The sequence below is a fragment of the Bos grunniens genome, chromosome 27 (assembly GCF_055505025.1).
Source record: "Bos grunniens cultivar Pamir isolate PY7600 chromosome 27, Bosgru_T2T1.0, whole genome shotgun sequence".
NCBI classification, from domain to species: domain Eukaryota; kingdom Metazoa; phylum Chordata; class Mammalia; order Artiodactyla; family Bovidae; genus Bos; species Bos grunniens.
The window spans coordinates 866513-975488 of record NC_141191.1 but is presented as its reverse complement, the minus strand read 5'-3'; the positions used below and the strand labels follow the sequence as shown (position 1 = coordinate 975488).

Here is a 108976-nt window from a genome sequence, read left to right as displayed (position 1 = left end):
ACCTGGCCTGCGCAAGCTCCTCAGCCAGAGCCAGAGCACCTGGGAGAGGCCAGGGGCAGACGAACCGGCCGGCGGCTGGCTGTCAGGAGATACAGAGGCAGAAATACATGAAGATTCCGAGACAGACTCCAAGACGGCAAGAGGAGATACACACACACACACACACACACACACACACACACTTGAGTGTGGTCTTTGGAAATACTTCTGTTCATAGTTGCTGGGTTGAGCCCAACTTTAATACAACCCATGGACTGCGGCCCATCAGGCTCCTCTGTCCGTGGCATTTCCCAGGCGAGGATACTGGAGTGGGTTGCCATTTCCTTCTCCGGCGGGATCTTCCCGACCCAGGGATCAAACCCCAGTCTCCTGCGCGCGGATGCCTTGCCATCTGAACCAGGACATTGCTAATTCCCTAGGCAAAATACAAAGAATAGAGCTCGTGTTCTACTAAATGGAAAGATGATTTCAAAAACAGAAGCTGTCCTTTGTTGGTATCTTTGAATCTTTATGTAGTTTTCATTGATTTTTACTGTTAAGGCTAACTGAACAAGGCAAGAGAGAAACCCCAGAATTGAAAAGCAATTGACGGTTTTGAAAGAAACATGTGCAGGTGAAGCTCTCTTCCTTTTTGAGAGATGGTTAAATGCAAAATCTTGATTCAACACATATGACTTTTGTGCACTTTATTTCAAATCTCCATGACAAAACCCTAAGGCGTCCAGGAAGAAAGGAGTAGAGGGGCAGACAAAAAGAGCAACCTTTCCCCTTGGTGCCATCGCAACCAGCTGCTTAGTTCCTTCATCTCAAGGACTATCATCTGGGCTTCTCTGGTTTGTCTGATTCTTGTTTCGGGGACCGTTTCTCGTCACAAGGCTGTCAACAGTGGGGGTGGGGGTGGTGTGTGTGTGTGGGGGGGGAGCCCTTCTTTCCATTCCACATGAGACCCAGTGGACAATCCAGGCCCTGCCCACTGCATTGAGTGTGCAGCAACAATATCAACGGTAATGCCGGTGAACGATGCGTATTCCTGGAATCCACTCCGTTGGCTACTGACTGTGTGTGGTGGTGGTCTGGAACCTAGACCTGGAAGCTTTCTGGATGATTGCAAATGACACCAAAGTCTGAGGACGATGGAAGATCTTCACATTTCTGCAAGAGCCACACACCTCCAGAAGGAACCACAAGACTTGCCTGAAATGGTCAAGGTATAAGTATTGGCCTCAACGTTGGAAGGTCTCCACCTTTGCTATGGAAGTCAAACGATCTTTCTTTGAAATGAAAATGGAGCATACTGAACGTTCACATTCTTCTAGAGCATTTGAAAAGCCCTAACTTGTAGAAATCTGCTGTACGAGTTCCTTGAAAGCAAGAACCTCTATGTATGGACATGTCTTCATGCCTTAGGTTGTGCCTCGAATATAGTGTACACATCAACCCAGGAAAGGAAAGAATTGAATCGCCAAATATACAAAGAGATCAAAAGTGCCGAGCCAAGTGACCCCTTGAGGCTTCCAAGAGCTTTTCTGTCTTTCACACACTAAGTAAATACTGAGCACCTACGATGAGCTTGGAGGCATGTAATAAGTTTCAGGGAATAGAAGGCGGAGAGAAGAAGACACAGAGTTCCTGCTTTCACTGAGACGACTCTAATAATACATCACAGGCAGATCCTTTGAGAACCTATAGAGGGGCCTCTTCCCTCACCACAAAACCTGGGTGTCAGGGAAGGCTTTCCAGAGGCACCATTTCGTGGAGGTCCATAGGTTGAACCTAGGTAAACCAGGGTTGAGTTGCAGGAAGAATTTCAGGCAGAGAAAATAGCATCTTGGAAGGCTATGTGACCAGGGAAACTTAGGACATTCAAGAAACGAAAAATGCCCTATGGGATGGAAGCCAAAGAGTGCAGAGGGCATTCCAGGCAAAAGACATCAGAGAAGAACGTGAGGAGCAAACCTGAAGGGAAGTGGTCGTATCTTCAATATGCTGGGAAAATACGAGAGCCGTTGGAGCAGGGAGGTGACAGCATTGCATCTGCATTTCCAAAAGGTCATCTTGCTCCACATCACTAATGATTGGAGAGGCTCAACTCCAAACTCCAAGGAGGGACCACTTCACATGAGCCCGATTGGGCCTCACTGCGATGTCTGTCAATAACCAATGCTGGAGAAGATGTGGAGCAAAGGGAACTCTCCTCCACGGTGAGTAGGAATGGGCGTGGGTAGAGCCGGTATGGAAAAGAATACGGAGGTTCCCGAAGGAACTAAAAGTGGAAGTAGCGTATGGTTCAGCAGTCCGACTCCCAGGCATAGATCCACCCACGGTATAAGTGAACAAGATAGATGCCCCATTTGGGCACATCTATCTGTGCGTGCGCGCGCACATGTGCATGCGCGATGGCCTGCGAGGCAGGGGGTGGGGGGAGGGGGGCTGGGGCTCTGGCTGGAGTCGGTGCAAGCCCCGGGATTGCCTGAGGCAAGCCAAAGGAGCCCCAGATGGAGACAGTACTGCAGTTTGTCCGGTGTCCTGGAAGCCGAATGCGAATGCGGAGGGGCTCGCGGCCCGCGCGCAGGCAACCCAGGTCTGCAGCAGGTGTCGGGGCCCCGTCCAGCCGCTCCCCCCAGCCCGGGAGGGGCTGGGGACGCGCGGCGGGGGCTAAAGGACCTCTTCTGGTAGGCAAAAAGCCTCGAGCACCCGGGATTCCCAGGTGGTCTCCCATCCAAGATACTAACCAGGCCCGACCCTGCTTAGCTTCCGAGATCAGACGAGATCGGGCGCCTTCAGGCTGATAGGGCCTGAGACGGTGGCGGTTGGCTCGGGGCGCCCTAAGAGCCTTGCGCTTCGCGTCCCTTTCGCTCTGCCCTGCAGGTAGGGCCAACGGGCCGCACATCTCGTCGGGGGGCGTGCTGTACTTGAGCCGCAAGACCCGCGACCGGACTCCAGCCTGCTGACGCCGGCCCGTTCCCCGAACACCGCCAACACCAGACCAGCAAGCGCCTGGCCGGGCCCGGGGGCCCGAGGGGCTTCCAGGACCCCCCATTGACCGGGAGGGCGTGCGTGCATGTGTGCGCGCGGGGCCTGGATGCTGGGCTGAGGGGTGCGGAGGTCTCGGCGCCCTCCCATTCCCGGCCACTCCAGACCCGGCCGCGCTCGCTGAGCGGGGCCTCCCCCCGATCCCATTCGCTGCTCAGGCCCGCGCGGCCCCGGAGGTGTCGGTCTTCGGGGCCGCCGCCTCCCAACCCCCGCGGCCCAGGGGCCTCTGAACCTCCTGCGGGCCTAGGAGCAGTGAAACTTTAGCGCCCAACTTGCCTGGCACCTGTCTGGTGCCCAAACCCACCAGAAGCCAGGGAGGCGCGGTCGACCGGAGGGCCTCAGCCCCGCCCCCTTCGCACTACCGAGGCCCCCCTTTGCCCCCACGCCCAGGCCTCGACCTTCCTGAGAGAGCAGACCAGCCACAGGCAGGCACACAGACAGACACACAGACACTCGCACGAACCCACGCAAAGGGAGACAAGCTGGCCTCTGCAAGCTCCTCAGCCAGAGCCAGAGCACCTGGGAGAGGCCGGGGCCAGATGAACGGGCCGGCGTCTGGCTGTCAGGAGATACAGAGGCAGAAATACATGAAGATTCCGAGACAGACTCCAAGAGTGCGAGAGGAGATACACACAAACACACACACACACACACACACACTTGAGTGTGGTCTTTGGAAATACTTCTGTTCATAGTTGCTTGGTTGAGCCCAACTTTGATACGACCCATGGACTGCGGCCCATCAGGCTCCTCTGTCCGTGGCATTTCCCAGGCGAGGATACTGGAGTGGGTTGCCATTTCCTTCTCCGGGGGGATCTTCCAGACCCAGGGATCAAACCCCAGTCTCCTGCAGGCGGTTACCTTGCCATCTGAACCAGGACATTGCTAATTCCCTAGGCAAAATACAAAGAATAGATCTCGTGTTCTACTAAATGGAAAGATGATTTCAGAAACAGAAGCTGTCCTTTGTTGGTATCTGTGAATCTTTATGTAGTTTTCGTTGATTTTTCCTGTTAAGGCTAACTGAACAAGGCAAGAGAGAAACCCCAGAATTGAAAAGCAGTTGACGTTTTTGAAAGAAACATGTGCAGGTGAAGCTCTCTTCCTTTTTGAGAGATGGTTAAATGCAAAATCTTGATTCAACACATATGACTTTTGTGCACTTTATTTCACATCTCCATGACGAACCCCTAAGGCGTCCAGGAAGAAAGGAGTAGAGTGGCAGACAAAAAGAGCAACCTTTCCCCTTGGTACCATCTCAACCAGCTGCTTAGTTCCTTCATCTCAAGGCCTACCATCTGGGCTTCTCTGGTTTGTCTGATTCTTGTTTTGGGGACCATTTCTATTCACAAGGCTGTGAACAGTGGGTGGTGTTGGCGGGCTGTGTGGGGGTGGGGGAAGCCCTTCTTTCCTTTCCACATGAGACCCAGTGGACAATCCAGGCCCTGCCCACTGCATTGAGTGTACAGCAACAATATCAACGGTGATGCTGGTTAACAACTCATATTCCTGGAATCCACTCCGTTGGCTACTGACTGTGTGTGCTGGGAGACCTGGAAGCTTTCTTGATGATTTAAAATGACAGCAAAGTCTGAGCACATTGGAAAATCTTCACATTTCTGCAAGTGCCACACACCTCCAGAAGGAACCACAAGTCTTGCCTGAAATGGTCAAGGTATAAATATTGGACTCAACGTTGGCAGGTCTCCACCTTTGCTATGGAAGTCAAACGATTTTTCTTTGTAGTGAAAATGAATCATACTGAACGTTCACATACTTCTAGAGCATTTGAAAAGCCCTAACTTGTAGAAATCTGCTGTACGAGTTCCTTGAAAGCAAGAACCTATATTTATGGATACGTATTAATGCCTTATATTTTGCCTTGATTATAGTGTACACATCAACCCAGGAAAGAAAGAATTCAATCGCCAAATATACAAAGAGATCAAAAGTGCCGAGCCAAGTGACACCTTCAGGCCTCCAAGATCTTTTCTGTCTTTCACACACTAAGTAAATACTGAGCACCTACGATGAGCTAGGAGGTGTGTAATAAATTTCTGGAAATAGAATGCGGAGAGAAGAAGACACAGAGTTCCTGCTTTCACTGAGAGGAATTTAATGATACATCACAGCCAGATCCTTTGAAAACTTATTGTGGGACCTGTTCCCTCACCAAAACCTGGGTGTCAGCAAAGGCTTTTCAGAGTAACAATTGATTTGTGATCCATAGGTTGAACCTACGTAAACCAGGGTTAAGATGCAGGAAGAATTTCACGCAGGGAAAATAGCATCTTGGAAGGCTATGTGACCAGGGAAACTTAGGACATTCTAGAAATGAAAAATGCCCTATGGGATGGAAGCCAGAGTGCAGAGGGCATTCCAGTGAAAAGGCATCAGAGACAAACTTCGGGAACAAGCAATGAAGGGATGTGATCATATATTCAATATGATGGGAAAATCCAAGAGCAGTTGTGGCAGGGAGGTGATAGAATTACATCTGCATTTCCAAAAGTTCATCTTGCTCCATAACACTAATGATTGGAGCGACTCAACTGCAAATTACAAGGAGGGACCACTTCCTCGAATCCGAATGGTCCTCATTGCAAAGTCTATCAATAACAAATGCTAGAGAAGATGTGGACCAAAGGGAACTCTACTCCACATGCAGACTGTGTGGGTGAATTCTCTAAGAAATTACGGGAAGAAGTGCTCCATCTTGTTTATTGCATTGTGTTTAGGGGAACTAATTTGGAATTAGTGGAGCCCATTTCTCAGTATATTATTTCCAAACTAGGCAACTATAATTACAGTCTGATAAGATGGAACTCAAATAACTTCTGAATGTTAATTTATTTTGAAAGAGGAAATAATCTTGCAAGAGAAATATAGACAAACAGGAAAAGCATAGTTGTCAATATATTAACCTAGAGATGCTTCAAATATTGTTTAAGAAATATGAAAGTTTCATGGAGTATTTCACATGAAGGAATTATTTCCTCTTAAAAGTCAAAAGGGCTTCCCTGGTGGCTCAGAGGTTAAAGCATCTGCCTGCAATGCAGAAGACCTGGGTTTGATCCCTGAGTCAGAAAGATCCCCTGGAGAAGGAAATGGCAACCCACTCCAGTATTCTTGCCCAGAGAATCCCATGGATGGAGGAGCCTGGTGGTCTACAGTCCACGGGGTCGCAAAGAATCAGATACTACTGAGCAACTTAACTAACTTAAAAGTCAAAAAGGATTATGAGTCCACTCATAAAAATGATTTGTTCTTCAGTTTTATCATGAACTACCTGACTAAAGGATGATTATTTATTGTATTATTCCTTCAAAATTATAGCACATTGTTCACTTTCCAGATTTTTATTTAATTGATATTTATTTAACATTGACTCTGTGCCAGCACTGCAAAACCCACCCACACACCCTACACCAATTTTGTGATTTCATTAGAAACCACTTAATCAAGCAAATTCTATAGTTACCTCTATTTTACATCCTAAATTGGCACATTATATGTCACCCTACTTAACACCATTAAGATTATCTCTTTTTTTAAAATTCTTGATAAATATAATTCCTTGCTTTCTCACAAAATAATTTAAATTATATAAAAACTGGAACTTTGTCTAATTTATCACTGTATTCTTAGCTCATAGAAGAATATTAGTACTAGATAGTCAAAGACTCGTATTAAATGAAAATGATTTCAGTGGGTCTCAAAATAACTTGTCTTTAAAAGGCATTGGTGCCATTTGAAGTAGATATTAGGTTTCCATTTTCTCATCAATGATTTGTTTCATTGGTTTTGTCATTTCAGATCACTTTCTTGAACATCAGATCGTGGAAGATAGAAATAATGTTACTGAATTTATCCTCTTAGAACTTTCTATGGACAAGAAAGTCCAGATCCTCTGCTTTTTATTTTTCTTATTCTGTTACCTGGCTATTTGGTTGGGGAATTTGATCATTGTGATTTCTATTACATGCAGTCAGCTAATCACCCAGCCCATGTACTGCTTCCTTAACTGCCTTGCACTCTCAGACCTCTTCTACACCTCCACTGTGACACCCAAACTCATGACTGACTTACTGATGGAGAAAAAGGCCATTTCCTATAAAAACTGCATGACACAGCTTTTCACCACCCACTTCTTTGAGGGGGGATTGAGGTCTTCACCCTCACAGGGATGGCCTGTGACTGCTATGTGGCCGTCAGCAAACCTCTCCACGACGCCATCACCATGAACAGGCAAAAACGTCACTCAATTCTCATAGCGTCGTGTGCAGGGGGACTTCTTCATTCTCTTGGTCTCTTTCTTCTTGCGATTGTTTGACCTTTCTGTGGCCCCAGTGAAATAGATCACTATTTCCGTGATGCATATCTTTTGTTGAAACTAGCCTGCACTGATACTCACAAAATTGGCTTTTTTGTCATTGCCAGTTCTGGCTTGATGGGACTGGTGCTCTTTGTGGTTTTGATGGCCTCCTACACTTTGATTCTGTATAATGTGTGCACATATTCTGCAGAAAGCCACCATAAAGCACTTTCCACCTGTAGTTCCCACATCACAGTCCGTGATCCTCTTTTTCACACCTGTCATCTTTGTTTACATTAGACCTGCCACAACATTACCAGAAGATAAAGTGTTTACGCTCTTCTACACAATTATTGTCCCCATGCTCAACCCGCTTATCTACACACTTAGAAACATGGAGATGAAAAATTCCATAAGAAGAGTTTGGTGCAATAAAAGGTTCTGGGAAGGGAGCTTAATGATCTGAAGGTCATTCGTCTGACTCCAGTGACTGTCTTCTCATCACTCCCTCTGTTGCTGATTCTCTCCTGCTAATGGGAAAATCAGTCAGAATGTGTAAAAGCCAAGCCTCCAACAACAGCTTGCCTTCAGTGGTTCCTTCTTTATTTTCCTCTCAATGTGTTTTCCCTGATTTCACTTTTCAGTAATAATCTCCTTTGTTTAAAAAAAAAAAAAAGCAAAGAAAAGAAAACTTTTTACAGAGTAAAAACACACTGAAAAATCTGGAGGGAGAGTGATCCTGCCTGTATTGAAGGCTAAACCTGGGGGAGACTTCGCTCTCAAAATAGTTGGCCTCAAGGTATAAAAGGTAATAATATGTTAAAAGGTAAAAGACAGTTGAAGAATCCACCTGCTAATGCAGGAGACACACGTTCAATCCTTGGGCCAGGAAGATCCTCTGGAGAAGGAAATGGCTACCCACTCCAGTGTTTTTGCCTGGGACATCCCATGGAGAGAGGAATCTGGTGGGCTACAGCCCACGGGGATGCAAAACAGCTGGACATGATTCAGCGACTAAACAAAAACAAAAAGGCAGTTATAGGAAAATAAGAACAATCACATACTGCAAACTCCTTTCTGAGCTATATACCTAGCCTCGTATCCTACAACTCTAGACTTCTTTTAATCAAGTACCTAAAGATCTTTTTGTGTGTATTTGTGAACTGCGATTATTTTACTTAAGTGAAATGAATATGTAGATCTAAATACAACATAGTGTAAAGTCCAGCCTTATAGTCTACATGGCAAGTCTTACAGTCTGAAAAGCAAGTCACTGTGTGATCTGTTTGTGAAGTAACATTGTAAGTATTGGGGAAAATATATACAAACTCTTGCTATTTTAACTGGGTTTCACATTAAGTATACATGATCAAGGAATAAATAAACTACAACTGACTTTGCTACAAAAAAGAAGAAAATATAAATCCTTTAGTTCCTCAAAATAGATGATTTATCTCAAAGTAAAAGACTTTCACTTCGTATCTAATTTCAAGTGTAGAATAATCCTAAAATAATATTTGACAAAATATAGATCAGACTCAGTGATGGGAATATATATATATTCTGCTGTTGTGCTTAGGTGTTTCTGACTCTGTGGCCACATGGACTGTAGCCCACCAGGCTTCTCTGTCCATGGGGATTCTCCAGGCACAAATATCAGAGTGGGTTGCCATGTTCTCCTCCAGGGGATCTTCCCAAGCCAGGGACTGAACCCAGGTCTCCCATACTACAGGCAGACTCTTTACCAACTGAGCCATCAGGGAAGCCCAAGTATACTGGAGTGGGTAGCCTATCTCTTCTCCAGGGGATTTTCCTGACCCAGGAATCAACCAGGGGTCTCCTGCATTGCAGATGGATTCTTTACCAGGTGAGCTACCAGGGAAGTCTAATGTGTATACATCCATACCTATAGGATTTTCATGATTTTCTAGTGCAAAGTATACATTTTGTTTGAAATACATTTTTAAGATTGCTGCATTTTCTTATGAAAATGTGCATAGTTTTGGATATAAAATGTAACTATTGATAGTATAGATTTGTATTCTATATAATGAGTTAAACTATATTTAATACTATAGATTTATTTTAGGTAATAGGATATTTTCTAATGTTTCTCTCTCAAATAATGTAATATTTTTTAGAATTAATAGGAAAGATTATGAATTTTAAAGAATCATATTATTAATATGTCATAAAAATGTTGTTAACTGTTCTCCACACAAAGATAGGCCATATTAATATTTGGCTATATTATGTGTGTGTCTCCTTCAGAATTTTCCACAGTTTATTGTGATCCACACAGTCAAAGGCTATGGCATAGTCAAGAAAGCAGAAATAGAAGTTTTTCTGGAACTCTCTTGCTTTTTCGATGATCCAGCAGATGTTGGCAATTTGATTTCTGGTTCCTCTGCCTTTTCTAAAACCAGCTTGAACATCTGGAAGTTCATGGTGCACGTATTGCTGAAGCCTGGCTTGGAGAATTTTGAGCATTACTTTACTAGCAACAAAGATCTGTCTAGTCAAAGCTATAGTTTTTCCAGCAGTCATGTATGGATGTGAGAGTTGGACTCTAAAGAAAGCTGAGGGCCGAAGAATTGATGCATTTGAACTGTGGTGTTGGAGAAGACTCTTGAATGTCCCTTGGACTACAAGGAGATCCAACCAGTCCATTCCAAAGGAGATCAGTCCTGGGTGTTCATTGGAAGGACTGATGTTGAAGCTAAAACTCCAACACTTTGGCCACCTGATGAGAAGAGCTGACGCATTTGAAAAGACCCTGATGCTTGGAAAGGTTGAGGGGAGGAGGAGAAGGGGACAACAGAGGATGAGATGGCTGGATGGCATCACTGACTCAATGGACATGGGTTTGGGTGGACTCCGGGAGTTGGTGATGGACAGGGAGGCCTGGTTTGCTGCAGTACATGGGGTCTCAAAGAGTCAGACACGACTGAGGGACTGAACTGAACTGAATATGTATGTGTCTTATTTTTGTACTTGCAAGATACTTTGCAAATATTATTTTCATATTTTGCTTCATATTTACATGTCAAAAAAGAATGGTGTTTCAGAATTGTAAATAATAATCTTAAGGAGGCAAAAGTTATCAAAGTAACTGAATGAGTATGTAGTAAATAATGTAAATTAACCAGATCTTACTTATTTTCCCAATTGAATTATCTCCTCAAGTGGATTAGTTGTTTGGAGTTACATTTTCATAAAGATCATCCATTCATCTTCCCAGATAGTTGCGAATATCTGGTAATAACTGATATTTTTCAATATCCCCATCTCTGTGTTTGCTTATAGTGTTTAATAGCCTTCCATAGAGACCTCAGTTCTGCCTTCATGTGTAAATTAAGCATAAACCATAATCCATGACCTTCAGCCACGAACTACAGAGTTTAATACCAGATATTTTGGGTGAGGAATTTTTTAAAAAGATGCTTACAATATATGCCATTCTTATCTCTCCTGTTAATAAGTACAAGTACTAGGAAACAAAGAGGCCAGAATATATTGCTTCATTTCACAGAGACATCATTCATACAAATCTCTCTCTCTCGGAATGAGGCTTAAAATAAGACATTATTCTGCCTGCCTCATTCAGTCTGGATTCATGAACAGTTCAGGTTGTGGGGTGGTGGTTGCTTTTCGCTAGTAAATCACACTGTATGAGAAAACTCATATACTGATTTTAATTCCTATTACGTGGGGATTTCTTATGTTATGTCGGTTCAGTTCAGTTCAGTCGCTCAGTCCTGTCCGACTCTTCATGACCCCATGAATCCCAGCACGCCAGGCCTCCCTGTCCATCACCAACTCCTGGAGTTCACTTAGACTCATGTCCATCGAGTCAGTCATGCCATCCAGCCATCTCATCCTCTGTCGTCCCCTTCTCCTCTTGCCCCCAGTCCCTCCCAGCATCGGAGTCTTTCCCAAAGAGTCAACTCTTTGCATGAGGTGGCCAAAGTACTGGAGTTTCAGCTTTAGCATCATTCCTTCCAAAGAAATCCCAGGGCTGATCTCCTTCAGAATGGACTGGTTGGATCTCCTTGCAGTCCAAGGGACTCTCAGGAGTCTTCTCCAACACCACAGTTCAAAAGCATCAATTCTTCGGTGCTCAGCCTTCTTCATGGTCCAACTCTCACATCCATACATGACTACAGAAAAAGCCATAGCCTTGACTAGACGGACCTTTGTTGGCAAAGTAATGTCTCTGCTTTTGAATATGCTATCTAGGTTGTTCATAATTTTTCTTCCAAGGAGTAAGCGTCTTTTAATTTCATGGCTGCAGTCACCATCTGCAGTGATTTTGGAGCCCCCAAAAATAAAGTCTGATACTGTTTCCACTATTTCCCCATCTATTTCCCATGAAGTGATGGGAGCAGATGCCGTGATCTTCGTTTTCTGCGTGTCGAGCTTTAAGCCAACTTTTTCACTCTCCAGTTTCACTTTCATCAAGAGGCTTTTGAGTTCCTCTTCACTTTCTGCCATAAGGGTGGTGTCATCTGCATATCTGAGGTTACTGATATTATCCTGCAATCTTGATTCCAGCTTGTGTTTCTTCCAGTCCAGCATTTCTCATGATGTACTCTGCATAGAAATTAAATAAGCAGGGTGACAATATACAGCCTTGATGTACTCCTTTTCCTATTTGGAACCAGTCTGTTTTTCCATGTCCAGTTCTAACTGTTGCTTCCTGACCTGCATACAGATTTCTCAAGAGGCAGGTCAGGGGTTCTGGTGTTCCCATCTCTTTCAGAATTTTATACAGTTTATTGTGATCCATGCAGTCAAAGGCTTTGGCATAGTCAATAAAGCAGAAATAGATGTTTTTCTGGAACTCTCTTGCTTTTTCCATGATCCAGCAGATGTTGGCAATTTGATCTCTGGTTCCTCTGCCTTTTCTAAAACCAGCTTGAACATCTGGAAGTTCACGGTTCGTGTATTGCTGAAGCCTGGCTTGGAGAATTTTGAGCATTACTTTACTAGCATGTGAGATGAGTGCAATTGTGCAGTAGTTTGAGCATTCTTTGGCATTGCTTTCTTTGGGATTGGAATGAAAACTGACCTTTTCCAGTCCTGTGGCCACTGCTGAGTTTTCCAAATTTGCTGGCATATTCAGTGCAGCACTTTCACAGCATCATCTTTCAGGATTTGAAATAGCTCCTCTGGAATTCCATCACCTCCACTAGCTTTGTTCATAGTGATGCTTTCTAAGGCCCACTTGACTTCACATTCCAGGATGTCTGGCTCGAGGTCAGTGATCACACCGTCGTGATTATCTGGGTCATGAAGATATTTTCTGTACAGTTCTTCTATGTATTCTTGCCACCTCTTCTTAATATCTGCTGCTTCTGTTAGGTCCATACCATTTCTGTCCTTTATCGAGCCCATCTTTGCATGAAATGTCCCCTTGGTATCTCTAATTTTCTTGAAGAGATCTCTAGTCTTTCCCATTCTGTTGTTTTCCTCTATTTCTTTGCATTGATCGCTGAGGAAGGCTTGCTTATCTCTCCTTGCTGTTCTTTGGAACTCTACATTCAGATGCTTATATCTTTCCTTATCTCCTTTGCTTTTCACTTCTCTTCTTTTTACAGCTAAGTCATACAGTGACTCACTTAGTGGCTCAGTCACACACTTGAGAATGTAAGGAACAACACTTCTTGAAACAGGCAATATCGAAAACAATAGCAGTAATAGTAGAATCATAAGAAGTTAAGTCAAGAACTTCTATTAGGTGTAGCCCAGTGACATCTCCATGTCATCTGACTTAGTTTGCTAAATGACTATAGCTTGCTGTTGATATCCTGCTTGTAGATCCTGAGCATCTGATCTTTATTCAAAGACTGGTTATTGAGATAAGCTTTAGAAACAAACTCAGAATGTCCTTTTTAACAACTTAATTCAACCTCTTAGCAATGTAACATAACCACAAGGAACTATCTAAGGAGTGAGTCTTAGTAAATACAGACCTTAATTAAAAAAACTGGAACTTAATATTCAGTGAAACATAATAGATGCCATAGGCCTGACATCAGTTAGGTGGATTTTTCTTTTACAGCTCCCCAGTATACGTTGAGATTTCTGTATATGTCGGGAGACAGTCTTTTTATTTACCTGATAAGGCTGTTCAGAACCCAAGTGTCTCCAGTTTCTGGAGGGATGAGGCAGAGAGAAAAAAGGTATAATTTTACCCATAGGAGTAAATCACTAGATTGTTTTAAACGATCAGTAACTCGAGGAGAAGTGCTTCTTTATATCTGAAAATACAGAGTAAAAGTCAACAATATGTCAGACAAAAAGTCGTGAAAATTGTGGTCATATTTAGCAGTCTACTCCATCCCGTGCAATTGATCCCTTTGTTCTGCTGTCCTTGCCCAATGACCAAGGACATCAGTGAAAGCAATAGTCTCGAAGAGACTCATGAAGTTTTTGTGAACGTCTGTATGACCTGTCCAGCAAAGTGGGTGCCCTGATCACTGGAGATTGTGGAAAGCACCTTTTAACCATTTTTTTCTATTCTGAGATATTAATCCTGAAGCCAGGAAAGGCATTATCAAATAAAAATGAGGTTTGTCAGGGAGCCAGGAAAAGCCAAGTGGCCATCTTGGACCTCTCATAGCCCCAACTCTTTGGTTTATGGCCATTTTTAATCCATTTTAAATTCCCTGAAGATGTGTTAACTTTTGTAGAAGCAGAATGAGCTTTGTTCATATGTGCTGTAGTCTGTTCTCAAAAGCCACATTCCAAGAAAACATTGTTCTTTTAATCAGTGAGAGAAAACCAAATTCCAGTTTGGTAACAGCTTATATTCACTGTGAAACAATAGTTATTCACTTAGTCATAGTAACAATAAGACTTCAAAGGCAGTTTAATGTCTTAACAAACTTGTAGCATGCACAAAACTCTTCTTTCACTTGCAACACACCTGGTTACACTTTCTGTATTCATCACTTCATTTGTCCATTTAGAGGACAGCCACCTGTACGTTTAGACTTACTTTGCTTTCCCTTAATAGAATGGAATTCCATTCCTTATTACTTTTTATTAAAAACACACATCTTACTTTTCTTCAGAAACCATGACTTGTACTTTGCATCATCATTCTGTAGATTGGTAAGGATAAATCACCCAAAGTTATATCATTTATAAAAGTATCTTCACAATGCCTCTGTTAATTAGATCAATAAACAAACATCAATATCATGTATCAGTTCAGTAATGATTATTTCCCAGATCACACAAGCCTCAAATTCATTTACTTTAATTTTCTTGAATTTAGAATTGTTTGATTTGTAAGCACTGACTTCTCTTTAGGCCAATTAATTAGAGCTCATTGAACCACTTAGCCTTTAGCAATTTTTTCCAAGGATGGAGACATACACCGAGACACACACATATCTGGACAGACAGAAACCTCACAGTTTTCCACCTGAAACTTAAAATGTCTCTTTGTCCCTTTTAATTTCTTGGCTTGAGTTCCAGCTCATGGCTGGAGTCCCAGATAGAGTGGGCTGTGTATCTCAAGGACATGATAAGAGTTAACTCAGGTTTTTCCCCAGGCATGTTTCTGTTTCTCAGGCAGGATCAGAGCTCCCCAAAAGAGTATTTTCACAAGTCAAACTTTTAGTAATTACATGTGCAAAAAGAACCAGTTTTGCAATTTCAAAAAGATTCCATTTTACCTAGTTTTCTCCGGAGTCTAAAGAATACACATGGCCATTCAGGGTTCAAAATGTCATTTCTCCTTCATGTAGTCATAGCTTCATAGCTAAGCTTTAAACCAGAGAGTGCTCAGATGGGCTCTGATGACAGGGGTAGACTGATCGATAAGATGTCCCAGCAGGTATTCTCTCTCTGGGCAGGTGAGGTCTTCTCTTAAAGCAAAGAAACCCCATATATAAGGGATTTTTAGGCCTTGAGGATCAAAATTATCCCAGTTTTTCAAGATATTATTCAAGGGGGGTGGTTCTGGACTGTTAGGCCCCATCTGTAAGAGAGAAAAAAGCAGTGCCCAGTGCCATGGCTTTTTTCTACCAGAGGTGTCTGCCCCTGCTCTAGACGGGGTTGGAGACTGATTTTCCACCTAAGCTTCCTTCCCTGGCCAGAGCTAACCTGTCTCTTACAGGTGAAGGTGTCCTACTCCCAACCCCCCTCGTTCTACCACCCAGGCATGGTGGAGATGCACCAGGGTTAGACCTGATGGCATCCCAGATTGATGTCCAGGTCCTCACCATTAAAACCTTGGTTTGATTTCCCTTTTATTCTGGCACCACCTGGGGTGGAACAGAGTAGTTTTCCGGATGCTTGCCGAGCCAAGACCACTAGGGGAAGCACCCAACTTCTGTGTACCTGTGCACATTCCTCATAACAGTATAAGTGGCAAGTCATAAAGGGATGAACAGAAAACCCAAGACATCCTCCTGAGAGTGGCCACACGAGTCTATTTAATAACAAAGGAGGCGATGGAGGGCCCGCCTGCGAGGAAAAACTAATCCTTCATATTCATGGAGTGCCAGCATCATCCTTTTTATTCCTGTCCAGCAGACTGTACAAAAAGAATACCTAAGGAGTTGAGACAAGAGCCACTGGAGGGCTTCGTCTGCTCTGCTAAGAGCTAGCGTTACTAAGGGAAGAAGCCCAATGCACTTTCAATCTGCCCAAATCTGGGGTGTCCCAATCTGTGTCCTCAGGAATCTCATGCTCACCAGCAATGCCTCAATCCATATAGTCCAGAGGCATAGCCATGACAAGAACTTGCCTGTGTGTCTGTGGGGTCAGGATGGTGATTTCCAGTCTGAGAGATGTCCCTGGAGCTAGAGCTCCAGCTAGCTCCCTAAAGTGCTCCTGTCTGCAGTGTCCTGTAAAACTTGGAGTGGGGGCCTTGCTAGAAAAGCACAATAACAGCATGGATTGCAAGTCCCTTGAAAGTCTACAATCCGGCACACAAGGTTAATAACTTTAATTCCCCAAGCAGATATGAAATGGTCAGAGGGACCAGGAAAAGCTGACTGGGGAAAAGAAATTCAGTCCACATGCTTCTGATTTAGTAAAGTAGCTGCTGCTGCTGCTGCTGCTGCTAAGTTGCTTCAGTTGTGTCTGACTCTGTTGAGTCAGACCCCAGAGTTGGCAGCCCACCAGGCTCCCCCGCCCCTGGGGTTCTCCAAGCAAGAGTACTGTAGTGGATTGCCCTTTCCTTCTCCAATGCAGGAAAGTGAAAAGGGAAAGTGAAGTCACTCAGTCGTGTCCAACTCTTAGCGACCCCATGGACTGCAGCCTACCAGGCTCCTCCGCCCATGGGATTTTCCAGGCAAGAGTACTGGAGTGGGGTGCCATTGCCTTCTCCGTAGTAAAGTAGAGACCACAGTAAAAGAGCAAAAGAGTCTCAACTCTGAGTGTTCTTATTTGTCTTGAAGATCTTGGACAAGCCCCCAAGATGATAACCTAGCAGTCAACGGTGACCGATGCCACTGGATTCATGGTGTCTAAGAAGAAGATATTACTCTGGGGCCAAAGACAGTCTCAGTCACTCAGAGCTTTGTGTATATTTTATTTAAAGTGAAGGTGACAGAAAAAGCTTCTGACACAGACATCAGAAGGGGCTCACTAATTTAAGTGGGGCCATATATACTTCTCAACTAGCCTCTGAGAATAGACAAAAAACATCTCAAGGATGTGAGCGTTTTGCCCAGACCCTTTCCTATAACATACATCCAAAGCTCAAAAAGAGGAATGTCCTTGAACCTGAGATACTGCTCCCTACAATGCCTACTTGTCTTAGGCAAAAGAATGTGAAAAAGAAAGCAAGCTTGCCTCCTCCTTAAAGGGGCTTTAGGCTTGGACTCTTTATCAACCTGCTGGGACAGGTAAGTATACAGTTAAACTCAGAAAACTCTAATGTTGTAATGGTGGTGAGTAAAGCATTTGTATAACATACCACTGATAACTCATATAAGTATATCACTTATAAATTCAGTATGAAGGTCAAAAGATAAAATATCAAAATAATGATAACTACAAAATGAAATAATGGAACCATGTTTGAAGAATTAGATGACAGTATGATACGAAGTCAACAAACAGAGAGACGCAATGAAGAGCTACAAATTATTTTTTTTAAAGGAAACTAACATAAATTCTGGATTTGAAAACTAAAATAATTGAAATGAAAAATTGATAGGTTCAACAGCACATTTGAGATGCTAGCAGAAATAATCCATAAACTTGAAGATGAATTCATAGAAATCAATGTAAAAATAAAGAGAAAAAAATGTTGAGGGAAAATGATCTAAGGCATCCATTCATTACACCATCAAGTATGGAAGGAGAGAGACTCTCAGAAAGCAGGGAGAGAAAGGGGAGAGAGTAAAATCACTTGTAGATGGAATGGCTGACCGGCAGGTCAGAGCGAAACGGAGATGCAGCGCAGGGCTCTTAGGGCGCCCGGTGGCAGCAGACTCTGTCTAAGGCGATAGCGCCCTGAAAGCGCCCTATCTCATCTGATCTCGGAAGCTAAGCAGGGTCGGGCCTGGTTAGTACTTGGGTGGGAGACCGCCTGGGCATACCGGGTGCTGTAGGCTCTTTGCCTTCCCTCTCCTTTAGCCCCCGCCCCACGTCCCAACTCTTGGGCTCCCGCAGCCCCAGCCCCTCCTGGGGCTGGGTGGCCAGGGCACTGACTCCCGCTGCAGACCTGGGTTGCCTCCGCGCGGCCCGCGAGCCCCTCCGCATTTGGCTTCCAGGAAACCAGACGACCGTCCCGCGGGTCTCCGTCTGGGGCTCCCATGGCGTGCCTCAGGCAATCCCAGGGGGCTGCACCAGCTCCAGCCCCAGCCCCAGCCCCACCTCCACCCCACCCCACCGTCCCGCGGGTCTCCGTCTGGGGCTCCCTTGGCGTGCCTCAGGCAATCCCAGGGGGCTGCACCAGCTCCAGCCCCAGCCCCAGCCCCACCCCCACCCCACCCCACCCCCATCCTCGCAGGCGAACGCCCGAGCTCGCGCGCACCCGCGCGCACACACAGATATATGTGCACAGACGGTGCATGTATCTTGTTCAGTTATAATTTTGGTGGATATATGCCTGGGAGTGGGACTGCTGAATATGGTACTTCTAGTTTTAGTTCCTTTAGGAACCTCCATACTCTTTTCCATAGTGGCTCTACCAACTCACATTCCTACTAACGGTGGAGGCGAGTTCCCTTTTCTCCACATCCTCTCCAGCATTTGTTATCTACAGACTTTTCCATGAGGACCATTCTGACTAATGTGAAGTGGAACCTCGTTGTAGTTTGGAGTTGAGTCTGTCCAATCATGAGTGATGTGGAGCAAGATGACCTTTTTAAAATGCAGATGCAATTCTATCACCTCCCTGCTCCAACTGCTCTTGTATTTTCCCATCATAGTGAAGATATGACCAAATCCCTTCATTGCTTGGTCCCCCCTTTCTTCTCTGATTTCTTTTCACTGGAATGCCCTCTGCACTCTTTTGGTTCCATCCCATAGGGCATTTTTCATTTCTTGAATGTACTAAGGTTCCCTTGTCATGTAGCCTTCCAAGATGCTATTTTACCTGCCTGAAATTCTTCCTGCATCTCAACCCTGGTTGACATTGGTTCAACCTATGGATCTCAACTCAATTATTAGTCTGAAAAGCCTTCTCTGACACCCAGTTTTTGGTGAGGGAAGAGGCCCCTATAGAAGTTCTCAAAGTATCTGCCTGTTATTTATCATTAGTCAGTGAAAGAAGGAACTGTGTTTCTTCTTCTCTCAGCATTCTATTTCCAGAAACATATTGCATGCCTACTAGCTCATAGTAGGTGCTCAATATTTATTCAGTGTGCGAAAGACAGAAAAGTTCTGGGAAGCCTCAACTTTTCACTTGGCTCAGCACTTTTGATCTCTTTGTATCTTTGTCAATTCAGTTCTTTTCTTTCTTCTGTTGATGTGCACACTATATTCAAGGGACGATCTAAGGCATGAAGACATATCAATAAATATAGGTTCTTGCTTTCCAGGAACTCATACATCAGATTTCTATAATTCAGGGTTTTTTTTAATTAATGCTCTAGAACAATGTGAACTTTTAGTATTATCCATTTTCATTTCAAAGAAAGATCATTTTACTTACATAGCAAAGGTGGAGACCTTCCAACTTTCAGTCCAATACTTATAACTTTACCATTTCAGGCAAGTCTTTTGGTTCCTTCTGGAGGTGTGCAGCTCTTCCAGAAATGTTAAGATCTTCCATAGTCCTCATGGAGTGGATTCCAGCAATATGCATTGTTAACCAGCATCACTGGTGATTCTGTTGCTACAGACTCAATGCAGTGGGCAGGGCCTGGACTGCCCACTGGGTCTGATGTGGAATGGAAAGAAGGGCTTACCCCCTCCACTGTTTCTAGCCCTGTGACTAGAAACGGTCCCCAAACAAAAATCAGACAAACAAGATTATCCCAGATCGTAGTCCATGAGATGAAGGAACTAAGCAGCTGGTTGAGATGGAGCCAAGGGGAAAGGTTGCTCTTTTTTTCTCCACCTCTACTCCTTTCTTCCTTGATGCCTTAGTGATTCATCGTGGAGATTTGAAATAAAGTTCACAAGAGTCATATTTGTTGAATAAAGATTTTGCATTGAACCAACTCTAAAAAATGAAGAAAGTTTCACCTGCCACATGTTTCTTTTAAAAAGTCAATTGCTTTTCAACTCTGGGGTTTCTCCATTGCCTTGTTCAAGTAGCCTTAATCATAAAAATAAAATAAAACTAAATAAAGATTCAAATATACCAACAAAGGAAAGCTGCTGTTTCTTAAATCATCTTTCCACTTAGTAGAACACTAGCTCTTTTCTTTGTATTTTGACTAGGCAATTAGTTGTATTGTGGCTCAGATGGGAAGGCATCCACCTGCAGGAGACTCAGGTTTGATCCCTGGGTCGGGAAGATCCCCTGGAGAAAGAAATGGCAAACCACTCCAGTATTCTTGACTGGGAAATGCCACGGACAGAGGAGCCTAACTGGCCACAGTCCATGGGTAGCATAAAAGTTGGGCACAACTGAGCAACTAAGAACAGAAGTATTTCCAAGGACCACATTCAAGAGATTTGGAACTCTTGCTTGACTTCCTCATGTTGACCATGTTGACTAGGCAGCAGATAGCAGCTGATTCTTCTGTACAATTAACAAAGAATGTGTCATTCTGTTCTATACTTTTCTGTACTGTAGGAAGAGACTGTGCAGAGCAGATGTCTGGACTTGTACAGGACTTTTGGTCCTTTAGAGGATTACAGTTGCACCATCAATGCTTGCCAGGGGTGGCAGGAAGGCGGCCCTGAAAGTTTGAGTCCAGACATGTCCAGTGTTTTAGGATGTATCAGATGAGTAAGAATGCATTTACCCTTCACTATGTCTCCATAGAAAGTTGCTTTGGGTTTGGAGGTACACACACACACACACACACACACACACCCTGCCGCCGAGACAGGTCAAGAGCTAGAAACCACAGGTAAGGGAGACGGAGAAAGAGGGAGAGAGAGACAGCAAGAGGACACGCAAGCTTCCCAACCCCCGGCCTCCACACCCTCCCCCCTCCACTCTGGGTATTCACTGGGCCCCAAGTCGACCCGACCTCACCCTCACCCACCGACACACTCACACACACTCTCACACACTCACCCTCTGGCCTGGGGATGGGGGCTGGGTATCGCCTTAGGTAGCCAGGCCGAAGGGGACCTTTGAGACCTCGGCTTCAAGGAAGTCTTGGGGTCCCCACGGGTGACCGCCAGCCCCAGGGCACCGCGTCCAGCCGGGCCCGGCCCAAAGCCGACGCCCCCTCCCTAGGGGAAGCTGCTTCTTCCGCGTGACCTTCCTCTGAGGTGCGTCACGGGCTGTGCCAGTGTGTCTGTCTCAGATCCGATGCCATCCTCTCTCCCCTGTCTCCTGTTTGCTGTCTCTCTGTCACTCGCTCTGTGTCTCCCTCTGTCTCTGGCTCCGTGTGTGTGTGTGTGTGTGTGCGCGCACGCGCACGCGTCTGTCTGTCTGTCTATCTGTATCTCCCTCTCACAGTCCTGGAGTCTATCTCTGAACTTTCATCTCTTTCTGCCTCTGTCTCTCCTGACACCCGGCGGCCCGTCCGTTCCTCTGGCCCCGGCCTCTCACAGGTGCTATGGCTCTGGCTGATGAGGTTGCGACGGCGGGCTGTCAACTGTCTGTGTGTCTGTCCGTGTGCCTGCCTGTCGCTCGTCTGCTCTCGCAGGAAGGTTGTGTGCTTGTCCGGCGGCATGGGGGAAAGGTGGGGGCCTCAGTAGGGCGAAGGGGCGGGGCTGAGGCACTCGGGTGGACCGCGCCTCCGTGGCTCCCGGTGGGTTTGGGCACCGGGCAGGTGTCGGGCAGGATGGGCGCTCAGGGCCCTGGCTGGGTTGCGCCTAGGCCCACAGGAGGCTCAGAGGCCCGAGGGCCGCGGGGGTTGGGCGGCGGCAGGGCCGAAAGCCAGAAACCTCTGGGCCGCGTGGCCCTGGGCAGCGAACGGGATCGAGGGAGGCCCGGCTCGCCGAGCGCGGCCGGGCCTCGAGAGGCCCGGGATGGAGGGCGCCAAGACCTCCGCGCCCCTCAGCCCACCCCCCAGGCCCCGTGCGCACGCACGCCTGGCATGCCGCTGGGGGTCCCGGAAGCCCTCCGGGCTGCCGAACCTGGCCAGGCGTTTGCTGGCCGCGGGGTGGCAGTGTTCGGGGGCGTGGCGCCATTGGCCGGCGGAGTCTGGTCGCGGGTCGTTCGGCTCAAGTATAGCGCGCGCCCCCACGGTGAGGTGCGGCTTGCTGGGCTGACAGGCAGGTCAGAGCGAAAGGGAGGCACAGTGCAGGGCTCTTAGGGCGCCCGGCGGCAGCCGCCTCCTTCTAAGGCCATACCACCCTGAACGCGCCTGATCTCATCTGATCTCGAGGGCTCACATTTGATGGTGGTCTTGTCATCTCCTACCTCTTTCTCGTAAAGCTGGCAGCTGAGGGAATGAGGTAAGTGTAAAATTGAATAACAATAGACTGTGTGGAATCTGTGAATGTGGAGCTCTGTGAATCCGTAGGTCTAAGGAGAGACTGGCAGCTGCCGACGTGGAGTATCTGTCCCCATGACCACGTTTACGTCATCAAATGTGCCATTGACCGCCCTCCCCCCACCCCGGGTGGCAGGGACCCCCACGTGGCAGCCCCCAGGCTCGCTCTCTCTGGCTCATCCACCCTCTAGAAGTTTCCCCAGACCCTCAGTAGGAGTGGGCACTGCTACGGGTGTGCGTTGTGTGTCCTCGTGCCCCATGTGACGTTGCACGACTAACCGCACTCTGTGTTTGCACCCTTCCTCCCGCGCTCATGGGACCAGGCAGCGTGGCGGGAATGCAGGGGCTGGATTCTGCTACAGTCAGGACTTGCTCCTGATGTGCTTTGGGGTGAGTACAGGCCGGCCTGGTCCTGCGGGGGCACGGAGCCCACGCCCCAGGGAGTGGAGGGTCAGTGGGTCTCTGGAGGTTAGCCTGGGAGAACCCTCACACCAGAGAACGTGACCTTGGCGCCCCACTGCCGCCGGAGTGGTCAGAGCATGGCCAAGGCCCCTCGCATAGGGACTCATGGGTATCCCTCCCACAGCGCCAGTGCTGCCGGCCATGCCCTGCGTGCACGTTCTCGGAGGGAACAGGGCCCAGAGCGTCAGGGTTCACGAGGCTGCCCTGCCCTGGGCCTCTCCGTACGGAGGCCAGCGTTTCACACGGAGGTGCACTGGCATCTGGGGCTCGGCTGCTGCTAAGGGGCCACCCTCCCTTGCAGGCGCTGCTCTGGGTGGGCCTCTGGTGGGTCTGGCCCTGGGGCCCAGCCCTGCTCGAGCAACTCTGAGGGCAGGAGGCTGTCTGCTCTGTCCTGTTCACATCTCAGCTAGAAAGCTGGATTGGGCTTTTGAGGTGTTTTTACCAGCAGCTTTTAGCTATATGTCAGAATAAAGTCAGCCACAGAGTTCTCTCCTTGATCTGCTTGGCCCTCCATGTTTCTCTGAATTCTCAAAGCAGCTGAAGCCCCAAATGGGGTGGGGGTGGGGGTGTCAGGAGGGGCAGGGGCTGGGGCACCAGCTGCCAACCCAGGACTGACTTTTGTGTGTGTGTGTGTCCAGTTTACCTGCACGAATTCTCCAGATGTTTATACAGCATCCAGTATACAACAAAGACTACATTTTGAACTCGATGGAATCTTTACTCTGTTAATACTTGTTACATGGACCCGAAGATATTACAGGGTTTTTAATTAGTGAAAAATTCATGAATACCATAGAGAAAATATTTTAGAATTTAATGTTTCTGATATTTATGTAAACTTATGACTTCATTTATATAATTACTTCTTTTTTCTTGTATATTCAGGCTATGAATATCCTTTCAGATCAATTTCATGTTCTGATACCTGATTTCAGTCTTTCAAATGAATGTACTGTAGTGCTTGTCTGTATAAATCCTATGAACAAACACAGGGCTTTTGTAAATGATGCATTTATTGTAATTATTCTTGTTTAATTTTTCAATGTTAAACCATGAGAGAAGGGGTTTTCCTGCGATTGTAAAATCATGACACGGTGTGCTTTATTATCCTTCCAGAATGTAACTAAGCTCTCCAACAATCACTCTGAAGTAAGAAAACTTAATTTCAACCAATTGTTGTTGGATGTTAATGACTGGCCTAAACTGTACTTTTTATAGCAAGAAATGCTTTTTGTCCACAGCGTGAAGTGATTTAAAAGTACTGGGTGTTAAATGTGAACTTCTAATGAAATTTGGGCTGAAAGGATGCCTAGAAGAAGACTGAAAATCTCTCCTGTAACCCAGTCTCTGTGGACCTGGATCCCTCCTCTCCGGTGAGACTCTTTGGGGACCAATCTCGATGCCCTGCACCCACTGCAGAGCCATCGAGCTGGACAGTGAAGGTGCCACTTCCCAGACAGACAGGGTAGTGTAGCTCTGACAAAGGCCTTATTTTTATGGAAATCATCTTTTTACATGATTGTAAACATGTTTAAAGAATGGACCTAGGCGTACATTTTTAGATTGTGATGACATAGCCATTCTGGATTGTATAAGTAGCAAATGTAATTTTTACTTTTTCAGCGGCACATTAAAAAAGCCAGCAAGAGATGCGTTCAGGTCACAGTGTGGTATTTATTATGCAGCTGGTATCTTGGTAGACAGAGACAGCATGTTTCTTTACATGTGGGTTCCGCCTTTAATTTACTGGTACAATTCATTGTTATCATTCTATTTTCCTATTAATCTTTTGTGAACTTCCTGAATATGTGACAAAGTATGTACAGTCTACTTTTGAACTATTTTTATCATAGTATTATTTATTGCTTTCTTTCAATAAAGTACTGAAGCAAAATTTCCCAGGGCCAATAAAGAGTGCCGAGGGTAAGCTGTACTCTCACTGAGAACAGACCAGAGCTGGTAATGGGAGCCCGTGTCATCACACGGACATTCTGTTAAGAGAAATGGACGGATGCAATGGAAAGGCCAGAAGGCGGAAGCATAGGTGTCCCTAGAGGACGACCGACGGTGTGTTCATGCCCTTGGCTCCGGAGACAAGAGGCTCCATCACTTCAGCATCTGCGGGGACAAGGCCCCTCTGCTGCTGAGGTGTGGGCAGCGGGCCGAGGGTGGGAACAAAGTGCAGGTGTCGAGGCTCGCCATCGGTCACAGCGTGTGGTGTCCGAGGGCAACCTTGACGGGGATCCAAATGATGCACCCTAGTCCAGCATCAGGTCCTCCCCCAGCATCAGACCCTAGTCCAGCATCAGACCCCAGTCCAGCATCACGGCCCTAGGCCAGCATCAGGCCCTCCCCGACGCTCAAACCCTCCCCCCACCTCCGACCCTTCCCCAGTATCAGGCCCCCCACCTCCAGTATGAGGTGTGGCAGCCCTATTTGTCTGATACTCCTGAGCACACTCAGGCAGCCCCAGAGCAGCAGGACAATAGCTCTGGCAGGAGGTGCATCTTTAGGAATCACCTGCGGAGCAGCAGCAGCTGGGCTTTGTTTCAGGTCAAGGAGAGACAAAGAAAAGGCACTTGTGCAGGAGGCAGTGGAGGCTGTGGGCACGTTCCCCCAGCTCTGCTTCCTCCCCGTAGGGGCTTTGCTCTCCTGCTCTCTCACAGGCCCCAGGGTGGTGTCCTTCCAGATTCACGGTCTCCTTGATATCTCAAGCCCAAGTCCTGAGTTGTGTCCCAGTCCGGTGTGGCAGAGGGCTGGGAACACCCAAGCTCAAGGGCTGAAAGGATTCCAGGGGGACAGCCGGGCCCCAGCACATGGCAGGGTAGGGGATGAGGGTGGCCACCTACAGAGGGCCCCGGAGCAGCACTGGAAGGAGAGCAGTGATGCCTTAGCTCACTGGGGGACGCTGCCCGGCCTGGCACTCAGAGATGTTACTGCCAGCAGCTCTGGGGATACAGGAAGCCTGGTGAGTGACACCACGCCACCCAGGCCGTGTGGTGGGCACTGCTGACCATGTCCTCGGTTTTCATTCTGGTTCCAACTGTCCCTCCAAGGGCTGGAGGGCTCCTCTTCCGAATGGCACAGACTCTTTCTTTCTGTGGGTGAACGCATCCCTTGTTTCTGTTGGCGCTGTTGTCGCTCATCGTGTGTTTTCCTCTTTACAACCTGTGCTTGCTGCTCTTCCAGTTTAACTTAGGAGCAGCCCTCATTTTCTGCATTTCTAGTTGTCAGCATTCACTGGGGCTTTCCAGGTGGCGCTAGGGGTAAAGATCCTGCCTGCCAATGCAAGAGATAATGAGAGATGTGGGTTCAATCCCTGGGTTGAGAAGATGCCCTGGAAGAGAGCATGGCAACCCACTCCAGTCTTCTTGCCTGAAGAATCCCATGGACAGAGGAGCTAGTGGGCTACAGTTCCTGGGGTCGCAGAGTCAGACACGACTGAAACAGGTTAGCACACACTCAGGTTTTAGTTCAGTCGCTCAGTTGTGTCCGACTCTTGTCACTCCTTGGATTGCAGCACTCCAGGCTTTCCTGTCCTTCACTATCTCCTGGAGTTTGCTCCAACTCATGTCCATTGAATCATCATGCCATAGAGCCATCTCATTCCTGTTTCATCCACGAGAGAGGTGGCTGGGGCTCGGCAAAGTGTCTGGTCCCACTGGGTGGGTGTGAACCTGCCCTAACCGCTCCCTAACCACGTGACTGTCACTGTGTCCTCCTCTGTAAATCGGGAGGGGGCAGCACCTGCTTGGTAAGGGGCACACACGGCATCTGGTACATAATCAATGCACCATCCATCTCAGCATTGTATTTACTACTAATAGGGATAGCATTTAATAATCTGCTCCTTTTTCTCTCTTGTCACTAAACTGTGCTCCAGACCACATCTGCTTTACTTACCCCTGTAAATCCCACACCCAGCACAAACGAGACTCAACACATTTGTGGCTGAAGAGGCAGGAACATACGCTGTCCTCAAGGAGAGGAAGCTGAGTGATATGGGGGCCTGATGATAACCCTGTGTGATGAGGGGACCCCAGGAGGACCTGTGTGGCTGTGGGGTGGGGTGGGGGGCATGAGCAGAACCCCTGATGAGCTCCTGGGGATGGGGAAGGTGGCAGGAAGGAGGGCGGGCTGTTCCTTGTGGGGTGTCCACAGATTGTACCTCACCCCTCTCTGAGGAGCACTTAGGCCGTTTCCAAACACATGTCACTGTTAGGATGAAACAATCATCGCCCAGCTCCTACTCAATTTCGTAGAATATGTTTCTAGCACTGGAGTACAATCATCTGCTTTATTCATTCCATGCTCCGTTCATCCACCCATCCAGCGAGCCATCTGTTCATCCATCCACCACTCACTAATCAATCCATCCATCCACTCTTAATTCATCCATCCATCCAACCATCCACTCATTAACTCAGCCGATCATCTCAGACCCATTGAGAAGACAGACGCCTCCTCCACTCCTGCTCCCAGGAGGACCCCCAGCGTGATTGACAGGAGCCTCATGGGGACGACAGGGGAGACACAGAAGGGAGATGCCTGCAGGCCCTCCTCCCTCTGAACGGTGAAGCACCCACCTGGTCCTAACGCCTCCTTGCTGGGGTGTTCAGGCCGGCCCTTTTCCTTCTTGCGAAACAAGCGGCTGATGGAGGACTTGATGCCCTTCTTCTTTGGGGCTTTGTGCAGCGAGCCCTGGCTGCTGGTGCTGCTGCTGGGGTTATTCCCGGGGCTGTCCTGAGAGCCTGTGGAGCTTCGGGGAGAGAAAACGACCTTTAACTGGCACCCTTGTGCAAACACACACCCCTCCACAAGAGCTACTGATAGAAACAGGCACCCAGCAACACCCGCGCCTCAACCTCGCAGCTGACAGTTGGAGTCTCCTTCACCAACCACACTCCACACGAGCAATGCAGGCCCCCGGTGTCAGACAACCGCACCGGGAAGCTGAGATTCTCTGCCTCGAGCTCTCCCGAGAGGAGGGCTTGACTCCAGGCCAGCTGGTGCAGAGGGCGCTCTGACCCTCCCTTAGGGTCGCTGCTCGGCAGGTGACGACGCTCCAGGAGAAGACGAGCTCCCCTGCTCTGGGTAGTTCCCCCCACCTCCCACAGGGTAACTGTCCCCGGCCATGGCAGGAGAGCGACGGTCACCGTGCAGGGCTGCTGGTCAGGTGACCACACATGCCCCCCATCGAGTGCTGCCTGGCTCAGGACGGGAGCTCAGCAAGTGGTGGTCTGAATGAGGACAGTGTCAGTCACAGGAGGGGACAGGGTCTCCTGAGAGGAGACCCCTGCAGAAAAGGGAGGGACCCTCAAGAGTGAACCCGAGAGGCACGGGGCCGTCACCGTCAGGAACGTGCCCTCTACCAAGAGCAGGAAGAAAGCTCCCACAGGAGTCAATCTGTAGAGATGGACGTTTTCTAAAATCACTGAGGTCACTGAGCTCTTCTTCCCCAGCACCTGAAGTTCACCACTAAACACAGGCACCGAACTCAGTGGTATTCCTTTAAAATCATCCTTACAACTCTTTCAAGACAAGAGGTGCAGGGCTCCTGAAACTGACGATGCACACACAGGTCACTTACTTGTGGGCGTCCCCGAGGTCCTCATGGGTGGCTGTGCGCAGCGCCCCCATGCGCAGGCGGCCCAGCTGAAGGGACCGTGGCCAGGCGAGGGTCGAGGTTTCACATTTGATGGCAGTCTTGTCATCTCCTACCTCTTCCCGTATAGCTGGCAGCTGAGGGAGTGAGGTAAGTGTCAAATTGGCTAACAATAGACTGTTCTGAAAAAGGCAATCACACAGGCTTTACATTATAACCAGAAACTTATTTGAAGATCTATTAGCTATGCTTTCCCCCAAGTACAAAAAAACCCTTGTTATAGCTTAATGCCATCTTAAAGGACTGTCTTGTTCAAAAAAAGCGGGGCTATGGGGCAGTGAGAGCATCTGACTGAGTGCAGAGACCCCAGACGGGAGCCTCCCCGCAGCCGGCCTCGGCCCTCCCTGGAATCCAGCGACCAGATGGCCCTGCAGGGCAGGACAGCAGAGCGATGCTGGCACTGTGAATCCTGCAAGGCATGAACTGCCCTGATGAAAGGACTGTGCTCATCGCCAGATACTGCTCAGAAGCACCACAGCTAGAGTACAAAACCTCTCAGCAAAGCCGTCCAGACCTTTCTGTTTGAAGGAGAAAAAGACACAGCTTGTGCCACGATCCAAGATCATTTGTAGTGATGATGCAGGTTACTGGAACCCATGACAACAAGAGAAACACAGAAAAGGTACCTAACCCCTCCACGCAAACACCATGTGCCTGGATCGTATGTCTCGGTAACATACAGACTGGGGACTACCCACTGAAGTACTTACATGCAGTTCGAGTGTCATTTGCTCACAGTGGTTTCCATAAGGCACCCCCAGGTCTTCACTAAGAGATGATCTTGTATCACCCTAGAGTGGTGGGAGGTTCAAAAGGGAGGAGATATATGGGTACCTATGGCTGATTCATGCTGAGGTTTGACAGAAAAGAAAATTCTGTAAAGCAATTATCTTTCAGTTAAAAAATAAACTAATTAAAAAAAAAGAAGAAGAAGAAGAAGAAGATGATGATCTCTCTTGGACTCCCAGCGTTTCCGCTGGTCCTGGGTGTGAGGAAAGGAAAGACAGTGTGGGAACAGATTAACCCTGCAGGGTCCAAACAGGTCTCACTGATACATTTCGGTGTGTGGTTAAACCAGGGGAGGTTTTAGGAAACATGCATGGCATGTATTGTTACAAACAATGAGTGCGTTGTTTTGACCAACTAACCTGTGCCTTTTTGGTGGGATTCTGTAAAGAATACTGATCCTGTGCAGCCCCACAGGAGCTTGGTGACAACAAAGTAACTTAGTGCAAAATATACCTGAACTCATTTAAGAGCAGCTGGATAAACTGCGCTCCCTCCCCTGAGCTCTAACAAGAACCCTCAGACAACAGAAGGCTACAAAGGCTAGAAATTATCCACATGGAACTGAACAGGGATCAATCTCAAATTCAAGTTAAAAGAAGCATTTATAAAAATCAGAAAACAGCAATAAACAGAGCAGGGAAGTGACACACCTGGGTTGACTATGGACTCAGTGGAGACAAACACCTGCCTCAGAGTCAGGGCCCAGGCCAGCACCTTTCCCCAGGCCTCCTCCTGAGGAAGGCCTCTGGGTCTGCGCCTGGCTGCCCTCCCCCAGGATGGGAGCTGCCCCACTGGTGCCACATGTGGCTAGGAAGGGCAGTGCCGTGTCCTCGCTGAACAGGAGGGCAAAGCAGGCCACAGAGCAGGCGAGCAGCACACCCAGGTCACCAACCCCAGGGGGACAGCGCTGCTCTGCTGTGCTCAGCAGAAGGGCTCCCGTGCACTGAGCTGCCTGAACTGGAGCACAGCCACCCCAGTCCTGCGGGAAGGCCCAGGAGTGCTCGGTCAGCGGGCTGGGAGCAGGAGAGGGACAAGGAAGGCCAGCCCTTGGGGCACTGGACTCCAACAACAGGGGCTCATCCAAGTGACCCGAGGGGAGAGGCAGAGAGCTCCCTCCTGATGCTCCCTCCATCAGGGATGCCGTGATGGACACGAGAGCCTCTGGAGGAAAGGTGGCTGGATGGCACCACGTTTAAGTGTCCAGGCTCTGATCAGACTAGTCTGCACCATGCTGCTGGGTGTGAGAGCCTGGGCAGGGTGCCCGGCCTCGCTAAGCCTCAGTGTCTATGTCTGCTGAATGGGGATAGCAGCAATCTGGATCTCACCTGGGGCTGAGATGACAGACTCGGAAAGCACGTGCCTGGCACACAGAGTCTCCTGCACACTGCTACCCACCATCATTAAATTGGCTTCCCACAAATCTAACATCTATGGCTCTGATTCAGTCATTTCTTACATGAAAACACTAAGCGGAAATTCCATGGTGGTCCAGAGGTTAAGACTTGGCACTTTCACTGCCGGGACACTGGTCTGATCCCTGCTTGGGGAACTAAGATCCCATAAGCTGTGCAGCATGGCCAAAAACATAAGTACAGAAATTTTTAAAAGTAATAAATAATACTATGTCTATTATAAACAAGCATGAGATGATCAGAAGGCAAACAAGTGGGAGAAAGGCACACTGTTACAACTGTCCCAACGAATGACCTATTTCCAACAGAACCATCAGCACATTTTAAGTGCTGGGTGAGTTTCATCACTTCCATTAAAACATCAATTATTCACCAGGACATAACCACACAGTGATCATTCACGTTACACGATAAGGACTCTTCAATACTTCACAGAGAAACAAAGGCCTGCTAAATTAGTAAACAGTTTACCTTTCGACGCTGCTTCCTTAAATCACTAGGCTGATAGATGCATGCAAAGAAATGAAGAGAAACCAGATTCATTGCGACTTTGAAGCTAAAATTTCAAGAATCCGTAGAGGCAAATACAGTAAAGCAAAAATGATGGCAAACATGTCAGTGACATGAAGATTTAGAGAACATGTGACTGGAAGCAGAACATTTTTTTTGACCACAGAAGTTAAATAAGCTATTCAAGATTTACTAGAGAAACACTATAAATTATTACTCAAGAAGATACCATTCTATTACAACATCATGATTTATTAAAGCATAGCATTCTGTACAACAAAGGGCCTTCACACGTGTCTATTCTCAGCCAAATTTCTCTATAAGTTAGTTTCTCTTAATCAAAAACATGTTATATTTTAAATTAGTAATTTAACTGATGAGGAAGTTACCATAATATCTATTTTAACACTGAACAAATATAACCACCTTTTGGACATTAATGTAAAATCCTGACACAGAATTTGATTTAAAACTTCTCACAATAAATTCATTAAAGCAAGTTCCCTGTGAAAATATGTAAGAATGAAAGCTAGCATAATAGCAGGTGCAGTCTTTACATTTTATTAACCATAGAAGATACTTTTTTAACGTGTCTAATAGAGACATTAACTGTGCAAAAGCTGATGAGATTTACAGTCTTAAATACAAGCACCAACACAGACAGGATATTGTGTCAGTTCAGTTCAGTTGCTCAGTCGTGTCTGACTCTTTGTGACCCCATGAATCGCAGCATGCCAGGACCCCCTGTCCATCACCAACTCTTGGAGTTCACCCAAACTCATGTCCATTGAGTTGGTGATGCCATCCAGCCATCTCATCCTCTGTCCTCCCCTTCTCCTCCTTCCCCCAATTCCTCCCAGAATGAGAGTCTTTTCCAATGCGTCAACTCTTCACTTGAGGTGGCCAAAGTGCTGGAGTTTCAGCTTTAGCATCAGTCTTTCCAATGAACACCCAGGACCGATCTCCTTTAGAATGGACTGGTTGGACCTCCTTGCAGTCCAAGGGACTCACTCTCAAGAGTCTTCTCCAACACCACAGCTCAAAAGCATCAATTCTTTGATGCTCAGCTTTCTTCACAGTCCAACTTTCATATCCATACATGACAACTGGAAAAACCACAGCCTTGACTAGATGGACGTTTGTTGGCAAAGTAATGTCTCTGCTTTTGAATACGCTATCTATGTTGGTCATAACTTTGCTTCCAAGGAGTAAGCGCCTTTTATTTCATGGCTGCAGTCACCATCTACAGTGATTTTGGAGCCCAAAAAAATAAAGTCTGACACTGTTTCCCCATCTATTTCCTATGAAGTGATGGGACCAGATACCATGATCTTAGTTTTCTGAATGGTGAGCTTTAAGCCAACTTTTTCACTCTCCTCTTTCACTTTCATCAAGAGGCTTTCTAGTTCCTCTCACTTTCTGCCTTAAGGGTGATGTCATCTGCATATCTAAAAGTCCATTAATTCTACACTTAAGAGGATCATTTCTTCATGTAAGCACAATCTCATTTATGAATTACACATGATATGTAGTTTAGGATCCATCTACATATATTATGCTTATAACTGCGTGCTGCTGCTGCTAAGTCCCTTCAGTCGTGTCCGACTCTGTGCGACCCCATGGACTGCAGCCTACCAGGTTCCTCTGTCCATGGGATTTTCCAGGCAAGAGTACTGGAGTGGGTTGCCACTGCCTTCTCCTGTAACTGCACAGTGATACACCAATTCAACTTACTGCTATGGGGGAAAAACACCATTTAATGACACATGAAGACAAAGCACAAACCCGACTAAGGGGACACAAGCTGTGGACCACAGAACGGCTATGACCAGAGTAAATGAGGGGACAGGGTACGGGAGATGGATGGGTAAACTACAGCCTCGGGGGCTGGGGGGGATCTGGATTCATGATGACTAAGCAGACAACAGGATGAGAGAGGGAATCAAAACCAATGATGAAAGCAGACACACTGTCAGAGAACTCCAACAGCAAGGAAAACATACAGAACTGTTCTTTTCCAAATATTTGGAAAGAAATCAAGCATGAAACCACAGAGAAATCATCAAAGAATTTTAAATATCAACTAATTAGCCAATGATGCCAATTATAAAAACAGTGTCAAAAGACCACAAAATGGACTAGTTACCACTTTACAGGCCGCTAAAATGATTCACGGTTAATTTAATTATAAGCTGACTAACAATGCAGCTAACATGAAATGGGTGGTAACAGAAAAAAGAGACAATACAAGTCCAGTTACAAAGCAGAATGTTGTACACGTGATTTCATGGGGTAAACAGCAATACACTCACAACACCTAAGCTAAACACACAAGAAAGCTGGAACATGTGCTTTAGAGCCGCACACTCTGTCACCAAAAGCCCTAGGTCGTCATCCCAGTTTTAGACTCAGAAAACTGAGGCAGCCCGACGTCTTCCCTGCGGCCCTGGGGCCCTGGGCTTTTAACCTGGTTTCACACGCAGAGCTGGACTGAGCGCATGGCCAGGCCCATAGATTCTTGGTTTTGTTCCCACCGCATGCCCTGCACCCTGCAGCCAGGCATCCCCAATGGAGAATGTGCTGTACGGCTTTCCCGTGCCATGAGAGCTGCCTATGGCTACTTTCAGGAAGCTGTCTACTCCCTGAGAACAGAAACTTCCCTGCAGCTGCTGTGCCCAGCACAGGCCAGGCCCAACGTTATAGAGGCAGGCTCTGGCTGAGTTCATGATGACATGCTAAGTTGGTGGTCCAAATATCAAGACTAATTTGTCACTGTGCCATTGTGGAATGATTAAAGACTAGGCGGTTTTAAAACTTTTAGACCTCTGAGCGTAGCAAATGTACCTGATTTTCTTCTGGGTATAAAGAGAAAAAACAAAAAACAAACAAAAAACAGCGTGCTGGGGGAGGGATGCGGCAGGGAGGAGGCAGACACATACCAGAGTCATGATGCCCAGCTGGTCTCCCTCCTGCGCCAGGCTGTGCCGCCTCGTTCTGGGCTTGGGCAGGGACGGGCAGGAGCCAGCATGCGAGGACGTGGGAAGCAGGTTGAGGGAGCTCACTGATTTAAAACGACGGAGGCTGCCTAAGCTCCCCCTGCCCTCCCTGCTCTCAGTCTCCTCGGCCCGCTGCTCCGTGTTCTCCTTCTCTTCTTCGATCAACCTAAAATAGAATAAAATACGTCACCTGCCTTTGTCAGCAGAGGAACCTATCTGGACAATAAATTTGGGCTGGCATTCTGTGTCATGATTAGCAAATTCCAGAAACAGTTGCTCAATGAACATCTCAGCCAAAAGGTTCTACGTTTCCTCTTTTGAATATTCTCAAACTTAGAATAACTTAGCGTTGAGTCTTACAAACTGGCCCTGATCATTCACGCTTGATTTCACTTATTTACTCTAACATTCTGAAGGGGCCCTGGTGGCCACTCTCTTTCCTGTGAAGAGATACCTCAAGTTGACAACCCTTACCTCCCCTGCTCTCAGGGCAGAGATGCACGTCAGTGCCTCAAGTCTTTTCCACTGGGAATCAGGAACTCTGTATAATCAAAACAGCAATTCACAAACAAGCTGCAGTTTCTAAACACAAGTCTCCAGACCAGATGAAGTGCTGAGTTGATCTTTTTTTTTTTTTTTAAAGGTTGTATATATACAAACGCGACACTTGATGAGGTTCTCCACCAGCTTTGTGTGAGTTCCTGGATTCATGTCAATGTGCTGCATTAACCTAGAATTCACAGTTTCTGCTCTTCTCCCCTAATGTGTGGTGGATGCTTTTATATAGCAGTTTAAATACATGATTATGCAAATAAAATGACTTTCAAATTAAAATACAAGATTCTTACAGGAAGTAAACTCTCCAGCTTCACTTCTACTCATACATCTTGAAAGTTTTTCACTGTTGATAATTGACCATTTACATCAAGTCAACTTGTCGCATAAGGAAAAATCACTTTTACCCGACAACTTGCTGTAAAAATAAAAATATTAATATATAACCGTTCCATACTTCCTGCAGGGATGCGGAAAGACCATCTTTCTGAGCTCGTCTGTGCTCAAACACGGCCACAAAGCTGTCTGTCTTGGCGTCAAATGGGCAGGCGACACCACCTGCGATTGCTGGTTGTCCCGTTCACCCCGTCTTTCCCCTGGAGCATCCCGCTCGGCCGACAGGAACGGGCACCTCGGCCTGGGCTGACGTGATGAGAACAGTCTGAGCAGCAGCTCTGCCTGGTCCTGTGCAGGGTCACCGGCCTGCGGCCACTCTGAACATGGACTTGGGACACGGGCATAGCTGTGCGGATGTGGCACCAGGCAGGCCTCGGGGCCCCCAGCCACCTGGCTGCACCCAGACCCAAGGTCCCCTGCTCACCACGAGGCAGGCCTTTGGATTGTATCCTGCTTTGAAAATTGTTATAACTGCCAAGACGGTGTCTAAAGAAAACTTCTTAAATATACTGATGAGATGAGAAAAACTCAAACACACGTCCTTGGACCACTGTCTTACAACAAGCCAATCTTCACACTGCATTAAGTTAAAAAGGAAAATGCAGATCTGAGTGGAAATTTGCCAACCCCAAAACCCCAGCTTTCACCAGGTGGCTTTTCACTAGAACATGGGGGGCTCTGAGGGACACAGGAGGGTCCACGGGCTGCAGGGGACACTGCCTCGGTACCTCACTCACCTTGGGGCTCAGAGCTTAGGGGGGACACCCCACAACGCCCCCCCCTGCCCCCACAGAGTGCTGACACCACACCACGGACAGAATGCCCTGGCTGACCGAGCTCTGTAATCAAGGGCCATCTCAAAACTGAAAATTCTTGAAGCAGACCTGAGGTCAGGTTTCTTACTATGGAACACTCAGACGTCCCTAGGAGAAGACAGCTCCTCAGAGAAACCGAGTTTCTGGTGCTGAGTTAAGGATCACCCACCGGATCTCTTCATTGATGACGTCCAGCTGCTCCTGCATCATCACGGTCAGAGTCTTGGCATCAGCCTGCCTGCCGGGCGACAGCTGAGTGGCCAAGCTGAAGAGGGCGACCCTGTCGCCCTTGTCGTCAGACACGCCCTCGTCACTCTCAAACGCCTGGGCCACGTCGGCCAGCATGCTGGCTTGCTGCGTGCGCTCCCAGTCCTGCTCCTTTGGGGTCTGCACCTGGGCACGACAGGACCACGTCTCATCAGCGACATTCAGGGCAGCTCAAGTCTATCAGAAACTGAACCCAATTTTACATGGAAGCCCTGACTCTGGATAAAGGGGCCATGCTCATGAGACACTGCCATCTCTTAAGCGAACAGGACTCAAGAAACAGGCAGGGGGAGAATCCAGTTCCTAGATGGCCTGGTGACACTCAGGTCTCAGCGTGGACAGCAGGCAATCCTTTGAGGTTATTCACAAGGGTGGGCTGATGGAGTCAGAGACAGAAACTGAAAATTACAAAAATACATCCATGCCTCCATCAGCCAGGCTGGAGGAAAATAAGAAAAAAGAACCCTTCAGCTCGGCAGCCGCTGGGTCCCTATCAGCGGTCATCACTGGTACCAGTTCACCAGAGTGTGCCGTCCTCGCAGGCTCCCAGTCTTCCGTTTCCCAGGCTGGTCTGAACACCCACAGAGAGGCGCAAGCAGGGGCAGCCAGGAGACGGGAGGGCCAGCCCCTCCGTGGCTCTCCTCTCGGGACACAGGCCCTCGGGCTGTTCTGGGGGATGGCTCCTCGCACTGCAAGGGTGGCTCTGTCATCAGAGACACATGGGATAGTGCCAGCGGGGCCCCGTGCCGCCCTCCCGCTCTCACACCTCACACCCTTCTCTCGGAAAACGTCCCCCCTGCCACACTGTCACCCAGGTCCTGCCTTCTTTCCCAGACAGGACCTCAAAGGAACTGAGGGGCAGCCTCGAGGTGCTGGCTTGCTGGCTCCCTGCCCCTGTGTCCAGTGCCCTAGCCTCCTGTCTTCATCACAACCCCGCCCCAGGGCTGGGCTACCCCATTCGCTGGCTCCGGGACCGCCTGCCATCATTCCTCCTCTGCTCCAGCGAACCAGCTGCCTATGGGTTCACCCCATCAGCCCGGTCGGCATGTCCTCTCCCTTCTCTTGCCTTCCAATCGCACAAGGGGAACCAGCAGATTCCTCCTCCAGGGCTCCCTGCAGCACCCACTGCGGGTCTCTGAAAGCTCCTTGGGAGTGGCCTCTATGGTCCCCCTCCCCGCCAGGTCTCCACTTCTCTGCCAGCAGGCGGTGAGCCCCGCCCTGCAGGGCAATTCCCCGGGGGCTCGAGGAACCCGTGTTACCAAGCCCCTTCCTTTCCTTGCCCTCCCCCACGCCACCCCAGCCCCCAGCATGTCTCTCCCTGGGCTCTAGGCCCTGCCCTCCCTGCGGTTATTCCTCAGTCCCTTGCGCCCCTTCTCAACCTTGGAATGCAGGATGCCCCACAGCCCTACCCTTGCACCCCATCTCTCTCCACCGGCACCCGCCTGGTGACTTTACTGTGCTCGTGCCTTTAAATGCCATCTGTATGCCCACGACCCGAAGACCACCCTGACCTGAATGAGGTCTCTCCCGGATGCAGGCCGGAACACTCAGCTGTTCTCCTGACACGTCCCCGGGACACCCAATGGGCTCGTCCACCTCAACAGGGCTGAGGCCTGGCTCTTAGCTCCCCGCCCCGGCAGCCCTCCTCACCTCAGGAAACAGGCTCTGGCCTCGAGCTGCTCAGGCCTGAGCCCAGGCTCCTCCCTGATGTGGCCTACTCTCTCCCTTGTCCCCGCTGGTTGACATGACCCTTTTTCTATCTCCGAGTGGCTACTTCTCTTCCTGCCTCTGGGTCTCTGGTTCAAGATCACCCTCCTGGTGTCACCTCACTGGCCACCCTGTTTACACACGATCATCCCCTCCTCCTTGGACAACTCAGGCACTCTGGTCTCCTTTCCCTGCTCATTACTGTTCAACAGGCTGCGCAGGTTTAAAAAGGGGTCCACAAATTCTTCCATCCTCCTCCCTTCAAGAAGCAGAAGGAGCAACTCCTGCTCAGCCCCTGAGCGAGGCAGGACTTCGCAGCTCACTCTCGCAAACAGAAGTGAAGGTGTGCGGCCTTGAGACCAGGGCGTGAAAGGCCCCGGGCTAAACCCCGCACTCTCACTCTCAGAGGGTGTTCCGAGGAGCGCCAGGCCATGGGAAAGCCACACGGCAGGGACCTCGGCCTGTCCCCAGCAGCCAGGTGAGTCTGAAAGCCTGCCATCCAGCCCTGGGGGGCCTTCCCTTGCCCTCAGGAGGCCCTGAACCAGGCCCGCCTGCTACAATGCACAGGCACTGGGGACTGTGAGCTGCTCCCTGGGAAGTCACTAAGCTTTGCAATGATTCGTTACGTAGCAGTGGATAAAGGACACACACGGTTTTTAATTCACTGCTGGAGTCCTACTTCTGACCATGTCTGGCCCAAACTAACTGCTCACTGAATGTGGAAGCTCAAAACACAGACATGTATGAACAAATACATGGCATGAATGAGGCGAAAAGATAAAGGCACTTAAACTCCCAATGAGAATTCTCACTATAAGCTGATGGATATGTGTATCCATTTACTCGTAGGACGATTTCAAAACTGTGCTAATTAGTACCATGCTGGGCCTCACAGTAGGCCACAAATAATCAAAATTGGTTAAGGAAAAAAAGCATGCCTTCAAAGTAAACTCTTAGCCAGAAAAAGGAAAATGGGGAGACGTAAAGCAATCTATCAGCGCTTTGTTCCAAACCCACCTCAGGACCACAGTGTGAGGGGGCAGGTGCCTCACAAGGTGCCCACCAGGGATGGGAAGGGGGTGGCGGGGTCCTTGCCTCGGATGGCTCATCGTGCAGCGCTGCCAGCCGGCCTTTCTGGGGGCACCACAGCACCGCCCCATTGCCCAAGGAGTCTGCCGGCCGGTCCGCCACAGGGAACCTGAGGTCCGGGGCGCTGCCCAAGTGGGGTCGGCTGAAACACACGGGGAAGAAGAGTGCTGTTAGAAGAAAAGAGAGCTCACTCTGTCAGACGAGCCAAAGCCTGTCCATTTGGAAGATCGGCAATTTCACAGCAAAAGGGCCCCCGGGAGGGCACTGCCCTCCTGGCTCCAATAGCAACAGGCCGCCCGCTGCTCTGCAGACACTCAGGGCTCATCCCCAGCAGCTGGAAAACTCCCGTATGTGGGGAAGGCAGTGCTGACGCGAGGGTGTGGAGCTGACTAGGACAGGATCGGCTGTCTGGGGTTGGGGCGTCCAGGGTCCCCCTGGAGCCCGCTCTCAGGTCCCAGGGCAGGGTGTGCACCTGCTCTGCTTTCCCCTTGGCACCCCACCTCCCCTTTGGCCCACGCCTGCTCTGACCTCCCTCTCTCACGGGAAGTTTGTGGATCACAATCACCGGTCTGCCTGGAACACTGTCTGCACCGCTCTCAGTGTTTTTAAAGGCGCCTCAGACAACCCGCAGCAGAAAAGCCTTGGACCCACAGCTCGGAGCTGAGCACCACTGGTGTCTACCATTAAAGCAGAGGTGAGCGTGTCACCAGAGTCTGGGCTGAACAAGGCCCAGCACAGATGCTCAGGCCCTGAGCACTAAGGCCTGGGCCTGCAGGTGCCAGGAGCTCACTCAGCAGGGGCCTGCTGGGAGGCAGGGCAGCCCCGCCTTGACTGTGAGCCCCCTGTACCGCAGGACCGCCCGGGCTCTGCTCAGTCTTGTCTCTGGGACGAGGGTGGTGCCTTCATGTGCAGAAGTCCCTAAACCCAGGAGACAGGGCCTTCCTCCGAGGACAGGACACCCCATATGTCTGCAGAGTGGCCAGGGCCAACCACCAGCTCAGCCTGCTCGGGGTCACAGGCTGCTCTGCTCGACGGTTTTGCGAACACTGTGCTGCACAGGAGATGGAAATCTGGAATCTCCCGGAGCCACACCTGTCTTCCCTCCCATCTCCCCTCCCTCCTGACAGAACTTTTCCCTTCTCTGCTCCACTTCCACCCAAGTGCCTGGGGCTAGAGCACACTTGGGAACTGAGTGGGGGGTACGACACAGTCCCGCTGTGGACTGGGGACCCTCGAGGGTCCTCTGAGGGCCACAGAGGCCTCCGGGTTGGGTCAATCCCCAACCATCACCTCCCAGTCCCCTCGCGGGGTGCAGCCTCCATCTCTCTCCCCCTCCTCACCCGAAGCTCTTTCCTCCGGGAGAAGGTCTCAGAGACAAGGTGACCAATTCCTCTGGGAGGTCCCACCAAATACGCCGTGCCTGCCCTGCCTGTGAGCCAGTTTTCAGTCCCCACTCCCTCCCTCCTGAGGCAGCACAGTGCCCCCCACCCAGCCCACACTGCCCACAAGCCCCACTCTGAGGCCCCACCTGTGCTGCTAAGTCACTGCTGTGACCCCTCCAGAGCTGCCTCCTGGAGACACGCCTCCCTCGCACCAGCCACTGTGGCCCACTGTCTTCAGAGCACAGCGGCTCCTCCTGCCCCGCGGCTGCTTCCTCTTCTCGTCTCTCACTCTCACTGACACACACGGGACTGGTGACCAGGTCCCAGGCTTCTCCATTGGAAGCCCCCAATTGTGTCGGGCCTCGGTTCCTGGCACCAGGTCCCTCCTCGTTACCCAAAAACCCCCAAGAGGAGGAGGCCGTGTCCACCTCCTCTTCCTCCACTGTCTACGCAGTCCTCCTCACACTCACCTCGTCCACCCCGGGAGCAGGGGTTCCCCACCTCTGACAGCCCCAGCCCCTCACCCTGGAGGAGCTCTGCCACCAAGTCCGGCCACGTCCCCTCCTGTTCTGCAGGGCACGTGCTCTCCTTGAACTCCACCCACCATGGTTTCAGACACAGGACCAGTTTCTGGCTCTGCCTTTGTCTCAAATGACATCTCCTTTTCTCTAGAAGAAGGCTGGGTGGGGGCTCTGGACTGCGAGGATCCCCTAAGCACACAAACACAGAAATATGCGTATGGGCTCCAAACTGTCTCCTAAGTCAGCATTCAAGCAGTAGTCCATTTCCTACAGATGAATGAATGTCACCAGTAAGCACTTAATAACCTTTGCTAAAGTTTCTCTCTCACTTGTGACCATTTTCCGTGAAGAAGCCAAAGAAACATTTAAATACTTAATAAGAATTACCGCCCCTATAACAACGAGGAAGAAAAAATCAGGATGCTCAGTAATCTGCTCTCCTCATTCACAAGCCAGGTGATTCCTCCCACCGCAGTCAAAAGACTACAGGTCATTAACCTTCTGCGACTCTTCAGAAACGTCAGTGTCACAGTCTGTCAGGCCCCTCAGATGAATACGCCCAAATACCAACTGGTCGGCCCCCTACTTCCAAACCTCTGCCTGTGGTTTTGAGTGTTGTCAATCCTGTGACGACCACTCCGTGGTACCAAGTTTGACCCTAAGTAACGATGCTTGTCTCTTCCCTTTCGCTGGCCACGAAGCTACAGGCTCCTTGAGGTGCGACCATGAGCAACACCCAGTCATACTGTCCACACACCAGACAGGCCCTTGTCACACTCGACAGCGCTGAGGGGAGCTGCCTGGGGGAGCAGCCTACCTGTGGTGGAAGGGAGCCCCTCGCAGTCTCGTCTGGTCCACTTCGGCTCTCAGGGTTTCCAGGTTTAGAATCAGCTGGTCCTACGAAACAGCAAATGACACAGCCTGCACCGCTTGCTTTCTGGATGTAAAGTGACTTGCACCAAAATGTGCAGAACAGGTTACATCAGTAGGTATCAACTCCCAACATTGTAATTCTGAGAAAATGTTCTCTAAGAGTCCCTAGCAAATAGAAACACTCAGAACAATATTAACCCTTATAAACCATAATGAGGAGGAAGTTCCATCTCAGGTGTAGAAAAGGTTTCTCTGGAGGAAACATGGCAAGCCATTAACAACGATGAAGTCTGTAGAGAGAAGCTAGACTTCAGGCGGGGGTTTCGGGTCAGGGGGACACGACTCACTCTATTGCCCTCCCTCCTCTCACTGCTTTAAACTGTCTCCATGGAGCTCACCTGCATTCCTCACATTCATTCCTCTACAGCCCACTTCACTTGCTCATGGGGTAAAACAAGTCAAACGGGCCAAGTTTGTGAGTCACTCAACTCAACCTGGAAGCTCTGTGCTGTCGGCCACGGCAGTCACTCGCCTCGTGCAGCCCCTGAGCACGTGAGACAGGCTGGTGCAAAGCCCGATGGGGAAATCACACAGAGGATTTCAAGACTCGTGGTGAAAGAAGGACGTCGAGTAGCCCGTTGGTTTTTAGGAAATTTTAGATTGTGTAGGTGGCTCGTATTATCTTTCTGACGCACAGCACAGTCCACGTGAATGGCTCACGCTTTGTCTGAGCTTTTGGGTGATCCCTGAAAGGACTACTCAGAATTCTGAACCACACACAACAGCCACACACTCTAAATCCATCTATAATGCAAACACATTCAGTGTTCAAAACCAGAAGTGCTATACGTGTTATAGCAGTGGATTAGCCATAAGGAAAATGGAACTCGACTTCTGCTAAGCATCTGCTCAAACTCATGTCCACTGAGTTGGTGATGCCATCCAACCATCTCATCCTCTGTCATCCACTCTCTTCCTGACTTCAATCTTTCCCAGCATCAGGGTCTTTTCCAAGATGAAAATTCATATTAAAAAACTGGAAATAATTACCTCAAGCAACTTTTAAATGCGATAACAAAGTTGCCAAGTCTGTGTTTTATAAGATGAGCATCAATTTCAAGGTTTAAAAAGCTGTTTTAGGACCTACTGTATTAAAAAAAATGGAGAGAAGACAAAAGAATGATCTATTTGAGATTGGCTCTGTATGAGAAATTGCTGAGAATAATTGATGGGACGGGTCATGGGTATTTATTATACTACTCCATCCACTTTTGTGCATGTTTGCAATTCTCCATCGTAATACATTTAAAAAGTTTATTTTCTGTTAAAGCAGAGTCTTCTCCAGCAACACAATTCAAAAGCATCAATTCTTCAGTGCTCAGCCTTCTTTATGGTCCAACTCTCACACCCATATGTTACTACCGGAAAAACCATAGTTTTGAGTATATGGTTTGTCATATATGGTTTGAGTATATGGTTTGTTGGCAAAGTGATGTCTCTTAGTTTTCAATATGCTGTCTATGTTTGTCATAGCTTTCCAAGGAGCAAGCATTTTTTAATCTCATGGCTGCAGTCACCGTCTGCAGTGATTTTTGAGCCCAAGGAAACAAAACCTGTCACAGCTTCCACAATAAGGCGTAGGCATTCAAAGATTTTTAAAGCAAAACAAAAGTTGACTTTGAATCGGCTTAGTCTAGTCATAAACAGCATCCCGATCTCAACAGCCTCTGAGCAGCAGTTATGAAAGTAAGAAGTGCACCCCTGATCGGGAGATATTGAGCTCTCTGCCTAAGCAGGGAGGGCGCCTCACCGCGGGTCTCACGATGGGAGTCAGAACCACTGCTCCCTGGAAGTTCGCCTGTGAGGCTCTGCAGTCCAGGCCCAAAAACACAGGTATGGTGGGGACAGTACTGACACGTGAGGCTGGACCCGGGATCCCCACTCCATTTCCTGGATGGTCTGTATTGCCGTGTGGCCAACCTTTCCAGGAAACCTCTCTCAGGACTCGGTGATGTGAGCCTCCACCATCACCCTTTCCTGACGCGCCTTCTGTTGCAGCGCAACTGCGGTTCTCCTGTCTAGAGGCAGCCATCCTACACATACACCGTGTCTGGACCAGCGGTTTGGCATGTGGGACTCCAGCGCCACGTCCGAGGCAAGCAGGCTCCACACCTGGGTGCCATGCCTTCAGTTTCATGGGCCCCAGGCTGGCACCCCTAGGTTTGTCTGAGGGGCAGTTGGGAGGTCCACCTGTATCCCAAGCAGCTCCCCGGACTGGCTGGTCAGAGCAACAAGCAGCCTCTTTGAATGTGGGGAAGCCCTGGCTCCTACCCACTGCCTACGGGCGACCACCTCTGGCCCTGCTCCCAAGGAGGTGGGTGCCCGGATCAGCAGATGGGGCCACACAGGCACACACTTGATGCCAGAGACGGGAGTGGTAGAGAAAGGCAGTGCTGGCCCCCGCCCAAGCCACGTCTCCTGCCCAGACGCCGCCTCCCTGTCAGCACAGGCACCCGCTGCAGCTCCTTGTTCTTTGCCTCCAGTTGGGCCTCCATCTGGCGCAGCCTATCCTCGATGCTGCTGTGTCTCTCTCTCCTGCCTGTCGGCCAAGAACAGCATCAGCTCCGCTCACAACAACCCTGTCCTGACAGCACGCGGGCTGTGATCACAGGGGCGGCAAGCGGGCCATGCTCTGTGCGAACCACGGGCCCTGGGTTCGCCAGGGGCACTCCCGCATGCCTGCTCACACAGCCTGCGCGGCTTCGTGTGTGACACATGGCTCACGGAGGATGCTGGTGACCAGCTTGTGAGAGGAGACGTGCTCCCCGTGCCCCAGGCCCCACACCCACGGCCGCTGCGCTCCCTCCTCAGACTGCCTGTGGCGAGCCCGCGTGAGCAGCAGACAGCGGCAAACGCGAGGCACACGTTCTACCTTCCTAAGCTGGGAAGGAAGTTCGAACCGTTTAGCCTCCTGAGTGGTAGAGCTTCCGGAAGACAAAAGGTCGGACTACAAGGCCGACTGGGGATGGACAGCAGAGATGCCAGGGGAGAGGAGAAACCAAGCCTGGAGAGGAAGATCACAGGCAGAAGGGTGCCCCCTGGCGGCTGTTAGTGACCCTGCTCTGGGAGGGTCTGTGAGCACCGGACACCGGCGGCCTCCCGCGACGTGATGGCCCCTCAGGTGATCACTGAGCTCCTGGCAAGGCTTCCGACAGCCGCGTCAGCACAGACCCGGCCCGACTCTCTATGTTCAGCCAGTGCCCACCGGCAGCGCAGGGCAACACCTTTCCCATCAGAAGGACAGGGTGGGCTGGCTGGCTGGCAATGGGGTCGGTGCCCCCAGCAGCGCCACAACCGAAGGACATGGCCTCTCACCCGCGGGCTCCTGGGGACGGCGAGTGGGGAGTGGGGCCTCGGGTCTGCACGTGCCCTGCTGGGACTTCTTTAACAAGTGTATGGATAACAACTTAAAACTGTGTTCATTACAGAGCTATTTTGGCCATCTCTTAAACGAGAATGGGATTTTTCTAGGTCTCTATTCTGCTAGGCTTTGAGTGGCTGACTGAACTCTGAGCAGCAGTGACTCGGAGCTGAAGCGTCCTAGGGACACACAGAACTCGGGACAAAACTGGAGGGAAATTAACGTAGGGATGATGCAGAAGTGGGGCGTGCCTGACACTCAGGGAGCGCTCCCATCTCAGATGGGCAGCACGACCCCCATGTCTGCGCTCCTCTGTGGACTGAGCAGCACGGGCAGGGGCGCGGTGGGAGAGCAGGGGAACAGGCCCTCCCTGTGCCCGCCCCCCAGGGACCCAGAGCAGCACCTTGGAGAGCGAGGCCACCCTCTGCGCCTGCTCCGCCTCCACCTCGGGCAGCGTCTCTGCCCTCCGCAGTCTCTGCTGCAGCTTCTCTACCAGCTCCAGGTGCTCCTGCAACTGGCGGTTCTTATCCTCTGTCTACAAAGGGAGAGCAGAGGATCAACACAGGCCGAGAGGTGTAGCCACTGTCGCTTTAAGTAAGCTGAGACAAAACCTAAATGCACATGTCTAGTGGATTCATTCTGTTTCGGAAGCTCCCTCAGGGTATATTTTCTCTCAGTGTTCCTGGGCTTGGTCTCAGTGAGCAGAATGCCTCCTGCCAGAGTATTTGCTTTTCCTAAACATTCCCCAAGGACATCTTAAAAAAAAAAAAAAAGTTCTTCTATATTAAAGAAGATCTGTAGAATCTTATTCATTCTTATTGACAAGTTAAGGGAAGAAGGGTTCACTACAGACCCTTCTTAAAACGTCACCAGAATCATCATTTAGAGGGAACCCTACCGACCCCAGATGGCTACGGGCGTGTAAGCCAAAATATGGCTTTCATCTCCTCTGAAATACAGACCTGATAAGAGCATGCCTGGTGAAATGCCAGCTAGTATTTGTAAATGCACGATTATTCTTTTAACAGATCTTCTTACTCTGAAAAACTTTCAATGTAGAACATTTAGACAGATTCTTTTTTAAAAAAGAAAAAAATTAAACTATCTATAAGCTCAGGTTCCTGAGAGGTTAGCATTTGTTTCTAAGCAGCTTTCTTACTTTTTCTGTGTGCGTATTCTTCTATGTACGTACACAAACAATATGCTATGCTTTAAAACCCGCAGAAAACAATAGCATATGGTACATAGTATTTTCTGATCTGCCTTTTACAGCCATTATTTTGTATATCGTGATGCTTTTAATTAGCATTCCCCATCATACTTTTCAATGGCTTTCTAGTATTTTATTTTTGGGGTGGGGACAATGATACACTTTGGCACGCACCAGACTGACTCACTTTGTTTTGGAGAAGCCAGATTTGGTTTTCCTGGTTAAGTCCTGATTATCTGAGACCACTCGGGAACAGGAGCGAGTAAGGCTCACCACACCACAGGAAGTACAAACCCTAATCAGACCGGAGCTCTAACCCTGCCTTTTGTCACAGTGACCCCAGTTCCCAACAGGCAGCCAGCTGCCGTGAAGTTCCCTGCTGCTCTCTACTCTTTCGGTAACAACTCTAACAAGCCAACAGATTCACCTTCAAGTAAAACAAAAGAGTCAGGAATGGAATTCCACAAAATGGTTAAACCAAGTCCCAAATAATTCAAACCTGTAAGTTGCAGTCACCCGCAATTTTTTAAAAATGTATTTCCTTCCAGTACAGCTGATTTACCATGATGTACATCCACACTTTTGAACACAGTATTTTAGGGTCATAAGAACTTTACACTGGGACTTGATTTCCAATGCGGGAGTCACATGAAAAGATCTTTACCTTCCTTCCTCAGTAATTCACTACTATAAAAGTCAGACACGGTTCATAAAAGCCATTACCTGTCGATGCCTAGGATCCTTATTTGCAATTTCATTTTCAAGTTTATTACTGATGTCGTCCTAAGTTTCAAATCAAACATAAAGTTAACGTCCTCAGAATAAAAGTCCTAGACACGGCAGTTTTCTCGGACGTGAGCAAAAATGCGCCTATCCCAAAGGTCACGATTGGCACCCATCTGTCTTAACGTTCTGTCCAGCCACTTGGTTTACCAAGCTTCTTTTCTACATCATAAACCCAAACAGCAAACGAAAAGTATACTAAACTACCCTGTTATTGCAAGAATTCCAGGAGGGAAGGTATCTGGCATGAAGTCAGGACCTCTGTCTGCTACACCATACAGGCGGGCTTGACCCAGAACAAGGAGGGACCTTCAACAGATCCAACGGGGAGCTCTGAGGCTCGTTTCCTCGAGTGAAAGTTGGAAAAGTCTCATGCAATTTCCTCAGAATTAAAGTAGAATATTAACGAGTGGAAACAGAAGTCAAATTGTACACAACTGGGAGCAGCCTTCTCAAGCCTAGTTCTTCAAAAGCAGAGTTACACCACATGGATGAAACGCTCAAACCAGGACCAGAACTTGCTGCTGGTGCAACTCCTGTCCGCCACTTCAAAATCCACTTCAGGTCCCTCCCTGGTCACTAAGTAACCAATGTGGGCAAAGTCCTAACTTTAAAAGTGAAAGGTCTTGAAAATGCGTTTTCTAGAATTCTATACGTATTAAACTCTGCCACCTAATCTCCTGTTGCCAAAGAGTAGTGTGAATAGCTTATGCAAACCTGTGCAAATATTTCTGTTTTGAGTTCTCACACAGAATTACTCACACCAAGCTACTAAACAAGTACACCTGCTGTACCACATGTTGGAGGGGTTCTCTCTGAGACGGTCTCACGGGGGAGGGGTGGGCCGGGTGGGTGCTGTCTGTCTGTGCACAGAGGAGAGGCGAGGCTCACAGGAAGAGGCCTGAGTCCCCAGCACTCTCTGTTTTCACAGTGACCGCTAGGGAGTTTCTCATAAATCAGGACACCCGCAGACATGACCGCCAGAGACATCACGATTCCACATGGTTACACAGCTCGGGCCTGAGGATCTGAGGGTGAGCAAACACCACTCGACTTGTCTGACCGCCGGTATCACTGTCACACATCCCTTCAAGGAGCGGAACCTCAGAAAACTCGAGAAGATGGCCAGGCAAGCTGCCTCAGCAGAGCCCACACAGCATGCTCCCATCTCTCCGAGAGAACAGGCTCCACAGGTGTCACCAGACTCGCCTGAGTGAATCAGAAGCAAATTTCAGCATCATCAGGAACACATTCGACAGGCAGTTGCGGGGGGCGGGGGGCGGGGATGAACCGGGAGACTCGGGTGGACATATATACAGCACTGATACTACACATAAAGTCAACGAGTGAGGACCTAGTGTACAGCACAGGGAAGTCTGCTCAGTGCTCTGTGGTGAAGCAAATGGGCAGGAAATCTAAAAGAGAGACAGACACGTAAATAGATAGATAGATAGATAGATGACTGATTCACTTTGCTGTACAGCAGAAATTGACACAGCAGTGTAAAGCAACTATATGCCAATAAATGAATGAATGGATGAATGAATTTTTAAAAAAGGAACACAGTGGGCCCCCTAGAACTTGTGGAAATGAGGAGTCCACACCCAGGGTGCGGCACAGCGTCAGGGCTGCCCTCACATTGGTCCACTGCCAACGGACTGCCTGGACCAGGCCTCTTCTACCCCAGAGACCTCGATGCAGAGGTAGGGAGGCAGCCAGTTGTGGTCTCTCTGGTGCTCTGCTCTTACTCACGCAGCCATCCCAAGGCTGAGATCCCCGGGAGAACAAGAAACCCACATTCCACCTCAGGACAACAGACACAGCTGCAGTCACTCACTTCGCGGATGTCCTGCTCAAGTTTTCTGTTCATGTTCTTGGACTTGAGGAGGTCCTTCCTGGTCGTGTCCAGGTCCTCCTCCAGATGTTTCACGTGGGCAGAGAGGGCTGCCAGGCGCTCCTCCATCTGGCTCTGCTCCCGCAACTGCCTCTCTATGATTTCCTGGAGCTCCATCTTCTTAACCATGTCTTCCTTGTGGCTTAGAGAGCCATCGGAGGGTCTCTAAGGGGGAAAGGAAGCCTTACACAGCCTGGTTTTGGGAGGGAGGGAACACAGTACTTCCGGGCAATCTGTGAGGTCAAAACTGCCTTCTGCGCTCTGGGAGCTCACAGGACCCTCGTGGCCACTCAGACCTACATGGTGCATCGGTGAGAGGTCCCAACAGCCCCGCACAGACTGGATGGTAAGACGAGAACCAGACAGAGAGCGAGACCAAGGACTTGCCTTTCCATTGGCGCTTGGCATGTTTTCTCGCTCATGATGTACATCAAGCACCCTGTCCGTTAGTATCTTTTCCTGGTTATTCTCCTCTGAAAGAATCATCTGCTAAAACCAAAAAAATTGAATCAGAGTTAAGAAATAAGTAAAGACAGCAAAACTCCACCTGGAAAACTCAACTCTAAACTGAAAACACAACATAAAAAGAAAATACATGGTGATGCTATCCATCCCGAATACCACCAGGTGATTAGAGTCAGAATTTGTCTTCTACTGGACAAAGGGGTACTTAAGAGATCCTGCAACTCTGAGCCACAAGTCTAGTTTACTAGTCATTAAAATAACCCTAGTGGGCGGGTCTTCAATCAGAAAGATAAATAACATCTGATGCCCACCACTACAGCCTTCATTCTTTTTTAAAATGAAAGGATTCAAATGACAAACCCTTCACGGAAATTACACAAAGACTGATCAAACTTACCTCTTTATGTGTGGCACCTAATTCTTCTTCTAACAAACTACACCTTTCGAGTGCTACTCGTAATCACGCTCTCAACTCAAATAAAAGGGGCCGAGTCACTGTGTGTTGATGTGTGTATATACGTTAGTACACTTCTTAGTGTATACTCACCCTAATACATGGATACTGTCACAGAATACCTTGAATGTCTCTCATTGATCTTAACGTCAAGAGAATCTGCTTGTTAACAGCTTTAAATTCTAAGTTTGAGAGAACAAAATGTTCTCCTAAATTAATTATTACCCAGTTTTTAACTGCAAATTGATATACAGAATATAATAAATCTTGAGACATTCATGCCAACTAATACTTTTTAACTGGGGGCTTCCCAGGTGGCTCAGTGGTAAAGAATCTGCCTGCCAATGCATGAGGGCAGGTTCGATCCCTGGGTCAGGAAGATTCCCTGGAGTAGAAGATGGCCACCCACTCCAGTATTCATGACTGGGAAGCCCCATGAAGAGAGGAGCATGGTGGGCTACAGTCCACAGGGTTGCAAAGATTTGGACACGACTGAGCATGTATGCAGGCAACGCTTTTTAACCATATAAAACTCTGAATTCTTACAGAAAAAAAATGTATATACAAGAATTCAAGATGCTCAAAAGTCAACTAGTTACATAAATATGTGCATCATCCGCCTAACAAGGCAGCAAGTGTACAAATCCAGGACGGCCGGATGGCTGGTACCTTCTCGTCCAGGGCCTTGTGGTGTTCAAAGAGCCATTTCAGCGCCCTGAGCACCTCCATCTCACTCCTCATGCCGGCTGGGGACTGCGCCTGCCGCTTGCCTGCTGTCATCCCGACGGGTGGAATATATCGCGAAACCAGGCACTCCAGGTGCTCCAGCAGCAGCTGTAGGGCAGGGCCAAAGGAACACCTTCAACCTCATGCTCGAACTCCGGGCCGATAACTCCTCTCAGCCTCACGCTATAGCCGGAAACATGCTAAGGCACGTCGGAATCCTGCCAGTTCAGTTAAAAGTTAGAGTGGACTTCCCCAGGGGTCCAGTAGTTAAGACTCCACACTTCTTCAAGGATCATGGGTTTTAACCCCTGGTCAGAGAACTAAGATCCCACACAAAGTGTAGCGTGGACAAAAATGTAAGTTAAGAGAACTCCCCCCTCATATGTACTAAAATTACATTAGCTCTCATCAGAAATTTGAAGCAAGGTATGAGAACCCAGAACTGATCCACCCTGGTCTGTTCAGTGGGAAGATGTGGAAAATGACTTGAAAATCAGACAAAGTTTAAAGACAGCACACGGAGGCCAGCGGTGACCCCCGTGGGGCAAATGTCAACACGTGAGAATCCCCCTACTGACCCTGGTGTTGTTTCTTTCAGCTTTCAGCTGAGCGATTTCCTCTTTGCTTTTACAAAGCTGCTCCCTGTAGGTGTATGCTTCGGGAGTTGGAAATTCCTAGAAAACAGTTAAATGAGAAACTAAATGCAAACATAAATTAAAAAGAGAGCGAGACTGTGAAGACTGACCCTGTCAAGTCTCTCCAGGCTCCACACAAAGGATCTCCATGCCCCTCCAGAGAAGAGGGGTCCACTGACCCCAAGACCACACAGACCACCACAACTCAGAGTGGCCTTCAGCCTCCACCTCGACCTGGCAGGCACGTGGCAGGAGAGAACCTGGAATCCAAGCCTGCCTTCTCAAGACCCAGGGACATTTGAGAAACTTTCCAAAACGTAAACCTAATAACAAAGTTGATAAAGAGATTCTTAAACGACACACAGACCTGGAGCCACTGGGGAAAGTGAAGAAAAAAAAGAAGGTCTACAAGGCCACGAGGCTTTGGAGTGTTCCTCTGGGAAAAAGGCGGATGGCACCTCAAAGCCATCTGTTAGCCTGACTCCACAGAAGCCACCCAGTCATTCAATCAACCGGTTAAAATGTTAAATTTATGTTATATGTACTTTACCACAATTTGCGTGCATGCGGGGCCCTCCACGTGGTGAACTTGCTCAAACTGAAGCACACGGAGTCTTTCGTTCTTCTATTTTTCTTTGCAGAAATTAAAAAACTCCTGGGCTACGTATCCCCTACTACATACTGAGTGTTCAGCACCCAGAACAGTGCCCAGCACTTGTAAGAGGCATGCAGTAGACATGTGTAGCTATGAGGGTGTATGTCATACACGTAAGCAGTAGGGACCTGTCATTAAAATACTGGACACACTGGTCTGTGCTTTGTAACATGGGAGACATTAACGGGCTTAGCCGTTCTGCTTCAAGGACTGACTCTCTAGCTCCATCCTCATGCCCCAGAGATTCCTCCAGCCCGTATATCCTTTCTTTGCAAGAAGGGAGACATTAAGGGCCTTACCCTTTCTGCTTCAAGGACTGACTCTATAGCTCAGTCCATGTGCCCCAGTGACTTCTCCAGCCAGTGTTTCCCTTCTTGTGGGGCCCCCGCCCATCCTCCATGCAGCAACTGCACAACCTCTTACAAGGTAAACCTGCTGGGGTCGATCCTGCCCACTAAGGCCAGAATGCCCTGGCCGGCAGGGCCCACAACCATGCTAACAAAATGAAACACAACCCCAATGCTTCGCCGGGTGAGCGCCAATCTGACGGGCCCAGCCCCCGGCTGCTCTCATCTCAGGCTGCTCTGCTTCCAGGACGTGGGCCGAGGCCAAGTCCTTCCTAGTCTTCGCCTTTGCCTTGGGGTTGCAGCGCTGGAATAACGACCAAAGGCGGGCCCTTCCGCGACCCATCCTCGCGGAGAGGGGCAGCCCCCCACTCGGGGGCAACCGCTGTTTCACGGTAGGATACCTCGGCTACCGAGCTATCACCACCAATCTCACACTACGACCACCACTCTCACACACACTGCTCTCACACACCACTCTCACACACACCATTCTCACACTATGACCACTGCTCTCACACTATGACCACCAAATGGCATGAAGGCTCCGCCTCCAGCACATCTCCCAGGAGCCCAGAACTGGAACCCACTCGGTCACAAGGGGCTCCGTGGCAACAGGGGGGCTGGGCTCAGGTCCACTGTCAAGGCTGCAGAGAGGGGGGAGGGGCTGCCAAAAAGTCAACAATTGAGTGCGGAGTGCAGGAGAAGGCAGGCTGTGCCCACAGCTCAGGCCCCCTGTCAAACACGACCCTGCAAGATACTGGGTCACAGTCAAACCAACCAGTATAAACTCCTTCAGAAACCACCAGCCCTGGGAATGAGCATGTCTTCTAAGTGGGCTTCTGCCCCCTCTACCCCCCAAACAAGCCTCCAGTGAGGCTACTGAAAGGGCAGCCCTGAACTCAAGGGCGTCCCCAGAACCCACTCAGCTGAGGAGGACTCACCACGCTAGCTGCCCCTCACTCTCACCCTGAGCTCGGTCCTCCCTGTCAGACTCCCTCACTCGAGCTCAGCAAGGGCTTGACCAACCTCACTCCAGGCACTTAAAATGAACCCACAGTGGGTACAGGGGTTCATTCAACCTGCTGTGAACTCGCCCTCTTTACTTCGACCCTCGGCTGCCAGACGACTCTGCCCCGTGGGGACTGCATGGTGGAGGTTCAGGGGTGTCCCTGCCTCGAGCCGCGACAGCCAGCACCTCCCAGACCCCGCCTGAGTCTCCCACCCCTCTCCTGGCTCCACTCCCACCCTCGCGGTTCTCCATTCGCCAGGGCACAGGCCACTTGCTCCTGGCTCAGCCCGGCCCTCTGCTGTCATTTGAAGACCTCGGTCCCCAGGGTGCTTTGGGTCCTATATCCACCCATCTCAGCAATTACACACTCTGGGAGAGACAGGGTACAGTTTGGGGTCCTGCCCGCAGTTCACCCTGAACACGTTCTCTTTTTTTAGCTTTATCTACTGGAGTTCTCTGAGATGTGTTCTTAAAACATCAACTGTTGCTTTCAAAAAGACTGTAAGGTCACTGTGCTCAACTTTACGAATAAAATCTTCATTTTCCACCTTAAAGTGAAACTGGAGGGAAGACTAAAAGCAGTCATTTTTTCAAACTGAAAAAGAAAACCCACATGTGACCATGTCACAGAATACAGGTCACGTAACCCCTCCCTCCTCAGCCTTGGCCTCCACCACCAGCAGCCCGGCAATGCAAGGCCTGCCCTGGGCCGCCAGGGGCAAGGGCAGAGGGGAGACCGGCTCCTCTGTCTCCAGGCCGCGTGGGCCGCCTGCTCCACCTCCTTCCCAAGTTCACGTGGCACTGAAACAGCCCAGGCAAGCTGGGGACTCTGACCAGAAACACAACCATGGGTACCAAGCAAGGACCCCTGGTTCTTGTTTTCCCTGGTATCAAATAAACTTGATCAAGACAATTATTGTGACTGTTACATGTGGCTTCAGATGACAGAAGACCCCCCCCCAGGGTGTCTCCACTTCCAGTGACAGACGCAAGCATCTTGTAGGTCAGCCTACCAAGAGCTAGAAAAGCTAAATAAGGTTTAAAAGAGGTCCTTAGGCAGCCACAATCCAAGATTTCAAACAAAAGCGAAGCTCAGTGAGGCAGCTGGAGACTGAGAGGGCCGCTCGTTCCCTTGGGGCATCTGAGCAAAGCTGACTCTGTGAAGAAAAGGAAGGGAAAAAGTCAAGCAGAGGGGGCTGGCTAACACAGCTCTGGAGGGTTCCTTGGGCTGTGGAGACAAAAAGTCAAGCGCAGGCCTGACGAGTCAGTCCGGATGTCAGAAAACGTACCCAACACTCTGCCCGAACCGGCTGAGCGCTGACTATCAGTCACCTCCTGGTGCTCAGGAGAGACGGTGGGCTTCAGGACCTGCCGAGAACGCGGGGCCCTGGGAGGCACCCCAGGCTTCCAGACACTGGAGACGCTGGAAAGCTCCTCCCTGGGGTCGGGAGAGAAGGTGGGTGAAGGCTGCTGAGACTGAGCTTAAAAGGACCCCCAAGCCTCAAGTCCCTCAGGCCCTGAGTGAACAGACAGCTCTGTCCCCACTGGAGGTCTGCGTCAGAGGAAACTCTGGAGAAGGCAGCATCACTCAGAACCTCTAGGGTTTTCCAAACATAATGTCCAACATGCAACCAAAGAAGCAAAAGAGGGTGTAACAACAAACAGGACCAAGAGAAAAAGAACTGAACCAGATCCAGAGGTATGAGATACATATCAGCGTATCAGAGGTATGCTAGAGGTATCAGATGCAAATGTCACCTGTTCAAAAATATACGTGACAAAAGGAAAGATTTCTGAGAATCAAAACCAATCTAGAACTTTACAATAAAAGTGACTGAATTTAAGAACTCAGTCTCTGGGCTTAACATCAGATTGGACGTAGTTGAAGAGACGATCAGTGAACTGAAGGATGGATCGGTTACAATATATATATAAGAGGGAAAAGGGATAGAATGTATTGAAGGAATCTGTTGTTAAACTATGTTGTTAAAAACTATAAATGGGGACCCTCATGGTGGAGAAAAGACAGAAAGGGGAATAAGAAATGCCTCCAGGGGTTGAAACTAAAGAGCCTCTTAGTGAAAGTGAAAGGGGAGAGTGAAAAAGCTGGCATAAAACTCAACATTCAAAAAATGAAGATCATAGCATCCAGCCCCATCACTTCATGGCAAATAAATGGGGAAACAGTGGAAACAGTGACACACTTTATTTTCTTGGGCTCCGAAATTACTGCAGATGGTGAAATTAAAAGATGCTTGCTCCTCGGAAGGAAACCTATGACAAATCTAGACAGCATATTAAAAAGCAGAGACATTACTCTGCCAAACAAAGGTTCATCTAGTCAAAGCTATGGTTTTTCCAGTAGTCATGTATGGATGTGAGAGTTGGCCCATGAAGAAGGCTGAATGCCAAAGAATCAATGCTTCTGAACTGGGGAGTCGGAGAAGACTCTTGAAAGCCCCATGGACTACTAGGAGATCCAATCAGTCAGTCAATCCTAATGCAAATCAGTCCTGAATATTCACTGGAAAGACTGATGCTGAAGCTCCAATACATCCACCTGATGCAAAGAGCTGACTCATTGGAAAAGAACCTGATGATGGGGAAGACTGAAGGCAGGAGGAGAAGGGGACGACAGAGGATGAGCTGGTTGGATGGCATCACTGACTCGATGGACATGAGCTTGAGCAAGCTCCAGGAGTTGGTGATGGACAGGGAAGCCTGGCGTGCTGCAGCCCATGGGGTTGCAACGGGTCAGACACAAAGCGACTGAACTGACTGACAGGGACAGTGGTAAGAGTTGGTTCAAGAATCAGACCATTGAGTCAAAAATGAAAACCACACATTGGTTTCAGCAGCTCTGTGGGTGCCTAAGGCAAGAAGCAAATGTTCAAGCACTCAGAGGAAAAAGGGTGTGGCTTTAAACGGCACAACAACACTGACAGCTGACTTTCCAAGAACAAGGAAGTCAGAAGATAATGGACTGGCATCTGTAAAATGCTGAAAAACAAATAACCACCAACCTGGAATTCTACATCCAACAAAAACTCTCTTCGAAAGTGAAAGCAAAATAGAGACTTTGAGGGCAAATGGAAATGAGACAACTCATCACCCACACACATGAACTAAAAAAAAATATTAAGGCAGTGCTTTGGGAAAAAGAAAAGTAGTCTCTGATGGAAATATAAAAAACAAGTAAAGACCAACAATGAGGTAACTGTGAGGGTAAATACTAACTCTACAAAACAATGATGTTAATGCCAAAAATATATCTAACCGTTTAAAGTGTGACAGTGACAAGGAGGAAACAGTCGTGTCAGGGAGGCAGTAAGAGTACTAAGTTAGACTTGAATGTAAAACACACACTGTGTCTGCAAATGTATACCCAACAACCTGACAGAGGAGCACAGAACTAGAGAAACACTTCATACTTCTAAAAGAAGGCAAGAGCAAAGAACACAGACTAGGTGGGACAAACAGAAATCACACAGCAACATGGTGTCTACACACTGAAATATCAACATTATAAACAGAGCCAATACTCAAACTGATTCCAGTGAAAACTATACACTATTCAGAGGTACATGTTAAGATGGAAGGTCTTTTAGACAGGTGAAGGTAAAAGATACCCAAGCTAACACGGACAGAAAACTGATGTGGCAACATCACTGTCAAATAGTGTCTAAAGAAAGAAGCATTACTAGCAATAAAAAAGAACATCTCATACTGATACAAGTTCAGTCTAGCAAGAAGATGAGGATTCTAAACTTGAATGTACCTAATAACATAACCTCAAAATATCAATACATAAAAACTGACAGAAATAGAAAAGGAGTAACAGCCGAGTTCATAATCCCAGTGGGAGACGTTAAAGACACATCTCTCCTGGAACTGGGCTCCCTGGTACGTAGTCACCTGCAACCATGAAGTACCTGAAATGTGGCTGGCTCTACAATGAGATGCACTGCAAGCCTGAAACACATGCTGGAGTTTAAAGACTTAGCATGAAAAAAAGAACGTGAACTATTGCATTAGGTTTTATCATGTTGATTACACACTGAAATGATAATATTTGGGGTGTGCTAAAATAAAATATATTACAGGTAATTTCACCTACTTCTGCTTTTACTCAACGTGGCTACTGGAAGCTGAATTACATGAGTGACATACCTGATGTAACTGATACACACGGAACACTGCATTCCCACTGATACATATTATTTTCAAGAGCCCAACGAACATATAACAAAAAGAACATGTACTGGGCTATTAGGAAAGCTCGAATTATTTCAAAAGACTGAAATAATGCAGAGTATACTTAGGGACTGCAATGGGCTGACAGTTTATGGGCCCTCAAACTTCACCCCGCACGTGGTGATGATCCTAGGAGGCAGGCACTCTGGGAGGGGTCAGGCCAGGAAGGAATGGGCTCCCGTGCTGCGAGGACAGGGAGAAGCAGCAGGCAGTCTAGGAACCAGGAAACATGACTCACCAGACGTGGCACCTGCTGATGATCTTGGGACTCCCCAGCCTCCAGGACTACAAGAAACAACTTTCTGTTGTTTATCAGCTAGTCTACGGGATTTACAACAGTAGCCGAAAAAGACAGGGCTCTTTGATAGTGAAAAAGACAGGGCTCTTTGATAGTGAAGGACAGGGAAGCCTGGCGTGCTGCAGTTCATGGGTCACAAAGAGTCGGACACGACTTAACGAATGACCACCACCACCACCAGTTGGTCTGAGTTAAGACTAAAACGGAACTCATGGCTTAGGCTATTTAGTCTGTTTCACACAGGCCAAAATGACTTGTATATTTTAAAGTATTTATCCAAAAGTGCCCCTTGATAGCATTTTACAGCCTGTACATAATAGGATGAATACTTTTAAAATAAATTTAATAGTCTATACTTCTAAAATATAATATTTCAAAATATTTTCCTATAAGAGACTTTGAATATTTTTTCAGTAACTCTCCCTCTTTCCCTCTATGACAGGCACTGAACAATGTTGAGGAAAAATCAGTTTGGTGCTAGGAAGTCACAGGCAGGATACTTACCAACTTTAAAGATTAGTAGCAGAAAAAAAAAAAAAAGATTAGTAGTATATACTATATATTCATAGAGAATTACTTGCTGTCATTAATGTTGGAAGAGCAACACATTCCCATTTCCTTATGGTCCTTTCATAAACAATGCTTCTCTAGTTTGTCTTTTAAACACATAAACAGTGTTTCTCTAGTTCTGTGCTCCTCTGTCAGGTCCTTCTGTTATTGTCTGGTGAAGGGGAAACACTGTTATCAGAAAATGAAACTAAAATTATAAGTTAGATATGATGTTATTGTTCTATTTTTGTATGTTTCTGAATCAAGATTAGATAAACAACAGATGGGCTGCCTTCTGTGGCTGAAAATAGAAATAATGGGTTGCTTGTTTTCTACACAAATAATTTTTGTTTTAATTCTACAAATGGCTCTAAGGTGAACTTGACGGTCTTGGCTAAGCTGCTTCTATTACGGTAACACATTTCTATTATTGAAACACAGGTTCTAGTATCAATATTCCTTGGGACATAGATAATTGGATTAGATGGATGAAAGAGAAAAAAATGAAGGGGGAAACTTTAGGAAAGGAAACATGTTCTTTTGAAAATCAATGTTTAAAAGACAAAATGATGATTCTAATACAGAACAGAAGAACAATTCTTTTTTAAACCTCAGGAATTATGTACTTGCCACAGCAGAATAATGAAATTTTTCTTTGTGTATGGCATTCTAGTACGAGGCTTAACTTTATTTTCTCATTGAATCTTCACAGCCACCTATGAGGTAGATATTACTGTATTTAACATATTATTCCCTATATTTCCATGAGGAAACTGAGACTCAAAGTGTTACAGATGGGACTGTAAACCCCATGTTCTTAATAAATATGTTACATGTGAATGGCTTTCTAGAAATATCAACAAACTTTGAAATGTGTAACTCTTTCATAAAATGCTTTGAGCGTCTTAGAAGCCCCTAAATAAATAGGAAGATGTGGGAAAACAGAAATGAATATTCTCTGTAAAAACAAAAAATAATGCCTGAAGAGACATATAAAATACAAAATAATTATGTGTAATAATAAAATGATAAAGCAGGAGTCAGAGGAACACTAATGGGAGAGTGATCCAAGTTATTATTTGTATTAGAATACTGTAAGTCAAGAGTACATATCATAATTTCTGGGGTAAGCAGTAAAAGAATGCACAACTAACTAGGTAATCAGAGAGAGAAATACAATAATACAAAAGAAGTCAAGACAGGAGAGAGAACAAGAAAAACAGTTTGGAAAAACTGAAATCGAATGATAAGATGGCAGATATTAACCCAAGTACATCACCAATTGCATTATATATAAATGAACTATCGACTACATAAGAGAGTAAGATTGCTGGACTAGGTACAAAAAAAATTTGCTGATAGGAATGTAAAATGAGGCAACCACTATGGAGAACAGTCTGGTGACTATTCAAGCAGTTAAACATAAAACTGCCACGTGATCCAGAATTCCACTCCTAGGAATATACCCCAAATAATTTTAAATCATGTCTAAGCAAAAATAATCCTGCTTATTTAACTTCTATGCAGAGTACATCATGTGAAATGCCAGACTGGACAAAACACAAGCCGGAATCAAGATTGCTGGGAGAAATATCAATAACCTCAGATGTGCAGGTGACACGACCCTTACGGCAGAAAGCAAAGAAGGACCAAAGAGCCTCTGCATGAAAAGTGAAAGAGGAGAGTGAAAAAGTGGGCTTACAACTCAACATTCAGAAAACTAAGATCACAGCATCCAGTCCCATCACTTCATGGCAAATAGACAGGAAAACAACGGAAACAGTGACAGACTATTTTGGGGGCCTCCAAAATCACTGCAGATGCTGACTGCATCCATGATATTAAAAGACACTTGCTCCTTGGAAGAAAAGTTATGGTCATCTTAGACGGCATATTAAAAAGCAGAGACATTACTTACTGACAAAGGTCCGTCTCGTCAAAGCTGTAGTTTTTCCAGTAGTCATGTATGGATGTGAGAATTGAACTATAAAGAAAGCTGAGTGCCAAAGAATTGAGGCTTTTGAACTGTGGTGTTGAAGACGACTCTTGAGAGTCCCTTCGACGGCAAGGAGATCAAACCACTCTATCATAAAGGAAATCAGTCCTGCATATTCATTGGAAGGACTGATGCTGAAGCTGAAACTCCAATACTGTGGCCAACTGATGGGAAAAACTGATTCACTGGGAAAGACCTTGATGCTGGGAAAGATTGAAGACGGGACGAGAAGGGGATGACAGAGGATGAGATGGTTGGATGGCATCACCGACTAAATGGACAGAAGTTTGAGCAACCTCTGGCAGTTGGTGATGGACAGGGAGGCCTGGCATGCTACAGTCCATGGGGTCGTAGAGAGTTGGACACGGCTGAGCAACTGACCTGAACTGAAGCAAAAATGTGCATATGAATGTTCATAACAGAGCAGTGTTATTCATAATAACCATAAAGAGCAAAATAAAGCAAAAGCAAGCAAAGGAAAGGAAATAACAAAGAAGAGAAGTCAATGACACTGAAATCAGAAAACCAGTTTTTTTTTAAAAATCACACAACCCAAGAGCTGGTTCTTTGAAAACTTTAGTACAATTGATAAGGTTTTAGTACAAATGATTTAAGACAGAGAAACACAACTTTACCAATATCAAGAATGAAAAAGAGGGTATCACTAGAGACCGTACTGACATTAAAAATATAATAAGGAAGGACTTCCCTAGTGGCCCAGTGGTTAAGAATCTGTCTGCCAATGCAGGGGACATGGGTTCAATCCCTGGTCCAGGAAATTCCCTCATACTTCAGAGTGACATGCCCATGTGTCACAACTACTGAAGCCCACACACTCTGCAGCCCAGGCTCTGCAACAAGAGAAGCCACCACAATGAAAAGCCTAAAACAAAGAGTAGCCCCCACACTCTGCAACTAGGGAAAGACTGCACACAGCAATGAAAACCCAGCACAACCAAAACTAACTTTCACTTTCCAATAAAAATGTTAAAAATACCTAAGTAATATTACAAACAACTCTATGCATATAAACCAGACAATTTAGATGAAGTAGACCAATTCCTCAGACTGCCAAAACTCACCCAAGATGAAACTGATAATATGAACAGTCCTGTAACGATTCAACAAATTGAATTTGTAGTTTAAAATCTCCTGAACAAAGATGTTCAGGCCTGATGCTTTCATTGGTAAAATCTAACAATTTTAAAGGGATACCAATTCTACACAATCTCTTCCAGAAAACAGCAGAGAACTAATCCAAACAAATTCTATGAAGTCCAGATTACTTAATATTCAGTTCAGTTTAGTTGCTCAGTCGTGTCCAACTCTTTGAGACCCCGTGGATTGCAGCAAGCCAGGTATCGCTGTCCATCAGCAACTCCCAGAGTTTACTCAAACTCATGTCTATTGAGTTGCTGATGCCATCCAACTGTCTCATCCTCTGTGGTCCCCATCTCCTCCTGCCCCCCAATCCCTCCCAGCATCAGAGTCTTTTCAAATGAGTCAACTCTTCGCATGAGGTGGCCAAAGTATTGGAGTTACAGCTTTAGCATCATTCCTTCCAAAGAACACCCAGGACTGATCTCCTTTAGAATGGACTGGTTGCATCTCCTTGCAGTCCAAGGGACTCTCAAGAGTCTTCTCCAACAGCACAGTTCAAAAGCATCAATTCTTTGGCGCTCCAAAAATCAAGACACTGTGGTATTGGTGGTGAAATAGGCACAAAGATCAACAAGACAGAATAGACAACCCAAATATAAATCTATACAAGGACAGATAACTGATTTTTAAGGAAGAAGCAAAAGCAGTTCAATGGTGGAAGGATAGATAGCCTTCCCAACAAATGGTGCTTAAGCTATTGGATATTCACAGGCAAAAAAATGAAACTCACTTGATACAAATTAACTCAAAATTGATCATAGATTTAAATGTGAGACACATAAAGCTATAAAACTTCAGAGAATTTGCAGACCCACTGAAGAATTCTTAGAAACGACACCAAAATGCAGTCCCTAAAAGGAAAAAAACTTGGTAAACTGGACTTTGTTAAAATTTAAGACTTCTAGTCTCCTAGACTTTGTTAAAAGGCTGAAAAAGTAAGCTACAGACTAGAATAAACTATTTACAAACTATATTTCCAACAAAGGATTTGTATCTAGAATCTATAAAGAACTCTCAAAGCTCAAAAGTAAAAAGCAATTCAACTGAAAATGAACAATAGACATGAACAGACATTTTATCAAAGAAGATACATGAATGGCACATGAAGATGTTCAATATTATTAGTCATAAGGGAAATGCAAATTGAAATCATGTGAGATATCACATCATCTGAGAAAAGCTGAATAAAAAACAGTGAAAATACCAAACGGTGGTAAGAATGCTGAGAACATACGTCTCTCATACACTGCTGGTAGAATGTAAAATGGTAGAACTTCTATGGAAAATAGCTGAGTAGTTTCTTAAAAATTCAAATACATGCTTATCCTGCAACCCAGCAATCACACTCCTGGGCATTTATTTACATGAAAGGAAAATTTACGTCTGCACAGAAACCTGTACATGAATGTTCAGAGCGGCTTTACTTGCAATAGCAAAAAGCTGGAAACAACTCAGTATCCTTCAGTGGATGATTAAACAAACTGCAGAACATCTCTGTAACGGAATACTTCTCAGCAATTAAAAACAGTCACTACTGGTACATGAAGCAACTTGGATGGGTCTCAAGGTATTATGCTAAACGAAAAAAGTCAATCTCAAAAGATTATACACTGTATGAATCTATTTATATAACATTCTTGACAAAATTATAGGGACAGAGAACAAATTAGTGGTTGCCTGGGAACAGGAAAGAGTGGTAGGGAGAAAGGAAGCACAAGAAAGATGTGGTGATAAAAACAGTTCTGTATCATTTTGGGGTTTTGTTTTCTTTTTGCCACACTGGGGGTCTTGTGGGATCTCAGTTCCCCAACCAGGGATCTGAACTCGTGCCCCCTGCAGTGGAAGCACAGAATCCTAACCACTGGACTGCCAGGGAATTTCCACAGTATCTTAACCAAAGTGATGGCTCCATGAACTTATACATGTGATACAAATGCAAAGACAATAAAAATACATGGACATGTGCATATACAGACACAAAAATGAGTACATGTAAAAACGGGTGAAATATGATAACGGGCTAAAGAGTATACCTATGATAACTTTCCTTTTTTTTTTTTAGATCACCTGTGCCTTTAAAACTTTTTATTTATTTATTTGGCTGTGCTGGGTCTTCACTGCTGAGTGCAGGCTTTCTCTAGCTGCAGTGAGTGGGGGCTACTCTCTAGTTGCAGTGTGCGGGCTTCTCACTGCAGCAGCTTCTCTTGTTGCAGAACACAGACTCTAGGGAATAGAGGCTTCAGTAGTTGTGGTACCTGGGCTCAGCTGTCCCAAAGCATGTGGGATCTTCCTGGATCAGGGATCAAACTGGTGCCCCCAGTATCAAACTGGCAGGAGGATGCTTAACCACTTGACCACTAGGGAAGTCCAAGGTCCCAGTTTCGATACTAATGGCTACATAAGATAGCAAGGCACAGTTCCCCAGCCCCCCGCCCCCAGTGAAACTAGCTACAGTATATAGAATTTCTACACTCCTTTAATTTCCTGAGCTGCTGCTGTTGCTAAGTTGCTTCAGTCGTGTCCAACCCTGTGCGACCCCATAGATGGCAGCTCACCAGACTCCCCTGTCCCTGGGATTCTCCAGGCAAGAACACTGGAGTGGGTTGCCATTTCCTTCTCCAATGCATGAAAGGGAAAAGTGAAAGTGAAGTCGCTCAGTCGTGTCTGACTCTTGGCCAGCCCATGGCCTGCAGCCTACCAGGCTCCTCCATCCATGGGATTTTCCAGGCAAGAGTACTGGAGTGGGTTGCCATTGCCTTCTCCCTGTGAGTCTATAACTATTTTCAAGTTTAGGGATTCCCTGGTGGTCCAGTGGTTAAGAATCCACCTTGTAATGCAAGGGACACCAGTTCAATCCCTGGTCTGGGAAGATCCCACATGCCACATGGCAACCGAGCCAGTGGGCCACAACTTGTGAGCCCGAGCTCTGGAGCCTGCAAGTTGCAACTATTAAGCCCACGCTCCATGACTACTGAAGCCTATGCACTTTCGAGCCTGTGCCCTGAAACAAGAGAAGCCCCTGCAACGGAGAAGCTCTTAAACCACAACTAGAGAAAGACTGTGCACAGCAACAAAGACCCAGTGCCACCAAAAAAAAAAAAAAAAAATTTCAAAGCTTAAAAATGCATTATATTCACATGCTGATGTATGTATAGACATCATACATACAAGCATATGTATGCCTTAAGTAAGTCTCAAACTTGCTTAGTCCTCAACTATACAATACCAACTAATCTGATATTGATATGTTACCATGTTAGTAAAACCTGCATTTGTGAGCCCCATCATGAATTATAAAACTGACTTGAATCACCATTTTGTGCTGTTTGCACTGAGTATAAGGCTTTAAGTGTATGCTTCTGTCACTCACTAGCTCTAAGTATCTTGTGCTGTGGCTCAGCTAGCATTGATGGACACTCACTACAGGCTGGGCAGTGCTGTAAGTGCTTCACACACCTAACTTAATCTTCTCAACAATCCCATAAGGCAGGTACTATCATTAGTCATACCATTTGATAATAAATGTGAAGAAAAGAAGACACAGAAAGCTAAGTAGTTCGCCGAAGATCACAGAGCTACAAAGACAGTCCCAAGAGTTCAACCTTGGCATTCTTGTCCAGAGCCCTTGAGCTTATTAACCAGTTTGTTCTCTGTAACCTCTCTAAATTTCAGCTTTTCCTCTATAAAATGGTGTTAATATATACAGAAGTATTAAGGAGATCAAACCAGTCCAGTCAATCCTAAAGGGAATCAACCCTGAATATTCACTGCAAGGACTGATGCTGAAGCTCCAATACTTTGGCCACCTGATGTGAAGAGCCGACTCACTAGAAAAGACCCTGATGCTGGGAAAGACTGAGGGCAGGAGGACAAGGAGATGACAGAGGATGAGATGACTGGATGGCATCACAGACTCAATGGAGATGAGTTTGAGCAAATTCCGGGAGATGGTGAAGGACAGGGAAGCCTGGCATGCTGCAGTCCATGGGGTTGCAAAGAGTAGGACACAACTTAGCGACCAAACAACAACAACATATACAAATAAGAATATATAAAATAGGATACAGCTCCTAGTAAATGACAGCTTAAAAACACATTAGGAAAGAGTTACAAATTAATAAAGCTGCAGAAGGCCTATTTGATGGGCACCAGGAACCCTGCTCAATTCCCTGTGCGCAATCAACTACCAAGTGAAAAAGTCAATTGTCAACTGGAATGGTGTTTTTAAGAAGCAAAATAAAACATGCATTAAAATCTAAATCCCAATTCTGGGTGAAAGAAACCAGACATAAAAAAGTACATTCATATAAAACTCTAGAAAATGAACACACTAATCCACAGTGACAGAAAGAAGATCAGTGGCTGTTTCTGCAGGGAGTCAACTCAGAGGGGTGGACTACAATGGGCACAGGGAAGCTTTTGCAGCGTAGTAGTGTCAGTTGCGTGGAGAATCCCAGGGACGGGGAAGCCTGGTGGGCTGCCGTCGATGGGGTTGCACAGAGTCGGACATGACTCAAGCGACCTAGCAGCAGCAGCAGCAGTGTTAGTCGCTCAGTAGTGTTGGACTCTGTGCGACCCCACGGACTGTGGCCCACCAGGCTCCTCTGTCCATGGGATTCTCCACGCAACAATACTGGAGTGGATTGCCATTCCCTTCTCCAGAGGATCTTCCCAATCCAGGAATCGAACCTGGGTCTCCTGCATTGCAGGCAGATTCTTTAGTGTCTGAGCCACAGGGAAGATCCCTAGGAAGCTTTTGAGGTGATGGAAATGTATGATATCTTGATAGTGATGATGGTTTCACAGATATATACTTCTGTCAAAACTCAAGCTGAACACTGTTCAATGGGTACAGTTAACTGTATACAAATCATACCTCAATACAATTATGTCAAAACAAAAAACATTAATATTTTTCAAATAAGCAAACTGCCCTGATTAGAACTCTTCACAATTTTTAACTTCATCAAAGTAAAAATTAAATGTTAGCCAGCATACTGCCAAGTTGAGAATATATATAAGGAACACAGACTATCAAAGCTCTATAAAGGAGGAGAAAAGACTCTTCAGCTGATAAAGTTTTTAGAAGATTCTTACTGAGTACTCCCCTAAGCAGCAGCACTTCTATTCACTAAATTAAGACCAGGGTATATGAAGTTTACAAACTCAAAAATAACTTTCTAATATTAAATTTCTGGTTCCTTCAACAAAGGTGCAAGACAGGGAACCTTCTAATTTTTGTTCAAATTCAAATCAACCAAGCCTTTGTGCTCCTATTCTCTTTCTTCTTTGAAATTTCCATTCCTGTTACCATAGGAACCTGCTAGCTGACAAGCCTTCAAGCATAGCAACAGCCCAAGCTTAGCAAGGAGTGTGAAAGGGGAACAGAGTCAAAGACCAAAATTTGACTCGTGAGATTCAGAATTCCAATCTCTGTCACTCTACAAAGGGTCTGAGAACCACAGAAACTGTATCCTACTGGGTTTGGGAATATTATGACTAAATTTACTAAATGTGAAATCAAATGTGCAATGGCCTTGAAAATTCAAAAATGGTATTCATTCTATTTTAGATCCAAATTAGAGTAAGAAATTCTTTTAAACAATTTTTTAGAATAATTTTAAGTGACGTAAAATAAGACCTTTGAAAACGTTTTTGTAAGAATAAAATTCTAAAGAGAAAAGGTCTAAAACTTTAAGAATTACTTTATATAGAATATATAAAAAATTCTGTTTGTAAAATACCTTTAGTCCCATAGATTTGCTTTTCTTTTACAAATTTATTTTGTTAATGTCTTATGACAGCATATTAAATACCTTCCAATATTAGTTCAGTGAGCTAGTTTGCAGAAATATGACTTTATCACAGGAGTATATTTATCTTAAGTCAAAGGGGAGCTCCTGGAGCAGCCCATAAAATCTGACTTTTCTTCAGGAAGTACTTTTAACATTTCAAGTATCATGAATGGTTGTGAATTATAGTCTGACTCAAAAGATAAAACTTTACAAACCAAATTCATCACAATTAATACTTTACAATAAGCATTTTAAGGCATTCTTTTAAAGTGATCTAAAATGCAAGATAATCAATTAAAATTTTAAAAGCTTATTTTTTCTTCAAGTCAGAAATCACTAAATGCAATTAATTCTCCACTACTTGTGTATTTTCCACACTTTTCGATTCAGAAGTTTCCTAATTCCTGGCTGCTTTCCCTATCACACAATAGGCTCTTCAATCCACTTCACCAGGCTGTTGTTTGCTTAGGGAAAGCCACCGTAATAATACTAACCCAAATAGAAGATAATAAGTCAGTCTGCTGGATAATGCACGTATCCTAAAAATATAAGCCATGAGTTTAAAGAATAAATACAATCAAAGAAATTTCATTTCCTCAAATGCCTATCCACAAAATGTTAATCACGGGTACAAAGAGGTATTAAATTATAGTATCCTCTTAAAAACAAAACAACAGAAAACTCTGTCTTTCAAGGTCAATTCAAACATCATCTGCAACTGATCCTTTCCACACATGATCCTTTTCTTTCTCTTTGAATCCTCTCAGCACTATATGCCTATTAATGGCATTTACCAAGTTCTTCCTTAAGTTTCAGTCATTCAGATAAAAACATATTTAATAAAAGTTACTAAGTCTTAGACACTGCAACTGGGAGCTAGACAAAAAAGGACAGCTGGGATTTTTAAAAATAAAGTTTCTGCACTAATTTTACTATTTTAAAAATACAATGTGTTTCTTACAAAAAAAAAAAAAAACCAGAAAACACAAACATTAAGTGAAAAACACAGAAAACACAATAAACTGTGCTAATTCAAGAACAATCACTGTTGGTCTTGACAAAAATCTTTCCAGATCACTTACACTACATGAACATGAATACACTTCCTTTCTTCAACAAAAACAGGATGATACCATATATAGTATTTTACTATCTCTTCCTATTTTTTTCCTATTAATTAATGTATCAGATTTGGCTTCCCTGGTGGCTGAGTAGTAAAGAATCCACCTGCCAAGCAGGAGACTCTGGTTCAATCCCTGGCTCAGGGAGATTCCCTGGAGGAGGAAATGGCAAAGCCACTCCAGTATTCTTGCCTGGGAAATCCCACTGACAGAGAAGCCTGGAGGGATCCATCAAGTATAACCATTAGAATCTGACAGGCAAAGATGGAGATGAGATGATTATTTAGGCAGAAAGAGAATGAGAGGTCTAGAGATAAGAAAGCGGGTTTGTTTTAGTCCTTTACTTTACTATACTACTTACAAGTGTAAACACATACTGTTGAAAGCTTCAAGTCACTTTGACCTTTCCCTGCTCCAAAAAAAAAAAAAAAGGGCCAAGTAAAACACTGGTGTTCACAGAAAAGTGGTATCTCTGGTACTCTTGTCAGGACTACCATTACTAACCCCAACAAACTCACAGCTACTTACAATTCCAGGAGATCATGTGCTTGGGTACAGCTCTACAACCTCTACACGACTACCACCACCTCTTCTGGAATTCACAGTTTATGAAGTTCAGTAACTCACTCAAACATTTATTTAGCAGTTACCTATGACTGGTTCCAAATAGGAAAAGGAGTTCGTCAAGGCTGTTTATTGTCACCCGGTTTATTTAACTTCTATGCAGAGTACATCATGAGAAACGCTGGCCTGGAAGACACACAAGCTGGAATCAAGATTGCCGGGAGAAATATCAATAACCTCAGATATGCAGATGACACCACCCTTATGGCAGAAAGTGAAGAGGAACTAAAAAGCCTCTTGATGAGAGTGAAAGAGGAGAGTGAAAAAGTTGGCTTAAAGCTCAACATGCAGAAAACGAAGATCATGGCATCTGGTCCCAACACTTCATGGGAAATAGATGGGGAAACAGTGTCAGACTTTATTTTTCTGGGCTCCAAAATCACTGCAGATGATGACTGCAGCCATGAAATTAAAAGACACTTACTCCTTGGAAGGAAAGTTATGACCAACCTAGATAGCATATTCAAAAGCAGAGACATTACTTTACCAACAAAGGTTCATCCAGTCAAGGCTATGGTTTTTCCTGTGGTCATGTATGGATGTGAGAGTTGGACTGTGAAGAAAGCTGAGCGCTGAAGAATTGATGCTTTTGAACTGTGGTGTGTCCTTTATTGAGCCCATCTTTGCATGAAATTTTCCCTTGGTATCTCTAATTTTCTTGAAGAGATCTCTAGTCTTTCCCATTCTATTGTTTTCCTCTATCTCTTTGCACTGATCGCTGAGGAAGGCTTTCTTATCTCTCTTTGCTATTGTTTGGAACTCTGCATTCAAATGGGGATACCTTTCCTTTACTCCTTTGCTTTTCCTTCCCGTCTTTTCACAGCTATTTGTAAGGCCTCCTCAGACAGTCATTTTGCTTTTTTGCATTTCTTTTTCTTGGGGATGGTCTTGATTCCTGTCTCCTGTACAATGTCAATTGTACATTGGAGACAACTGTACTGTACCATGTACTTGGCCACTGAGACAGTTCAAAACAGTGTGCCAAACTCAGGAATGAGCAATCTTGTTTCTATCAAAAGCCACAATACTCGGGGAAAAGACAGACATCAAGTTAAGAACTTAAGAAAAATTTAACGTGTGTGTTTGTGTATAAATGCACGTTTTGTAAAGAGAAATAAACATACTAACATACTAACAAGGATCTTTTCTCCAATTTAATAAATGGACATTCACCCCATTTATTTGAACATGTTCCAATTTCAATCAAAGCATTGAGGAGGAATTCTCTCTACCCAATGAAAGAACACCGAACTTGTTGATTGTGAACAATAAGAAGCCAATTTGAAATAACCCAAATTCTGCAATTTCTCTCCTGGCATCCTTAGCTCAATACCATATATTATTTCATTCGAAGCACTCATTTTGATTTCACGGAACATCAGTACAGGAATGAACCCAAGGCAGGCTTGAAGCCTGGGTCTGCTGAAAGATGCTTTACCTAGGAAATGTCTTTCAACTCATCCAGTCCCACAAAGAACACTCAAGAATGTGCTGGGGTTACCTGCTCCAATTATTTGCTCCCACTAAAAGCTGGCAAGCTGATCCAAAGTTCCTGGATCAGAGACAGGAGGGTGTCATCAGCAGACAAGTCCTTGTAAGGATCTAAGAATCCTTACTTCTATTTGCAAGTGTGCTGTGTTGATTGCTGAATTTCCATATCCTTTGCTATTACAGAAACTTTACACTCTCCGACTGTCAGGAGACTCTGTCAGTGGCATCACTGGCCTGATATGACAACCAAGCCAACTATCCCCGACATCACTTCATATCACCAGAGCTTTCTCTTACACATCTAGGTGCTCTCCCTAGAAGGAGTGAAATTCAAAAAGATGCAGTCTCACTGCCAGCAAAATGTCTAGCCTATATGGGCATGTTTGAAGAGAGGACAGAGACAGCTCACCATGCCACCATTATGAAAGCCCCAGGAGCCCACAATGAGAGATGCAAATTCATATGAAACAAATACATTGTCTTTCTAGTTCTTTCTCTCTAGGGTCACTTAGAAATGAAATTTGGAATAGAAGTAACACTTCTGGACCATCTATTCTGCATCATGCATTGTGCTAGCTACTTAAATCTCTCATTTAATCCTAATAGCCATTCAAAGTATTTTTGTTATTAGTGCCTTTTCACAAATGATTTTCACAAAGATGTTGACGTGAAGTGAAGTGAAGTGACTCAGTCGTGTCTGACTCTTTGCGACCCCATGGACTGTAGCCTACCAGGCTCCTCTGTCCATGGGCTTTTCCAGGCAAGAGGACTGGAATGGGTTTCCTTCTCCAGATCACAGAGATGTTAGGTGACTTAATTTCAAAGTCTGAAAGCTACTACGTGAAAGAGGCAAAAGTTAAACCCAAATCAGTATATAAATCTTTATGACTTATTTCTGACAACTCTATTTGCTTTCCAAAGGAATTATACTGACTTAAAATCATACCAGAACCAAAGATAGTCCTCCTTCATTTTTTTGGTGAGAGAACTGGGTAGTTTTAACACCCAACAGGGACTACCATGCAAGGAACCAAATTCCTATATTAAACCAATACCCATTTTCATATACCGACTCTAACAGTCTATACCAAATCTCTCCTTACCAGTTAGACTGTGTGTAGTCAGTGGAAGAGCAGAAATATTTTATTCAACCTCTACAATATTTTCAAGTATTTGGACTATACAACTTGCCCTCTACGTTTCAAAATCTATGAATAATCATCTTTCTACAAAATTTCCCAGATTTAGGCTAGTTTACTTGGAAGTATTAAATCTTTGAATTTTACAATAAAATGAAGATTCTAAAACAAGTAGTATTCGATTTGCTGAAAGCACTGTAACAAAGACTTAAAGACTAAAATTAAAACAACAACAACAACTTTAAATTCTATGTACTATGTAGCTACATTAATCTTAGAATATGAGAAAACAGTAAAAGCTATCACTTTAACAGAACTTACTCCAAAAGTACTGTGCCAAATACTTTATAAATGCTTCATTTTGTATCAACACTTCATTTTGTATCTTCCAAAGTGTTAACTCTATTTTACAAGCAAAGTGACAATGGTAAGAAAGCCCAAGTAACTTGACCAAAGTAATACAGGTAGAAAGTGGTAGCTGCTGCTGCAGTTTATACAATTCCAAAGCTTTTACCTCTTGTTGTCACAGTTTACTGCCCCCTAATTCCTATCTGGTAAACATATCTTTGTCCACAATTCTAAAACCACTGTCGAAACACATACAAAATTATTTAAACCTATTATTAACTGTATCCATTAATTTGTCATAGCTTCTAAAGTAAAATAATTAAAAAGTGCCTAAAGATGGTAACAACAACCCTGTATGCGAGACAGCAAAAGAGACACAGATGTATAGAACAGTTTTTTGGACTCTGTGGGAGAGGGAGGGGGGATGATTTGGGAAAATGGCATTAAAACATGTATAATATCATATAAGAAACGAATCGCCAGTCCGGGTTCGATGCGGGATACAGGAAGCTTGGGGCTGGTGCACTGGGATGACCCAGAGGGATGGTATGGGGAAGGAGGTGGGAGGGGGATTCAGGATGGGGAACACGTGTATACCCGTGATGGATGCATGTTGATGTATGGCAAAACCAATACAATATTGTAAAGTAAAAAATAATAATAATAATAAAAATAAATAAATAAATAAAAAGTGCCTAAAGAATTATCATTAGAAAAATTCAAGTTAAGGCAACAGATTTTCATGACGTATTGAGAGGTCAAGAACAGATAATTCACACAACAAAACCTCTATCACTGCTTGGGAGTTACTGTTCTTAAATTGATGTAAAGATAGTAAGACCAGGATACCATCTTAAGTATTTAAGACAATGTAAAATACTGTAAACCCACCAGCCTCAAGGTTGAACCAAAGCACCCATTTTCAAAATCATGTTACCTTCAATATTTACTAAGTGAATTATGAATATTATTATTATAGTCTGCTCTTTAAAGTCTTATTATCAAATAACAGAAAAGATGTAACCATAACTTGGACAATTTAAACTTCTGAAAAGCTATTACTTCCCCAGTTCCAATGTTTCAAAGTTCTTCATAAAAGAATAATATCTGAAAACTAAGATAAGTAACATCCCCCAAACATGAAATCTTCAATTTATCAGAGTCTGAGCCTAAATACATAACTTTTTAATGTACAAGATGCAGTTAAAAATAACATGTTAGTTGTTCCTGGTGTTTATCAAACACATTCATTAGACTGATTAAAAGGGCAATACAAGAATAATTTTCTATGATATGCCAAATAATAGATGAAGTCTTACCTCCATTGCTAAAACTACCATCTGTTGGTCATAGTGATTCAGAAGATTGGGCATGAAGGCAGTGTTATAAGGCAAATCCTGGCACACCCTCAAGGTAATAGGCTCAAAGAAAATAAACTGTGCCCACCGATTTGGCCCACAAACATAGTCAAGGGCCACAGTTAAAAGATGATCCAACTCATAGCCACGCTTTCTCGATTGAATGGGATTCAGATGATCAGGCCTACTCAATATGTATTTTAGATCTTTGTACACCTACAGGTCTCAGCTTGAAAGTACTTCTTCTATCTTACTGTTAAGTTCTTCAAACAGAATTACTCTGCACCGTCAGAGGTTTGTTAGCTTGGTCTCACAAAAGGCATTTGTTTTTGGTTTCACAATATGGGAAAATGACATCATCTTGCCTCTTCTTTTCATTTTCTTACATCGGGTACCATGTGGCCAACGTGTCAAGTTGATCAACCACATTCCCAAACAACAGGTTCCATCTTAGGAGAAGAGCTATTTCTTCCTTTGACTCAAGTATCTGAAAAATAATTGAAAAAAAATTGGGTGAAATTAGCAATTTCCTCTTAAAATATTGCAAGCTTGATATTAAAACTTTGATTAGCTCAGTAAAGTTGCAGGATACAAAATCAGTATACAAAAATCAGTTGTGCTTCTACAAACTAACAATCAGGTACTAGAAAGAGAAATTTTAACATACTGCCTTTGGGACTTTCTGGTGGTCCAGTGATTAAAACTGCACACATCCACTGATGAGCTCCAGTGCACTCCCTGGTGGAGAACTAAAATTCCAAGTGCCAGGTGTGTGGCTAACAACAACAAAAATCACAAACTTTGACTGCCTTACAGAGAAAATACATGGATATTTCAGAAAAAATACGACAGTTTCTCTACCTTCTCATTCTTGCTATAGATATACAAGAGAATCCATAAACAGCATTTAAAGGAAAGCACTATTTCTTCCCTCAGTTGTTTATATAACATATAGTTTAATTTCCCATCTACAGTCGTAGTTTTTCATTTGTCACAAGACATAATTGATCCATTTTGAAAAACTTGCATGCTGTTGTCCTAAATTTTATTTAAATATCTGCCACACTTAATAACAAGTTATTTAAATGTTATTATATATGTTTTAATCATTACATGATTCAGCAGATGGTATCTGTGAAAGGTGTAAACTATAAAGAAATCAAAAGATATGGATTGAAGCCTCTTTCCAACTATGTGAATCACTTAACTTCTCTGAGCTCAGAATTTTCCTTTCTAAAAATTGCACCTCCCTATCAAAGATGTATGAGTGAATTATAAAATAATGCACTCTATAAAAGGTAAAGCAACATCAAACTTTAGGTAGTTTTATTACTGAATGACAGCAGATACAAAGACTTACTTCTATCAACCAATACTGAACTGGCAAACAGAAGATTCTAAAAGTAGTATCAGGACATTTTCCCAACAATGCTTCATCCTTTTAGATAGTGCAAAAATTCAGTACAGAAAACGTTTGACCAACAAATGCTTCATTATACAGAGTCAGGCTGCAGAGAAGAGTCAACTCTAGAAAGTTACAGCATGGAATATGAATGATTTCCAGTGAAGAGTTTCTACCAAGTTTCAGAGTTGGATTTGACACTGCCTTTCCTGGGGGCTTCCCTGGTGGCTCAGACGGTAAAGAATCCGCCTGCAATGCTAGAGACCTGGGTTCGATCCCTGGGTTGGGAAGATTCCCTGGAGGAGGAAATGGCAACCCACTCCAGTATTCTTGCCTGGAGAATGCCATGGACAGAGGAGCCTGGCAGGCTACGGTCCGTGGGGTCGCAGAGAGTTGGATGCAACTTTCACATTCACTTTTTTTTCTAGGGACAAAAATATGCATCTCTTTTGGGGCTGGAAGGGTAGGTAAGAGTGGAAGGCAGGATTGGTAGGAAAAAAGCGTATTCTAAAACTATCATACTTCCATTTGGTTTTGTAATGATGTTAAGTCTGCTTTTACTTTATTTTTGCTTCACAGATGTCAAATATTTCTGTTTGAAGTACACAACCTCAGCTGGGAAAACATGAGAAAGTCAGGTTCAGAAATTCTCAGAGACCCAGGTTAACAGGACAACTCAAATAGATATTAGGGCCTGTGACAGAGAACTTGAACCGTCTTGGCTAAAGCAGAGAAAGAAACTGTCCTTTGCGCACTACCAATGACAGGGCCCTCTGCATCCCAGGCTTTCATTACTGGGCAGAAAAAACTATTTGGAGAAAGTCAAGCCATGGCTGAATCTTCCCAATTTCTCCCCCAAGCATACGGTCTTGAGTAGAAGAAGAGAAAAGTAAAGTCTACAACCTTAGGAATTAGAGACACCAAAGTTACAAGCAACCTCTGCCCCAAACGTTTCATCTCTCTAATACGGAAATCTCTAAACCAGAAATATTTGTTAAAGCTTCTTGGCCTGCCATATTTTTTCCTCCTTCAAGCTGGGCCCAGAAATGTGATGTCTGGCTATGGAAAAGAGATATTAAACACAGTCATGTATATTTAAGCTTAATTATCATGCAGCACGGTAACAATTATGCATATCATTAAATGTGTCAAATCAGCCCTGAACGCTTTATTTGGCTACAGTATCAAACATCCATAGAAGTTCCATGTTTGTAGTTTGCTCCTTATGCAGCATGTTCATCTGCTTGCAACTTAAAAAAAATTAAAGGGAACACTGCTTCCTGCTGAATATGTGTATAACAATGAGAATTTCAAATTTTTCATTTAGACTATTATTCAAGCTGTATGGGTTCTAAATTGACGGTTCAAAGAAGATGACCACACAAAACTTGAGGAAGAAACAAAGTAATATTGAGTTTTTTAAACTAGGTGAGAAACCCCCTTATACTTCTGTCTACTCTATTTTACTTGGTTTTCCCTCAGTTATTCCTTTTGCCTCATTTACAAACAATACTTCTCACAGACTTACAAAAGTGCTTTCCTTTATGTACTTTAACATTCAAATTTCCATATATCCAAACATTTTTGTAAAAGTATTGTTAGGCTGGGATAGGATAAAACCTTAATACATTAAGACTGTAGTTTATGATTATTAAGATCAACAAGAAAAAACAGTAGAATGCCATGAGACAAGAAGAAAAATAGGAACACTAAAAATATTAAGGAATTCATATTTCTTCCAAATTAGAGGTTCCCTAATTTTAATGTGCAGTAGATTCATAGAAACCCCACGGGTCTAAGAAATCTGAACCTCTGGAAAATGAATGATATACATGCATTCTAACAATTATCTCTGTACTGTTACAAGTGATCTATAAGTCATATTTTGAGAAATGCTATCCTAAAATAGAATAACTTAAAACAGTACAGGATATTTGCACATAATTATGTGCTTAGCAAAAGTAATATATAAAATGAATTTTTTAAAAAGCAGATAAAGAATACTACCTTAATAGAAAAATCGAAAAAGGACATAAATTTACAAATGGCCAACAAACATATGAAAAGATACTCAACTTTACTAATAAAAACATACAAACATGATATTTAACATTTTTGCCAATCAGATGAGCAAAGTAAGAATAACAGAACACAGTATAGGAGAGGGTGCAGAAAAAGGAATATATTCAACATTCCAACACTTGGAAGTACTTTCTTTTGTTTTTTTTTTTTTTGGCTGTCCCACACGGCTTGCAGAATCTTAGTTCCCCAAACAAGGACTGAACCTGGGCCAGAGTAGTGGAGTGTCTAACCACTAGACCACCAGGAAATTCTCCATTTTCAAATACTACTGGAGGAAAAGCAAACTAGTTGGTATTTCAAAAAAAAATAGCTATGGACATCAAAAGCCCTTAAAATGTATATAATTTGATTCAGCAGACCTATTCTACAATTTATGCTAAGAAAGTAAACACAAGTACACATGATGTATAACTGAAATGTTAGTACAAAAACCCAGAGACAATCTGAAAGTCTGCCAATAAGGAATTGGTTAAACTAAGGTACAACCACATATAACACACTAACTAAAAATGATGAGCAGGATCTGTATATACTGACTTCAAAAGACAGTAACAATACAAAAACTGAAAAATAAAATTTTAAATGGTTTACAAAACAGCATATAGTCTCCCACTTCTGTCAAAAATATACATACACGGAACAGAATAAAATTACCTGAACTGTTTAAAAATACAATATTATAGGGACTTCCCTGGCAATCCAGTGATTAGGACTCCACACTTCTATGTCAGGGAGCTCGCATTTCATCACTGGTCAGGGAATTAAGGTCCCACAAGCTGCAAAGCGTGGTCAAAAAACAAAAACAAAACAAAAAAGTAGTAAAGTATTATAAATGCTGCAATGTTATTTTAAAGTCTGTCGCATGTTATTTATGTATGGGAACATTAAGTGCTAAATCTATGAATGTGTGCTGACAATACTACTACTTGAATCAATGATTTACTGGCTGTTGATTAAATAACAAGCCAAGGGACACAAAAATACCCTACTACAGGTAGCAAGAAAAGCAAAAAAAAAAAAAAATGATGATAAATTTAGAATGGGTCAAAAATTGGTTTTGAATACTGAAAAAAATCAGATCACCTCTCAGCTGAACCAAATATTATGCACATTAAAAAAAAAAAACTTTTGATATATATTCTAAGTTGCTTTTCAATAACATAATGAAATGAATGCTTCTAATCAGGATCATGTGAGTATGCATAGCAACAGTCCTTTTTCCTAAGAGAACCATCCTCGAAGAAGCTGTAAGTTTCAGAGAGGACACAGAAGATTGAGGAAACCAGGAAATACTGACCAAATACAGCAACTGATCACATAAAGGTTAAAAGATTTTTTCCATTCTTTTTGATATTATATCTTTTACTACAGCAATCTGCAGAATCTCAGTTGAATAAAGTGAATTGGTGGATTAACTGGAGGGAACAGTCTCAGGCATCAAGGACCAGTAAAAAGTGAGGGGTCTGGCAACAGTTTTTCATGCCCTAACCCTGAGCGAAGACATTCACTTCTTTACAGAGCAATATATGTGGAAAACTAATTTCCAATTAAGTGACCTGATGACTATTTCATCAGAAAACAAAAAGGACTAGATACATTTAACCCTACATTTTAATTTTTATCAATGTGTAACATCAGAAATCTGATATTCCCCAATTTACCAGTTCTCTTTTGATGATAAAAAGTTCAGTTCAGTCGCTCAGTCATGTCCGACTCTTTGCGACCCCGTAAATCACAGCAAGCCAGGACTCCCTGTCCATCACCAACTCCAAGAGTTTACCCAAACTCATATCCATTGAGTTGGTGATGCCATCCAGCCACCTCATCCTCTGTCATCCCCTTCTCCTCCTGACCCCAATCCCTCCCAGAATCAGGGTCTTTTCCAGAGTCAATTCTTCGCATGAGGTAGCCAAAGTATTGGAGTTTCAGCTTCAACATCAGTCTTTCCAATGAACACCCAGGACTGACCTCCTTTAGGATGGACTGGTTGGATCTCCTTGCAGTCCAATGGACTCTGAAAAGTCTTCTCCAACACCACAGTTCAAAAGCATCAATTCTTCAGTGCTCAGCTTTCTTCACAGCCCAACTCTCACATCCATACATGACCACAGGAAAAACCATAGCCTTGAATAGACGGACCTTCGTTGGCAAAGTAATATCTCTGGTTTTTAATATAGTATCTAGGTTGGTCATAAATTTTCTTCCAAGGAGTAAGCTTTTTTTCATTTCATGGCTAAAATCACCATCTGCAGTGATTCTGGAGCCCCCCAAAATAAAGTCTGATACTGTTTCCCCATCTATTTCCCATGAAGTGATGGGACCAGATGCCATGATCTTCGTTTTCTGCATGTTGAGCTTTAAGCCAACTTTTTCACTCTCCTCTTGCATGTTCATCAAGAGGCTCTTTAATTCTTCTTCACTTTCTGCCATAAAGGTGGTGTCATCTGCATATCTGAGGTTATTGATATTTCTCCTGGCAATCTTAATTTCAGCTTGTGCTTCCTCCAGCCCAGCGTTTCTCATGATGTACTCTGCATATAAATTAAATAAGCAGGGTGACAATATACAGCTTTGACGTACTCCTTTTCCTATTTGGAACCAGTCTGTTGTTCCATGTCCAGTTCTGTTTAATTTTTATCAATGTGTAACATCAGGAATCTGATATTCCCCAATTTACCAGTTCCCTTTTGATGTTAAAAAGTAAAAGCCCCGAAAATAAGTTGAGTATTTGTCCTGAAGAGCAGCAATAAAGGGCATGCAATCTTGGAAGCCTGTCTTCAGAGGCTGGCTACAAAGCCAGACCCAAGGAACTCAGGTGGGAAAAGCAAGAGATGGCAGCTGTGAAGAGGAAAGAAAGCCGGCAGAATCCCAGAAGAGACAATGACAAAAGTGGGCCCTGGGGGCTTGTCAGCAAGGCCCTGCAACAAAAGATACTAGCAATTCTATTCCAATTCACACTTTCTGTACAGAAAGTGATTCCTTTCATCTTTCTCAGCTTAGATTTACTTATCTGGACACACTATACATATACATAGCATTTTGCGTTTCCAATTCACAAATTAAAGGTTGCCTCAAACACACTGGCTACAATGGGAACCGGAGGATATTCTTTTGTCTTCTTTCAGAGTTTTCCAAGACTGCATTATAAGGATTAGCCCTCACTACCTCTGAAGCTTCTTCTCTCAAGGAAATCATCATCTTGTAAGACAGCAAAGTACACACTGAGAGCATATCACTGCTCAAAGTGCTAGATTCCTTTTCCTAAAACTCATGTGGGTTTTGGCCTTTTGTTTTCCATATCTTGTTTAAAAAATAAATTCATTCTCAGGATACTGTTTTCTGGTTGCTAAAGCATCAGTTCAGTTCAGTCGCTAAGTCGTGTCCGACTCTTTTTGACCCCATGAATCGCAGCACGCCAGGCCTCCCTGTCCATCACCAACTCCCGGAGTTCACCCAGACTCACGTCCATCAAGTCAGTGATGCCATCCAGCCATCTCATCCTCTGTCGTCCCCTTCTCCTCCTGCCCCCAACCCCTCACAGCATCAGAGTCTTTTCCAATGATTTAATTCTTCATGTGAGGTGGCCAAAGTACTGGAATTTCAGCTTTAGCATCATTCCTTCCAAAGAAATCCCAGGGCTGATCTCTGCTCCATATTTAATTCATCGGAGAAGGCAATGGCAACCCACTCCAGTACTCTTGCCTGGAAAATCCCATGGGCGGAGGAGCCTGGTAGGCTGCCGTCTATGGGGTCGCACATAGTTGGAAATGACTGAAGCGATTTAGCAGCAGCATATTTAATTCATAGGGCCTAGATTCTTACAAATCTCTAGGTATCACTTTGCTACATTATCTCATTTTTAAAGTCCGTCTACTCATCCACTGATTACAAAAGATATTCTAATCTTCCACTGTGCTGAGTGATGGGGCTTAAAAAAATACAGGAAAAACAAATAAAGTTCAAAACTAAAATGAATAGTAGGCATCAAAATCCAGTCCATCTTACAACTTATATATACTTTTAATTCTAGAGACAGCAGAAGCAGAAGATCTTTTAAAACTAAAACTGGAAAGTTAAAAGATGGCCAGAAGTGAAGTGAAGTGGAGTCTCTCAGTCGTTTCCGACTCTTTGCGACCCCATGGACTGTAGCCTACCAGGCCTCTCAGTCCATGGGATTTTCCAGGCAATAGTACTGGAGTGGGTTGCCATTTCTTTCTCCAGGGGATCTTCCCAACCCAGAGGTTGAACCCAGGTCTCCCGCATTGTAGGCAGACACTTAACCATCTGAGCCACCAGGGAAGTCCTAAAAGATGGCCAGAGTCTGGACTTTAAAAAAAAAAAAAAAAAAGGTTGAAATTCCAGCCTCGTTTCCCTGTTCCATTAAAATGTGTTCAGGAAATGCTCTAATATCAAGCTCCTGATTTTTTTTTCCCCCTTTAGCATGGTTGCATGTTTTAACTATAAAATTAGTTTAATGAGATAAACTTTGAGGACCAGCATTTTTTTTTTTTTAGGCCTACTAGCCTAGTTGTTTGGAGAAGGCAATGGCACCCCACTCCAGTACCCTTGCCTGAAAGATCCCGTGGATGGAGGAACCTAGTAGGCTGCAGTCCATGGGGTTGCACAGAGTCAGACATGACTGAAGTGACTTAGCAGGAGCAGCAGCAGCCTAGTTGTTTTTTCTTAAACTTCCTTCACAGCACATTCTTTGGATCCCCCAAAACTGTTGCTAGTTCTCAGCATAACAAATTGTAACTCAAAGACAGATTCATCATTTCTGATGCAACAGTCAGTTAAAACTAATTTCTACTCAAAGAGGAGCTGGTACTCTTCAAACATTCATTCCTAACCTTCTGGAAATGCCACTATTAAAAACCTTCACTTCTTTCCTTAAGACGCTGCGACCCTTCTTCTCCCAAATCTATACTGAACAATTCCTCTCATACATATTTCAAAGTTTTGCTTTTCATTTGCACTACTGCTCTTTTTGTGGGCAGCTGCAGCTTTAAATGTCTCTAATTCTAGAGATTTAGAGGTTAAAAAATGCTTGAGGCCAACACTGCTCTTCCCTGTGAAAGAAGGTAAAGATGCAGTAAGAACTGTTTCCTAACACATGTCTCCTGAAGAAAATAAAAGTCAACAGCAGTCTAACATCAACAAACTAACATGCTCAGAGTAAGTTTTCAGTATGAAATCTCACAGTTTTACTAACACTTACGAAATTTAAGTCGGGGAGAGAGATGTTTTGCCTGTCAAGTGGGCAACAGAGGACTTACAGTGAGTTTAAAACCCCCTCTCTTTGCCCAGTGATGACTCGCTCACAACACTGTGCTATACAAAAAAAAAAGAACGTGCACTTTACTATTTAGCTTCCCCGGAGAAGGCAATGGCACCCCACTCGAGTACTCTTGCCTGGAGAATCCCATGGACTGAGGAGCCTGGTGCACTGCAGTCCATGGGATCGCCAAGAGTCAGACACGACTGAGCGACTTCACTTTCACTTTTCACTTTTATGCATTGGAGAAGGAAATGGCAACCCACTCCAGTGTTCTTGCCTGGAGAATCCCGGGAATGTGGTAGCCTTGTGGGCTGCTGTCTATGGGGTCGAATAGAGTCAGACACGACTGAAGCGACTTGGTGGCAGCAGCAACAAGTCTCCCTACTTCAAATATCTCAATCGTGGCTGGGATCTCTCTAGAAAAATCCACCTGAATGTTCAAAGCACAAAATAAAGGTCAGAGGAATACAGTACCTAAGATGAAAAAAGGGATCAAAGAACCTAAAGTCCTTTCTTCCTCTATTAATAGGGCACTGGTAGATTTAGGAGAGATGTAGAGGCAGGGAATATTAGTGGAAGAGAAAAAGAAAAAACGGAGGAGGAGGAAAGAGAAGGTAAGACGATAGGCTTTACTAATTGTTGAGGTCCTTTAACGGACCAGACCCTGGTGGTCCAGAGTCGACGATAAGAAAGTAAAGGAGAGAAAGAGGCTGATATTCCTTGGTTTACGCAGAAAGCCAAGAAAGCCCCTGGCACGGGGCTCGCTCAGTTCACGGAGGCCTCAGGCTCCCTCTCGATGTGGTGAAGGCGCACAGCGCCTTCTCAAGAGGGTCTTAGAAGCCTGGGCAGAAAAGTGAATTCAGAGGGCTTCTGTGCTCCAAAGAAATAGCCTGATAGAGAGAGAAAAAGAAAGACACGGGGATCAGAGCTCTGATGGAGCAAAGGTGTTTTAATTAACATGGTGTGGGCATACAGACTGTCTTACAAGGTAGTTGTTCTCAGCAAAGATAAAGATTAAAATTCCAGACTTACAAAACATAGGTGATCCATATTAAAGAGAGAGAGAGTTGTAAACAATCACTTTTACTGTATGGTTCACAAGAAGGAGAGGGTACTTATCTCCGTATAGAAAATCTAATGAAGGAAATGCCTGGATTCCTCAGCCCCCGGGAGACGCTTGAGTATTTAGAAATTAATAAGGAACAGAGAATTTCTGACAGATCCAAAACAGCACACAGGAAGCCTCCTGTTAAATGCTTCCTGAAAACTAATTACCTTATTTTCCTGACAGTTTCAAAGCATTTGTGGGGAGGGGAGTAGAGGAGGAACCTCTTATTTCACTAAATAAAAGGCAACACTGTAAGAAGAACTGCATCTCAATTATCTTTTATTTTCAGCTACATCCTTGCAAGCCTGCCCACTTAAACTTTTACATCACTTTCCTATCTTATTACCTCTATGTTGTGGTTTGGTACTTCAAACAAACACTTTTTTTTCCTTCTTCTTATGGAGGAAAAAGATGGTATTGATTTGCTTAAAAGTACGGATGGGTTAAAAAAAAAAAAAAAAGGACGGAGGGAAATCATTATCTTGAGGAGTAAATGGTTCTTAATAACAGAACTACGGATTTATCCATCCCTTTGACTGTTAGCATGCCACTAAAGGCTTCAGAAGGCTCAAGAGGGAGGTTAACATCCCCCTTGTCAAGTGTTTGTTTCCTTGCTCCTGCGGTATTGGCTTTGCCAAGTAACCCAATTCCCGTATATAAACATTACAGGTCTCTCCAAACTACTTCTATAAAATAAGATATTGTTTGACCAATCTTATAGAGCAGTCATTTATTTCTATAGCTGCTGGTCTGCTCTGCTGCTCTGTCTGCCTACATTCACAAGGGAACAAAAATTCAAAATTTCATTTATTCTGGGCCCAAAACCAGACCTTTTGTCCTTCCTAGATATTTTGCAACTTCGAGTTGACTCCTCTGCCTAAATTAGTAGCATATGTTTTTGTTAAGAAAAAAGAAGAAAGAAAGAAAGAAAGAAAGAAAGAAAAAACCACCCCTTATTCTCTTATTGAGGAAGGCAACTAATTCTGAAAAAGGCCTCTAGGAAGATGTTAAAATGTCTTGAAATGTTTAACAGCACCTTATTTCAGAGGCTATGGATGAACCTCCCCGAGGTACCCCAGGGCAAACACACGGAGCGTCCAAGGGGGTAGAGGGGAAAGCCTAGAGGAGGAATATGCAGACTTTGCAAAACTGACGGGAGGGAGGAGAGGGGACAACTTTCAGGACTAGAAACAGGAAGCAGTCCAGATGCTGCGATGCTGCCTGCACCCCCGCACCCAGCCCTCCGTGCATCGTCCTCCCCGCCAGCAGCTGCATGCTCCACCCACAGCCCCCAGTGGCCCGGGAGTGCCACACGCCCCTGCGGCGCCGACCGAGCCCCAGGGCTGGGCCGAGGGCAGCGTGCAGGGAGCGTGGGCCACACTCGACCAGGTTGCTGGGCGCAGATTCGGGACCGAGAGGGTTAATCCAGTCCGCGCACACAGTCCGCCCAGCCCCAAACCCGGGCTCCCCTGCCGGCCCGCCACCCACCCCGAGAAAGCCCGGAGACACCCCTCCACAGCACAGCGCCCAAGGCTTTTGTTTTGTCAGAGACGAGAATAACGATCCTTAAGGAGGAGGTGCCGCAGCTGCTCGTGGCTCTTTGGCACAGGCTTAGACCGAGGAGCGGGCAGCCGCGGCGGCACCTCCTAAGTCCCCACTCCCAAGTCCTTTTCCCGCTGAGCAGGACGGGAAGGGGCCTCCACGACCCGGGGCTCACCTCACACCTCGGGGCTGGGCTCCCGGGGGGCTGCGGCGCCGACCGGGGGCGGCCAAAAGTCCCTAAGGTAAACGGAGCCAGCGAGGACCACCAGCGTGCGCCTCCGAGCGACCGAGAGCTTTCGCGATGGCCGCGGCACATGCGCATGCACGTACTGCGCAGGCGCACTGCGCACGCTCGCCCGAGCGCTCCTATTTTGAGCCCAGCTTCTAGATACCCGTCTGCATGTTTCGTTGCACTTTACCTCGCGCCGAGGCTGATGCCTGGCCCTGTCCTGCTCCAACGGAGTCGTTCTGCGCTCTGGAAGCTTTTCTTAAATGCCCTCAGTCCCCTTTGCAAAGCTCTCCCTCCCTTCCCTGCTGAGACAGTGCAGCGACTCTCATCACTCAAGCCTGGAACGCTATTATTGAGAGACCACCAAAACCTGTTTGAGAACCAGCGTACCCCCTGGGAACCCGGGGATTGGAATTGATTAAGAGGTGGGTGCTGAGAGTGGTACTGGGTGCAGATAGAAGTAGTCAGCTTTCATATTGCAGAGCTCCAGGCTGAAGCAGCAGAGCAGATACCCTCTTTACCGACACCCACTTTAGTCAGCAGGTGGGGCTTGAGGTTTTTGGTGGCATTCCCCATCTTCTGTTCTTCGGGAAATGTTTCTTCTCTCTTTTTCTTCATAAGTGATTTTATTTTTTTCTACATAAGCTATTCTAGAACTTAAAGATTCCTTAGAAATCATCTAAACCTAACCTCTCATTATTCAGACACGGAAAAGAACGGTCCAGAAAGGTTAAAAAGACTTAGCCAAAGCCAGGCAGCATTTTAAGGGCTGAGTCTGGATTCACTCATTCCAAGCCAAAGCTGTTACCTTTGCCTCTATCATTTTACCTACCTTCCTTTCTCTTCCTTTCCCTCCCTTTTCAACCTAGACTTCACAGGCATCATTTTGTTCTATGGTAGCACACAGGACTTAAAGAAATACTTCGATCTTGTAGCATAGTATGACTGTACTTAACATTCTTCAACTGTACACTTGGTTAAAATGGTGTATTTTAGTATAATCTTCTGTCTGAATCTTTGCCACCCCATGTTAGGAGACTGACCAAAAACAGCTATATAATCTGTGGTTTGTCCAAACCCTTGGGACACATCTCTGTGGCATCTTTAATTATAGGCAACTATTTTATACAAAGAAAAGTGGAAGTGTTAGTCCCTCAGTCGTGTCCGACTCTTTGTGATCCAATGGACTGTAGCCCACCAGGTTCCTCTGTCCATGGACTTCTCCAGGCAAGAATACTGGAGTGGGTTGCCATTCCCTTCTCCAGGGGATCTTCCCGACCCAGGGATGGAACCCAGGTCTCCTGCATTGCAGCCAGATTCTTTACTGTTTGAGCCACCAGTGAAACAATCTGTTTTAAAGATGCTCCCTAAATGATAATAAATACTGAGCTTAGACAGTCATAAATATCGTTTGATGTCAGAAGATGAGCTATGCGAATTGCACCATAAAAGGGATCTGAAATGACATTTTCAATGTCGTTAATAAATACTAATGCAGTAATACTTTAAAAAAAAATAATAACATTGATCCATAGGCTGATTCTTATCAAGTCATTGTGTCTTGTGGAGCCAACACTGCCTCTACTGAAGGTGAGTGAGTGAAGCACATAAGAGCATTTATGAAAAGCAGTATAGACCTGCTTTGGGTACTTCTAGATCCCTTGTACCTTCAGATCCTCTAGAGATGTGCTGCTCTCACATTTTTATGCAATTTACACATGGTCTTGTGAAAACTGTCAGGCATAGAACATATCTTGGCTCCTAGTGGGAGGTGGGAATGATGTAGAAATTATCGTTGAATGTATCAACATGATCACATCTCAGAAATAGACCACTGAGTGAAAGAAGCGAACTACAAAGTATGTAAATTATGATAGCTCTTTAAAACAGTCACACTGTTTACAAGGCCAAACATGTATATATAATAAGCATAAAAAGTGGACAAGTAGGCAGCACACTAAATTTTATGACAGTGGATGCCTCTAGGCAGGCAGGGTGGGAAATGAGATCTGGGCAGCATGTAAAAGAGGCTTCAACTCTTAATCACACACATGAAGCAAAATGTTAACATTTAAAAAAATCTCTGCAGGGAGAAAAGGGTGTTTCTTAGACAAGTCTGTAAACTTTTCTTTATGGTTGAAATGTTCCCTTTAAAAATAATGTTGAGGGGCTTCCCTGGTGGTCCAGTAACTAAGATTCCACCCTCCCAATGCAGAGGACCTAGGTTAAATCCCTGGTCTGGGAACTAGTGCAAGACAGGGAAGCCTGGAGTGCAGCAGTTGATGGGGTTTCAGAGTCGCACACGACTTAGCGACTGAAGACCAACTGGGAACTAGATCCCACAAACTGCAACTAAAGATCCAAGATCTTGTGTGCTGCAACTAAGATTCAGTGCAGCCAAATAAATATTTTTAAAAGGAATTAAAAAAAATTTTAAATGAAAGTAATGTTAAATTTTCGAGGACATTGAGCCAATGTGCTCACCGTGAACACAATGTGAAGGGCTGAACAAGGAGAGGTCCAGAGGATGCTAGTTGAGAGGATCAATGAAAGGGACCTTATTTTCAGGGATAAAAATATTCAGATCTAACAGGGATAAAGTGTCGGGCTCTCTTTAATCCCATCTTTCTTTCATTCAATGTTATAACCACCAATAGAAAGTCTTTAGGGCTTCCCTGGTAGCTCAGGAACTTCACCGAGACCCAACACTCTCCCAGGGAGTTGTTAAAACTGGTCTCTTTCTGGATGAACCCATTTTGAAACCATCCATGTTAACCGGTAATACATGGTAATTTAGTATTGCATCTACTTACCTCCCCCAGGCCTCCACCCCTGCAAAAGTCTTCGTTTATTCATTTTACGTACAACCTGATCATAAAACATACAACCATACTTAAAACCACTGGGATGGAATTCAGACAACATAAGTTTCGATTTGGCCACTTACTGATCCTTTGTCAACTCTAAAGAAAGCAGCAACCTCTATGAGCTTTACTTTTCATTTTCTTTTTAAACGGGAGATATACGAATGCTGCCTATTTCAAAACAATGAAACAATATAAACATAGGGTTTACATTTATTTACCTTGGAAGAGAGTACATTTTTATGTATTTTAGAGAACGTGCGATAATGAGAAAAGTCTTCTTTTTTGAATTTGGTTAGCTGCTGCCCATAAGAACTGTTTTACACTTCCCAGATGTCCCTTCTGAAATGTTGTTTTTCTCTAGCATTAGTTTATAGTTCTATACCAGTAGTTATTTCTACATCGTACTTTCAAATCCTCATTAGATTTCTTTTTTTTTTTTATTCTTGCATACTCACTCTGCCTCTCATTACATGGTAGATGCTTCATAAATTTCATTAATGAAATTAGACCAGATCAGAAAATTTCCCAAATTTGGAGTTATCCTTATTCAGGCATGCCATCTGCTGGTTCCCTGGTGTATCTGTTAGTCGGCCTGAATTCCTTAATCCAATAAATTACAATTCATGTTGAAGCATTGCTGAGTTTGTGTGTTGGGCAATTTTCCCACGTTCTTTCCCTTCCTGTGTGCAGGTGCTATTCTTTCATTGAACCTCTCCAGAATTGTTTTTCCTGCAACCTTCTTTTACCTGTTGGCCACTCTAAAAACCCGGAGAAACGGAGTTTACGTTTCAGAACCCCGGAGTGACCAGAACGATATAACTGGGCGTGCTCAGTAGGTTGGCCTGATTTGGACAATACTTACAGCTTGAATGGGGGCATTTAATGCTCTTTGTTTCAGGATTGGCTGTATATTCGTCCTAGCACTCTATTGAGAGATGGCAGCCTTTCCCACCCTCTGGGCCCTCCCACTTTTCCATTCTGTCCCTGTGCCCAAATTTGGAGCCAGCCCGCCAGGATCTCCCAGCCAATCAAGAGACCACACATTGTTGCCTAAGAGACCCCGGATGCCAGGGAAAAGATTTATAGGTAGTGATTGGCCTACTGGAAGGGGTGGGGGCTAGACGGAGTCACAGAAACAGGAGCTATGGCAACACCAGCGCTAGAGGCTTGAGGAGAAAGACTTGAAGAGAAAGACTTAAAGAGGTGAGAGCAGTGATCACTGCATGAAAAAGATGGAGACTCCTTTGAGAGCTCTTCTCTCAGGTCCTCCTGGGCTTCTCATGAGCCTTGGTAGTGACCCCGGGAATTACATTTTGCTCTGTATTAGCAGTTAAATGACCAGGTGCATCATATATATGAAATTAACAACCAACAAATAATTACCTCTATGCTTATCAAAGCACTAGGTCTTTGCATTGTCTTATAGTTTCTCTTTGTTTCCACCTAGTTGAATATAAGATGAAGTCATATTTAAATCTAGATCAGATCACATCAGATCAGTCGCTCAGTTGTGTGCGATTCTTTGCGACCCCATGAATTGCAGCACGCCAGGCCTCCTTGTCCATCACCAACTCCCGGAGTTCACTGAGACTCACATCCATCGAGTCAGTGATGCCATTCAGCCATCTCATCCTCTGTCGTCCCCTTCTCCTCTTGCCCCCAATCCCTCCCAGCATCAGAGTCCTTTCCAATGAGTCAACTCTTCGCATGAGGTGGCCAAGGTACTGGACTTTCAGCTTTAGCATCATTCCTTCCAAAGAAATCCCAGGGCTGATCTCCTTCAGAATGGACTGGTTGGATCTCCTTGCAGTCCAAGGGACTCTCACGAGTCTTCTCCAACACCACAGTTCAAAAGCATCAATTCTTCGGTGCTCAGCCTTCTTCACAGTCCAACTCTCACATCCGTACCCTATTTCCTGATCATTTCCTGGTAATCTCTATTTCCTTCTCTGATGATACTGCAGCGTACAATGGGTGAGCTGTGTGTTAGTGGAGAAACTCAACCGTGTTCTGCTCTGCAAACACCAAATAAAAACCCGATTATCCTGAGTCTAACCCCAGTGCTTGGTTCCTAATGTTGAGTTGTACCTTCTTTGCCACTAGCTTTAATCCTTAAACCACTCACCTCCACTGTCGTGTTCATTCATTCCGCTGATTGAGACAAGGTTTTATTGAGCACCTACTGTGCACTACTGAGTTTAGGATTCAGGTGAGCACATTCAGAAAACCACATTAGCAGAGAAGCACCAGTTTTGTACCACATTCTCTGATCTGAAGTTCAGTGTGTCTGTACAGATAGTGCATGAAGGGAGAGGAAGGAGGATGAACCAAAAAGGTAAATTCATGGTGTACCTAGACTAGCATGCTAAGGATTCTGTAGCCATTATCAAGTCTCTGAAGGTTTTTGAGCTGAAAAATGACTAACAGACCTTTTAAAAAATACTTCCCTGAATAGACTAGTGGTTAGCCAAAGTTGGGGAGAAGGGAAGTGTGGAGATATTGATCAAAGGGTACAAACCTTCAGTTATAAAAGGAATAAGTTCTAGAGACCTTAAGTACAGCATGGTGACTATGTGGTGATGGTGGTGGTAGTTTAGTCGCTAAGTTGTGTCCCACTTTTGCAACTCCATGGACTGTAGCCCACCAGGTTCCTCTGTCCATGGGATTCTCCAGGCAAGAATACTGGAGTGGGTTGCCATTTACTTCTTCAGGGGATCTTCCTGCCCAGGGATCATGGTGACTATTGTTAATAATAATATATTATATACTTGAAATTTGCTAGAAGAGTAGATCTCAAGGGTAATCTCACACACAGAAGCACACACATGCACACACACGCACACATGCACACACACACAGTGACTATGGGAGGTGATGGATATGTTACATAGTTTGATTGTGGTAAGCATCCCACAATGTGTACATATACTAAAACATCACCTTAAATATATACATTTTTTTGTTAAAAAAACCCTCTTGTAGTAGACTGTAATCTCCGTTATAGTCAAGACTTGTCTTTATACCTGGAATACAGACCTAATAAGTCTTTAGTGAAGTTGTGCAATGGTGACAGTGTGAAGAATGGCTTTGAAGATGGGATTGGAGGTGTGTTACCACTGGAACTTTACCAGAGGACCTATCCTTGCCTTTAAGCATGACACTAGAAGCACACACTGGGGGTAAGGGCCAGAAGCCCTTTTTCTTCCCCTTTATCCAAAGAAAAATTAAAGGGGAACATGCAAGGACAGCCATTTAGGGGGAAAGAGGTCATGAAAAAACAACAGCAAGGTTTGTATGTAGAAGGAGGGAAGGCAACTTGCTTTGTCTTGTAATTTTTTTGTATGTTGTATGAAAGCATCTGAGTGGTCTATACTGTGAACCAGTGTGGACATGCAGATACGCACACTGCCCATCTTCTAGAGTGGACAGAGGAAAAAACTGTAAAAGGATAACGACAAAAACCAGGGCAGGATACCTCCATTTGCCTGCTTCAGGAAGACTATTACCAAGAGGGCTCTTTTGCTCAGCCAGGCCCATCTCCTGAAAACCAAACTTTATTCAAATTGATTTGAAAAAAAGAGCCTAATTCAAATGATTTGTAGCTCTGAAGAACCAGGAAGGAAAAAACAAAAACAAACAAACAAAAAAACATGCAAAACCTTAGGGAGGACCTGGAAAAGCTGCTTTGTCTTAATCAGAAATCATGCTTAGAATCAGTCAGATTGTTTTATACTTAAACTGGGAAAAGAGAGTTTCTGAGCTTACAACAGAAGTTTTTAACCTGGTATAAGCAAAATATAATGTTAATATGAGGAGAAGGCAATGGCACCCCACTCCAGTACTTTGCCTGGAAAATCCCATGGATGGAGGAGCTTGGTAGGCTTCAGTCCATGGGGTCACTAAGAGTCGGACACGACTGAGCGACTTCCCTTTCACTTTTCACTTTCATGCATTGGAGAAGGAAATGGCAACCCATTCCAGTGTTCTTGCCTGGAGAATCCCAGGGACGGGGGAGCCTGGTGGCTGCCGTCTGTGGGATCACACAGAGTCGGACACGACTGAAGTGACTTAGCAGCAGCAGCAGCAATGTTAATATGAATTTTTCTAGGGAGAAGATTCATAGTTTTCATCATACCCTCAAAGAGTTTTATAGCCCTGAAAAAAATAAAATAAAAGATTGAAAACAATTGGTTTAAGGAATTCCCCGGCAGTCCAGAGCTTAGGACTCTGTATGTTCATTGCCGAGGGCCAGGGTCAATCCCTGGTTGGGGACTAAGATTCTGTAAGCCGAGTGGCTTAGCCTAAACAGATAAATAAAAATTAAAACACACACACACACACAACTTCAATCAATTTAAATAGAAGAAATGTCAAACATGAATAAATAGCAATAAAAAAGGAAATATGTGATTTTTAACTGAACAGATCTAGACTCAGTGACCGTGCTTTATATATTTGCCTGCTCATGTGTATTTTTATAGCAGCCAATTAATAATACTGTAATGAAATCATTTCTTACATCTTTGCAACTTAGCTGTTAGGAGCTAAGAATGTGAGGGCTCATCTGAACCTCCTTTATTTCCCCTTATTCCAGTGGAGTGGTATCAGCAGGCAACTGCAGGAAGACATTATCTATGGTTTAAAACCCTGAGGTTTTAAAACTATTGGCTTTCTCTGCAGTTCTAATTTAAACCTGAGAGGGAATATTACATGTCAAGTGAGAGTCACAAAATTTCAGATCTAGCATTTGGGGGAATCCTCTGTAAGTCCAAAACTAATGGTTAATTAAAAAAAAAATTGTTTTTATTTATTTGTCTGTGCCAGGTCTTAGTTGTGGCATGTGGATCAAAATATTGTCTGGGTGAATTCCCTGGTGGTCCAGGGGACCTGGGTTCTATCCCTGGTCAGGGAACTACATCCCACATGCCCTAACAAAGACCTGGCTCAGCCAGATAAATAAATAAAAATAAATCTTTTTAAAAAATTGTCTTATATTTGTTGCTATAATTTTTGGAGCCCTGGGTCAGGCAGGCAAATCCTGTGCAGGCTCCAACTCAGCACCGCTGCTTTGGATCTGAAACATACCTTCAGAGAGGAAGAAGGCACAAACAAACAGAAACACTGAAGCTATATACTGAAAATGCCATCCATCTGCTTTAAATATTTTTTACCTTAAAATATTTTGTTGTGCCCCCTTCAAGGACAGGCTTTGAAGAACTCTGGAAATAACAGGAAGTTCTAAGAAAGTCTGTGGTGATGCTATTTTTTTTTAACATTTTATTTTGTGTTGGAGTATAACCAATTAACAGTGTTGTGGTAGTTTCACAGGAACAATGAAGGGTCTAACCCATACATATACATGTATCCATTCTCCCCCAGCCAGGCTGCCATTGAGCACAGTTCCTTGTGCTATATCATGGGTCCCTGTTGGTTATCCATGTTAAGTATAGCAGTGTGTACCTGTCCAAGTCAATTCTAAAGGAGATCAGTTCTGAATATTCATTGGAAGGACTGATGCTGAAGCTGAAGCTCCAATTCTTTGGCCACTTGATGCGAAGAGCCCACACATTAGAAAAGACCCTGATGCTGGGAAAGATTGAAGGCAGGAGGAGAAGGGGATGCCAGAGGACGAGATGGTTAGATGGCATAACTGACTCAATGGACATGAGTTTGAGTAACCTCCGGGAGATGGGAAAGGACAGGGAAGCCTGGCATGCTGCAGTCCATAGGGTTAGTCGGACATGACTGAGTGACTACTTGCAAAAAGTTTCAAAGCTAGTAAGTTTTAGAGCCAGGATCCAAACTGTGTAATGTAAAAAGTTTTGGTTGCAAACAACAGAAATAGATTCTAGCTAATATGTGTGTGCTGTGTGCTTAGTCACTCAGTTGTTTCCAACTCTTTGTCACCCGCCAGGCTCCTCCGTCCATGAGGATTCTCCAGCCAAGAATGCTGGAGTGGGTTACCATGCCCTCCTCCAAGGACTCTTCCCAACCCAGGGATCGAATCCAGGTCTCCCGCACTGCAGGTAGATTCCTTACCATCTGAGCCACCAGGGATTCCCCTATAAGAAGGGTCTTCTAGCTAATGTAGGTGAAATTTATTGAAGGCTATCAGGTGGCTCACAAAATGGATAAGAAAGGACATGCATGCATGCTAAGTTGCTTCAGTTGTGTCTGATTCTTTGTGACCCTGGGGACCATAGCCCACCAGGGTCCTCTGTCCAAGGGATTCTCCAGGCAAGAATACTGGAGTGGGCTGCCATGGCCTCCTCCAGCAGATCTTCCTGGCCCAGGGATCAAACCTGCATCTCTTATGTCTCCAGAATTGGCAGGCAGATTCTTTACCACTAGCACCACCAAGGAAGCCCCTCCAAGAAGAGTCTAAGAACAGCTTAACAGTCTACTCAGAGCATCTATGGTACTTTGAATGATCACCTTGGCTGTAAAGCAAGGATAAGCCAGCATCAGTTACCTGGCCTAGCTTAGTCTTATGACTGGGCAAGGGGAGGCCACCTTGATTAACCAACCCAGCAGACCCTAAACACTGAGAGAAAAGTAATCCCTCATGGAAATTAGAGTGCTTTAATCCAATGAAGACATACACAGGGACTTCCCTGGCTGTCCAATGGTTAGAATTGGATCATAAAGAAGGTTGAGCGTTGAAGAATCGATGCTTTTTAATTGTGGTACTGGAGAAGACCTTTGAGACTCCCTTGGACAGCAAGGAGATCAAATGAGTCAATCCTAAAGGAAATCAACCCTGAATATTCATTGGGAGGACTGATGCTGCAGCTGAAGCTCCAAAACTTTGGCCACCTGATGCAAAGAGCCGACTCCTTGGAAAAGACCCTGATGCTGGGAAAGATTGAAGGCAGGAGGAGAAGGGAGGCAAGAAAGGATGAGATGGTTGGATGGCATCACCAACTCAATGGACATGAGTCTGTGCCGGGGACCAGCCCCGGCTGATCCAGGGTATTCGAAGGAGAGACGGCGTAGGCGAAGATCAGGAAACAATTGCTTAATTAAATGTTAATTAAGGATATAAAGAGTAATAGAATGAGGATAGCTCAGTGAAGAAATTCAGTGGAGAAAAGAGGCTGAAATAAAGATAGCTCAGTGAGGAAATTTAGTGCAGAAAAGAGGCTGAATAATTCAGCCAGAAGGTAAGAGAAAGAACGACATGGGGAGACCAAGTTTCGGTGAACAAGGCCCCTACTTTATTTTCCAAAGTAGTTTTTATACCTTAAGTTATGCATAGAGGATAATGGGGGAAGGGGTAGAGTCAGGCAGCAAGCCAGGCTTTCTTCCTGCAAACTTATCATATGCAAAAGCTTAGGTGATTTGCATCATCTTCTGGCCTGGAGGCCTGTTAACATTTTAAGACCTTTTCTTCAGAAAACTTATTTTTCTCTAAAGGTGATTGGTCAGGAGCCACCCTCCAAAAGCATTAGATAAAGTTGCATTCCTACAGCGCAAAGGTGTGGTGGGCTATAACAAGAAAAAGAATTAACTCAAGGGTCCCAGGTTACAAACATTAAAGCTACTACTTACACCAATTATATTAATCAATACACTGCCAGGGACACAGCAGGTAAGGGATATGGAAACTTAGCAGCAAACATTGGCTCAACAAGTGAAAATCCCTTCACCAATACAATTTCTAATCAATCTTTTAACTACTCAAAAGAATCTGTGTTTAGACAGTTTAGAACATCTCCTGCCTCTCACAGTTGGGAGGCTCTGAACAATCACATGTGGCCAGAAAAACCTATTCAGGCAGGCTAGAGGATTTCCAAAGGAGTTTGTAGGTTAAACACTGTCACACCCAGGAATTATTAACTGGAGCTGTAAGCTAACTCTTTTTTCAGAGAGGTAGTGGGGGACAGCCCCCCATAAAGTCAGAGGTGTAGGTGAAAGCACAAAGCAGAAAGTAGGCAGACTCTGGTTTTGGGGGTAGATTGCTCGAGAATTTCCAGGGAGACTCCTGAGGCTTGATCCCGCCTTTGCGTATGTCAAGCCTCCTTCCTCATGACCCTTGCCATGGGCGGAGCTCGCTCCCCACAAGTCTGAGCAAACTTGGAGATAGTGAAGGACAGGGAAGCCTGGTGTACTTCAGTCCATGGAGTTGCAAAGAGTTGGACACAACTTAGTGACTGAACAACAGCAGTCATGGTTAAGACTCAACATTTCCAATACAAGGGATGTGAGTTCATCTCCGGTGGGAGAACTGAGATCCCACATGCCATGAGGCCACAAAAATGAAGGCAGACATATACAGTACTGGGTGTACTGTATATTTTCCCCAGTGTATTTTTCTCAATAAACCCAAATCTGTCCATATATAAATTCTTGGCCTTGTCCATTGTACTATTCTACTTCTTAAATATGGTAGCAAGCTAGAGCCCTTGTTAGCTAGGTGTCAGAAAGTTAACAGAGGAAGAAGGAGGTCACAAGGGACAAAATGGAGTAGATCAGATTGCACACTGATTTTATAAATACTTCTTTCTGACCAATATGGTATGTTCTTAGCTAAGAGTGATTCTGATTTTTTCCGCTTGGTCCAATGAAAATCAAACAGAGTTAAACAGACCTGGGTCTGATTCTCTGTTTCACCACCTACTGTCTGTATAACTCGGGGCAAAGCAAAGTGAGCCTCATTTTCTTCATCTGTAAAATAAGCTAAAACCCACCACCTTACCATATTGTTATGGGTTTAATTGAGCAAACCTGTTAAGTGCCTGACATATAAAATACTCCCAGTAAATGTCACTCTCCCCCTAGTCCCTGTCCTAGTGTACTGAAAAAGATTATATGGTGTTAGCATTTTTAGTGAGTTTAGTTTAGTTTAGTTAGTTTAAACTAACTATAGTTTAGTTTAGAATAACTGGATATTCTTCTGTAAGAAAAACTATATCTTCAGAAGAAATGAATCATAGTTTTTCTTACAGAAGAATATCCAGTTATTTCATGATGGCATTTGCACCTCCAAAAAACACAAATGGTCCCAAAATGCAGACAAAGATGAGTACCTGGACACCCCTAAACCATCAGCTTTTGAATGACCAGGTGAGTAATAAGAACTATTGTCTTAGTTGAAATCATACTTTGAAGGAAAAAAAAGCATTAAAATTTTGGTAATCAAAACATGAAAAGGAATTGCTTAGGATTGTATAGGGGATAAAAAAAATGAAGGATTTCTTCAAAAATTTTAATTGAAAAAAACTGAAATACATTTAGAACAAAAATAAAGAAAACTTCAATTGAGCCCCAGTTACATGGCCAGAGTTGGCAAGAGAGACAAAGTTCCTGCTTAGAAAGAAAGATCTTAGGGACTTCCCTGGTGGTCCAGTGGCTAAGGCTCTTTGCTCCCAGGGCTGGGGCCCAGGTTCTATCACTGGCCAGGAAATTCAGTCCCACATACTGCAACTAAAGACCTTGTGTGCTGCAACTAAGACCCAGCACAGCCAAATAAATTAATAAACATTTTTTAAAGATTTAGGAGATGAGAAGGAGGAGTGTCTACCAGCTCCCCTTTACCTCCATATCCAACTGGTTTTCAGGTTCTGTGAGTCTTCCTCCGAGGTCTCTTCATCCAGACCCCCTTTCTCCTTTGACTTGTGCACATCCAGCTCCACATTCTCAGTTCACACACTCACCCCCCTTTGCCTGGCACATTGCAGTAACCCCTCAGCTGGTTTCACTGTCTCTAATCCATCCTCTATTCTGGTCCCAGAATGATCTTTCTAAAATACCAAACCAATCCTATGAAGCAAAAGCGATAACAGACTGCTCCAAAGAATAAATTCCACCCTACCCACCGTGCATAGCACTGAGGACCCCTTCATGTGTGTTAGTCACTGAGTCATGTCCGACTCTTAGAGACCCCATGGACTATAGCTGGCCAGGCTCCTCTGTCTGTGGGATTCTCCAGGCAAGAATACTGGAGTAGGTTGCCATGACCTCCTCCAAGGGATCTTCATGACCCACGGATCGAACCCAGTGTCCTTTATATCACCTGCATTAGCAAGTGAGTTTTCTTTTTTTAATTTATTTGGTTGCAATTTTGTTGAAGCATGTGAACCCTTAGTTGCAGCATGTGGGATCTAGTTCCCTGACCAGAAATCAAACCCAGGCCCCCTGCATTGGGAGCATGGAGTCTTAGCCCCTGGACCACCAGGAAGTCCCAGCAGGTGAGTTCTTTAACACTGGCTCCACCTGGGAAGCCTGAATAGCTTTTGTCAAATTTTATGAGAATTTCTAGGGAATTCCCTGGTGGCCCAGTGGCTCAGAGTCTGTGCTCCCAATGCAGGGGGCTGGGTTCCATCTGTGTTCAGGAAACTAGATCCCACATGCCGCAAGAGTTTGCATGCTGCAGCTAAAGAACCGACATGGCACCACTAAGACCCAGTGCAGTCAAATAAATAAAAATGTTTAAAAATTTCATGATTATTTCTAGATGAGCAATGATAAGAGAAATAACAATTTCTATTAGAAATGATATTTATTTTGTTGTTCAGAACTCCCATTTTATCACCCCCCTGCCATTTTTAGTTTGGTTTAGTAAGGTTCTAGTTTGGAGTAAAACTATTTTCAAAAATCTTAGCCTGCCATATGTAAAATAGATAGGCAATGGGAATTTGCTGCATGGCTCAGGAAACTCACACAGGGGAACTGTATCAACCTAGAGGGGTGGGGTGGGGAGAGAGAGGGGCTGCCAAGTCACTTCAGTCGTGTCCGACTCTGTGCGACCCCGTAGATGGCAGCCCAACAGGCTCCCCCGTCCCTGGGATTCTCCAGGCAAGAACACTGGAGTGGGTTGCCATTTCCTTCTCCAATGCATGAAAGTGAAGTTGCTCAGTCGTGTTCGACTCTTCTCGACCCCAGGGACCGCAGCCTACCAGGCTCCTCCGTCCATGGGATTCTCCAGGCAAGAGTACTGGAGTGGGGTGCCATCGCCTTCTCCGAGACAGAGGGAGGGAGGTTCAAAAGGGAGGGGATATATGCATACCTATGGCTGATTCATGTTTAGGTTTGATAGAAAAAAACAAAATTCTGTCAAGCAAAATCCTTCAATAAAAAAATAATTAAAATAAAAAAACTGTCAAATCACTATGTTGTACACCTGAAACTAACATCATATTGTATGTCAATTATAATTCAATAAAAATTAAATATAATACAAATTAAAAAAATCTTGGCCCGTGTATATACCCATATGTATGTGAATGAATGTATCAGTACTTAGACACACACATGGAATTTGCATATGTATACAGCAAAATGATAATAGTGTGTGCACATGTGCTCCGTCTTGTCTGACTCTTTGCAACTCCACAGACTCTAGGCCTCCAGGCTCCTCTGTCCGTGGAATTTTCCAGGCAAGAATATTAGAGTGGGTTGCCATGCCCTCCTCCAGGGAATCTTCCCATCCCAGGGATTAAACCCACGTCTCTTTATGTCTCCTGCATTGGCAGGTGGGTTCTTTACTGGTTGAGCCACCAGAGAAGCCCAACTATCAATAGTGGTTTCCCCTAAAATGTTGGACAACATGGAAGAGTGGGAGGGAAGTCTGTTGGAAGAGAGAGGTTTTGTTTTTTACCGTATACAGTGCAATGATATTTAACAATTTAAAAAACAGATATAAGTAAAAGCGAGCAAAGAACAGTAATGCTGAGAATTGAAAAACACAGGTTCCAGATCAGCTATACTAAATAATCTCCTGCTTGACTTCAGTGAGTCTCTTATGCCTCTGATCTTTACTACCTGCCTTAATATTTTTTTTTAGTTCATATGTGTGGGTGATGAGTTGTCTCATTTCCATTTGCCCTCAAAGTCTCTATTTTGCTTTCACTTTCAAAGAGAGTTTTTGTTGGATGTAGAATTCCAGGTTGGTGGTTATTTGTTTTTCAGCATTTTACAGATGCCAGTCCATTATCTTCTGACTTCCTTGTTCTTGGAAAGTCAGCTCTCAGTGTTGTTGTGCCGTTAAAAGCCACACCCTTTTTCCTCTGAGTGCTTGAACATTTGCTTCTTGCCTTAGGCACCCGCAGAGCTGCTGAAACCAATGTGTGGTTTTCATTTTTGACTCAATGGTCTGATTCTTGAACCAACTCTTACCACTGTCCCTGTCAGTCAGTTCAGTCGCTTTGTGTCTGACCCGTTGCAACCCCATGGGCTGCAGCACGCCAGGCTTCCCTGTCCATCACCAACTCCTGGAGCTTGCTCAAGCTCATGTCCATCGAGTCGGTGATGCCATCCAACCAGCTCATCCTCTGTCGTCCCCTTCTCCTCCTGCCTTCAGTCTTCCCCATCATCAGGTTCTTTTCCAATGAGTCAGCTCTTTGCATCAGGTGGCCAAAGTATTGGAGCTTCAGCATCAGTCTTTCCAATATTCAGGACTGATTTGCATTAGGATTGACTGACTGATTGGATCTCCTAGTAGTCCATGGGGCTCTCAAGAGTCTTCTCCAACTCCCCAGTTCAGAAGCATTGATTCTTTGGCATTCAGCCTTCTTCATGGGCCAACTCTCACATCCATACATGACTACTGGAAAAACCATAGCTTTGACTAAATGAACCTTTGTTGGCAGAGTAATGTCTCTGCTTTTTAATATGCTGTCTAGATTTGTCATAGGTTTCCTTCCGAGGAGCAAGCATCTTTTAATTTCACCATCTGCAGTAATTTTGGAGCCCAAGAAAATAAAGTGTGTCACTGTTTCCACTGTTTCCCCATTTATTTGCCATGAAGTGATGGGGCTGGATGCTATGATCTTCATTTTTTGAATGTTGAGTTTTATGCCAGGTTTTTCACTCTCCCCTTTCACTTTCAGTAAGAGGCTCTTTAGTTTCAACCCCTGGGGGCATTTCTTACTCCCCTTTCTGTCTTTTCTCCACCATGAGGGTCCCCATTTATAGTTTTTAACAACATAGTTTAACAACAGATTCCTTCAATACATTCTATCCCTTTTCCCTCATATATATATATATATATATATATATATATATATATATATATATATATATATATATATTGTAACCGATCCGTCCTTCAGTTCACTGATCGTCTCTTCAGCTACGTCCAATCTGATGTTAAGCCCAGAGACTGAGTTCTTAAATTCAGTCACTGTTATTGTAAAGTTCTAGATTGGTTTTGATTCTCAGAAATTTTTCCTTTTGTCAAGTATATTTTTGAACAGGTGACATTTGCATCTGATACCTCTAGCATACCTCTGATACGCTGATATATATCTCATACCTCTGGATCTGGTTCAGTTCTTTTTCTCTTGGTCCTGTTTGTTGTTACACCCTCTTTTGCTTGTTTGGTTGCATGTTGGACATTATGTTTGGAAAACCCTAGAGGTTCTGAGTGATGCTGCTTTCTCCAGAGTTTCCTCTGACGCAGACCTCCAGTGGGGACAGAGCTGTCTGTTCACTCAGGGCCTGAGGGACTTGAGGCTTGGGGGTCCTTTTAAGCTCAGTCTCAGCAGCCTTCACCCACATTCCCCCCCCGACCCCAGGGAGGAGCTTTCCAGCGTCTCCAGTGTCTGGAAGCCTGGGGTGCCTCCCAGGGCCCCGCGTTCTCAGCAGGTCCTGAAGCCCACCGTCTCTCCTGAGCACCACAAGGTGACTGATAGTCAGCGCTCAGCCGGTTTGGGCAGAGTGTTGGGTACGTTTTCTGAAATCCGGACTGACTCGTCAGGCCTGCACTTGACTTTTTGTCTCCACAGCCCAAGGAACCCTCCAGACCTGTGTTAGCCAGCCCCCTCTGCTTGACTTTTTCCCTTCCTTTTCTTCACAGAGTCAGCTTTGTTCAGATGCCCCGAGGGAACGAGCGGCCCTCTCAGTCTCCAGCTCCCTCACTGAGCTTCGCTTTTGTTTGAAATCTTGGATTGTGGCTGCCTAAGGACCTCTTTTAAACCTTATTTAGCTTTTCTAGCTCTTGGTAGGCTGACCTACAAGATGCTTGCGTCTGTCACTGGAAGTGGAGACACCCTGGGGGGGTCTTCTGTCATCTGAAGCCACATGTAACAGTCACAGTAATTGTCTTGATCAAGTTTATTTGATACCAGGGAAAACAAGAACCAGGGGTCCTTGCTTGGTACCCATGGTTGTGTTTCTGGTCAGAGTCCCCAGCTTGCCTGGGCTGTTTCAGTGCCACGTGAACTTGGGAAGGAGGTGGAGCAGGCGGCCCACGCGGCCTGGAGACAGAGGAGCCGGTCTCCCCTCTGCCCTTGCCCCTGGCGGCCCAGGGCAGGCCTTGCAATGCCGGGCTGCTGGTGGTGGAGGCCAAGGCTGAGGAGGGAGGGGTTACGTGACCTGTATTCTGTGACATGGTCACATGTGGGTTTTCTTTTTCAGTTTGAAAAAATGACTGCTTTTAGTCTTCCCTCCAGTTTCACTTTAAGGTGGAAAATGAAGATTTTATTCGTAAAGTTGAGCACAGTGACCTTACAGTCTTTTTGAAAGCAACAGTTGATGTTTTAAGAACACATCTCAGAGAACTCCAATAGATAAAGCTAAAAAAAGAGAACGTGTTCAGGGTGAACTGCAGGCAGGACCCCAAACTGTACCCTGTCTCTCCCAGAGTGTGTAATTGCTGAGATGGGTGGATATAGGACCCCAAGCACCCTGGGGACTGAGGTCCTCAAATGACAGCAGAGGTCCGGGCTGAGCCAGGAGCAAGTGGCCTGTGCCCTGGCGAGTGGAGAACCGCGAGGGTAGGAGTGGAGCCAGGAGAGGGGTGGGAGACTCAGGCGGGGTCTGGGAGGCGCTGGCTGTCGCGGCTCGAGGCAGGGACACCCCTGAACCTCCACCATGCAGTCCCCACGGGGCAGAGTCGTCTGGCAGCCGAGGGTCGAAGTAAAGAGGGCGAGTTCACAGCAGGTTGAATGAACCCCTGTACCCACTTTGGGTTCATTTTAAGTGCCTGGAGTGAGGTTGGTCAAGCCCTTGCTGAGCTCGAGTGAGGGAGTCCGACAGGGAGGACTGAGCTCAGGGTGAGAGTGAGGGGCAGCTAGCGTGGTGAGTCCTCCTCAGCTGAGTGGGTTCTGGGGACACCCTTGAGTTCAGGGCTGCCCTTTCAGTAGCCTCACTGGAGCCTTGTTTGGGGGGTAGAGGGGGCAGAAGCCCACTTAGAAGATGTGCTCATTCCCAGGGGTGGTGGTTTCTGAAGGAGTTTATACTGCTTGGTTTGACTGTGACCCAGTACCTTGCAGGGTCATGTTTGACAGGGGGCCTGAGCTGTGGGCACAGCCTGCCTTCTCCTGCACTCCACACTCAATTGTTGTCTTTTTGGCAGCCCCTCCCCCCTCTCTGCACCCTTGACAGTGGACCTGAGCCCAGCCCCCCTGTTGCCATGGAGCCCCTTGTGACCGAGTGGGTTCCAGTTCTGGGCTCCTGGGAGATGTGCTGGAGGCGGAGCCTTCATGCCATTTGGTGGTCATAGTGTGAGAGCAGTGGTCATAGTGTGAGAACGGTGTGTGTGAGAGTGGTGTGTGAGAGCAGTGTGTGTGAGAGTGGTGGTCGTAGTGTGAGATTGGTGGTGATAGCTCGGTAGCCGAGGTATCCTACCGTGAAACAGCGGTTGCCCCCGAGTGGGGGGCTGCCCCTATCCGCGAGGATGGGTCACAGAAGGGCCCGCCTTTGGTCGTTATTCCAGCGCTGCAACCCCAAGGCAAAGGCGAAGACTAGGAAGGACTTGGCCTCGGCCCACGTCCTGGAAGCAGAGCAGCCTGAGGTGAGAGCAGCCGGGGGCTGGCCCATCAGACTGGCCCTCACCCGGCGAAGCATTGGGGTTGTGTTTCATTTTGTTAGCATGGTTGTGGGCCCTTCCGGCCAGGGCATTCTGGCCTTAGTGGGCAGGATCGACCCCAGCAGGTTTACCTTGTAAGAGGTTGTGCAGTTGCTGCATGGAGGATGGGCGGGGGCCCCACAAGAAGGGAAACACTGGCTGGAGAAGTCACTGGGGCACATGGACTGAGCTATAGAGTCAGTCCTTGAAGCAGAAAGGGTAAGGTCCTTAATGTCTCCCTTCTTGCAAAGAAAGGATATATGGGCTGGAGGAATCTCTGGGGCATGAGGATGGAGCTAGAGAGTCAGTCCTTGAAGCAGAACGGCTAAGCCCGTTAATGTCTCCCATGTTACAAAGCACAGACCAGTGTGTCCAGTATTTTAATGACAGGTACCTACTGCTTACGTGTATGCCATACACTCTCATAGCTACACATGTCTACTACATGCCTCTTACAAGTGCTGGGCACTGTTCTGGGTGCTGAACACTCAGTATGTAGTAGTGGATACGTAGCCCAGGATTTTTTTAATTTCTGCAAAGAAAAATAGAAGAACGAAAGACTCCGTGTGGTTCAGTTTGAGCAAGTTCACCACGTGGACGGCCCCGCATGCACGCAAATTGTGGTAAAGTACATATAACATAAATTTAACATTTTAACCAGTTGATTGAATGACTGGGTGGCTTCTGTGGAGTCAGGCTAACAGATGGCTTTGAGGTGCCATCCGCCTTTTTCCCAGAGGAACACTCCAAAGCCTCATGGCCTTGTAGACCTTCCTTTTTTTCTTCACTTTCCCCAGTGGCTCCAGGTCTGTGTGTCGTTTAAGAATCTCTTTATCCACTTTGTTGTTAGGTTTACGTTTTGGAAAGTTTCTCAAATGTCCCTGGGTCTTGAGAAGGCAGGCTTGGATTCCAGGTTCTCTCCTGCCACGTGCCTGCCAGGTCGAGGTGGAGGCTGAAGGCCGGTCTGATTTGTGGTGGTCTGTGTGGTCTTGGGGTCAGTGGACCCCTCTTCTCTGGAGGGGCATGGAGATCCTTTGTGTGGAGCCTGGAGAGACTTGACAGGGTCAGTCTTCACAGTCTCGCTCTCTTTTTAATTTATGTTTGCATTTAGTTTCTCATTTAACTGTTTTCTAGGAATTTCCAACTCCCGAAGCATACACCTACAGGGAGCAGCTTTGTAAAATCAAAGAGGAAATCGCTCAGCTGAAAGCTGAAAGAAACAACACCAGGGTCAGTAGGGGGATTCTCACGTGTTGACATTTGCCCCACGGGGGTCACTGCTGGCCTCCGTGTGCTGTCTTTAAACTTTGTCTGATTTTCAAGTCATTTTCCACATCTTCCCGCTGAACAGACCAGGGTGGATCAGTTCTGGGTTCTCATACCTTGCTTCAAATTTCTGATGAGAGCTAATGTAATTTTAGTACATATGAGGGGGGAGTTCTCTTAACTTACATTTTTGTCCACGCTACACTTTGTGTGGGATCTTAGTTCCCCGACCAGGGGTTAAAACCCATGATCCTTGAAGAAGTGTGGAGTCTTAACTACTGGACCCCTGGGGAAGTCCACTCTAACTTTCAACTGAACTGGCAGGATTCCGACATGCCTTAGCATGTTTCCGGCTATAGCGTGAGGCTGAGAGGAGTTATCGGCCCGGAGTTCGAGCATGAGGTTGAAGGTGTTCCTTTGGCCCTGCCCTGCAGCTGCTGCTGGAGCACCTGGAGTGCCTGGTTTCGCGATATATTCCACCCGTCGGGATGACAGCAGGCAAGCGGCAGGCGCAGTCCCCAGCCGGCATGAGGAGTGAGGTGGAGGTGCTCAGGGCGCTGAAATTGCTCTTTGAACACCACAAGGCCCTGGACGAGAAGGTACCAGCCATCCGGCCGTCCTGGATTTGTACACTTGCTGCCTTGTTAGGCGGATGATGCACATATTTATGTAACTAGTTGACTTTTGAGCGTCTTGAATTCTTGTATATACATTTTTTTCTGTAAGAATTCAGAGTTTTATATGGTTAAAAAGCGTTGCCTGCATACATGCTCAGTCGTGTCCGAATCTTTGCAACCCTGTGGACTGTAGCCCACCATGCTCCTCTCTTCATGGGGCTTCCCAGTCATGAATACTGGAGTGGGTGGCCATCTTCTACTCCAGGGAATCTTCCTGACCCAGGGATCGAACCTGCCCTCGTGCATTGGCAGGCAGATTCTTTACCACTGAGCCACCTGGGAAGCCCCCAGTTAAAAAGTATTAGTTGGCATGAATGTCTCAAGATTTATTATATTCTGTATATCAATTTGCAGTTAAAAACTGGGTAATAATTAATTTAGGAGAACATTTTGTTCTCTCAAACTTAGAATTTAAAGCTGTTAACAAGCAGATTCTCTTGATGTTAAAATCAATGAGAGACATTCAAGGTATTCTGTGACAGTATCCATGTATTAGGGTGAGTATACAATAAGAAGTGTACTAACGTATATACACACATCAACACACAGTGACTCAGCCCCTTTTATTTGAGTTGAGAGCGTGATTACGAGTAGCACTCGAAAGGTGTAGTTTGTTAGAAGAAGAATTAGGTGCCACACATAAAGAGGTAAGTTTGATCAGTCTTTGTGTAATTTCCGTGAAGGGTTTGTCATTTGAATCCTTTCATTTTAAAAAAGAATGAAGGCTGTAGTGGTGGGCATCAGATGTTATTTATCTTTCTGATTGAGGACCCGCCCACCAGGGTTATTTTAATGACTAGTAAACTAGACTTGTGGCTCAGAGTTGCAGGATCTCTTTAAGTACCCCTTTGTCCAGTAGAAGACAAATTCTGACTCTAATCACCTGGTGGTATTCGGGATGGATAGCATCACCATGTATTTTCTTTTTATGTTGTGTTTTCAGTTTAGAGTTGAGTTTTCCAGGTGGAGTTTTGCTGTCTTTACTTATTTCTTTACTCTGATTCAATTTTTTTGGTTTTAGCAGATGATTCTTTCAGAGGAGAATAACCAGGAAAAGATACTAGCGGACAGGGTGCTTGATGTACATCATGAGCAAGAAAACATGCCAAGCGCCAATGGAAAGGCAAGTCCTTGGTCTCGCTCTCTGTCTGGTTCTCGTCTTACCATCCAGTCTGTGCGGGGCTGTTGGGACCTCTCACCGATGCACCATGTAGGTCTGAGTGGCCACGAGGGTCCTGTGAGCTCCCAGAGCGCAGAAGGCAGTTTTGACCTCACAGATTGCCCGGAAGTACTGTGTTCCCTCCCTCCCAAAACCAGGCTGTGTAAGGCTTCCTTTCCCCCTTAGAGACCCTCCGACGGCTCTCTAAGCCACAAGGAAGACATGGTTAAGAAGATGGAGCTCCAGGAAATCATAGAGAGGCAGTTGCGGGAGCAGAGCCAGATGGAGGAGCGCCTGGCAGCCCTCTCTGCCCACGTGAAACATCTGGAGGAGGACCTGGACACGGCCAGGAAGGACCTCCTCAAGTCCAAGGACATGAACAGAAGACTTGAGCGGGAGGTCTGCGAAGTGAGTGACTGCAGCTGTGTCTGTTGTCCTGTGGTGGAATGTGGGTTTCTTGTTCTCCCGGGGATCTCAGCCTTGGGATGGCTGCGTGAGTAAGAGCAGAGCACTGGAGAGACCACAACTGGCTGCCTCCCTACCTCTGCATCGAGGTCTCTGGGGTAGAAGAGGCCTGGTCCAGGCGGTCCGTTGGCAGTGGACCAATGTGAGGGCAGCCCTGACGCTGTGCCGCACCCTGGGTGTGGACTCCTCATTTCCACAAGTTCTAGGGGGCCCACTGTGTTCCTTTTTTAAAAATTCATTCATCCATTCATTCATTTATTGGCGTATAGTTGCTTTACACTGCTGTGTCAATTTCTGCTGTACAGCAAAGTGAATCAGTCATCTATCTATCTATCTATCTATTTACGTATCTGTCTCTCTTTTAGATTTCCTGCCCATTTGCTTCACCACAGAGCACTGAGCAGACTTCCCTGTGCTGTACACTAGGTCCTCACTCGTTGACTTTATGTGTAGTATCAGTGCTGTATATATGTCCACCCGAGTCTCCTGGTTCATCCCCGCCCCCCGCCCCCCGCAACTGCCTGTCGAATGTGTTCCTGATGATGCTGAAATTTGCTTCTGATTCACTCAGGCGAGTCTGGTGACACCTGTGGAGCCTGTTCTCTCGGAGAGATGGGAGCATGCTGTGTGGGCTCTGCTGAGGCAGCTTGCCTGGCCATCTTCTCGAGTTTTCTGAGGTTCCACTCCTTGAAGGGATGTGTGACAGTGATACCGGCAGTCAGACAAGTCGAGTGGTGTTTGCTCACCCTCAGATCCTCAGGCCCGAGCTGTGTAACCATGTGGAATTGTGATGTCTCTGGCGGTCATGTCTGCGGGTGTCCTGATTTATGAGAAACTCCCTAGCAGTCACTGTGAAAACAGAGAGTGCTGGGGACTCAGGCCTCTTCCTGTGAGCCTCGCCTCTCCTCTGTGCACAGAAAGACAGCACCCACCCGGCCCACCCCTCCCCCGTGAGACCGTCTCAGAGAGAACCCCTCCAACATGTGGTACAGCAGGTGTACTTGTTTAGTAGCTTGGTGTGAGTAATTCTGTGTGAGAACTCAAAACAGAAATATTTGCACAGGTTTGCATAAGCTATTCACACTACTCTTTGGCAACAGGAGATTAGGTGGCAGAGTTTAATACGTATAGAATTCTAGAAAATGCGTTTTCAAGACCTTTCACTTTTAAAGTTAGGACTTTGCCCACATTGGTTACTTAGTGCCCAGGGAGGGACCTGAAGTGGATTTTGAAGTGGCGGACAGGAGTTGCACCAGCAGCAAGTTCTGGTCCTGGTTTGAGCGTTTCATCCATGTGGTGTAACTCTGCTTTTGAAGAACTAGGCTTGAGAAGGCTGCTCCCAGTTGTGTACAATTTGACTTCTGTTTCCACTCGTTAATATTCTACTTTAATTCTGAGGAAATTGCATGAGACTTTTCCAACTTTCACTCGAGGAAACGAGCCTCAGAGCTCCCCGTTGGATCTGTTGAAGGTCCCTCCCTGTTCTGGGTCAAGCCCGCCTGTATGGTGTAGCAGACAGAGGTCCTGACTTCATGCCAGATACCTTCCCT

At 45.5% G+C, this 108976-nt stretch overlaps 2 protein-coding genes and 3 pseudogenes across 3 annotated transcripts; 3 read left to right on the top strand and 2 right to left on the bottom strand.

Moving 5' to 3' along the window:
- Positions 1–2682: 2682 nt before the first annotated feature.
- LOC147343372 (5S ribosomal RNA) lies at positions 2683–2802 on the bottom strand (annotated as a pseudogene).
- Positions 2803–6818: 4016 nt separating this feature from the next.
- LOC147343371 (olfactory receptor 4P4-like) lies at positions 6819–7796 on the top strand (annotated as a pseudogene). The gene has a single exon (XR_015156056.1). The product of XR_015156056.1 is annotated as an olfactory receptor 4P4-like (transcript).
- Positions 7797–17812: 10016 nt separating this feature from the next.
- On the top strand, positions 17813–17931 carry LOC147343370 (5S ribosomal RNA; annotated as a pseudogene).
- Positions 17932–21465: 3534 nt separating this feature from the next.
- Positions 21466–22332, top strand: LOC147343369 (uncharacterized). Its single transcript, XM_086379848.1, has one exon. It carries the CDS (start codon positions 21508–21510, stop codon positions 22207–22209), a length of 702 nt encoding a protein of 233 aa, XP_086235974.1. The 5' UTR covers positions 21466–21507; the 3' UTR covers positions 22210–22332.
- Positions 22333–24690: 2358 nt separating this feature from the next.
- LOC147343368 (liprin-alpha-1-like) lies at positions 24691–50835 on the bottom strand. Its single transcript, XM_086379657.1, has 13 exons — positions 50725–50835; positions 49359–49475; positions 49080–49301; positions 47183–47242; positions 45653–45784; positions 41773–41852; positions 38981–39194; positions 36159–36382; positions 34167–34389; positions 29227–29307; positions 28442–28638; positions 27438–27610; positions 24691–26130 (listed from the first exon to the last, which is right to left on the bottom strand). Exons 1-13 carry the CDS (start codon positions 50833–50835, stop codon positions 26075–26077), a joined length of 1890 nt encoding a protein of 629 aa, XP_086235783.1. The 3' UTR covers positions 24691–26074.
- Between the last annotated feature and the right edge of the window lie 58141 nt (positions 50836–108976).

Coding starts and splice junctions, on each gene's coding strand:
- LOC147343369 (XM_086379848.1), top strand. CDS start 21,508: ATGGCTCTGGCTGATGAGGTTGCGACGGCGGGCTGTCAACTGTCTGTG.
- LOC147343368 (XM_086379657.1), bottom strand. CDS start 50,835: ATGACAGCAGGCAAGCGGCAGGCGCAGTCCCCAGCCGGCATGAGGAGT. Junction 47,243..49,079: donor TTGAGCAGGACATCCGCGAA/GTGAGTGACTGC, acceptor TTTGAAACTTAG/GACGACATCAGTAATAAACT. Junction 36,383..38,980: donor CCTCACACTGTGGTCCTGAG/GTGGGTTTGGAA, acceptor TGTCGTGCCCAG/GTGCAGACCCCAAAGGAGCA.